Source organism: Dipodomys spectabilis, unplaced genomic scaffold (assembly GCF_019054845.1).
Source record: "Dipodomys spectabilis isolate Male_0828 unplaced genomic scaffold, ASM1905484v1 ptg000387l, whole genome shotgun sequence".
NCBI lineage: Eukaryota > Metazoa > Chordata > Mammalia > Rodentia > Heteromyidae > Dipodomys > Dipodomys spectabilis.
In genome coordinates, this window is record NW_024871064.1 from 2,959,027 (window position 1) to 3,103,205 (window position 144,179).

A 144,179-nucleotide genomic window follows, 5' to 3' on the forward strand; every position below is an offset into this window, starting at 1 on the left:
CGCCCAGGCCCAGAGTTCAAGCCCCATGACCAACCAAAAATAAAAAATAAAATAAAATAAAAATAAATAAATAAATAAAATTCAATGTATATCCTGCAAAATTAAGAGAACTGAGGGAAGAGTAAGATTGGAAAGGATGAGGGAGAATACTGAAAGGGTGACATGGATCAAAATGTAGTGCATTCATAAACTGCTTTGTTGGATGGTGACTTCTTTTTACAACCACTTAAAGATAATAAATATAGTTTTATAAAGGGAAATTGTAAAATATACTAAGCCATATTATGGTAATTACATAAAACACATTTGAAAGACCCTCTAGTGATGGAAACATTTTATTTATTCAAAATATCTATAGCTTTCCTGTGAATAACTAAGGATAGTGAATTGCACATTATACTTAGTGAATTGCACATTATACTTGGTTGGGTTTTTTTTGTTTTTCATTTTTTTCCAGACCTGAGGCTTGAACTCCTGGCCTGGGCACTGTCCCTGAGCCTCTTTGTGCTCAAGGCTATCACTTTACCATTGAGCCACAATGCCACTTCTTGATTTTTTCTGAATAGTTTATTGGAGATAAGAGTCTCACAGATTTTCCAGCCCAGGCTGGCCTCAAACCATAATCCTAAGACCTCATCCTCCTGAGTATCTAAGGTTACAGGCATGAGCCATTGGCACCTAGATTTCTTCTGATTATATATATATATAGAGAGAGAGAGAGAGAGAGAAAGATATCCTTCTTCTGTACTCCATAAAATCTTTGACTACATCCATTATTGTACACATTACACTTTCGACATTCTATTGTTTCTCCTACTATATTTTAATTCACTAGAGTTCTATTGTTTTAATCTTTTTAAAGTTAGCACAAGCCTTGGTTTCTAATATAGTAGATAACAATGGAGCCAGGCATGGTGGTCAATACCTGCAATCCCAGATTCACTGAAAGTGGAGATCTGGAGAATCACATACTGAGGTCAGCTCAGGCAAAAATTTAGTGAGATTTCATCTTACCCAATACATCAAGACTGGAGGCACAGACCTGCAATTCCAGCTACACAGGAGGCATAGACAGGAGGGCAATCCAAGGTCATCCCTCCTAAAACATGAGATCCAAACTCAAAAGGTGGTGGACTGGAGAATGTGGTTCAAGTGGTAAAGCACTTGCCTAGCAAGCACAAAGTGCTTAGTTGAAACTTCAGTACCATCAAAACCAAAACACATTTATTAAATGAATATGTATGAACATTTCCTAAGAATCATAAAGGAAAAATACAAAGCAAACTGCTAAAAATGAAGGAAGTCAGACACAGAAAAGAGGAGGGATAAGAAGGGCAAAACAGAGCAGGAGAGGAGCGAGAAGAAAGGGGAGAAGAATGTATCACAGCTTTCTTTAAAATATGGTTCATGGTAATAGTGGGACATGGAGACAGAAAGGCTAATTCTGATGGCACAGATGTGTACAGTATTTACCAATGGGTTAAACTCAAGATGGAACACATGGATTTATTATTATTATTTATTTACAGGTGACAAGATAGCAGTGCTTATAACTGGCAGCATGAGGAAAGGCTGCAGAGATAAAATTCACTAATACTGAAAGCCAATGAAGCACATGAAGATAGAACCTACAAGGTATTCTAGCTATGGAAAGTAAGATGCTTTAAAGCAAGTTTCAATCCTTACAAGTACAGTTTGACTGTAAACTACAAAGCATCCTTGAGGATACATTTGTTCAGGAACTCAGTAGCTCCCATTTGTCTTTGACAGAACTGTCATAGTTGCCTCACCAAATAAAGAGAATGTTAAGCACGATGAAATTAAAATGATGTCACGTGGTTTCAGCATTTTAATCATTTCACCGAGTTTACTTATCTCAGTGTATGAGCTATCTTTGCTCTTTTTAAAATGTTACCTACAAAGTCTCAATCTCAGTTTCCTGCCTCATTGGTCATTCATGCTCTGCAATGACACCAAAGTGGCTGCCTCTGACCCCCCCCCTCACACAATGTCCCAACAGTGACACAAAACAACATGACCTTAAAATGGCCCACAGCATCCAAGTAATAGTACTGGAAAAAGACCAACAACTAAACAATGAAACAACTATCATCTTATATCATATTTTAAGTGAAAATTATGATGAAAAGCCCCTCAAAAAGAACTGGGGGACTGGGAAGGTGGCTCAGTGGTACAGCGCTTGCCTTGCATGCATGAGGCCCTGGGTTCGATTCCTCAGCACCACATAAGCAAAAAGAAAAAAGCCGGAAGTGGTGCTGTGGCTCAAGTGGTAGAGTGCTAGCCTTGAGCTGAAGAGCTGAGGGACAGCACCCAGACCCAGAGTTCAAGCCCCACGACCGGATCCTCCCCCCAAAAAAAGAACTGGGCAGGTAGTGTGATAGACTTCCTGTCCCTCACCTACTATTCACCCTGGAAATAAAGGTCCCTTGCCCCAAGACACCAAAGAAGAGAGGAGACTGACAACAGTGTGTTCATGCTGTATGGGAGAGGACCCTGCACACGGCGTAGAGGACACACTCAAGTGTAGAGTGGGCCAGCAATGGCTAGCTGGTAGCAGGTTTTGTAGTTACAAGTGGATGGATGATTTCTGGCACAACTCATTGGAAGATGTTATTGGCTTATTGGAATCACTGTGCAGCTGACAAGGAGGAAAACCCCACTAGATGGAAGAGTGGGAAGGGAGCAGCTGGTACAGCTGAAAGCGAATGGCTCAGTGACAAGAACCTCTTGGTGGGGCTTACCTGGCAAGGGCAGGAAGACTCTGCCTTTTAGAACACTGTGAAGATGTCACTGGCAGTACTCTAAAAGGAATCACCTTTCTATTCTGTTGAGTGGAAATCTGTCTCATGCTGCAATACTCAGCTTTTGTGTAAAAACTAAATGAGTCATCTCACTTTTATTGTACAAGGGAGTGGTGGAAGACACTGTACAGTCAGTCCCAATGAGTCACACTGTAGGGGAAGACTGGGAGGTAGAAAGGCATTGTGTGTGTGTGTGTGTGTGTGTGTGTGTGTGTGTGTGTGTGTGTTACAGTGAGGGGAATTAACCTGTAGTAGAAACAGTGTTATATATTCAATAAACCTATTTTCTTTCCCTTTGGGGTTGTAGAACTGAGGTTCAACCAATAGAACATGGGAAAATGTTGTAAACAGTACTTACAGATCCATGAGAGGTCCTCTATTTGCTTTTTCCTTTCCATAGTGCCACTGGTGGCCACAAGTTGACCATGGTAGCCTCACAGCACAGGAGGCCACCTGGATCCCAGTGGTCCTTCCCTATAACATTCTCATTGGATTATGGTGTAAATGAACTACAATGTTTTCATTGCATCCAATTTCTAAGGTTTAAGAATAATTTTGTTAGCTGGGTGTGGTGGCTCATGCCTGTAATCCTAGCTACTCAGGAGGATGAAATCTGAGGATCACAGTTCAAAGCCAGCCCGAGCAGCAAAGTCTGTGAGACTCTTATCTCCAATTAAACACCAGAAAACCAGAAGTGACGCTGTGGCTCATGTGGTAAAGTGCTCACCTTGAAGTGAAGAGCTGAGGGTTAGTGCCCAGGCCCAGAGTTCAAGCCCCATGACCAACAAAAAATGAAGAAGAAGAAGAAGAAGAAGAAGGAGGAGGAGGGGAGGGGAGGAGGAGGAGGAAGAGGAGGGGAGGAGGAGGAGGAGGATGGGGCGGAGGAGGAGGAGGGGGGATGAGGAGGAAGCGGTTATAACTGAGAGCTTACACTAATACATAACCATATTGCAGATTTTAAAAACAAGATATAAGCCAGGCGCTGGTGGCTCATGCCTGTAATCCTAGCTACTCAGGAGGCTGAGATCTGAGGATCATTGTTCAAAGCCAGCCTGGGCAGGAAAGTCTGTGAGACTCTTATCTCCAATAAATCACTAGAAAACTGCAAGTTGTACTGTGGCTCAAGCGGTAGAGCACTAGCCTTGAGCTGAAGAGCTGATGGACAGCTCCCACGCCCAGAGATCAAGCCCCATGAAAACAAGAAAAAAAATCTTCAGATGTGGTAACAGACTCCAGATATTATTACAAACAGAAGACTCAATTTTTTTTTTTTTTTGTCGGATGCGGGGCTTGAACTCTGGGCCTGCGCGCTGGCCCTCAGCTCTTCAGCTCAAGGCTAGAGCTCTACCACTTGAGCCACAGCACCACTTCTGGTTTTCTGGTGGTATATTGGAGATAAGAGTATCATGGACTTTCCTGCCAGGGATGCCTTTGAACCATAATCCTCAAATCTCATCCTCCTTAGTAGATAGCCGCCTTAGTAGCCACCGGCGCTTGGCTGAGACACCTTTTGTTGAACCATTCTTATGATTTGTGCCACAGAAAATATCTTTTCTTTCTTTCTTCCTTTCTTCCTTTCTTTCTTTTTTTTTTTTTGTCTGCCTTGGGGCCTGAACTCTGGGCCTGGGCGCTGTCCCTCAGCGTTTCAGCTCAAGGCTAGCGCTCTACCACTTGAGCCACTGTACCACTTCTGGCTTTTTCTGCTTATGTGGTGCTGAGGTACCGAACCTAGAGCCTCATGCATGCAAGGCAAGCACTTGACCACTTATTCACCTTCCCAGCTCCAGAAAATATCTTTTAAACCATGCCACAAAAAGAAAAGCCAGCTCCTGTTAGGAAGAGTGGAAAAATAACAGGTAAATGTATTAGAGCAATAATAAAGGGAAAGAATAAAGAGAAAAGACTGGGAAGATATCTATAATGTTAATAAAAACAAGAAGTGAAACTTAAGATGATAAACAGAAGAAATGGAAGATTATAAAAATTTGATTGAAGATCAAAACAACATCTTTACAGAAAATTAATGTATTATTAGAAACAGAATGGACACAGAGACAATTTTAATTACTAAATGAAAGGTTTGAAGTAATAATCAATAAAAATAATGAAAACAATCACCAAATGAAAATATGGAAAAACATTAAAAGAATCAAATTTAAATAAATAAATATGCAGGAAAATTATCTACAATTCAACAGAAATCACTTCAAAACTAGTGAACTTAATTCATGCAACAAACCCCTCCCAAAAAATATTACCAAAAAAAGAACTGTCAAAGAATATAACAATGGTTATATAAACAGAATAATTAACACTAAGCTGTACTTCCATTAAAAATTATTTTAAACTAAAGAAAACAAACAGACGGTGGAAGGAAGGAAAGGAAAGGAAGAAGGAAGAGGGAAAGTAGGTGGGAGGGGAGAGAGGTGACAGACAGCTTTCTTCAGGCCCTAGGCAGAATAGCTTATAAAAGAGACAAAATTGAGCCTGTCTTTATTTTTCACAGCATGATGCAATCCAAAACACAGTAGAGAAACATAAAGGAAATGTCTAAAAGGGAAAAAAAGTATATGGCCTAAGAGAATTAGATTAAAACAAGATGTCAGGACATCAAGCAAATCTTCCCAAATCTAAAAGAGCTCCAGGAATAATGAATTCTTACTGGGTGGGGAAAATAAGCAGAAAGACAAAAACAAATTACACAACTCAGAACTAGAAATTCCCTGTAAGTAGGCTGGGGTATGCATAAAAAACACCTAAATAAGGAATGAATATTAAGGTATTTAGTGTGGTCCAAAAACAATGGTATGCAAAACAACATAAAGAATATACAATTTGGCAATAGAGAAAAGTTTAGCTAATCAGTGAGGATGGAGGCACTGATGTGAACGGAGGCTCCACTGTGTAGCCAAGAAGCCAGAGCAGCCCAGGACAGATTTCTGGCCTTATTTCTTCCTAAGTGGTGTCTCATGTTAACTTCCTGTAACTCAGTGTTTTTATCGAAACACTGAGAATTGTACCTCTCAGGGTTGATTTCATTCACATAGGGCATTTAGGACAGTCCTTGGCATATTGTATCACTCAAGGAGAAGTGTTAGCTTTTGTTAGTAATGTCCCTGGTTCCCATAGCAGAGACTTCAATCAATGCTGTTTAAAATGGAAGGAAGTAATTTTTAAGAATGACTCAACTGCTTAATGCTTTTCATTATCACTTTTCTTAAGCTTAGGGAAATCTTTTAGAACACAATGTCCCTCCAAGTTTATTTCTCTTCAATTCAAATATATTTAAATTTAATTTTCTTTATTTAGAATGTGATCTCATAAAAAATGACTTCTACCAATTTATAGATTTATGCTTCCATCTGTGTATATGTATGGGAAGGTTTCTGCAGGAAAATTATTTATATGGAATTGAATTTACCATAATTTTAAGACTTTTTTTTAGCCTTAGCATTGCTTAATTTCTTCATATTGATCCTGTGTTTTAAAAATAAAGACACTGCTGTTTTAAAGTATAGTATCTTTAGTTTAAAGTATTTATAATAACCTAGTCTTTATTTTAAAGACACTACTATTGGTCTATTACACTATATTAAATACATATACAATATATAGTTTATACGCTATACACCACTATTCATAGTTCACTGACTATATCTTTTGATTGAGCTTAGTATACTAGCAGAGCCTGTTAAAGCTTCTTTTTAAAAAATCATGTTTGTTTTTTAAAGAGTACTTTAAAAAATCTTCACTAGAAAAACAATGTAAAAAGAAAATTCCAAAGAAAAAGGTATCAAGAAAAAAGTAAATCATCTCACTAACAATCCCCTTTCCCATTTCTATTGCAACATTTTTGTGGGTTTTTAAGCATACTAATTACACAAAGGATTTTCATTCTGATATGTCCATGCATGCACTGCAATAATTTCTTATTATGGCATTTCAGGAATTTGCTAAGCACTTACAAGTGTCCACGTGTGTGTGCATGTGTGTACACATGTGTCTCTTCCGTACTTACTGTCTACATAGGAAATAAACTCATATACAGTTAAGTCAGCCTCCTTGGGAAATGGAGTATGGGATTTGCATGCAGGTATGTCTAAGGGAATGATAATGTAGGAGAATACAGGAAGACGTAGTTTAGGAAGAGGCAGAATTTGAACTGCAATGCTGTCAAAACCAAAATGGTCCCACACAATTTACCTAACCAAACTTAATCCACTCTTGCTACCGGAATTTACATGCAAATTAGATCACAATCAAGTTCCTTTGAATGAGTAATGGGTGAGCAAGTCACCCAGATTTTAGGTCCTTGGCCAGGCATAAAGAATCCATAGGAATAATGATCTATATCTTTACAATTGTTTCCTTACATCATTGAATGTGTATTTTTAATGCAATTCAAGGAATGCATACTGTCTACATATTAGTTTTTGCTGTAATAATGCTGAATATAAGTTAAACTAAGGAGCTCACAGAAACCAGTGCCTCTTAAGCTCTGCTCAGCTGGTGGCTCTGCTTTTTGTGTGAATTCAGATTATGGTTTAAGTTCAGGTTCACTCTGCACCTATTTGTTTTTACCTGGGGCACCTTGTCCTTATAGCATGCCACCTCAATGTCAGAACCAAGCCATTAAGAACCAAGTCCATTTAAGGCGCCTGGTCTGACTGTTGACATTCATTGGCCAAAGCAAGTCACAAGATCAAACTTCACACTGTAAGGTTAGTGAGGTATACCTCCTCTATAGAGTGAGGGGAAATGAGTGAACACTTGCTGGTCAGTTCTTCAAATTATCACAGACTAGCCCATTCAATTTTATAGACACTCCCTCATGGTTCTCAAATGCAACTGGCTGAAAACATCCTGTTCCCTCAAAAAAAAATCATGTGTGAATAGGTTGAAAAAGTGGAATATAAAAATAGTTAACCATACAACATGAACAACAGACCATTACTCCTAAATTTGGTATGCTTCTATACCCATTTTGGTATGCTTCTATACCCATTGAAAATTGATTATTTTTGATGCTTTAAGAGTTATTATTTTTAATCATACAAAGGAGGTACCACTTAACAAAGTGGTTTATGAATACAATACATCTTAATCAGTGTTACTCTGTTCAACATTCTCACACCCTTTTGACTCATCCCTTCCCTCACTTTTTAAATTTTTGTGTCATGTACAATGAATTTAGATATAGACAATGAATAAATATATATTCTTCCTTCTTCCCCCTTTCACTCATTGATCACTTTCATCTTGGTCTCATCTCTCATCTTGCAGATACCCGTTTCCTGGTGCTGATTTTGTTGGGCTTTGACCTAGTCTTTCTAAAACTAATCATGCTGTTTGAGCCTCTCCATAGAGTCTATTATACTTCACTTGCATATCACCCAACATGTTTACTTGTAAGTATGTAGGCACAGTCTATCTACATACGACAAATGAGAGAAACTATGCAACCTTTGTTTCTCTGGGTCTGGCTTATTTCACTTAATAGAATTTTTTCAAAGTCTTTCCATGTCCTTTGAATGCTACAATATCATTCTTTCTAATTGATGAGTAGAATTCCATTGTGTGTGTGTGTGTGTGTATCACATTTTCTTGACCCATTCGCCCACTGAGGGGCATCTGGTCTGCTTCCATATCTTGGCGAATAGTGCTGTAATGAACGTGAGAGAATTGATTTGTTGTTTCTTTTTGACAGTGTTGGGAATGGAACTCAGGATCTCACACATATGACACACATACTCAGATATCTGCAAGCCAACTACACTGGTAGACAAGAGCTCTACCACTGAGTTATACTCCTGCCCTAAATAAACTTATTCTAATCTGTGTTTATAGATTTTGTGTAACAACACATCCCAGTTGCCACTAACTTCTGAGTATTTTATTAAATCATTAAATACTCTTTATGAACATGAACAACACTATTTATTTAATGAAAATAAATCCTTGGGCATCTGTGGTTGTATTCCTAGTATTCATTGTCATCTTATTCCTTGCTCGCTCTGCTCTAGACATTTTTGCTCCTGACTGTTTCTTGAAACTTCCAGGCACAGTCCCACCTTAGGGACTTCATTCGTCTCCATGTGTCTCATGACTTATTTTCCCCCTTGGAGTTTTGCCCAAAAGGCCTCATCTTCCTTGGATAAGGTACCCCTGTTTAATATAGGTTCATTCCTTTGAGATTTTTTATCATGCATATTATTCTGCTTTGCCCATTCACCTTTGTTTCAAGAGGAACTCTGAAATACAACTACCCAATGTGCATTCATTTTAACTTAATTTTATAAAAATACACATACAATGGCTAAAGATGTAGCTCAGTGATAGAACACTGGGACTCTAGATTATTCTCTACCACTGCAAACAATAACAACAACAACAATAATAATATGAACACACATATACCTTAAGAGTATTATGAGTTGTTATTTTATTGAGATATTTTAAAATTAATCTTTATTACTTTAAGAGCTGATAACCTTTCATATCCAATGAGATAAATATCATTTTAGAAAATGAAAAAGCATTCACAAGGAAGGAGGGAAACTTGGTGTACTGTTGGTATGTATGAAAAGAAATGGTGTAGGTGCCATGAAACATATGTCATATGATAAATTAGACCTAGCACTCCTGGAAATCAATAAGTTCCACTTCTGAGTTTATACAATAAGGAAACGAAAGCGGAGACTTGAACAGATATTTATACATCCTTGTTCATAGCAGTATTATTCACAAGAGCCAAATGTAGAAACAACGTAAGTTCTCATGGGCAGATAAATGGATACTGTGATTTTTTTTTTTTTTTTTTTGTCTGTCGTGGGGCTTGAACTCTGGGCCTGGGCGCTGTCCCTCAGCTCTTCAGCTCAAGGCAAGCACTCTACCACTTGAGCTACAGCGCCACTTCCGGTTTTCTGGTGGTTTATTAGAGATAGGAGTCTCACAGTCTTTCCTGCCCGGGCTGGTTTTGAACCGCGATCCTCAGATCTCAGCCTCCTGAGTAGCTAGGATTACAGGCGTGAGCCACCGGCGCCCAGCACCTGTGATTTTTTTTTTTTTTAGGTCTTAAAAAATAAAAGATGCCAGGCATGATAGTATATACTACAATCCTAGCACCTGGGAGGCTAAAGCAGGAGGATCATGAGTTTGGAGCCAGCCTGATCTATATATTATATAAGAAGCAGGCAAGCAATCGGGAGGGCACGAGGGAGGGAAAGAAGGAAAGGAAGGAAGGAAGGAAGGAAGGAAGGAAGGAAGGAAGGAAGGAAGGAAGGAAGGAAGGAAGGAAGGAAGGAAGGAAGGAAGAGAGGAAGGGAGGGAGGGAGGGAGGGAGGGAGGGAGGGAGGGAGGGAGGGAGGGAAAAAGAAGTTCTGATATGAGCTGTTACATGGATGGATAAGCTTGAAGGTATTATACAAAGGGAAGCAAACCAAAAAACAACAAATAAATCTATGTCACTCAGTGTTGACAGGTATTCCACTTCAGTAGTGAAATTCATAGAAACTCAAAGTAAAAGCATGGTGCTAGGGGCTGAGAGGAGGGCAGAGGGAGAAACAGTATTTAATGGATTTGGTGTTGCAGTTGAGGGAAGACTAAAAAGTAATGGAGATGGAGGATGTTAAACTGTGTATAACAAGTGTGTGTACATAATGGCAAGAAATGTATAACTAAAACAGGAAGCTTTAAGTGTATATCTCACCATACTAAAAAAAAACAAAGAAGGCCCTATGTGATGTACATTCTTGTAATCCTAGCAGTTCGGAGGCTGATACAGGAGGATTGAGAGTTCAAGGCCAGCCTGGGTTACATAGAAAAAACTAACAACAGTTAAATAAATAGAGTAACTACTAATTTTTTCAACTAGGAAATGGGAAACATAAATCCTTCCCAATTTTAACTGAAGGTACTTAAGGAAAGGCCAATGAAAATGGATTATGAAAAAGTCTCAGAAAGTTTAGTTAAACTTGTCTTTACTATCCAGTTCCATTTCTGCAATTTGAGGTTTATTTCGTATCACAAACAATGTATAATCATATCACAAGCAATGTATAATCATAGCTAAGAATAAAAGACTGCTCGATATTAAAGCATCTTTGGTTTTTTAATTAATGATAGGTAAGTGCATATCTATATTATAATAATTGTATAAATTGTATAACTATCATCATCTTTATACATATGGAAAGAAAAACAAGATTGGGCATGGTAGCCCATGTCTGTAATCCTACTTTGGTGGGAAGCTGATGTAGGAAGATCAGCATTGAGGTCATCTCAAGATAAAAAGCATGAGATCCTGTCTGAAAAATTAATTAAGCAAAAAGTTCTGAGAGTATTACTTACATAATAGAGCACTTATCCACCAATTGCTATGCCCTCTATTTCAATCCCAGAACCAAGAAAGAGAGAAAGAGAGAGAGGGGGAAAGAACAAGAAAAATAAAAATGAAAAACAATAGTAAGACACTTTTATCATTTGTCCTTGAAGTTCTAACTTGAAAGACCATAGAATAAATGTTTTACATCACTCAGTTCAAACTGCCTTTAAATTGCCCTGCTACAAGAAGCATCTTATTTCCAACTCAGATCCCCCTGCCTCCCGGCCCCTGGCCAGGCCCACAGTGAACACCTGCAGCTTTCTGATAGATTCATTCCTACTGAAATCAGAAGCAGCAGTGATCAGGACAGGACAGGACAGAAAGATAACATGCCTGCTAATAACTTTTCTAAACCTGCCTTTAGGGAGATAGATGCTGACTTCCACTTTACCCCATCCAGCATAGGAACAGGAGGAAATTGACTCCAGTTGCAGACAGAAAGATTTACTGTCATTATGGAAGTTTGCTTCATTCTGCTCTCCCCTCAAATTACTGCCCAATCATACTGTCCTTTCATTACAAATGTCACAGAAATAGCTCTCTCCTTCCACCACGCCATCCATGCAGTGTGGCTTTCTTCTCCTTTCTCCTCAGAGTTCACCAGTGACCTCAAAACAGACCCCAAATGCCTTCTTCCCACTTCACCCTCTTCAGCTTTTCCATGCCTTGTGACCTGTTTGACTAGCTCTCTTTTTCTGGAAAAGAGCTTAGTTTTCTCTCATTTTTATCATAATTGAAATTGATTTTGTAGCGTCTTACCTGAATCCTCTTCTCTCATCTGTTTTCTTTTTTTTTGGGGGGGGGAGGGGGTCCGGTGGTGGGGCCTGAACCCTGGGCATGGGCGCTGTCCCTGAGCTCTTCAGCTCAAGGCTAGCGCTCTACTACTTGAACCACAGCGCCACTTCCAGCTTTTTTCTTTTTTCTTATGTGGTGCTGAGGAATCGAACCCAGGGCCTTATGCATGCAAGGCAAGCCCTCTACCACTGAGCCACCTTCCCAGTCCCTCTCATCTGTTTTCTAAAAGTGGGAATGCCTTGGCTTCTCAAAAGAGAAGTGTCAGCTTTTCTTTTTGTCTCTGTCATAACACACTCCCTTTGGTGGTCTACCTAGTTTTCATGGCATTTTAAATGCCCTCTAGCATAAGGCCGTGTTGGCATAATGCCAATTTCGGTCCACATTCTATTTTTTTCTGTCTTCATAGTTTTACCACTCCTGTTTATTCTGCCTAAAATGTTTGCTTCAGGATCTTTTTTTTTTTCTCAACTCAACTCAACTCAAATTGTCACCAGCACCATGAGGCCATCTTCTAAAGGGAATGAATATTCATTTCTGTGACTGTCCAGAGTTGTCCATTGGCATGTCATTGAGAGTGCTTCTTAGATATTGCTTCATTGTTGGACTCAGTCCAAGCCAAGGAACAGTCAAAGTACTGAGAAGCTGGAAGTCATCAGTACACGTAAGGATGAAACTGTTGTGTGGAAATCACTGCTGTAATTCTTTGCACTTCCTAACTTTTCTCACAACTCCCCCTGCCTCTCTCCCCACATTGTACATGGTTGTAATGTCTCCACAGCACATCCTTTTAAACAAACATGAGTTTAGGCTTATGCTGCCTAAATCTGGAGTAGAAACATGTTATGAAATATGTAAAGTACCTTAGAGGGGCGTCCTTTGCTGCTTGCAGTAATATACTTTACTTGCCAAGGGAAAAACACTGAGAAAGCAGGTGAGGTTCATGGCTGCTTGCTTCCTTTCAGAGTAGTTTCCATTCTTTCTTTCTACTGTATTTGTTTTGTGATCCTAGATAGAGAGTCTAGAAGCACCATGAGTGGAAGGCATCAGGACAATGGTAGCAGTACTCACAGCACAAAATTGACCAACTTTTGGAAAATGTAGTACCTAAGCCTTTACAAAAGTTTCTTATGAAGCAATGGTGGGAATGGATAATAGTAAACGATCCATCTTATTTAAAGCCAGATCCTAGTTTAGGTGCTTAGCTATAGTCCTTGAGCACTAATTACAGAATAGCTCTATGGTGCCAAGGTTTTTAAGACTATTGTTCAGTTGAAAAAATAGAGTCTCAGAGAAATAACTTGATTCGAAATTCATGCAATGGCAATTGAGAACACAACAATGAAGCCAGATGAATTATTTTTTTTCAGATGAATTGTTTTAAGAAGGAGGGATGGAGGATAAGAGAAAGCAATAGAAGGGATGAAGTTGAAAGTGTACATTTTATGCATGTATGCATGTATCGCAATGCCATAGTTAAATCTCTCATACAACTAATGTATGCTCAGGAAAAAAAATATTTAAAAATACCATGCTAAAACTGGGAGAGGACAAGGGAAGAGGTCACCATTGACCCAAAAGAAATGTACTTATTACCCAACTTATGAAACTGCAACCCCTCTGAACATCACCTTTATCATGTTAAAAAATAAACCAATAACGTCATGCTTAGAGTAAACAACAAAGACAGATAGACAGCATCTTGGTATATGTTTCATGACCATTCTCCTTCTGGAAACCTAAGTAGTGTCACAAAACAAACCAAAACCAAAAGCACCAGACCTGTGAACCTGCTGGTAAATCTAAAATGTTTCTGTAATGTTTCCATAATCTTTGGAAATATTAATATGTTCCTGAGAACCATAATCAGTGATGCAGATTGGATAGGAGGCATTGGTCAGGGGAGGAGAGCAGATATTTTGTTTGTGTTTTCATAAATACTTCATACTTGGGGACAAAAACTTCTACAAGTGATTATTTAAGATTAATTTTTCAGTAGTATTTCCTTTGAGCCTTTGTATCTATCTGGGTTAAGTTCTGAATTCCAACTTCCTGACTGATGGAAGAGGCTACTTGCCTGCACTCTTCACTCATCACCTGTACTCCTGGTGCTGATTCCTTTGTGACTTAGATCTTTTGAAACAATCAGGAAGGTCACAAAGAAATGAATGCAGTTTATCACTGACATTTTTCCTGAAGAGGTTACCTTTATTTCACACTTATTATACTGAAATAATGTTAGACTTATAAGACATGGAAGCCTGGATAAAGGTCCCACCTTCCTGTCATTCAGTTTCTGTCAATGGTTGTCCTCCTTAAGTAACGACCATGTAATATCAAACTAGGGATTTGACATTGGAACAATGTATGCAGAGTTCTGCATCACTTTATCACAAACATAGATTCCAGAATTTCCATGAAAACACACAAGTGTTCCATCACGTCTGCAGGAGTTCTTCCGCACTACTTCCTCTTCATCTCCAACAAGAATTAGCAAAAAGCAGGGTTGGAGGTATGGCTTAAACAGTAGAGTATCAGCTGAGCAAGTACTGAGGAGGGGAACATTCTTAGATATATAGAGAACAATAGTCATCAGCATTGTATTTACTAACATTTTAGTTAATTCTCCCTTCCTGACATTCCCATGGTATTTCTGCTATTATTGTATTAGTTACTTTTGTGTAGCTGTAAACCAAAAAACTTGCAACAACATCTTAAAGGCAGAGGAATTTATTCCATTCATGGTTTTAGAAGGTTCAGTCCAGGCTTACTTGGCTTCAGGTACTAGGGTACAACATCATGGTGGCAGGAGTATGCAATAGCATAAGTTCTTCACCTTCTTCTGTGCAGAGCCTGACAGAGCCAAAGAAACAGATAGGCACCAAGAAGATTCCAGGATAAGACATAACCCCCAAGGACTGGCTCCCAGTGAATGCCTTCCTTCCAAGAGGCTTCACCTCCTGAAATTTCCAGGATATTCCAAAATAGAACCATCAGCTGAGTACCAAGCATTTAAGCCATGAGCTAGAGGGGAATATTTTAAAATAAAAACCATAACCATCATTTATTTATTGTGTGTCAAGGATGTGTTTTAGCCATTCTTTTATAATAGGTCTGGCCATATAATCTCCTCATTTCCTTTTACTTAAAAATGTCTCTATTTCCCTTTGATTTCATTAGATGTGGAATTCTGGGTTATCATTTCTTTTCCTTGAGTAATTGACAAACAATGGCAAGATTTCTGATGAGAAATTCATTGTCAATAAATTACTTTCCCTATTGGTAATGTGTCATTTAGCTCTTGCTGTTTTCCAATTTTCTCTTTGTTTTTCATTTTCAGAAATTTGACTATGATGTATGTTGGTGTTTATCTTGTCTGGAGATCATTGGGTTTCTTTAATCTGCAGGCTGTTTTCTTGTTTTGTTCTAAGTTTTTGCTTGTAGTCACCATTTCTTTGACCATGATTTCAGCTCCATCCTCTTTCATGTCTCCTTGGATGCCCCAATGAAGCAACTGTTGGATATTTTATATATCACATGTCCTTGAAACTCTGGTAATTTATTTTTCAGTCTACTGTCACTCCATTGTTCATGCTATACAAATCTGTTGTTTTGCCTTCAAGTTCTTTCCTTTGTTCTCTTTGTTAAGTCCATTCGCTGCTTTTTCTGTTTTATTTTGAAGTTTTTGTTTTTATAATTCTAAAATTTCTACTTCATACTTTCCAACTTGTAACTTTTCTTTGTAACTTTTTTTTCTGCTGAGTCTGATTTCCTTTCTGAAATTTTCATAGTGCTGATTGAAGCATGTTTAAATTGGCGGCTTTAAAGTTCACCTAAGATAATTCTAACATCTGAAATGTAGATTCAGCATGCCTTGATTTTCTTGTTTCATTCAGTTTGACATCTTCTAAGTTCTTGGTATGAAAGAAACCATATCTCTGGTGAAACACAGACATATTTGGCATTATGCATAAGACTGTTTAAATTTTGCATGCTAGCAGCCCTCTTCTGATATGGGGGAAGAAGCTCCTCCTTGTCATTACCATGTGGAGGATAGAAGTCAAGATTCTTCATTGAACCTCCACTATCATCCAGGTAGAGGAGGTCCCTGATTACTACTGGGTGTGAATGAGAGTAAAGCCTTTTTAATGGGCCTTTCCTATATCTGCTGTTTAGAAGGGAGAGGTAACTTCCTATTGCCTCCAAAGTGACCTCCAGTGACGTAGGGGAGGAGACATGGCCTGATTGTTGCTGAGTAGTATCAGACTTCTAGTGCTACCTCAGAGGGTAGAGGAGAGGGGTCTTATTACCACAGGGGTGTAGTGAAAATAAAGTCTCCCCACTTGCCTATGCTGTCAGCAAGGGATGAGGGTAGCTCTTCATTACACGAAGATTTCAAGCATAGAATAGAGCCTACAGATCCTTATTACAATCTGACACTCATTTGGCTTTGCTGTCCAGGTGAGTTTGTTGTGGCTATTATCTATTATCTATTTATTTATTTTTACATTTTTGAGAGAGATTCTCACTATGTAGCCTAGGTTGGCCCAAAACTCCTAGACTCTTAGGATCCTCACACCTCAGCCTTCTGGAAACTAGGACTGCTGGTCTAGTGTCTTTGCCCAGATTATGAATATTAAATTACATACTGGCCTGAGTAATGTAATCATATACAGTCCTACATAGGATATGAGTCATACCTTGTCCAGTGATCACACTGTACATGTTTACTGTCCATTTATCATTTACCAGTAGACATCTTGATTATCAGATTGACTGGCCCAGCTTCCTAGAGCTCCTATTCAAGTCACACTTACTTTACTTATTAATGACCACAAAGTACAAGGGTAATGACACTAGTGATTCAGACATGCCACAGAGAAGCCATTAAGTGATTCCTTTAAGTGAAAAAGTAAAAGGATAATAAAATATTTGTGGGGGGAGAGAGATCACAATTACTTCTTTTATCATAATACATAGTTATATAATTGTTCTATTTTATTATTATTATATTGTTACTATCATGTTGTATCCAAGTTATACATTAAACTTTATTATACATATGTATAGGAACAAATATAGTACATACAAGGTTTGATACTATCCATGGTTCAGCTGTCCAATGAGTGTCTTTTTTGTTAAGGTAGGAAGCATGTATTTTGGCTCAGGATTCAGAATATTCAATTGACGCCCATGAATTTGGGAAGAATGTCATGAACAGAAGGAATATGTGACAGAGGAGCTTCTTCATCGTGGACAGGAAGCAGAGAGAGAGGGGCCTCAACTAATGAATCTTCACACCTAAGGGGAATATATTCTATAAGGCCTGATAAAAGTATCCCAAAGCTGGGCGCTGGTGGCTCATGCCTGTAATCCTAGCTACTCAGAAGGCTGAAATCTGAGGATTGTTCAAAGCCAGCCAGGCAGGAAAGTCCGTGAGACTCTTATCTCCAATAAACCACTCAGAAAATTGGAAGTAGTGCAGTGGCTCAAGTGGTAGAGCGCTAACCTTGAGCTGATGGACAGCATTCAGGTCCAGTGTTCAAGCTCCATGACTGACAATAAAAAAGGACATATCTTGATGTCTTGGGTCTAGAAGTTTTAGTTAGGCTTTTGTTTTTGTTTTGGCTTTCCAGTAGTGGAGATTGAACTCAGTGTATCATTTGTGCTAGCTAAGTGCTCCACCACTGAGTTATGCCCTCAGTCCATATTCTTTCTTCTGTGAACCTTTCAAAGCTTTTCTTCTTTTGTATATGATGTCGTGTGTGTGTGTGTGTGTGTGTGTGTGTGTGTGTGTGTGTGTGTGAAAGAATAAGAAAAAGTATATTTACTTCATGTATATGGAAGAAGTCCCCAGGTTAGAATTGTAATATGTCAAATAGTAAGCCATAGACATTCTCATTATCATGCTCTTAAGATTTCTTAAAGAGTTACTTACAGGGCTAAATTATGCTCCTCTTAAAATTTGTGCCCCTGATACCTCAGAATGTGACCATATTTGTAGACAGGATCTTTAAGGGGGTAACTAAGTTAAAATAACATCATTTGGATGGTCTTTAATCCAATACAACTAAGGTCTTTGTTATGTTTTTTATTGTAAAAATACTGTACAGAGTTGTTAGAGTTTCATGAGTAAGATAATGAGTACATTTCCCATAGAGCATTGTTACCTCCTCCTCTGTTTTTCCCCTACCATCCCTTCCCTCCTCACCTCCCCAACTCCTCCCCCCACTCAAGTCATAAAGTTCATCTTCAACATAGTGTCTTGTACATCTCATTGTTACAATGGGTCAACCTGTATGCTTATTTCAACATTTTATTATTTCTCTTTCCCTCCCCAAATTAGAAAAATGTATATACAAGATGAAGGATACCGGAATCAAATACAGTGAAAACAGGTCATCCTGTGGGGGAAGAACATACAAGAGAAACAAAAAAAAAATGACATGGTACATTTTAAATATGTTAAAAACAATAGCAAGAAAGAAAAAAAACCTAAAAGAATAGAAATGGTGCTGGCAAAACTGGTTAAACACCTGTAGAAAACTAAAGCTAGATCCTATATATCACCCTGCACCAGAATCAACTCCAAAATATGGATCAAAGACCTCGGAGTCAAAGTAGACACCCTGAAAACATTACAGGAGAGAATAGCAGAAACTCTACGGCTCCCTGATACAGGCCAAAAATTTCTTAATGAAGACCTAGAAACACAACAAATCAAAGAAAGTTTGGACAAATGGGATTGCATGAAACTGCAGAGTTTCTGCATGGCAAAGGACATAGCTAGCAAGATCAGTAGATAGCCTATGGATTGGGAGAAGATCTCCACTAGCAATACAATGGACAAGGATCTCATATCTAAGATACACTTAGAATTTAAAAAATTAAATCCCCCACCAACAAATCCTCAAAGAAACAACTGCCCAATAAATAAATGGGCTAAAGACTTAAAGAGAAACTTCTCTGAAGAGAAAATAACAATGGCCAATAGACACATGAAGAAATGCTCAACTTCTTTATAAATAAGAAGAGGAGATTCGAACCTAAACCTTCACCATGTGAAGGCCATTCTTTTTTTCCCTATGAAGACAGGAGAAAGATGTCTATATACATGCCAAGCAGTGAGGTCTCCAAGAAAACCAACCAGGCAGACACCTTAATCCCAAACTTCAAGTCTCTAGAATTGTAGAAAGTACATTTCTGTTCTTTAAGCTATAAATGGATATTTTCATTGGAAAACTCAATTTTGCTTCCCTTGGTTTATTTTAAACCAATCATGAACCATATATCACAAGGTTTTGATTACATGTTGACAAACTAGTCATCAAAGGGCTTAGCACTCGACTCCAGAGCCAAGGTGTCTATTGCATTTTCTTTTATCTTCAAAGAGCAGAATATGTATCAGTAGAATAATCTACCCAACAAGTACAGGTATTGCTGGAAATATTATCAGCCGCATTTGGAAATAATTGTAATCCTGTCCCTTAGTTACTTGAGAAAGTACATATCAAGAGATCTTATATCTAAGTTTTACACCATTCAACATCACCATGATACCCAGAGAGAGGGAAGAAAGATATAACCACAAAATTTTAAAACAATGAATTGACTGGACAAATATTCTATAGACTTTCATTTTTTAAAAGATAAACAATTTGTGGTGCAAATTTAGTTTGCTTTTGTCCAATAAAAACTATATTTCTCCTTTCTGTCATTGCTATCTATCTTTTTATCTTTTTCTAGAAGGATATGTCTCCTAGGAAGCCTTATTTACTATCTTTGGTAGTGTAATTTTCAAGTCTAATTTTGATCAAATATATCTGAAATCTGAAAATCAAAATTCTTAAAATATCTAGAATTAGCAAGGATATAGTCTCGCTCTACTCAACCTTTGTAAAGACTATTTGTAAACAGACTACATTCATTCTGGAGCATGGCATATTTAAGAATTGTATGAAGTAAAGAAAGTCAACCAAGTTAATAGGTCAGATCAAAACCAGGTTTTTTGTTTTGTTTTGTCAGTCGTGGGTCTTGAACTCTGGGCCTGGGTGCCGTTCTTCAGCTCTTCAGCTCAAGGCGAGCACTCTACCACTTGAACCACTGCACCACTTCCAGTTTCCTGGTGATTAATTGGAGATAAGGGTCTCACAGACTTTTCCTGCCCAAGCTGGCTTTGAACTGTGATCCTCAAATCTCAGCCTCCTTAGTAGCTAGGATTACAGGTGTGAGCCACCAGCCCAGGCTCAAACCAGGTATTTTAAAGAGACATCTAGAATGTTTAACCTAGAGCAATGTAAACTAATATGCATGGTGAAGGTTATAAAGTATTTAAATGAAAGATAATAGACTATATTAATTTATTGTGACATTTGTGAAAGCTATAAGTACAGTTCTGTTCTCTGCAGGTATTGTAAAACTATCATAGGGACTATACATGTAAGGCATGCTACAGACACAGAAGACTCCTTCTAATTCTGATATGCTTTTTTTTTTTTTTTTTTTAAATTTTTATTTTATTGTTAAGATGTTGTATGGAGGGGTTACAGTTACATGAGTAAGGCTATGAGTATATTACTTGTTGATCATTGTTAACCCTTCCCTTCCTTGTTGTTTATTATCCTTTCCCTCTCCCAGCTCTCACACTCTTATCTGCCTCCCCCCTTGCAGCCCAAAGTTGTAAAGTTCATTTCCAATATACTGTCCAGTAGGTATTTTCATTGCAATAGGTCATCCTGTGTCTTTATTTCAGTGTTTTGTTATTCCCCTTCCTCTTCCCAGATTAGACATATGTATATACAAGATGCAGGATATCAAAATCGAATACAGTGACAACAGGGGATATGCTGTAGGGGAAAGAACATACAAAGGAAACAACAACAATAACAAATAATAAAAATCACATGGTACATTTAAAACAGTAAAAGTAAAGACAGACATCTTGTGTCCATATCTTGGGGTTCATTTCACTTAGCATCAACTTATATGGTCATTTGTACGTGGTTTTTGAGCTTTTCAGCTCATCTCATAAGATTATCCTATATGGATGCTAATTATTGCAAATAAGGGAAACCATGGGACCTAAATTTCTTTGGGACTGGGTAACTTCACTTAATATGATTTTTTCCAAGTCTTTCCATTTCCTAACAAATTGGGTGGTGGTGTTCTTTCTGATGGAAGCATAGAATTATATTGCATATATGTACACATTTTCTTGATCAACTCATCTACTCAGGGGCATCTGAATTGCTTCCATACCTTAGCTATGGTAAATAATGCTGCAATAAACATAGTTGTGCTGGTAGCTTTAGTATAGCCTTGTTTGTGGTCCGTTAGGTAAATGCCCAGAAGTGGGTTATGCTTTGAGTCTCTACCATGTCTTACTGCTTATTAAAATAACTTTCACATCATCATCTGAATCAGTTCTGAGTTAATGGAAGTAACTACAGAATCTGGATAACAAAAAAGAAGTTTTGCTAAAGTTATTAATCTCAAAGTTTTAATTATGTAGTTTCTTTGTAGCTGTGCAAAAATTAATGTTTTTGTTTTGTTTTGTGGGGGCATGTAAGAATTTCAGGATATATACGCAAAATGAAGTAAATTAAGTTTTAATCTTAAGATGGAGCAAATGGAGTTGTCCTCTTACCTGGAAATCATGGTTCAAAATAGATTTATTTTCATTAAATTTTATTAAGCATGTGTTATGTAGTTAATAGAGAAGGAAAAAGGCAAACCAGAAAGAATAGATTCGTGGGAGAAGCATCATTTTTTACACATGAAAATCAAGGCTGCTACAGCTTTAATTGTGTGCAATGAAACAGACCAATAGCAATTGGGGCAAGCAGGCCCCTCCTTACTACACACTTTCAAGAAACAGTGCTGAGATTCAAGGTACTTGATATTCTTTATGACAAAGAAAAGCACATACTAAGATAGGCATATAAAATATGCCTATTACCACATGGAATACATCATATACTCAGAAATATATAGATATATTATTTCACTCTGGACAATAGAGATTCATAGAAATTTTATACCAGTGATTTATCATTATCTAGAATTTGGAGAAAACCATTCCCAGATATACGTCAAGAAGGATCTTTTACATAATAGATGATGTTTTGCAAAATAATTAGAGTAAAATTGAAAGCAGAGTCAAGTTAGTGATGATATAAATTCCCTCTACCCAAAGGAGAAAACTATAGATTAAAAATAGCTAAAGAAGCTTGATATTGGAATCAAAGCTAGTACATTATGAGTTTGAAAAACTGGCCAAAAGAATTCTCCTGAAAAGCTTCCAGGAAAAAACCAAACAAACAAATTTCTACTATCACTGCCTCCTGATTTAGCAGTGCAAAACTGTGCATCTTAGGGAGAAAAAGTAGGCAGACACTTGTGATATGTAATTAGAGAGAAGCACTACCCCACTACCCCAAAATATCTCCATAGCTACTTTCAAGTCCTGTACCCGACAATTAGATGTTCATTCTTTCTTCCTCTTGAAGGGCTTTGTGCTTGGTTGTTGTCTTCTGCAACTGGAAAGTACTGGACAGGGGGAGTAAATGGGAGAATTAGTTAATAAGGAAGAGAGACTTTCAGAACAACTGAAAAGACAAATTGCAAACACTTCTTAGTTGTATCTAAGACTTTGTAAGTTTATACGCATAGAACATTCAGTAATCAAAAATAATGCTAATTGTATGTATTCCATGAGTCAGTGTGCCAATCTTCTCCTTGGATCGCAGATTTGAAATTAATAGACAAGAGGTCCTCAGATACTACTCCACAAAGGATATCTTCCATCAATTTTCTAAACTTGAATATAAATTACTTCATGAGAATCCCTGTCCACTGACTGAAAAAAACTAAACATAAAAACAACCATGGATTTTCCCCTAGTAATTCCAGATACTTCTAATGAAAAAAAATTTAGAATTCAGAATTGGCTTTCACTGAAAACTCATCTTCTGCTCAGATCTCATCTTTTCTGTGGTAATGGTTTGAGATGAGGCTGAGGTCTAATGAGAGGGGTGTTTTCCACAGTCTCCTAGCACTGGCAAGGACACCCTATTCCTAAGCTCTCTATTGCTCAAAAGCCTTCTCTACTTTGGTCTTTAGACTTTCAGATTATTGTCTCTACTATAGACTTTTACTTTCTGTTTGGGAACTTAAAGTCAACAACTCTAATTTTAGGCTTAGTTCTCCAACCCTGCATTGATCCGAAGAACGGAAGTCCAGAGCAAGTAGGTAAATCCCAGTAAATACCAGGAATGAAAAGTGTTTCTATTAATACCGCAGGAGGGTTTATCCAAGGTTAAACGACCAGTGGGTGGAAAGTCTGGGAGTTTACTCAGATGAAACTGAATGTAGAGCCTGCATTCTTATCTCTAGTATCACTTGGAGGAACAACAAAAACACTGTCCACTATTAATATCTTGGTTTTTTTAAAATTCCACAATTGGTTAAATTCCATGATCTAAAGAGACTAGGACATCAAAAAAAAGCGGGGGCGGGGGGGGGGGGTACAAATCTCTGTCATGTGTTACTCTTAGGAAGATTCTACCAGGGAGGTACTAATATAGAGGACCATTCTTTTGAATTTTCTTTCATAAGAAGAGCACTCATGGTCTTTAGTTGTAGACTGTCTTTCCACAAATGCTTCTAGAGCAAACAGCCTTAGAAGATAACACCTTCAAGAAGCTAGAAGAAAATACTGGTTTATTTACCATCAAATATAATAAAAATAATGTCTCCATCCAGGTCAAAAGTCAGATGGGTTTACCTACAGTGCATTAAAAAATATGATTTAGCTTGGGCACTGGTGGCTCATGCTTGTAATCTTTGCTACTTCAGAGGATGAGATATTGAGAATGATGGTCCCAGAGACAGCTAAGTAGAAAAGCATGTGAGATTCTATATCTAATTAGCCAGCAAAAAATCTAGGTTAAAGACATGACTCAAGTGGTAGAGCACCAGTCATGGACAAGCAAGGTTTTGACTTCAAGGCCCAAAACTAGCAAAAAAATAATAATCCAAATTAAGAATAGAGTTTTAGCCTGGCACTGGTAGCTCACGCCTAGCTACTCAGGAGGCTGAGATCTAAGGATTGCAGTTCCAAGCCAGCCCAGGGAGGAAAGTCTATGAAACTCTTGCCACCACTAAATTACAAAAAAAAAAAAAAAAAAAGCCAGAAATGGAGCTGTGGCTCAACTGGTAGAGCACTAACCTTGAACACAAAAGTTCAGTGCTCAGATCCAGAGTTCAAACCTTAGGACTGGCAAAAAAAACCAACAAAGAATGGAGTTCTTCACTACAAATACAACATTTACCTAGACCACTCTACTTTCTTTGTGACTTAGAGGACATGAGAAACAGAAACATGAAGTTCATGCTGCTTTTCTGTCCTATAATAAATAAAGTCCCTACTCTGAAGATTTTATTAAGATAAAGACTCTATTATTAAGATGATAATTGGAATAATAACATTAGAAAGTAGTCTAAAATGTTCATAGTAACACACACACACACACACACACACACACTCACACACACACACAAAATGGGATTTGACCTAGTTTTTCTGTTCCCCAGTATTTTCCTAGAGATTTACAAAGTCTTCTTAAGAGAATACAGAACATGGAGTGATAAAGTGGTCTACATTCAAAAAAGATTTCTTGAACCCATGCTTTGCTTTGTCTTGGGAATGAATAGTTTTGAATCAAGCAAAGTTCTTCATCACATTTATGTTAAAGCCAATTGGAGACATACCAGAGGCACATAAACAAGAATGGTAAGGTATTACATAAGTACATTCCGTGAAGAAAAATAACACATTATTAACTAACATTACTAAACATTAATGAACCCAGAGCAATAGTATGAAGAAAGAATATAAACTGCAGATTTCTTGCCATGTATAGATTCTGAATTTTAGAATAATTTCCTGTTTCATTTTACTTTACAGTTTTCTCCCCTTTGGATAACTTTACTTTGTATTTTTAAATTTCATGCTCTCAACTTACCATTCTAAACATGATCTAAAGAATTTTAAAAACGTATAGACTAAAATAAATATACTCATGATTTGGATATGCATTTTGTGAAAAATCCATAAAAATTAAAAGGATTCTTACTCATGTTTTCAAAAGTGTTTATGTCTTCTAAAATATTTACAATCCTATGGAAAGTAAAGAAAAAATTAAGATATATTAATAAATATGAAAACTTTAAATTGCTATTAACTTCATTTGCATTTGATTTTTTAAAAATTTGAATTAAATGCTTTTAGATTATTTTTCAAGGGAACATTTTCCATTTTATGTCCAAGCCTAATTGCCAGTATAAATAATAGGTATTATGTGTCATACACTATGATTAGAACTACTTATACTCAAATTTGCAAGCAAAACTAAATTACTGAACATTGCAAAATGTTCCCCAGGGCCCAGGTGCAGCTATTATGAATCTCAGGTAATTGCAGTTTTTCCAGAAACATGACCTGGAAATAAAAGAAGAACAAGAAGGCAAGAGGCAAGAAAATTGATGCATGGCTATTGGGAAATGATACTTCATCTTGCAAGAAATTGTTGTTTTCATGTTGTGTGTATGTGGGGGGGAAGATCTGAGATGCTAATTGTCTTTTCTCCCATGTAAGTGCTTCCTACACTCAAATTGTCTTGTCCTTTGAAGTCCTATCAGTGTCTGATGTGGACTTGTATACTTGTGTGTATATATATATGCATATACATATATATATATTCAAAGCATTTGTATAGAGTTGCCTTTTTTTTTTTTTTTTGGTCAGTCGTGGGGCTTGAACTCAGGGCCTGGGTGCTGTCCCTTGGCTCTTCAGCTCAAGGCTAGCTCTCTACCACTTGAGCCACAGCGCCACTTCCGGGTTTGTTCTTTTTGCTTATGTGGTGGGGAGGAATCGAACCCAGGACCTCATGCATGCAAGGCAAGCGCTCTACCACTGAGCCACCTTCCCAGCCCCTAGAGTAGCCTTTTATTTTGAAGATAGAGGAGGAAATGTGGAAAGAGATTTCCCAGGCCTGCAGAATGTTATATAGTGTTGTTGAGAGTGGAGCTACAGGGTGCTAGTTCTAAGAAAATCTCTTCTGAATGTCAACGATAAGTGTGTGTCGTTGTATGAATTTATTTTTTGTGTGTTTGTACTATGCAGTAGTTTAAATGTGTGCCCCTACCTAAATATACATCCATTTTAAAACAAGTTGAAATTTAGTTGCCATTGTAACCAATTAAGAGATGGTAATCAGATCATGAGGAGGACATCCTCATGGAATTGATGCCATTATGAGAAGGCAAGTTCAATCTCCTCTTGCTCTCTCTTGTTATCCCATCTTCTGTCATGTGATACAATAGAAAGAAGGCTCTTGGTAGATAATGGCACCTTGATTTGTGAGTTCCCAGCTTCCAGAACTGTAACCCAATATGCTCCTTTTTTAAATAATAAATTTCCCAGTGTCGGGCAGTCTCTGTAATGACAGCACAAAATGAACCAAGGCATAACACATGGGAACCTCTAAAACACAGAACTATGTAGTACTTTGTAGGAGAGGGTGAGGATTTAAATTTAATTTTAGATGGAAAATGTTTGAAAGATCCTTCCTATCATCAATGTTAAAGTTATTTTCTTGAATGCAATGTACAGAACACATTGCGGGAGAACAAATTGGAGTGAGGGAGACTAGTTTGAAGCCTTTGGCTTTCCACTTGGAAAATGAAATTGGGTTGGAAACAGCAGTGGTTGTGGTCAGAAGTGAGCAAATTCTGGATATAGTTTAGGGTGAAGCCCAAAGGATCTGTTGAAAAAGATACAAGTGCATCTGTTGAATGGATACAAGTTCAATAAGCATGCTAAGTTTTAAGTCTCACCTTTACCCTTTAAAAGATTTTCTTCACTTTTAAATGAGACTATCTCAGCCTCGTATCCCTGGCTCATACCTGTAATCCTAGCTACTCAGGAGGCTGAGATCTGAGGATCATGGTTCATAGCCACTGTAGGAAAATCCATGAGACTCTTATCTATCTCCAATTAACCATGAGAAAACTGGAAGTGGTGCTGTGGCTCAAGTGTTACCACACTCGCCTTGAGCTGAAGAGCTGAGAGATAGTGCCCAGGCCCAGTGTTCAATACCCATCACCGGCAAAATAACAACAACAACAAAAAAAACTCAAATGAGGCTATCTTCAAAACTGGATTTGCACAGATTAAATATAATAAGCAAGTTGTTATAATTTCTGGCATCTAATAATCATGTAATAAACATTAGCACTTAAAAACCTTTTAGATATTGCCTAATAAAAACAACTTTACCCAAATACCTTTAAATTTTTGAACAGACCCATGGACCCACCTCTTTCTCTGTCAAAATCCTCCTAGCTACCAACACTTTATAGATTGAAAAAACAAAATCCTAGTCTCAAGGGACTAAAGCTCAAACACTGAAAATGGTGAGAGGACTGGGGATTCTCTTCACAAGGAGTTGCCAGTTACACTTATAAAAATCTAACTTGCTGTATATAAAACTGATGCACTGAGTACTGTGTACCATAAAATCCTATTTCATTAGCAGTTTATTAATTAATATACACAAATACATAAAAATTAAAATGTATCATCTTGCAAGAGCCTAGCTATGATCTTTGCCTCATTCATTCAGCAGCCATCTTTGATTTCTAATAAGAAAATATTTTGATACTGATCTAGAAAGACTTTGTACTGAATACAGTTTATATAAGATACACACCCATACTCTGGGAAATTAGACTAGAACACATAATCATTGTCCATTTTATAATTAGGTGAGTCCTAAATTATCGTTCATATTAAAGTTCTGCACATATCATGCAATATTTTAGAAGTGAGGATGCATTTCAAACAGGAAAAACTCCAAAGCCCACTAATCCCTACTAAGTAATCTTTTAGTTTTAGGCCTTATTTCTGAGTGACTGCGTAAGGGTTTGGATGAATAGTAATGAAGTGGGAGAATCTCTGGTTTGAAAGCCTCAGATTGAAAGAATTATGGCAAGCAAACTGGAAGGATGGAACATGATAGCTGAAGAGGCTTATGTTTGCAATTAAGGCCACATTTTTGTGCTGTCAAATATTCCCAGGATAGAAACATGTCCATTACCACAGAAGGCTGCATAACAACCAACCCCAAAACTTAGTGGCTTAAAATAACAAATCTTTATTGTTGCTATTGTCTGCTTCTGCATTCAGGGAATGTTTTTTACCTGGTCTGGGACTGATGGGCTCTGGGCTCATTCACACTGTTGTCAGTTTACAGGTTGACTTGGGGCTAACTGGGTCAAGATGACCTCAGCTGGGAAAAACTAGGGCTTTGTTACACACGGTCTTTCATTCTTAGCCAGTACTTGTTACTTTTGTTGTTGTTGTTGGTCATGGGGCCTGAACTCAGCCTGGGCGCTGTCCCTCAGCTCTTCAGCTCAAGGCTAGCGCTCTGCCACTTGAGCCACAGTGCCATGTCTGGCTTTTCTGCTTATGTGGTGCTGATGAATGGAACCCAGGGCCTCCTGCATGCAAGGCAAGCACTACCACTGAGCCATCTTCCCAGCCCATACTTGTTACTTTGTAGCGATGGATGTCCGAAAGAGAGTAGATCTACATAGTTTCTCCTAATGTCTAGCCTCACTATCCACATTTCATTCCTATAATATTCCAAGAAAATCATGAGCCAGTTCAGACTCAAAGGGTTGGAAAAAATAACTCTCTTGACTCAAATTGTTAAAAGGAAAGGATGGGGAAACTGGTGTCATTTTGTTATCAGTCTATAGCAATGAGATCCCAGATGTTGCACAGCCTTCTTCTTACTTACCAGTCTAGGTACACCAATAAGCAGGTTGCATCTAAATAGTTCATTTGACTTATAAAACCTTTTATAAATATTTGATTGATCTTCACTATTACAAGCATTTTACCTCACTTTAAAAAAAGGAACAAGTTTTATAGTATGGAGGAAATATGATTATATTTGTGCAATAAAGGTTTGTCCTGGAAATTAAGTGTCAGAAATGAGAAGAGGTAAGTAAAATGGAGAGCAACTGAGGTTGTTGAATAATTCTGAGAACAAATAACTAAGAGGCTAAACCTAGGGCTGTAGTCATAGAAAGAAGTTAACTTTAAGAAATATTTAGGAGAAAAGCCCCAAAGCAATATTTATTGATTCATTGGTATATGTAGGTATGGAAAGCAAGGAACTAATACTGAATTCTAAATTTCACTGGTGCATATGCTGGATACTCAAGATGAAGAATTGAAGATAATCAGCAGTTTTGAGGTACAGACACAGGCCAGTGAGTTCAGGGTTAGGTATGTAGGGCAAGAGTTTCTGAGAACACTTAAGTATATATCCAGTGACTCTGAGAAATAGGAATGTGGAATTCAGGAGAACTCTGTTCAATATGCAGTTTAATGTCAAAACCCTATCTTACTAAGGTGGTAAGGGAAGTAAACATATATAGAACAAATGTAACAAGAACTTATAGGAAGAAAAGAATTAAAGCTTAAAATAATTTATAGGAAGAAGAGACTTAATAATGGAATCCTGGGGCATCATCAGAACCAAAGGGCTAGACTGAAAAATAAGGAAGAACATCACAGAGGATTATGAAAAGGAGACAATAGAAAGTAACATACTAAAGACAAAAATAGAATGCTATTACAAAACTACAAAATCAAAGAAAGGAAAAGGAAGATGCTAAGAAAACTTATCAAGTAAGATAGGGCTGGGCATATGGCACATACCTGTGAACACCAGCTCCTCAGAATGTAGAGATTGGAAGAATTTTGACTCAAAGTTAGCCTGGGGAAAAAGTCATGAAGATTTCATCTAAACAAACAACATGGTAGAAGGATTATTGTTCGAGGCTAGCTTGGTGAAAAAGCATAGGACCCTGTCTGAAAAATAATGAAGGCAAAAGGTCAAGGGTGTAGATCAAATGGTAGAACATCTGCTTAGCAACCTAGAGGCCCTCAGTACACACACACACACACACACACACACACACACACACACACACACACACACACTGTAAAACATAGCTTATATGAAACAATGAAATGCCTACAGTTTCATTCATCTTTATGAAGATCAAAGTTAATCTGAACTAGAGTGGTTTCAGTAGCATTATGAACAGAAAGTTTGGTTGTAGGGCTGTGATTCTCTTAGAACTCAAGGACTGCATAGAACTGATAGTATTTGCCTTTTGAAGCTTGGTAGCGGTATGGCTTCTTCCTAAGTTGCTAAAACTCCTGTTATCAGTAATGAGCCACTATAGAAGATGTTTAAATATCTAATGCTGTCTTTCTATGAACAAAATTCAGGCTACATGAGAGGCCATGTAGAAGACCTCTTATTGACAACTTGAGTTAAGATCCCAGCCAAACACCAGCATCGATTGCCAGACATGGGAATGGATTGTTTCCAGTTGACTCTATCCCCAGCCATGAGGTCATCCTGCTTCCAAATCTTCTAATCTGAAGTTCCAGACATAAGCAGAGAGAGACAAGCCATTCCCAGAGCCCTGTTTCTATTTCAAACCCACAGAATCCATGATCGTAAGAAATACTGTTGGAAGCCACTGAATGTTTGTGCCATTTATTAAATAATGACTTAAAACTCATTGAAAAAAGTGAAATCCAAAGAGAAAAGACACACCTTTCATGATCATTTATAAAGAATCTTAGACTTGTAAAATATCCTTTCAACTCAAACTCTGATCTTTCCAAGTTTTTGTCATGAGTCATTCTCAAGCCAGTTGTTCCTATTCACCAGTTTCTTGGGATGTACAAGAAGCTCTGACTATAATTCCATTTTCTAATCTCCAAGACTATTTTAAGTCTTATCTCTCCTCTGAAAATGTAGTGATAGGTCAAGATAAATTTTATCTTTCATTCTAGTCCTTTGAACCCTCTGAATAGTTTTGTTTATTTTAAGGAACGTAAGGCCTATCAGAACTAACAAGTCTGGAACTCAATTATGTTCCCTGTGTTACACTGATTACCTCTCTCAGGGCACAGCATATAATAGATGCTCACTATCTGCTGAATGACTTAGCCATGAATACAAAGCTGATTCTTATACGCTACAAATTAATACAATTCATTCTATCTTGCTTTTGAAGAGATTTATGTATAGTCATAAGTGAACTATATGTTCTTAGTGTCTTCAAAACTTACCTTTGGGAAGTGGTGCTGTGGTTGAAGTGGTAGAGTGCTCGCCTTGAGCTGATAAGCTCAGGGACAGCACCCAATCCCAGAGTTCAAGCCCCATGACCAACAAAAAACAAAAACAAAACAAAAAAACAAAAACAAAAACTTACCTTTGTTGTAGGAAGCCATTTTCCCTTTAATCATGTCATCTGAAGAAATGTTTTTCAAGGATGGAAGTGTCCAGGTTAATAAGTATGATCACACTGCAAATAGAGAAGTGCTAGGCCGAGTTTCTACTCAATTGATACAACTTTCTAAGAAGGAAAAAGGAAATAGAGAAGAGGGTGACTGATTCAGTGAGAAGCAGTTTGCTAATTGGTAAGCAGGTGCTATATACATTTTGTGCCGTGTGGCTATTTTTCAGAAAAGCAAAGTACATGAGACATTTCAGCTGTTTCCAAAAAACACATTCACTTGTTCTTCACTGATAGAGCTGTGTTTTATTATCTGTGAGAACTAAAAAAAAATTGTTTACTGAGAAGAAAGAGACGAAAAGGGGGAGAGTGAGAGGGAATAGCAGAATCATCTTAGAAGCAGGCTGAGGTAAAAAGAAAAATTTTCCAGCTGAGTGCTTGCAAAACAGAAGTGAGCAGATAAGACATTCACATGAATCATTTTCCTTCTTGGAAAATGTGCAGTATCAGAATTGAGGACAGAATTTAAGGGTGAATAGGGTGGGAGGTCAGAGCTGGTAATGTTCCAGATATGTTTAAAAGTGAGCATCTTAAATCACTTTTTACTTGTGGTATAAGGGAAGCAAGCGGGCTTAAGTAAGGACTGTCAGAATCATCAGACTGACTGGGGCTGTTGTGTAGCTCTTTGCCCACGACTGTGTGTCACAGAATTCATGGACTTCTGTTTATTTATTGGGTATTTCCTGAGAATATATTAAGAATCTAGCAGTTGGGTTGGGGGAGAAATATATTCATATCTCTTCTTTAAAGAAACACATTTTACTGGTAGGGAGGCAGGCAATAAGAAAATAAGAACAATAACAATATATATATGATAAAAATAAAATAGGATTTTCAGATGATGATTAGGATCATGGAGAAATTAAGCCACAGTGACTTAGAAATTGACCTTAATGTGGGACTAGTTCCAGAAGCCCAAATCCATGCAGATGCTGGTACAGTCATACCTATGGGACAAGTCTGCTGACTGTTCCAGGATCTTGCTTTGTATTTGAGTTCTTTATGATCAGGAGTTTAGAGCTGTTCTGAAATATGGCCCTCTTTCAGCAGATACTCACTCCCTCACTGAAATATCTACTTCTCTTAGCATGTTCTCTGTCATGGATTATTTATATATTTTTCTTGATTCCTTAATACCTTTGACTTTAATCTTGAGCAGCACTTCTTTTCTGTACTACTAAATCTGGACTATCTTGCTTGCTTTCTGCGACAAAAACAAGTTTGTCTGATCCTGTACAGAGCCTAATACTGTCTAATTGTTGTGACTTGGATGGAACATGTTGCCAACATGCCCCACAATGATGACATCCTGGCCCTGGGATTTGCCTTCCCTATGTCAGCACCAGGATTTCTGCCAACATGCCTATTCTTACTAATACTCTAGTAATGTCTTCTTGTTTTGTTCTTCCAGTGTTCAGGATCAACCCATGTCCCATACCTGCTTGGCAAGTTCTACCCTAGCCCTGCAATGCTTTTAATTTATGCTATTTAGAATATTTTCCCAACTGAAGTTAAGAGGTTATGCTTTGAACTCTTGGTGGTAAAGAAGAATAAGCTAACTAAGCCATCTAAATGATAGGCCTGCTTGCTGGCTTAGGAAACCCCATAAATTAGTTTTTAAAAATGTAATGTCTGGGAAGAACATATATTGTTGACAAAGACAGAGGAAGCTCAGGAAGCTGTGAGAATACCTGAACACTTCTGCCAGGGGTGTGGTCCCACTGCTAGAGAACCTGAGGTACTGTATTAGTTTTGTTTTTCACTGTGACAAAAATTCTGAGGAAAATCAACTTACAGAAGGGAAGTTTTATTTCAGCTCACAGTGTCAAAGACTTTGAGACCATGATTGCTGGCTCCATTATTTTGAGGCCTGTGGTAAGGTAGAACTTTATGGCAGAAGGCCTTGGGAGAGCAAAGCTCCTCACCTCATGGAGTCCAGAGAACAGAGAGAAGACAAGAAGGGGACAGAGGCATATTTTCAGGGCAAACCCTCCTGTGATTGACTTCCTCCAATTAAACCCCATTTCTCAACAATGCCATTATATTCCAAATCCAACAAAGAAGTAATCCATTGAGTATGTGAGAGCCCTCATGGTCCAATCACCTCTCAATGGTACACTGTGGGTCCATCTGTTACGATTCAAGCCCTCAACACACAAGCTTTAGGGGAAACACTTGCCAGGCAAACTATACCAGATACCTGAAATTTCTATATGAATTCTTATTCTAAAATCATTTGCTTAAGGATTTGAGGAAGATGTTCCAATAGCCCAGGTGAATAGAGAATTCATTTGAAGTATAAGTGGGAATCTTACATAATGCAACTGCAAATAGAGCCATTAGGCCTCATAAATGTTGAAAAAGGATGGAGAGCAGGGTCTCTATCTTTCTATAAGTCAATCCCTTTACATAGCCAGGCCTCTTTCACAAGGCTCTTGGTGTTTGTTCCTGAGTAGCTGCTAGTAAACATGAGTTCTACGCTGCAAGGAAACCTTCTGACTCACACTTGACCAGATGGTGCAGCTCTAGCAACCACAAACAATTACTAAGTCAAATTTCTCACACCCTAATTGAAATTCTTGTGTAAGAGAATCTGATTGATCCAAGTAGGTTTTGAGTTGTTTTCCTCTGTGTTATATGTGGCAAGATCCTGGAGCTAGAGATCATATGATCCTGTGATACAAACGCAGTACTCATAGGGACCGTCAAAGGAAAGACTCTCTCAGACCGAAGGGAAAGGAGACAATGGACAGCATATGTAAAGCTGCAAGAAAGTTATGAAGTTTAGCTACTATCCACACTGTCAAAGAGGCCACTTTTTATTTTATTTTATTTTATTTTTTGTGAACATATTGTACAGAGGGGTTACAATTACATGGGCAGGATAATGCGCACATTTCTTATCAAGCATTGCAGCCTCCTCCTTTGTTTACCCTTCACATCCATTCCCAGCTTCCCCCCCCACCCAATCTCCCCCCCCCCCCCACCAAGGTTGTAAAGCTCATTTTCAACATGACAACTTGTACTTCTCATTGTTACAACAGGTCCACCTGTATCCTTAAACGACTTGTTTTTCCCCATCTCCTCCACAAGTTATACTGACATCAAATATAGTGAAAGCAGGGGTTATACTGTGGGGGAGGGACATACAAAGCAACAAAGAGATAATCATATAAATGCGTTAGAAACAAATGCATGAAATAAAAAAGCATTAAAATACATATCTAAGGGTTCATTTTCCTAACATCACATTATCTGACCTTTTCCGCTTGACTCATACATATACTAGATATTGCAAATAAGGGAAACCATGGGACCTATGTTTCTTTGGGCCTGGCTTACTTCAGTTTAATAGATGGTGGAGTAAAGATTCGCATTCTTTTAACTTGTGTAAATGTTTGAATTGACTTTTGTCAGAAGAGAATATTGTTCTACATTTTTACATTTTCGAAAGAGAAATCAAATTGTAGCCATGTTAAAAATGGATATTTGTAAATCTTGATCTAACAGTTTTAGTCTAGAAAAGAAGGAATTTGTAAAGGAATAATGAACAAGGATGTGAATAAAAATAGTTTATAAGTGTCTCAGGCTACAGTGTGGCTGAAGTGGTAAAGCACTTGCCTAGCAAACACAAGGCCCTGAGTTCAAGCCCCACTATCCCAATAAAAAAGGAGGGGGGATGCCAGGCACTGGTGGCTCACACCTGGAAATCCTAGCTACTCAAGAAGCTGAGATTTGAGGATCATAGTTCAAAGCCAGCCAGGCAGAAAAGTCCTTGAGACTCTTAAATAATCTACTCAAAAAAAGCTGGAAGCGGTGCTGTGGCTCCAGTGGTAGAGTACTAGCCTTGATCACAAAGAGGCTCAGGGACAGTGCCCAGGCCCTGAGTTCAGGACCAGCAAAAAAAAAAAAAACGGGGAGGAGGGACTAGAAATGGTCATAACTTTCCTTGTACTTACATATGCTGTACCATATTCCTCGCATACCTTTACCTTAACTCTCATGTTAACAAAGTTCTATATGTTCTTCAATACACAAATTAACCAGTTCTTCTGGCAGAGTTTTTCTTTTTCTTTTTCTTTTTTTTAGTGCTGAGAATTAAATTCAGAGCCTCATACTTGCTAGGCAAGTAGTATATTACATGAGCTATGCCCCAGCCTGCCTGCCTGCCTTTCTTTCTTTCTCTCTCTCTCTTTCTTTCTTTCCCTCCTTTCCTGTCTCTCTCTCTCTCTCTCTCTCTCTCTCTCTCTGTCTCTGTCTCTGTCTCTCTCTCTCTCTCTCTCTCTCTCTCTCTCTCTGTCCTTTTTTAGTGAGGTCATATTAACTTTGCCAGGTCTGGCCTAGAACTCTCACTTCCTCTATCTCCAACTCATGAGTAGACGGGATTATAGACAAGAGCTACCACACACTGCTTGACAGAATCCATTTTCAAAGGCAAAGATGATCGCTCTCTTCTTTGGTCACACTTTGTTTTATTCTTCTTTGCACTCCTCACATCTACAACAAAATGTGTATGGACCTTAAATGAATATCTATTGAACATAACCGAATCATTAATAGAATAAGACTCTGAATTCAAGCTCAGTACCACCCCCCACACACCTACCACCATAACCCTGAAATAACCAAGAACTAGGTTGTGGTTCAAGTTGTAGTGTATTTGGCTAGCACACATAGGCTCTGAGTACATTCCCTAGTACCCCAACAAACACAAATAAACCATCTAAAACAAACCCAAATAATTGGCGGGTTTGGCTAATAATCTTATTTATATAATTTAAGGCAAGAGTCTATGTATGGATCATGACTGTAATGAAATGTTGGACAGTTAATATTAGAAATCATAAATCATCTACTTTATGGTGATGATTATTTCACCAATCTATAGATGTATCCTTAAGAGATGAATCCTTATGTCCATCTTACCACAGTGAGCACACATGCTTTTAGACTGCAGTACCAGTAAAATATAAAAGGCAAATTCCATGAAGAAATACTTATCCTGACAGTCATTAAACAAGCACTTTTGATATTGACACCTTATTATGTGACACACATTCACTATATATATATTTATTTATATAGTATAATAAAAAGATTGTGAAGAATTAGATATCAAAATGGGATAAAGGTGTTAATAATGATTGCATTGCAGTCCATGCTAGAAGATATTGTGACAAACTCCCATAGATGTTTTACAGTATTGATGTGTATGTAATTGTTTGCTTGATACTTTCTTTGGTGGACTAGAAGCTATACTGCAGTTCAGATGCAGCCTTATTTGTTACTATTAAAGCCTGCCTTGTAGCACAATTCCAGCACCTAAGCAAGTATCCAGTAAGCTTATGCTAAATGAATCTGAATAGATAGATATATAAGAATAAAACAATTATATATGTTCAATATGCAAAATTAGAGATAAATGACAGCATATTAAGTTATCCTTTACTGAATCCAATTTGAGAAAGGCAAGTTATTCAAGACAATTATTTACAAGCATACAAATAAAAGATAAATTTTTACTGGATCTTGGCAAAGATTTACTGGTTCAATAATCTATTAAAAAAAAACTATTCATTGAATCCATACATAGTACCAGGTACATTATTGGGTGCTGAGGTTCAGAAGAAAATAACTAATCTTGATCTTTATGTGCATTGATCTATGTCCACAAAAACTTTACAAAACCAGAAGGTACTAGAAGGTTCAACGATTATTTTCCTAAAATATGAAATAAAACAAAAAATCTATAATAAAACTCTTGCATATTTGACAAGCAAATATCTAACATATCTTTGATTCTATTTGGGCAAACATAACTCCCAATTCTATATTATATTTTGCTGTTTCAGAGCCTACACTACTGTTCATGCTAGGTATTGTTCATACCAATTTTTGTATTTGGTTTCTTGACACAGAAACTCCTTATTCTGCCCAGGCAGGTGTCCAACTCAAAATTCTTCTATGATAGTCTCTGAGTGTGGAGATCATGGGCATGTAGCATAACATCTAGCTTAAATCTTTCTTTTGCTTCTATTCAATCTTTAAATTTCTAAGGCAGACATGGTCTTCCATATGATACTCCAAACTTTCCAATCACAGCAAGCTGTGTGTGCCCCTGCCATCACTGGGTTTATAGAGAATATTGATATCATTATTTTTCTGTTTATCTCTTTTGAACATATTTCTCTAGGGCAGACACTTTTTTGGGTCTCCTGATTTTGCACTTGTAATTCCTGGCACATAACAGGTGGTCAATAAATTCCTGAATGGAACTGAAGCCATCTTTGTTTGCTATTTCGAAACCTCTCTCTTCCTAAGAAATAAGGACAAAGACTTCACCTCACAGCCTATATTTCCAACATTTTCTCAGACAGGTATTTAATAGCCTGAATCATCAAGAAATATTACTGGGAAAGCATTCACAAGCCTGAGTGCCTCCTCTTTACTTCTCACCCATAGCTTAAATGTACATGAGAATTTAAAACAAAGAATATCATTATTTTTATTGTCTTTTTTTGTCGGTTGTGGGGCTTGAACTCTGGGCCTGGGTGCTGTCCCTCAGCTCTTCAGCTCGTCTTGATCACAGAAGTTCCTTAATATCTCAAATACATAGTGACTACGTAATAAAGTCAGAACTCTATCTATCTATCTATCTATCTATCTATCTATCTATCTATCTATCTATCTATCTATCTATCCTGGGGTTTGAACTGAAGTGCTATTTCACTTGAGCCACATACCCCAGACATTTCTGCATTTTGTCCCCACATTTTTAATTAGCATCAGTTAGTTGAACAAGGAAGGTTCATTTAACATGTCCATTCTCTCTCCTCACTTCACTTCCCTGGCCAATTTCAACACACTTCATTGTTCTAATATTCCCCATGCTTTAGTTATTTGTTCAGTGAGGGTCTCATGTTTTTATCTTAGACCAGCTTCACACCACAAGTTTCCTTCTTGTGTCTCTGTAAAGCTGGGATTACAGACATGTACCACCATGCCCCAAGGTAATTAGTTAATTGAAGGGTCTCACTATATAGCTCATGCTGGCCCTGAGGACAAAATCCTCTCCTGTAGCCTCCCAAAGTCCAGAATTACAAGTTCATATTACTGTGACCATGAGATATCTTTCTGGAAAATTCAGTATTTAAAATGCTACTGAGATGTTGGAGAAAATACTTCCTCTTGCCATTAATGCCCCTGAGGTAGTAAAACAAGTTTTTCAAAGAAAGAGTAAAGTGAAAAGAGATATAAATAGCCAGCACTCAGTAATACCCAGGAGACTACAGCAGAAGGATCTGGAACTTCACACTAGCCACAGTTATAGGCAGAAGCCCTGTAAAGAAAAGAAAGAAAGAAAGAAAGAAAGAAAGAAAGAAAGAAAGAAAGAAAGAAAGAAAGAAAGAAAGAAGAGAGAGAGGGAGGAAGGGAGGAAAGGAAGGAAGGAAGGAAGAAAGGAAGGAAGAAAGGGTGAAAGCAAGGAAGAGGAGAGACAGGAAGGAAGGAAAGGAGGAAGTAGAAAAAAAGAATGGGATAGATATATGAGAATATTTATTATGTACAAATGTTATCTGACACATCTCAAATACAAATACACAATGTCCTCATTAATGAATTCTCATTTGAGCTTCTTTGTGTTATATATTGCCTCAATAATGCTTCATAACAAACTTTCTTGAATACTTAAAACAGTAAGTATTTATTTAGTTCACTACAAGCTCATGATTTCAAATGGGTTAGCTGGGAGGATCCCAGCTGGATTTCCTTTTGGCTAGAAGAAACAATGTAGAAAATGATAACATTTTGATTGGGAAATACAAACAGATAGAAATGAATCCAAAGAACACTATAATGTTCAACAGAGCAGCTACTAGAAGTAATAGTAGAATTAAAGAAGTACTATTTCCTCCAGAGTAGGGTACATACTCTTCTGTTGTTGCTCTTGAACTCACATTTCAAGATTTTTGACCTTTGCAGTCTGGGCCCTACACCATTAGTCCTCTGGAGACAGTGAGGTCTTTGGCCTCCTACTGGAGACTTCCACTGGCTACTCTGTTCTGAGGCTTTGGGCTGCTGTGACTGAGTCATTGCTTTTGGCTTCTGTGGCTGTCTAGCTTAAAGATGGATAGTCATCAAGGAACTTTTCAATCTCTGATTGTGTTGCTGTGACAAATACTCAATAGCAGCTGAAGCAATTTCCCAATATTGTGTGCATGTGCGTATATAATGTAAAATATATACTCTCTCTCTGTGTGTGTATATATATATATGTATATATATATATGTATGTATATATATATATATATATATATATATGATGCTGCTATAGTTGCAGAACTCCACTTAATACAATCACCAAAAAATAGTTTGCTTCAGAGGATACAGTTGCCCTTAGTCATATATTATCCTTAGGCATACAGTATTGGATAAATATGCATATACCTGACAAAGGTAAGTAGGAGAAAGGACATCAAGGAAGAGAAGGAAGAGAAGGTGGGCCTCAAAGGAATGTTGAAAGCAGCAGCATTGTCCAGATGGGCATGGCACTCTATGGTATTGGATTCTGGCCAGCAGTGGGGCATGAGGAGAACACTAGAGAGAGTTACAAAATGAACAAAGAAACATTTGAGTACTGGATATTGTACAAATCCCAGCTTCTTCACAAAAACATGTGAAAGCAGAAATTTTTGAGTGTAAAGTGCATTTTTTCAGAGCTAATGTAAATTTTCCTGCACGTTGTCCAGTGTTAACATCATCCATGATGTTAACTACCTATTAAGAAGCAATGAAAACCACCTCTCCAAAACACCACCATAGAAAATATACATAGAAAATAGACCCTGCCAGATTCCTCTGGGATGCAAAATTGTCCCAGGTTGAGAATCACTGGGTTAGTGTATTTGATGGCAAGTTATTCTTAAAACATAGTAACATAAAGCAATAAACATTTATTAATTCATCATTTCTGTGGGCAGGAATGTGAGAGAGATTTAGCTGGCTCAAGGTCTCTGATGAGGTCTCTGAAGGCTTGAAGGATCCACTTCTATGATGAGTTTGTCACTTGTGACTGGCAGGAGGCCTCAGATACTTGCTGGTTGTGGCAAGATGCTTTCGTTCTTCATTCTGTGGTGGTTGTTCCATGTGACCTTGCCAATGGTAGCTGCTAATGATCTGAGAGTGTGGAAAGGACCACAATACCTTTTCATAAACTATTCTTGGAAGGGACACTTCTGCATTAGTATATATATTACAACCAAGTCGCTGACTGTAGCCCACACTCACTTGAATGAGAACAGCTTTGATTTGTGAAGGAAGGACTATCAACAAACTTATAGACATATTTTACTATCATTTATAGTTATGAGAAAGATTCTTTAATAAATAGGCTAGGGAAAACCAATGAGCTCCTTGGAGAAAAGAAAAGACCATCATTCCAAAACAAATCCTAAAGGATTAAATTATTTCACAACATCAAAGAATGTGAATTGTCAAGCAGAAACAAAAGGCAGATAAATATTTGATCTTGGGATGTGAAGTAAAACCAGAAAGCAAAAAATGAATAATACTAGAAGTTTACATATAATCAATATCTCCATGAAATATTAAATACTCTTGTGAGCAGTCCAGAAAGAAAAGGGACAATGAGGGACAAATAATAAGATATAATAATCACTCATATGAAATGAAAATACACCATGATCACTTGCAGGCATAGTAGAGAATCACATTTCTTCTCATATTGTGCTATGGGAAAATTAGTAATAACAATAAATTATTGCTTATGTACCATGTGTTAGATAGCTACAAGCATTTTATTTGTAGCAAGTTATTTTCTTACTACTAAACACCATGTGATATGGCTATACTAGTGTTTTAGCTGAGGTACCTTCTAATTTAGTAAACTAGCCAAATCTTGTAGCTTGTAGGTGACAACAGAGTCAGCTTAATATCAATCCATTTGTCATAATACAAATGTAATCAGAATATAGAATTTGCAACATTAATTTGTGGAGGAAAAGGACCACAAACACAAAAATGCCTGAGACCATGCAAGTCAGAGCTGAATTTTGATCCTGGGCTCTTCCCTGGAAGACAACTTGCCAAAGTGTTTCAAAAGGCTAAATCCATTTACACCCTTTGGTTACTTTGGAATTGAACTCAAGACAGTAAATAAGGACATATATGAAAAGATTTGAAAAAAAAGTCAACAGTAAAAATAAATATGCAATGTTGGCTATCAATTTAGGAGACTAGGAGAATACTAGAAGTTCTGTACAGCCCAAAGGGAAACAAAGTAGGGAATAGAACAAGAGCCAAAAGGCACCTTGCACACTTCTGAAGGAATAGAGACTCTGAACAGATGTTTATTAGCAGCTATTGCATTTTCTTAAATGGACCTGAGGGTAAAAGGTGGAGAAAATGTAAAGGAAATAGCATGTGTTTAAGCTGAAAGAGTGAGCACTTTAAGGATCTCTGAAGAGATTTTGAAACAGGAGTAGTAGAGTGTGTGAGCACTAAAACCTTATCATTGATTTATCATGAGATTTCTGAAGAATCTATGGATGATTTTAAACTCTGAAGTGACAATTTCAGATGGATGTTTTGGAATGATCTTTGTGGATCAAGTGGATAATGCACCTAATTTAGGTGATGTTAAAGGCAGGAATCACTAAAGTGGGGTCAAATTTACTGAATCCTATGCTATTCGTGGTGCACAATTTTACCAAAAAGTTTGGGTGTGACAGGACAAGAGGGAAGCTAGAAAGGCCATCTAAAGTTAGAGGAAAATTTAGAATAGACAAATCTTAAAATGCGAGTATAGTGATAAATAGTAGTCCCATAGAATGAAGTAGGAGGCTGGCTCAGAAGAGCTGCAGAGACATCTAGTCTGGGACAGCAGCAGTAGCAAACTTGGGGAGTGGATGTAGGGACTTTATGGGGGTTGGATGAGGTGATGGTAAAAAAAAATTTTTTTTAGACATATAAGCTTGAAGATCTTAGCTCTCTGAAGTAGATTAGATTATCTGGTGAGTAATGTGGTCATCGTTGACTTGAATTAACAGGAAGGCCTTTCTTACAAAAGCTACACAAGTCATCATCAGCACTAGGGAACCGGGTTGACTCATTTTATAATGGAGACAATGGAAGCTACTCTTCAGGGTTTGTGTGGATTAATTGCCGCTGACAGATGTACTTTCTCACTAGTATTCGCCCTGTCATTGGGGTGATGTGCTGGCAAGGGGAGTGGACGACTTGATCACTAATAAAAACGAGCTGCAAGTCTTTTGGTAGGACTACCTACTAAGTGCAATTATTTACTTTTTGCAGTGGGTTCTAGGTCAAAGACTGAGCTAGGTCAGTCTACTTCTGCGTTTGGAGGAGAGGATCTCACTTGAGGTCACGCGCAGGATTCCGCGGTGGACCAGAAAGTCCTAGTCAGCAGAGAGCACCCGGCTCCAGCTAAGAGAAGCCAGGGCTCCAATCTTGCGGGTTGGCTCCGCCTCTTCCACAGGCTCAGGCCCCACCCCCTTCTCCTATTGGCTGGCATTGGACCACTCGGAAGACCCGGAGGAGCGGAGTTTTCCCAAAGGCAGGCTCAGTGCGCCTTCGCTGCGCATGCTCGCAAGAAGCTGGCTTCTGGGTCGGGAGTTGGAGGCTCTGGGGCGTCCGTGGCTCAGCGGCGCGCGCGCGCCCGCGGGCGGGAAGGCGCGCGCTGAGTGCGCGGCGCCGGCGTCACAGGCACGCGGCCGGCGCGCTCCCGAGGAAGGGAGGCGTGGGGTCGGCGGGGAGGGGAGGGAGGGGGGGAGGAGGGTGGCGCGCGGCCGGGGTGGGGTGGGGGGAGGGTCGGGTGTCGGCGAGCTCGGCGTGCAGCTTCCGAGCGGGTGCGAGGCGGCCTGGGCTGCCGGGGCCGACGCCTGGGTGGCTGCCGCCGCCGCCGCCGCCGCGCCGCCGCCGCGCCGACTGCGAGATGGCGATCTTGGGCGCGGAAGGGTGAGGGCGCCCGCCGCAGGAGGAGGCGCCGCCGCCGCCGCGGTGGCTGCCCGGCCCGGCCGCCCGGAGCCGACTGCTTCGCCCCGGGGTAAGGACGCGGCCGGGGGCGCGGTGCCGGCGGCCCCCCCACCCGCGGGGGCTCTGCAGGGGGGCGCTCGGGGGACGACGGGCGCCGCCGCGGCCGCCGCTCTGCAGCCCCCTCCTCCACCCCGCCGGGACCCGGAGTTCGCTGGGGTGTTGGGGTGGGGTCACGGGGCTTGCCCCGAGTTGGCCTTGTCACCGGGCCTGTGCTGGGGACGTCCGAGCGGAGCCAAGTGTTTCCGTGACTCTGCAAGCCGCGGCTCCCCGGCTTCCTCAGCCTCCTCCTCGCCCGCCTTCCACCTTTGCCTCACACCTCCGGCAAAACTGCCCGTGCCCGGGACTTTCACCCCAGTCCCTCCACCCCGAACCCGGGACCGCAGAGCACGTCTTCTCTAGACCTGTTATCTTAAAACAAACAAACAACGACAACAACAAGCACTCCTAGGGCTTCCCCGGCCCCCAGCCCCCCGCTCCCACCATCCCCACCTCCACCTTTTGTGACCCGGTAGGTTCCTGTGACCTTGCAGATTTTACCAGTGCTTCTGGGCTCGGGTGGCCCGGCGCTCCCCTCCCGTCACCTCTGAGCATTTACATTTCATTGTGTGTCCCGGGCCTCTCCAGCCTCTACCTGATCTTCATTTTTACTTAGTTATTTATTTTGTGCACTGGGGATTGTTGCAGTGTGCATCGATCCCGAGTTGCTTCCTGTGCTCCAGTAATCATCAGAGGAAGCTTTCGTTACCGAAGAGCAGGGGTAGTTAGCATTTTGGTACTTTTTACTCTTCCTGGATAAAATGCATATTTTTTTTTCTCCCAGGAGCTTTCAGTTGGTGAAGTTTTTCTCTTTTTTGAGGGCAGTGGATGTGCCAACAGATCTGAGTTTCTGCCTTCAAAAGCTACTGTTAAAAGTAGTGGAAAAAGAACCTCCAGAATTACCTCAACAACCTCCCCCCCCCCCCTCCCCTCCCACTTCCCGCCCCTGCGGTATTAATTGACCTGAAATACCTGGTTTACAGTTCTCTGCAGGTTTCTACAAGAGTTCATGCTTAGGTATAAATCCACTTTGCCAGGCTTACCAAGTCTATGCATTGTGCAAGCAAAGTGAAAATGTACTCTTTGTAAAAGAAAGGTATTCTCTTATCTCTTATGTCCTGCTTTTAGCTATAAAGCAGTTTTAGTTGTGACTGAAAATGATCATTTTTTTCATAAATGGTTAGTAAATCTTGAAAGTGTCATGGTCACATGTTGGGGGTTATGGAAACTGAGCCATGTAAAGTATGTGGTATCATTGTTTAGGATTTAACATTAGTATTTTCAAATCCTTCTTCCCATTAAATGCTGAATTGCTTATACTTAAGACACCTTGATCTTTGAAAAGCTGGAATTTAGAGTTAGGTTTTTTGGATAGAGGTGTCAGAAGATGTTGTAGATTAGGTCCCTGCCTTTAAAGAGATAGTGATCTTTTACTACTTACCCTGTCATGGTTGAAATTTCATTGACTTCTTTGCACAGTTATTAAGCAGCTATTGAATGGCTGTGTTAGGTGATTATGATGAGGATGATTATCTGTTTTAGCATCCTCCTAAATTCTGAGATGACAGGCATGAACCATCACACCAGGCTTATCTTTTAATTTGTAGACAAACTTCATAAACAATACATTCTCAGGATTCAAACTTAATAGGTAAAACTCATTGTTTGGTGAGGCTCCGTTTTGAGGGCCTCTGGTTGTGGGATCTTGGCCTTGAAGGATGACTCTGAGATTTGATGGTCAGGTAAAGGTGATGGAAGCAGAGAAGGATCTAAGAGAATACGGAGTTCATCTACTAGGGAGAGGCAAGTAATTATGTTTAGGTGGAACATTATTTGTACTTAATGTGAGTACTTTCACATGAGAAAGCTTGAAGTAAAAAAGTTGGACTAGCCAGGCTGATAACCTTGCACTATAGAAGGCAGTGAGGGTTCCACAGATGGATTTTGCATTGGAAGTTCAAAACTTTTGTCTTAGGAGGATCAATCTGGTAGCACTGTGTAGCTTGACTGGAGGTAGGGAGAGCCTGCTTGTACATAAACCTGATTGCTGTGGTCATAGGCAGCCATGGGGTTCTTGAGTCTTAGATTTCCATTGGTTTATGCGTACCCATCTTGTTTTCTATGTGCTTGAGAGCTGGTAAGTCTGAGTGATGATTTGGGTGCTCTGGAGAGCAGATAGCAGTATCTTAGCTACTCAAGAGTCTTGAGGTCTGAGATCACAATTTAAAGGTAGCCCCTGCAGGAAAAACTCCATGAGATTCTTCTGTCCAATAAGCTACCAAAAAAGCCAAAAGTGGTACTGTGGCTCAAATGGTAAAACACTAGCCTTGAGCAAAAAACAGCCCAGGGCAGTATCCAAACTCTGAGAGTTCCAAGACCAGGTGCGGATATGTGCGCGCACGTACACACACACACACACACACACACACACACACACACACACACACACACACACACACACACACACACACACACACACACGATATGTGCGTGCACGTGTATATACACACACACCCAGAAAAAGAAAAAAAAGGGAGATTGGTCCAGGAGGGAGGGAGGGAGAAAGAAAGAAAATGGTGTTCATATTCTCCTATTCAGTGAAAAGGATTAAAGTAGCTAACTTGCAACTAGTTTATTTCTAAGATAGTTTGATTAGTAAATAACTAATTTCTGCACCTGATAAGATTGGCTCCCTAGTAGTAAGCAAACAGGGCTTGTTATTACTTGGTTTTTCTTTTAGAGAAATACAGAGAGAATAATCTCTTCTTTGTTTGCTTCTTTAATTATTAGAAAGACTAGAATCTTTTAAACTTTTCATATAAGATACGACATAATTCTAACAAACAGTGGAAAACTCAATTTGCCCTTATTAGTGATGTCCAATGAGCTGGTTACTACTAATAGAAGAAAAAAATGAATTTTCTTTGCTGGCATTAAGATGAATATCTAATATTCATCTTATAGATATCTTGTAGATATTTTTCTACATTTAAGTTACATTTCATATATATTTTATCATCTGGTTCTCATGACAGTTGAGAAGTAGTGGACTAAAAGGTAATCATTGCCTTCTTCTGGGTGAATATACTGTAGCTCAGACCTGTAATCCTGGTTTCTCAAGAGTCTGAGGTCAGAGGATCATGGTTTGAATATAAACCCAGGCAAAAAATCAGTGAGACTCCATTTCCAAAATGACCATCAAAGAGATAGTCTGGAAATGTGACTCAAGTGGTAGAGTGCCAGCATATGGTTCATTTGTAGCTAAGCTTTAGACTAAGACTAAAACTTTTATTTTTGTACTAATTTTTAAACATTTAATTCTTTTTGTGTGTGTGTGTCCATCCTGGGGCATGAACCTATGTTCAAGGCTAGCGTTGCCACTTGAGCCATAGCTCTGCTTCTAGTTTTTTTTGGAAGTTAATTGGAGATAAGAATCTCCTGTCTGTGCTGGCTGAATTTTGTTTAGTATTCTCACTAAACTTTTTTTTAACCTGAAACTACTTGTAATAATATATGAAGACTTTGAATTTTCCTGATTAACTTCTGTACTGTGTTGATATAAAAAGTTCTATTGTTAAGTACATTGGTATTAGTTCCTTTTGAAAATTTGTTGCTTTTAATTCTAAGGTGAAGTTTTGTTATCTTTGATGATTATGTGTATGTAATGATACTTCATAGTTTTCGTCATTACATATCTAACTGAACGATTAAAAAAGATAAGCCCCTATAAAAGTCCTTACAAATTAGCTTTTATTTATTTATTTGTTGCTGTTGAGGCTTGAACTCAGAGCCTTGGGTTTGCTTGCTCATGGCTGGTATTCTACCATTTGAGCCATGACTCCAGCCTGTGTTTGTGTGTGGGTATGTGTATGTGCACACAGGCACACATGCTTGTCCTGGGACGTGAACTCAGGGCCTAAGCTCTGTCCCTGAATTTTTTTTTTCTTTCCTATGACTAGTACTCTACACAAGCCATAACTCAGGTGATTGAGAGTCTTACTGACTTTCTTGCCTTGGCTGGCAAGGATTACAGACATGAGCTACCAAAGTAGCCCTGCTTTTCTCTGGCCAATTGGATATTAGAGTCTTATACACCTTTCTGGTGGCTTTCAACTCCTGTACTCTAGATCCCAGACTCTTGAGTAGCTAAGATTACAGACATAAGCTGCCAGTGCCCACAAATTAGTGTTTTAACTTCTTTTATGTATGAATTTTTTTATACAGAACCGTTTGTCAGATAGTTTCTAATTTATAGTAAAACTAGCATTTGTTGATTTAGTCTTGACATTTCTTAAACTTGCTATTTATTCACAACACCCACTGGTAGAGTAACCACATGCCATACATTCTACTGGGTGCTTGGTACGATTTTGAGATGACAAACAGAAAGCTTGTTCTCTTAGAACTTGGAAGGTAGTAGTTTAATTGACATCAATTAGTAAGAAAATTCACTTGTCTTCTGAGGTTGTAGGAATTTGGAGATGCATAATTAGCTATGTATCCCCCTTTTTTCTGGTATTTTGAACAAATTCTGCAGAAACACAAGAAACCTGCATTATTTCAAGCCTCTTTTGCTCTGTTAAAACTGTTTTATTTGTTTATAGTTTTGTTCGCCTGGGTTGGACTCAGTTGGTCAGCAGGATTTGCTGGTATCACTGTAATGACTACTTTCAGCCGGCAGTTAGCTGAGGGATGAACACACACACCCTACATTCTTCATGCAGTCTTGTGGTCTAGCCCTGCCTCTCCAGGTGGCCTTTGTAGGAGCCTTTGCCAGCCTTATCGGCAGCTTATGGCATTCAAGAGTGCAAAATTAGAAGCAAACAGGTCTTCTGAAGCTATATCAACTTAGGCCTGGGACTGGCAGAGTTTCAATCACTTCTGCCTCCTTCTGTTGGTTAAAGCAAATCACAGGTTTAGCTCAGATTTCAGGAGAGGGAACTGAAGAACTTGAATCCATTTGGGGCCACCATCCAAATAGATTACCAGGAATTTTACTTTAAAAATACAGTGTCATTGATGTTACACAAAAACGAATATTGTAGGAAACTGTTTTAAAAAACCAAAGCTTAGACTCCTTTCCTCAGTCTAAATTTTGAGCCTGGTCCTGCCAGAGGGAAAGTTGAGTCTAAAGTGCAAATGACAACACATTTGGCATGTTACGCAGATAGAAATAGCTGCGTCTATCCTTGGGAAGAAATCAAGGGGAGCTGGTATGTAGCTCAGAGTTAAGCAACTACAGATCATGTTTGAGTCCTTGGGTTCTAACCCTAGCAACACACATACACATACACAGCCTCTACAGCTTGAGGCCTGACCAAGCATGCATCCACCATAATATGGCAAGATTGATTCTATTTGAGGGCGGCAGGATATAGCAAAGGCCCATCCCCCTTACCCCTTGTGATTAGATATGAGACCTAGGGGTGCTGCTTGGCCAGTCACTCTGACCTTGACCCATCTGTGCACTACAGATGTATCTTTCATTTGCATTGTGTTAAGGAAGGTTGAGATGAGCCATTTTTATTAGAGAAGCCTAATCAAGGAGAGACTACTTTGAGAGTTATGTGGAAGTACTAGGAATAAGGTCATGCTTCGCCCTTCCTGAAACAAGTAGATGCATTAGTTGCTATGTTTACTTTTTTTTGTACTGTTCACTGTCATTTTGTCTTAGTTTCAGTACTATTTTTTATTTCATGTTAACTACTAAAGGATGACATGTTAAAGGAAATGAATTTTTCTTCTTTTAATATTATAGCTTTCTCAATGGAATTGTGAATTAGTACATTTCATTGAGACCTGCTGCAAACCACTCTGCAAATTTCTGGAAATAGTACATTGACTATTGTGAGGAGGAGTTAGGTGACTGAATGTACTAAGACAATGATTTATAGAAGTAGGAAAGATGAAGATGCAAAGAAAAGGGATGGATAGAACTGTCTTAAGGTTCATCCTCCCTTCTTCCCTCTTTTTCTACTTCTTAATACTTCCACTGTTGGAGTTTGAACTCACAGCCTGGTGCTCATTTGCCTTACTTGCTAGGTTGGCACTCTACCACATGAGCCATTCCTCTTGCCTGACTTTTTGCTGATTATTTCTGGCCAGCCTTGACCCGAGAGTTTCTTAATTTTAGTTTCCCAAGTAATTAGCATTATAGATGTGAGCCTCTGGTACCTGGCTTCTTTTTATTCTTTTCTTTTTGAAGATTAGCAAAAGTTTGTTTAGTAAAGCAGGGAGAAATAGAGAAAGAAACACCTCTTGACATACAGAGGGAGAATATAGAGCCTCTTATGGTGTCTTCCTATTTCTCTCTCTCTTTTTCTTTCTTTTCATTCTTTCCTTGGTATCAGTTAGTTGTACAGGTGGATTTCATTTTGACATGTCCATATATGCACACAGTGTACCTTGATCAGACTCAACCATTATTCTCCCTCCTCCTCCTACCGTTTCCCAAGCCAATCTTAGCAATCTTTATTCATACATTTAATACTGTATTTTGACCACATTCACCTTCCTTTCCTCCCCAATTCCACTAGTATCGTGATGCTGAAATTCATGTTTTTAGTATATGGTACTTGTTCAAAGGGGTTTCACACATGCATATACAGTATTTTGTTCAGCTTAACCCCCTTATTTACTTGAACTTTACCTATTATCACTATCCTGTATTCAAGAGATTTTGATGAGTTTCATTTTACTAACTTATAGATCTTCATTCACAGGTACAGTGCATTTCAGTATTGTTCACCCTCTAACTTTCTCTTTTCCTCTCCTGTTGCTAAGCTGCTCAAATAGTTCCACAGTTCCAAATATATTATGTGATCCTCTTTGGGTTTACATATATGCGTATCTTTTAGGTCTAGCATCTACACATGAGAGCAAATATGCAACCTGTGGCTTTCTGAATCCGGCTTAATTTCCTTAATGTTCATTCTTCCGTTTCATTTGTTTCCTGCAGATGACACATATTACTGTTCTTTACAGCTGAATAATACTTCATTGTCTACATGTACCATATTTTCTTAATTTGTTCATTGGTTATAGGGCATTGGGCTGTTTCAGTAAGTAGTTTGGCTATTGTGAATAGTGCTGCAATAAACATGGGCAGGCAAGTGCCTCTATTTGTATACTGACTTAAATTCCTTTAGATATATGCCCAAGAATGGTTTGTTGGATCATATAGAAATCAGTATGGAAGTTTCCCTTAAAAACTAAAAATAGAATTGTAGTGTTTCTTTTATTTTTTTTTTTTGGGTCTGGTCGTGGGGCCTGGGCGCTGTCCCTCAGCTCTTCAGCTCAAGGCTAGCGCTCTACCACTTGAGCCACAGCGCCACTTCCGGCTTTTTTTCTTTTTGCTTATATGGTGCTGAGGAATCGAATCCAGGGCCTCAGGCATGCAAGGCAAGCGCTCTACCACTGAGCCACCTTCCCAGCCCTGAATTATAGTGTTTCTTAAGGGTACTTCTCCCTGCTCTAAATTACTTGAGTAGTTAAAAAAAAAAAGTCCTTGTAGTAACATAAATGTAGGTATAGTAGCCTTATTTAACTAGGGAGAACAAATTCTTTTGCTAGCTATTTAATATATTTGTAATTATGGTTAAATAGGGAGAATAGAAACATATTGTTGACTTGAAACTCAGAGTTGAATACTGCTATCATAATATTAGTCCCAATGAATTACATAAGTGAAGTTGCTCTTTATAAGATATTCTGTACCTTAGAAGCAGAAAGTCTTGGTCAGACATACTCAGGTGGCTTGACACAGGAGGATTTTGAGTTCAAGGACAATCTGAACTACATAAGCTATGTCTCAATAACTCCATGAATTAAAATTAAAAAAATACACAAAAAGCAAAAACAACAGAAAAAGGTAGACAGGTCACTCTTGGCAAATGAGTTAAGAGCTATAGTTAAAATTCGATCAGATTTAGCTTCTATCAGAACCCTTTCGTGTTGCCTCAGCTTCTTCTTTGGAAAAGGGTAACAAATATCTTCATTACTTTTTTTGTAAGAGTTGACAAATCTTTATAAAATGTAATATTTTTTAATTTTTTTAGCTAATTTATTATAATTAAGTTGAAAATTCAAAAGGTGGACACTCCACTGTGTGGCTGAGTTTGTGTATGGACAGAGCTGCATTTTAAATCTCCTTCCTATTTCTCTTCTTCCCTGCCTTTCCCCCTTTTGCAACATGGGATTGAACCCAGTGCTTTGTCACTTCAGCCATGCTTCCAGATAGGGCTTACTTGCTTTGTTCTAATGGCCCCAAACACCTGCCTCTGCCACCTGAGCATTTCAAATCTTACCATTTAATTTGGGGGAGAGAGGGATGGAGTAAGTTGCTAAAAGGTTAAAGTTGATCTGGGAAAAACTGATTCAGCAGGGCCCGCTGTATCATTTGGTGAAGGGTTGGCTGTGTCACCTAGAAACAAGAAATGGTTAACATCATCCTTAGGTAGAATATGTAGCCCAGTTTGTCAAGATGCAGTTCTTGTTTAACAGTCACCTGAGAGACTACTAAAACATGCAGGCTATGAAGGTCTTTCAACATCTTCATTTCTGTTTTTCAGCAAGCATTCAGATGATATTATACATGCTGATTTAATACCTGCTGGCAGAAACCGTCTGTATTTTGGGGTCCCTGTGAACTCCGTTAGAGATGGTTTTCGTAACTAAAGTGTTTCCTAATGCCCATTTGTAGTGTAAATATAAAGAAAGCTCAATGTGTGAATATGCCAGATGTTTGAAAGGGCTGAACATAGATGCAAGGACTTGAATCTGACCAAGTACAGAAACATAATATGGAGAGGTAGCCATGAAGAGCAGGCCAGGGAAATGACACTATTCTACAGAAGAAAACATTTCATTTAAAGAAACCACTAATAGAGCTAAGTTGGATAATACAATTTGTTTGATAAGTCTGATTGCTTTTCACTTAGCTAAAATTATCTACTCAAAAATAGAGATTTTGATTGAAGTGTATCAAATTTAGAATTGGGCTTTTGGATAGAAAGTAGGTTGGCTGTGGGAATGATACGTCTTTTGGGAAAAGCCATTGCTTAGTATAAGGGCATTGACTAGGGAAGAAAATCATGAGAGAAGGTTTAAACTTTTTTGTTGTTGTTGGTCGTGGGGCCTGAACTCTGGGCCTGGGCACTGTCCATCAGCTTTCCAGCTCAAGGCTAGTGCTCTACCACTTGAGCCTCAGCGCCACTTCCAGCTTTTTTTCTGCTTATATGGTGCTGAGGAATTGAACCCATGGCCTTATGCATGCAAGGCAAGCACTCTACCACTCAGCCACCTTCTCAGCCCCAAGAAGGTTCAAGTTTTAAGTGAAAAAATAAAAAGCCAGTTGCTCTAATTTTTGCTGGTGATGGCTGCCTGTGTGTAATGCAGTGTAAAGCTACCTTTAATTCTGGGACCCACAGGACTCCAGAATTTGATCAGATCTGTCATTGGAAGAACAGCATAAATTGGAGCCAGTTCAAACCCAAAAGCATTGCTGAAATAAACAGAGTTATGGCTTATGTTTTGTGGTAGAAAAGAAACCATACCAAGCCCATGATACTTTCTAAATTTGAGTGGAAACTATCAGTTGACATTGCTGTTTGAGGAGCCCATTGTTTTTTGAGGTTTTTTTCACTGTTTCGTGGCCCCTTCTATGAGGGGGAAAAGAACAATAGACATTTCTTTCTGTCTTGTGACTTGTGAAATATAGTGTTTGTTTTCAGATGCCCAGAATGAAAAGTATACATTATATTAGGGAGTTTCATTTTTCTAGGTTAAAGATTTTGGTAATTATCATTTGTTTTAAAACTTTTTATGTAGTTTAACTTTTTCTTGAAAGCATTTGCTTAGACTATAAATGAAGTTTAAAGAAATCTAGACTTGAATTCTGGCACTCACTAATTGAGTCAGTGATATTGGTCAGATTAACCTAACTTAAACCTGAGTTTTAGAATATGTACAGTGAGAATAACAATACCTAATTCATAGATTTTTTTCATCTTAAACCTACATAAATCTTAGTAATCTGGCACTTAGTATTCAGTAAATAGTATCTTTAGGATAGATTAATAATATCATTTATTTATTCAAATCTGTTTTGGTATTATTATTATTATTATTTGGTGCTGGTCCTGGGGCTTGAATGCAAGTCTGGGCACTGTCACAGAACTCCTTTTTTTGGGGGGGGGTCTGGTTGTGGGGCCTGAAATCTGGGCCTGGGCGCTGTCCCTCATCTCTTCAGCTCAAGGCTAGCGCTCTACCACTTGAGCCACAGCGCCACTCCCGGATTTTTTCTTTTTGCTTATGTGGTGCTGAGGAATCGAACCCAGGGCCTCAGACATGCAAGGCAAGCGCTTTACCACTGAGCCACCTTCCCAGCCCCTCACTGAACTCTTTTGTTGAAGGCTAGGACACTACCACTTGAGCCAGAGCTCCTTTTCTTGCTTTTTGGTGGTTATTGGAGATAACTTGTCTCACAGACTTTCCTTCTTTGGCCTGACTTCCAGTCCTCATCCTCTAATCTCAGCCTCCTGAGTAGCAAAGATTAAGGGGTGAGCCACATGGCCCAGCAGAATTTTCTTTGAAATGAGAAGAACTCTGTGTACTATGTTGCATAAAACCCACAGTGAAGTCTGCAGCGGTCAATGCCTGTGCTTTGTTTGAAAAATGTTTATGAATCAGTTAAGGGCAGTAAGTAGTCTCACATGAGGCCAGATTTTACTGCTGAATGAGTTCAGATCAGTTTAGTTTTTGCCAGCAATGAGTAATGAAGGAGCTCTCAGTTTTACAGCTTTTTGTGTATTGAATTTGAGTATAAAATACTCTGTTTTTACTGAATTTTAACTTGGTAAGGATTACTTTATTCTAGGGGTAGAGTTTCAGCTACTGACTAAACTGGTTAACTCCTTTTGGGAAATTCTATGTATTTTGGATTCTAGTAGTTTCCTCTAAGAATGAAGAATGCTTAATGAAAGCTTGTACTTTACTGCATGTTTTTAAATTCTTGGGAAGAATAGTTATAAATATTGACTTTACAGTGTATGTATTACTTTAATAATTCTGATATATTTTCCTTTCTTTCACTTTCTCTTTTTCTTTCATCCTTTGAAATAGGGTCTCTCTCTGTATAGCTCTGGCTAAGCTGTGAGCTCAACAATCCTCCTGCCTGTACCTCCAAGTGCTAGGATTTACAGGTGGGTGCCATCACACTGGGCTAATTTTATATTTATAACAAAAACTGTGGCAATGCTTATTCCTCTTTGGTTCCTCACTGCAAGTATGGGGTTTAGTGTGTGTTGTTTTGCAGCATGTCTATGAAACTACGATGCCTTCTTAAACTGTCCTCTGTTATCGTTGAAGCATAGGAGAAATGTTTATATGCTTCAGATTAATTAAGAATGTGGTTCTATTGGTTGTGGGAAGCAGGGGGAGAAACAGGTTAGGAAATTAATACTTTATTCTTGCTTCTGGAAAGAGTTCTAGTTTCCTAGAGTAATGGTTATTTTTTTTTGTTCCCTCACAAACCTATATTATTTTTGTCTTAGTATCCTCATTTTTCAGATAAGAAAACAGACTCAGATGAAATGTACAAAAAGGGTAGAGTTGAAGAGTTTGTGCTTAGTTTTTTCTGACTTAAGAACTATTCTCTATATAACTTTATTCCAACATGTTCTTCTCAAAGCAGAAATTGTCTATGGAATGGCAGAATTAGGAAATTCAATGCATAAGTTATAGTAAATCAGGGTTCTTAATGTATTTAAAAACAACCAGGAAATGTTGTTGAGGTGAATGTAACTTTGGGTCATGACATGCTAGTGTCCAGTGCAGTATGGAAGTGCTAACTAGCCTTGTCAGTGGACCTAGATTTGGCTGACATAAGAAGCTTTGTGTTCCTGAGGCTTTTAATCACCCCTCTGCTTTGGCTTCAAGAATGCATATGACTGTCTGCTTTCTGCTTCTTCATAAGGTGTAGCAAGTACATCAGTCTTCCCTATCTGTGAGCTCCCCATTCATGGATTCAAGCAACCTTGGGTTAAAAATATTTGCAGAAATCCCTTATGGGGACTGAACACCCATAGACATTTTCCTTGCCATTATTTCCAGAAAAGTACAGTGTAACAACTGTTTTTACATTGTGTTGGTTATCATAAATAATCTACAGTTTACTTATGATAGGGAGCATTGAGAGGATAAGTATAGGTTTTTTGCAAAGAAATACATTGTCATTTTACATAAGGAATATGGTATTGATGTATTTAGGAATTCCTCATAGATACTGAGGGATGGCTGTATTTATGCCAGTCTTGGTATATGTTAACTTGGGTTTATTCTAAAAGCTTGGAACTCAAGTTTCATAGTTTAGTGCTATTTGAGAAACATTTTAAGTAATATTTTTCAGGACATGAATGGGACACCTGTTCTACAGAGTTTTACTGAAACAGGCAAAAAAAAGTTTACCAAATGACTAGATTTATTTTTTTTTTAGAAGTTGTGATATCTTCCCATTATAAACATAATGGAATAGGAAGTTGAGAAATAATAGACTAGAAGGAAAAGAAAAACTTACTTCATTTTAAAGTACTGAAACCATTTAGGTGTAGTCCTTTATTGATGTGACTGGTTTAATATCAGTTCGTTGAAATAAAGGAGTAAATACAATTTGACAATGTATAAGAAAAATATATTTCAATTTCTTATGATAAAAGAGATTGAAGCAGGTAGAAAAGGAAAGTTCAGTATGATGGTAAACAGCAATGTTATCAAAGTCTTACGTTTTTGTTTAATTTTTAAGAAATCATAGCTGTTTATGTTAAATATTAGAATAGGTGCAGATAAATATAATGAATACTTTTCCTTTTCGCTAGTCTTTCCAAAATATAGACAATTTACAAATTCCTTTTTATAAAGGAGTTATTCAGGGGAAATCGATATGATTTATTTTTAAAAAATTCTTTCTGTGGAGCAATATCACCATCTTGTGGCCCTGTAAGAACATTGTCAAAAGTGAAGTTTTTATAGTTACAAGCAAAAATTGTCCTCTAGATATTAGCCAAGGAGTGCATCACGTTTCTAACTGGCTTTGTTTACTGCCAACAGAAAATAAAGTGATTTGTGGACTAGCACTGCAGCTTTGTTAAAAATTTTTTATTAGAATAAAATAATGGAATAAAAATGAAAACAATTACAGGTGATTTGCTAAGATTTCATTGTAATAGAAAATATGTAATATTTTTAATGAAGTAATTCTAAGCTTAAAATTTTTTTAGGTTTTCTGATCTATTCGTTAATTTAATTTAAAAAAACCCGAAGGCTCAGAGATATTTAATGGGACTTAAAATTTTTTTTGTTGTTGTGGTATTTTAAAATCAGCTTCTAGGGCTGGGAAGGTGGTTCAGGGGTAGAGTGCTTACCTTGCATGTATGAGGTGCTGGGTTCGATTCCTCAGCACCACATCAGCAGGAAAAAAAAGCCAGAGGTGGCGCTGTGGCTCAAGTAGTAGAGTACTATCCTTGAGCTGAGCTGAGGAACAGTGCCCAGGCCCAGAGTTCAGCCCCCATGACCGACAAAAAGAAAACAAAAATCAGTTTCTAAATACATTTAGTTTTGTTTTTGAATCTGAGTGTAGGAAAATAATTCCAAACTGGACTGACTTAAAGTGATTAACATAAACATCAACGAAGGTGCTTGGCTTGCCTTAAGGTCTCAGTCTCTCCGTTGGATAGGAATGCTTTGTTTAGTAATGCATTCTTCCCACTTCTAGGTCATATTGCTCTGTGCATTTCCTCTTGTCTCTGCTCAGTTTCCTCTCTTTGACATGCCATTTCATTGGCTTGAGTCTTTTTTTAAATTTTTATTTACTTATTGGTAGGGGCTTGAATTCATGGCCTGGGCACTGTCCCTGAGCCTCTTTGTGCTCAAGGCTATTGCTTTACCACTTGAGCCACAGATTTTTGAGTGGTTAATTGGAGTCTCATGGAGACTTTCTGCCTGGGCTGGCTTTGAACCTTGATCCTTAGATCTCAGCCTCCTGAGATTACAGGTGTGAGCCAGTGGTGCCAGGCTTGTTTATTATTAAGTAGTTGCACAAAGGGATTACAATTCCATGAATTGCTTCTTGGACAGTGTCACTCCTTCCTTTGCTTCCTCCCGTTTTCCTGTCCCTGCCCACAAGTTGAGTAATTTGTTTTTGTAATTTTCAATATTAAGCAGTATTTTTTGAACTAGTTACTCTCTGAAGAATATTTTCTACATTAAGTTTTATATTTTTTTTCATTTGGATGATAATCTTTTTTTCCCTCTTGATGTACGTCTTGCTATGTTGCCCAGGTTGGTCTTAAGCTCCTGGGTTTAACTGACTCTCTACCTCAGTGGAGACTATGGACACATTGACTCACTATGCTGCTATTTTGATGATAATTTTTATTATTGTTGTTGTTATTGTTTTTGGTCCGTTGCAGGGCCTGAACTCTGGGCCTGGGCACTGTCCCTGAGCTCTTCACCCAAGGCTAGCGCTCTACCACTTGAGCCACAACGCCACTTCTGGCTTTTTCTGCTTATGTGGTGCTGAGGAATCGAACCCAGGACCTCATTCATGCAAAGCAAGCTCTCTTACCACTGAGCCACCTTCCCAGCATTGATGACAGTTTTTAAAGGGAGGGGAGAGGAGAAGTAAAATGTAAGAAAGCACTTAAAAGGATATAGCTCAGTGGTAGAGTACTAAACTGATGTATATAAGACCCTAAGTTTATCCTAGCACTGCAATATTAGAAAATAAATAACACCTAAAAGAATAAGTGCATTTAAGTTTAGTGCCTCTGTTTGGTTGACTGGGATATAAGTTAAATACCTTCTGTTATGCCAGGCTTTGAGACAGGTAAGTAGGTAGATACAAAGGTGAGGATTTGTCTGGACACTCTTGGAACTTCTAGTATTCGATAAAAATTAAAAAAATAAAAATTTGAAATCAGTAATTCTGGATTAAATACATCTTTGTTTATTGAGTATTTCCTTTGGGTCATATACCATGCAAGTGCTGTGGGTACTTTTTCTATTCTCAGTAGTTTACTTTGGGACTTTGATTTTACAGGGACAATGCATGTGAACACAAACAGGTTTTTGTGGAAGCTTTGAAATATCTCTGGAACAATTGGTTTCCTTATAAAGTATAAGAACTTTGGCTTGTTCAGGTTCAATAGCTTTTAGTGATATTGTTTCTGTGGGAAAATTTGTACTTCATTCTTAGTAGTCATCTTTTCCTCAATTTTTTAAGTGTCTAGTTGATATATAATTGGGGATTAGGATACTACTTCTGGAGTGTTTTGAATATGTAATTTGCAGCTGGAGAATATTCAAGTGTAAAGACCTTTGATTTAAATACTTTTGCTTGCTTTATGATTTGACAAGTAAAGTAAGAATTGTAGGTTCTTTGCATTTGAAGAAATAAGCATGAACCTGGTGCTCAGAATTATCAGGGCCAAGGTGGGAGTGGATGTATGTGGTTTTATAGTTCACCTTCATGGGACTAAAACATATTTTAATTAGAAGTTTCAGTTCTGTGCTGTATAGATTTTTTTTTTTTTGGTTTTGGGGCTTGAACTCAGTGCCTGGATGCTGTCCCTGAACTCTTTTTGCTCAAGGCTAGCATTCTACCACTTTGAGCTACAGCACTACTTCTGGTTTTCTGATGGTTAATTGGAGAGAAGAGTCTCATGGACTTTCCTGCCCGGGTTGGAACGGTGATTCTTAGATCTCAGCCTCCTGAGTAGCTAGAATTACAGGCATGAGCCACAGTCGCCCAGTAGTATCTAGGTTTTTTAACTTAATCATCCTCACCCTTCTATGTGGTTTATATTTTAATTGTGAACCTTCATTTTAACACATGTTTATGAGTTTGTCGTTCCAAAGTCTTAGTGTGCCTCCTGTTACACTGAAGAATTGGAATCATTAGGCAAAGACTCCTTATTTCCTGACATTTTCTGTGATGTCCTCTCTTCACATTTCTCCTTTGCTACCCCTTCCCCACCTCCCCCCAGTCCTGGGACTTGAAATCAGGGTCTGGTTACAGTCTCTGAGCTTCCTTTGCTCAAGGCTAGTACTCTTACCACTTGATCCACAGTGCCACTTGCAGCTTTTTCTGCAGGAATCAAACCCGGGGCTTCATGCATGCTAGGCAAGCACTCTACCACTAAGCCACATCCCCAGCCTTTCCTTTGGTTTTTGATCCCAAAGATCTCTGTCTATGCTTTTATCAGTATTGACTGACCTCATTTTCTTAGCACTGTAAGATAGTACAGATTGAGTATCTAGGAACCATTGCCAGAGTAAATGGTACTCCTGTGTCCTTGTCTTTAGTTGCCCTTTGTCTGGTAGGTATTTTGAGTATCCTTTAAATCACCAGAAGGGCATAGCTTGGAAGATGCTCTTCAGTGGATGAATGGATCAAGAAAATGAGTTATATTACAATTGAATTTTACTCATCCATTAGGAAAAATGATAGTATGCCATTTTCAGGGAAATGGATAAACCTGGAGAAGATGTTAAGTGGAAGTTAGATCTCAGAGAGACAGAGGACACGTGTTTTCTCTTGTATGTGGAAGTTAGATCTGAATTATAAATACAGGTTCATCCATTTCCCTGAAAATGACAAGCTAAATACATAAGTGAACATATATAGGGTTATATGCCTACATATGCAAGTATATTAACTAATGCATTGTATATTCAGGGGGAGACTTTCCAATGGTATACTTCCCTTCTAACAACTTACAGTTTAACAAAATGAATACCAAGAAGCTGAAACTTGTGACAGTTGGGGACGTAATCAAGGGGAGAAGCGTAGACAAATGCAGAGGGGAAGAGTGGGAAAACACAGTCATGATAGTTCAGTGTACATATGTGAAAATGGAACTTGGGAAATTGAAGGAATGGGTGAGCTTGGGAGAGATGGGGGAGAATGCTGAAAGGAGTGACACTGATTAAGATGCCTTATACTTCGTAACTGATATGTTGAGCTGAATCCTCTGTGCAACTACCTGAAGATTTAAAAATCAAAATGATGACTTCTCTGTCTTTTGTGTTTAATGGAATTAATCTGATATTCATAGAGAGAAAGTCAGTGTTGGACCTTATTAAAAAACAAAATCATATTTAGTAAGATAATTCAACTCATGGGAAAGGTTCAGAGAAGCATTACTCTTTTTCCCCTAGTAGCCACTTGTAAATTATTAGACATTTTTGTGATTGGCACTGAAAGGGATTAATCAGTGATATTTACTGAGAGATCACTGAACAGAGAAATCAGCTATGAGCCTGGTGCTGGTGGCTCATGCCTTTAATTCTGGCTACTCAGGAGGCTAAGATCTGAAGATGGTGTTTCAGAGCCAGCCCGGGCAGGAATGTCTGTGAGACTCTGATCTCCAGTAGACTACTCAGAAAACTGGTGCTGTGGCTCAAGTGGTAGAAAGCTAGTCTTAAGCTGAAGAGCTGAGGGACAGCGCCCAGGCCCAGCGTACAAGCCCCACGACTGACAAAAAAAAAAAAAAAAAAAAAAGAAAACTGCCATGTTCTATCCCAGACAGTTGAAAGTATATAATGAGAAGTTGAAAGTATATAGTGAGAATTTAGTACTGGTTTTATTTGAGATAAAAATTCACAGTGGTTAAGGGCAATGCTAGAAAAGAAAAACGCTTCGAGAGAAAGAATAGAGATGAAAAGAAAGTGTTGGTGTTGCCTTGGTGAACTTAGAAACAGTTACACACACTATTTCCTAGATAAAGTAGATGTTAATGTTGGACACTAAAGTGCTGTGCATACTAAAGGAGTGCAGGCTTCCCTGAAGTGAGTAGGCAGATTCTAAAGTTGCACCTATTGGGAGATTGTGGGCCATAGAGGGCTGTCAACTTCCGGATGGAGTGCTACTGGATGGAATGCAGGTCTGCAAGCTACAAGGGTTGTAAATTGGAGGCTGTGTAATGAGTATGACAGCATGGGCTAGGGAGGGACAGCAGGGCTGAGTGTCAAGGAAGTCTATGCAGAAATTGGAAATTGTTTGGTTCATTAGGAGTCAACCTGGTGAGGATTTGGAGAATTTTAAGTTAATGATATTGAGAGCTAACACTGTGTATGGAGAAAGCCCCTTGGTCCACCTGTTTCCTGACTTTGTACTTTCTGGAATTCTGTCCTGAAGAATTTTACTTCAAGATGCAATTCACTTATAAGTTATCTTCTCTGTGAATCTGTTCCTGAACCATGTAGTTTGGTTAGCTGCCATCTCCCTGTGCCCAGATGTGTACATTTACATTTGCATCCAATTTAGTAATTATTACACTGAAAGCAGTTTGTTTGTTTGCAGGGTTATCTCTTCAGCAGACTATGAGCTCCTTGAAAGAAAGAATCGTGTCTTACTCATCTTTGTGTCCCCAGTGTCTAGTACAGTTCCTGATACATAGTAAGTGATTAATGTGTTTTAACTAACACTGTTTGACAGTCAAACTCAGTGCACATTGTTAATTACACCCATGTAGACCTATTAAGATGTTGTTTTAGCAGTATGTCTACAGAGGCGATTTCCTCACCTTTAAGTTATAGATCATACCATACATGGTACCTCTCTAATCATATATACATATATTGTATGTATATGTAAGTGTGTGTGTGTGTGTGTGTGTGTTGTACACACATACCCCCCACATATATGTTCTTAGTGTCACACAACTTTGGGTTATAAATGAATTGCAAGGTTAGGTGTAATGTAAGTTTGAACATGCCAGAATATATGAAACATGGAAATCAGTAATAAATACAAATATCTGTGAGCCAACATTTCAAACTACAATTTAGATCTGTACTGACATGGTTAATGAGCTACCAGTGAATACATCTCTTACCCGGCATTCCTCTTTTCCCAACTCCAACATAAATACTATCTTGTTTTCTTTCTTTTTTTGTGCTGGTCCTATGGCTTGAACCCAGGGCATTGGTGCTATCCCTGAGCTTTTTTTGCTCAAGATTACTACTCTACTGTTTGAGCCATTGTTCCACTTTTGGATTTTTGGTGGCTAATTGGAGATAAGAGTCTCATGGGCTTCCCTGCCTAACCTGGCTTTGAATTGTGATCCTCAGATCACAATTGAATTGAGATCCTCCCTAGTAGCTAGGATTATAGGTGTAAGCTACCAGTGCTTGGCTCCTAAATTTTTTATTTCTTTATTTTCGGTGGTTTTGGGGCTTCAAATCAGGGATTTGTGCATGTCAGAGAGATGCTCTACTACTTGAGCCATACCTCAGCCTTTTTTTTAAAACAAAAGAAAGAATTTCTTGAATAGGATCTCACACGCCTGGCCTAGCTTGAATTTCAATTCTGCTATTTATGCTTTTCATGTAATTGGGATGATAAGCTTCTGTTACTACACCCAATTTTTTATCCATTGAAATGAAGTCTCTTGAATTTTTTTGCCTTAGAATGTAAATGTGCAGCTTTATATGATAATGTCAGATTGATTGCCAATAGAATTTTACCAGTTAAAACATTTACCCTTAGATCTTCCCCATCTGCCTTCTGAGTAGGTAGTATTACAGGTATGGGTCACCACTCCTGGCTGGCCTTTTCTTTTTTTTTCTTTCTTTTCTTTTTTTTTTTGGTCAGTCATGGGGCTTGAACTCTGCTCCTGGGCACTGTCCCTCAGCTCTTCAGCTCAAGGCAAGTGCTCTTCTACCCCAGGCAGGACAGTCCATGAGACTCTTATCTCCAATAAACCACCAGAAAACCAGAAGTAGCGCTGTGGCTCAAGTGGTAGAGCGCTAACCTTGACCTGAAGAGCTGAGGGAGAGTGCCCAGGCCCAGAGTTCAAGCCCCACATCCAACAAAAACAACAAAAAAAATTTCAGACTACATAAAATTTCAAAAATTTTATATGGGACATTGTTGAAATTAGAATATGGACTATATATTAGAGAATAGTTGGATACTATTTAAATTCCCAAACTTTAGCATTATGCTATAATTATTATATATTTATTTTTAGGAAATACATAGAAAAACTGATATGTAAAAGGTCAGTGTACTCAAGTGGTTCAAATAATATATTCATATATTAATTTATTCATTATGTGCTTATTTTATTTAACATATGACCCTGGATTCTTTTTTTTTTTTTTTTTTTTTGGTCGGTTGTGGGGCTTGAACTCTGGGACTGGGTGCTGTCCCTGAGCTCTTCAGCTCAAGGCTAGTGCTGTACAACTTTGAGTCTTAGCACCTCTTCAGGTTGATGTTAATTGAGGGTAAGAGTCTCACAGACTTTCCTGCCCTGGCTGGCTTTGATTTGTCCTCAGCTTCCTGAGTAGCTAGGATGACAGGAGTGAGCCACTGGTACCTAGCTCCTGGATTCTTAATATAATCGTTAATTTTGTTGCTCATATTGACTCAGTTATGATTTATTTGTCATAATGTTCTGTAATTTATGTTTCTAATGCTCAGTTATAATTTCAGATGAAAGATGCCTAAGAATATAAACGTGATGGCTGAAAATAAGAGTGGATTATAATTGTATAATTGATTTGAACAGCCATGTTTAAACATTTTGCAAATTTCAGTATTGTGTCTCATATATAAATAAATGGTCTTTTTTTATAGACATAAACTGAATTTTGGGACATGGCCACTGCTTCACCAAGGTCTGATAGTAGTGATAACCACAGTGGAAGGTTACAGTTACAGGTAACTGGTAAGTGGTTTTCAAATAATTTAATATGGTGATTCTCTGAAATTCAATTTTGAATATCCCAATTCAGCAGACTTACCACATAAATAAAGTTCTTGGGAAATACTCAAGTATTTCCTCCATTAAATGGCACCAAGTTTTAGTGCTTTGCTTTTGTTTCTGTTCCTTTTTCCTTTGCTTTGCTTTTCTCATCTTGTTAATTTAATTTTAAAATAAAAATCACTTGATAAAGTCTACAGTCCTAATGAGTTCACAATACCCCGTGTAGTATCTATCACTATTCCTTAAACCAATAGGCAAAGGGACTAAGTGCCTTCTGTTGGATATAGGAGACTGATTAAGATCCTAGGATTCTAGGCTTTGTACTTTTTATATTAGTTAACAATGATCTCTGTACTGATTTTTCTTTGTGGTACTAAGGGTTGAACTCAGGGCCTCATGCATGCTAGTCAAGTGCTTTACCAGTGAGTTACATTTCCATTTTATTTTTAAATAATCATATGCTATCAGTAAAGGCTTGGCCCTTTGCTACCATTAAACCTAGTTGTACTCTTCACTAAGCTAAATTATTTTTAACATCCTGATTTATTTATTTTTATTGTTAGCATATAGTTTTTTTGAGACAGAATCTCACTATATAGCCTAGGCTGGCCATGAGCCTGTGATGCTCCTACCATAGCTTTCTTGGTGCTAAAATTATATGTGGTGTATACTACTATAATATATTTATTCTTTTTCTTTATATTCTTAACCTACATCTAATTGAAAACAATAATAGTGGGCAGCAGGGTCTGTGTGTGTGTGTATCAAGGAGAGAGAGAGAAAGAAAGACTTGGCATGCTGGAGGCCTTGGGATTGATTCTCAGTATTGCAAAATAAGGCTAATAGTAATGATGATAATTGTAACAGAATAACAAGAGTGATCATGTGAGCAGAAAAATTACGACAGAAAAGAATCAAACAGAAAACTGTCCAATGCAATATGGTAATATATTGTAGTTTACCATGTACATAAGCATACTAGCATACAGAAGTATATTATCTTGAATATCTTTTTAGATTTCAGATTTTGAAGGGAAAGGTCAGAAGCACAAAGTTTGCAAAATATACAAAAGGAGAATCCTTAAGTTTGAAAAATAGACTTGTTATAGTCACTCTTAGAATATTTTAAGCTTTTATATTGCCTACTACCTTAAGAATTTCACGTTTTAAAACTGAGAATTTAAGTTGTATGTGTCTTATTTGAGTATTAGTGGCATGAATTAATAGACTGCATTCTTAGTGTTACAATATTTATGGAATAATCTTGTCTTCTGTTGATTTGAAGTCTTATCATTATATACAGACCCCTCAGAATTCTTGTCACCTTTCTCTCATCGCTGTCAGACTGTCATACTTTCATCTTACTGTACTTAAAACAGATTTGGAGAAATCTCTCATTTTGCATATCATGTATATTTATACCTTCTCTTTTAATTTTTTTTTACTTTATTTAGTTTGACTGTCCCTCATTTCCTCTGCCTCTACCAAAGAAACTCAAAAATGAAGATTTGAGGTTTATTTTAAAATACCATATTAAATAAGAGATAATTCAGATCTTTCCATATTAAAATTTTCAAATCCAAGAACATTCAGATCATTTTTTTCATCTTTTATGCCCATCATTAAAGTTTTAACATTAACTTCATGTTGATCTTATACATTTAATATTATTACTACTCTTTTTAGGGGGGCTGTTAATGAGTTTCTAATAATTTTTCAGTATTTACATAGCTTTGTAGCAAATAATATAATACCAAAGAAAACTAATTAAATGAGCATATACACTCTATTCTACATATTTCCACTAGTTAGAACTATTATTTGAAATAATCATATTGACTTTTGATTATTTAAAATCATAGAATTATGGTTGTTTTATATGCACATTCTTGTCAGCTAATATAAATTCTTAGGGAGATTAAAAATTGCCTTTTAAAAATTTATCTTAATTGGGTGCTGGTGCCTCTAGCTACTCAGTGTCTGAGATCTGAGGATTGCAGTTCAAAGCCAGCCTGAACAGGAACGTCTATAAGACTCTTACCTCCAGTAACCTTCTCATTAAAAGTTGAAGTAGAAAATACACATTCACCGCCTGCCTAAAAATAAGCTATTGATTTAGTAGAAAGGAGAAATCTACAGAGCTTACTACATAGTCAAAAAAAAAAAAAAAAGCTATAAGTAATGCTGTGGCTCTTAGTGGTAAAGCCTTGGCCTTGAGCACAAATAGGCCAAGGGACAGTGCCTGGGCCCTGAGTTTTAAGTCTCAGAACCAGCAAAATAATAATAATAATAGTAATAGTAACTTCTTGTCATTCTAGCTTCCAGTAGTATTGAACATGTTGCCAATTAAAGGTAGACAGATGGGCTTTGAATGAGTTTGTAGTTACTCAGGAGTGTTCATATTATGCTGTTATTAATAATAGAGTAACATTCACCATTTTGGGTGCCAGGAATTCATTGATGGTGGTAGTGCTTTGCATCCTATCACTTAACAGTTGTAAGAATTAGGTAGTCTGTTTTTCAGATGAAAAAACAATGGTACAACATGGTTAATTGACTTCCTTACTGTAAAGTTCTAGTAGTTGGTAGAATTAAAATATGAGCCCAGATATGTTGTTTCCTGTGCTTTCAAAATGATACCCTTTCCTTCCTGTTTTCTTCTCATATGTGAATACATATGACGTGTATTAGCAAGGAAATGACACTTTCACTTGGGATGACAATTCTGAGCCTTTTTATTTTTTTATCAGTCACTCCAGTGGTATTGAACATAGAGCAACTTGAGCAGTGAAGGATGGAAATGAATTTTGTTAAGACTCTGAGAGTGTCAGAGTAGAAGTAGTAGCATAGTAGAAATAAGATTGAACAGTCTTTGTTCCGTGCAGCTCTTCAATGTAGTATTTGCTGTAAAGATCTCATTAATCTACTGTTATTCAAGTTCTGTGCCCCTCTGAGGTATTTATCATGTTGAGTTTTCTGGTGTATTTGTATGACTATGTTCATAAGATAGTAGAAACCTGTATATCTGGTTTGTTTCTGTATCTGTAACACATTGTGTATATGACATAGGGAGGGTTTCCTCTTTCTCATCACAGATCCCAGGATAGGCATAGTTGATTATCAAGGTAAGATAAATGGTTTGTACTTCCCTGACAGAATATTTATTTCTCTGTTTGGATTAGTATTTGGAAACATTAAAGACATTTGTATAGCCTAATAAATTCCTTCATATGTTAGGTAAATTAAAGTTTATTTTCTATAGACTTAAAATGACATTTTGTTTTTAAACTTTTTATTTTAAGACACAGTTACTTTTCATGTTTTTTGAAACCTATCTTCAGTTAAAGCTTTAACACATTTAGAATATAAGTTCCTCAGTTAAGTGAAGAATACCATCTGTCAGGTGTGTTAATAGGAATATTGAATAGACATACTGCTCAATAGCATGAGTTTCTTTTTGGGGTAAATTTGTCTTTTTGTCTTTTACACTGCCTCTCACTATATAGCATGAGTTTATGTTTTCCTGGAACTCACAATCTTTCTGCCTCAGCTTTTCTAGTTCTGGGTTATAGGTGTGTACCACCCCACAGCCAACTCAGCAAAAATGTTATAAAATTTATTGCAGTAATATCTGCACAATGGTGTGATTCTTTTAAAGCCAGTAAACTCAGTCAGTTCATCCATAAGTGGGTAAATTATGTGACGTGTAAATTATGTCAATTTAACAGGAAAATTCAAATAGCTTTCAGGCATTATTATTACCTTCTCCTTTTGTCAATGGAAGAAATTTAGTTTCACAAGAAGAACTTCCATTTTTATTGATTTATTAGTAGGCAATACTAGTTATTAGCCACACACACTAATGATGATTATTTTTCTGTTAGTTTCTAGTGCCAAACTAAAAAGAAAAAAGAACTGGTTTGGAACAGCAATATATACAGAAGTAACTGTTGATGGAGAAATTAAAAAAACAGCAAAATCCAGTAGTTCTTCTAATCCAAAGTGGGATGAACAGCTGACTGTGTAAGTATTTTCTTAAGTTTGGGCTCTTCATGTTTTTTATTTTGTAAAATAGCTTCACAGTAAAGAGTCTTTTTATCCCCATTGTTAATAGGTGATTTAAAATATGAAGGTATTTGGATTCATTTTCTTAAAGAAAAAGAATAATAATTCTTGCTTTACAATTTAATTATTTCTATAGAGTCCTCTTTATTCTGGATGATTTGCATAGAAATTTAAAAAAATTCAGTAATCATTTAATTTTGGTATTTGTGAAATAGTATGGTGTGGATTCATTTATAGTAAAAGTATTACAACTAATGCCCTCAGTTTTCTTGAATGTTTTTGAAATCTGAAATTTTTTTCAGATAAAAACAGTATTATTGTAAATTCTCAGTATGACTCAGAACATTGCCGATGTTTTGGATTAGTAACTATTAGTACTATTACAATCTTTATGGTTTTCTTTCATGTGATATTAAATAAACTGAATTTTCTGTTCTTAAAATATATTGAAATAAATAATCACATAAAGTGATGATGTTTGTGTTTTGCTTTAATTTTACTCCTACAGAAATGTGACCCCACAGACAACCTTAGAATTTCGAGTTTGTAGTCATCACACTTTGAAAGCAGATGCTTTATTAGGAAGAGCAATGGTGGATTTGAAACAAGTCCTTTTAACGCACAATAGAAAATGTAAGTTTCTTTCTAACCTTTGTTTCTTTGTAAGTTTATTTCATACACTTTTAACATATCCTAAATTACAAAAGCAAACTATAATTTGGCACTATTGAAGGAGAATTTTATTTTTGCCTATGATTGCTTTTAAATTTATAGGTATCATATTAAATATTATAATTATTTCTCCATTCTGTAAAGTGATTTCAGTTATCTGCAAGTATTCTATTTCAATGATAAGCAGTCATTTGTTATTTTACTCATCTATATATTTTAAAACTTAAGCAGCATGTGGGTGGTGTTGCACATCTGCATTCCTACCATTCAGGAGAATGAGGGCAGGAGAATTGTGAGTTCCAGGTCAGGCCCAGGTATATATAGGAAGATCCTGTCTTGAATCATATCCCCCAAGTCATACAAGTCCTTGAGAGTTAAAAAAAAAAAAAAAAAGGCCAGTGTCTGAGCCTCTTCTTTGTTTCTTGACTAAACAATTATTTGGATAAAATAAATTCTAAGTTTAACTTTTGGTGTTTTCATCATACAACTAGTTCATTGTAGGAAATGTATAATATAGAAAATTTCAGAGGAATATAAAAATTACCTATGATTTTTCTATCCTAGGATACCATAATTTCTGTGATTTTGTGATTTTCTTGTTTGTAGACATAAACATGTCTATTTATTATTTTATCTTCTGTGTTTAAAAATTTATCAGTATACTGTAATTATGTTTCCATGATTTAAAATTTTTCTGGCTTCAGGATTTTTAAGGTAGGTAAGACTGCAGATATTTTGTAAACCTCTTACAAGTATTTGTGGAAGTTTAGGTATACATACTTCAGCTTGTAATTCTGCAGAATTATAAATCATAGGTTTTATCAAATTCTCAAAATATGTAATTCATAGAAGATTATAAACAGTTCTAGTTTGAATTTTAAATACAATGTTTTTTCATAACATTAAATCTTATTGTCTGACATCACATGGTTTCTAGTTAACTCAAACTAATGTTTAAATGTGTAAATCTTTGTGCTTACCTTTTTTTATTTTCTTATTTCCTTGCAAAAGGTAAATTTATAATGCTTCAAAGATAGAGGAAATCAGTATGCCTTAGTCTCAATTACTCATTATAAATCACTCATTATAAAAATAAAAAAGTTACTTGCTGAAGTAACAAGTAATTGTAAAGTTGTAAGTAGAAGACATATTTTGTTTCTTAACTGTTGAATTTTTATTTAGCTAGCCTTGAAACAATTTTAAAAACATTTCCTTTACAAAGATGATTAAATTCTTGTTTTCCTTTGATTCAATTACTTTAAACAGTACTTTGATTTTGGATTTTAGTTCAGCATCAATTAAAAGAGCTCTAGTGAGACTTCTTGAGTTTTATTTACTTGGTTTTTGCTAAGAATACATAGTAACCCATGAAAAACATGACAGTCTATGATAATAGAAATACCTGATATTACAAACATTCTGACTTTTCATTAGATCATAAAATGACTTTTCATTTAAGTAAAATCTAAATACCCCAGTTATGAAAGAGGAGAAATATTTGGTTTTATATAAAAAAGAAATCATAAATTGTTGTCATGATCCTTAGTAGCCAGACATGGGCTTTGCATTAAGTTCTTATGACTGGTCTTAGTTTGAAGTTCTTTTTAAAAAAAATTCTGACTATCTCCATTTTGTGGTAAGGAAATGAGAAAAGTGAGGATTCAAGAAGTTTAAATAATTTAATCCATATTGTGTCTAATTAGTAGCAAAGCTAGAATTTGCCAATGCTTTGCCTCAACCAAAGGGTTGGGCTGAAGACCAAGTTTGTTCAGTTATTAGACAGTCTTAGCTTTATTTATGTAATAGCAAGTTCAGAGTGTATACAGAAGTAGTTAAAGATGATCTATCGAAAGTACAGGGAGGGGGAGAGAGGAATTACTCAACTAGGTGCAAAAAGCCAATATAGATTAAAAAATACAAAGAATTCTTTCTAAACATAGCTGTCAAGTACTGAGTTACTCCTTCTTGAAATGTAGTTTTGATTTCCAAAACAGTTTGTATATAGCCAAAGTGATAAAATTGGATATTCTTTTTTCTAGTGGAAAAAGTGAAGGAACAATTAAAACTCTCTTTGGAAAACAAGAACGGCATAGTACAAACTGGTGAGCTAACAGTTGTACTTGATGGACTGGTGATCGAGCCAGAAAATCTAGCAAATTGTAGCTCATCTCCAACAAGTAAGCTGTATGTATGCTTTTAAAATTTAAAGTAAGTCTGCAAGAAGTATATGAAAACCTGGTTCTTTCTTTGTTTCTTGTTCAGTAGAAATACAACAAAATGGGGATGCCTTACATGAAGATGGAGACCCTTCGGCAAGGACAACTACCAGGTAGAACGTTTCATTTCAATGTTTATGGTAACAGTTCTTAGTATAAAGTGGTTTGGACTGCATTCTGGTAGCTCACACCTGTAATCCTAGCTACTAAGGAGCTGACATCTGAGGATTCTGATGTAGCTGGGGCAGGAAAGTCCATGAGACTTTGATCTCCAGTTACCTACCAAAAAGCCAGAAGTAGAACTGTGGCTCAAGTAGTAGAGCATGAGCCTTGAGCAAAAAAGCTAAGGATTGTTGCCTAGCTCCTGAGATCAAGCCACTGTACAGGCACAAATACAATGGTTTTGTTCTTTTCTTTTTAACTTTATTATTGTTTAATTTTTTCAAACTGGGGTTGTGTAGCTCAGGCTGACTTCAAACTCAAGATCTTCCTGCGTTAGCCCCTCAGGCCCCGGGGTTACAATTGTACATAGCCACACTCAGCCACACTAAGTATGAGGTTTAAAATTTTAACTTTAATGTAGAATTTGTCACAAAATTTAAAAGCTGGCATGAAAACATACTTGTTGAATGCTTATGAGTGTAGCTTTTAAAAATAATAGTTTATTAAGATATAACATAGACCATAGTCATTCTTTTAAAAAATAAATTTCAAGGCTGGGAAAGTGGCTCAGTGGTAGAGCGCTTGCCTTGCATGCATGAGGCCCTGGGTTCGATTCCCCAGCACCACATGAGGAAAAAGAAAAAAGCTGGAAGTGGTGCTGTGGCTCAAGTGGTAGAGTGCTAGCCTTGAGCTGAGGAGCTGAGGGACAGCGCCCAGGTCCAGAGTTCAGGCCCCATGACCGGACCCAAAAAAAATAAATAAATAAATTTCAGTAGATTTTGTCTATTTCTAGACTGTGCAACTACCCATCTAGTAATTTACATTTTAGCTCTAGATTTGTCATTTCATTTTCATAATTTCATATGAAATTCATAAATTGTGAATGTTTGTGACTGGCTTCTCAGATTTAGCATAACAGTTCAAGATTTATTTATGTTGCAGCAGTTTATGAAATTCAGTATGTGTCTGAGCTTCATATTAATTATATTTTTCTAAATCTGTACTTTGGCTTTTTGGTAAATGGATTCAGATATTGTAGATAAATCTTACTGCTATCTGAATTGGCATTCTATAGATCACAGGAAGATAAATGCTCTACTGATTTGCTTTTCTACCAAAATCATCCTGTCATTTCAAAAACAACATTCATATTTTGTGACAAGAGATGCTTTCTGACATAATAAATTGAAACAAAGATGTATAATATCAAATATGGTAGAAGTGTAGCCTTAAAATATAAAAATATATTTCTGTAAAATTACTTGGTACATTTAAAAAAACATGCTGGTGAAGGACAAAGTGTCTGTACTCTTAATTAAGTTAGTATTAGCAATCTTAATCACATTAAATGATCCTGATAAAATTACTTGAACAAGCCAAGTGTGGTATTGTACTCCTAGGTACTCTGGAGGCTGAGGCGGAAGGATCACAAGTTTAAGGCCAGGTTGGCCATCTTAGTCCCTATCTAAAAATAAAATGTTAAATGGAGATGCTGGTGGTTCATGCTTGTAATTCTGGCTATTTAGGAAGCTAAGATCTGAGCATAGAGGTTTGAGGGGTAGAAAAGTGCTTAAGTCTCTTGTCTTTGATTAACCTGCAAAAAGCTGGAAGAAAGATGTGGATCAAGTGGTATGGCACCAATCCTGAGTGAAAAGCCAAGAAGGAACATGAGACATAAGTCTCAGTACTATATAATTAGTACTAAAAGTATTTTAAACTTTAATGTAATAAAACAGGCTATATCGTTGTCCCTTACTTTTTCTACCTATCATTTTACATGGATATTAAGAATTCTAAATTTTTCGGAGGGAAATCCTAATGAAAAGTTATGTAATTATACTTAACCCATTGAACTAAGGTTTATTTTTGTTTGTTTTTAAAGGTTGGCTCTTGAAGGTACTAATGGAATAGATAATCATGTACCTACAAATACTGTCATCTCAAACTCGTGCTGTTCGTATGTAGTTAATGGAGACAACACACCTTCATCCCCGTCTCAGGTTGCTGCCAGACCCAAAAATACACCAGCTCCAAAACCACTCACCTCCGAGCCTGCCAATGACACTGGTAACCCTGGCTGTTTATGATATGTTTAAAGAAAGCAAAATTAAGTCTATGTATTTATGCCTATACTTCCTTCCTTGTATAATCTTTTTTCCTCTTAAATTTTTTTTTATTGTAATGGTGATATACAGAGGGTTTACAGCTACATACGTCAGGTTACATTTCTTTTTGAACAGTGTCACCTCTCCACTTGTTTTCTCCCGGCTTTTTCTCTCCTGACTCCCCATCCCCAGAAGTTGTGCGGTTCATTTTCAACATAGTGCCTAGTGAGTATCACTCTATTCTTTGACAGAAAATTTGTAATAACAATCCTGGAAATTTTTTTCTGAAATTTTAATTCCTTTGGATCACTTAAGATGGAATTCCAAAACTAATTCAGAGAGGACAACACATTTTTACTTCACTTTTATGATAGGTAATGTCTCAGGCTTTATTCCTCAAAGTACATTTAATTTTTCATGTTATAGAATGTTTCTGAAAGAACTTCAGTGAATTCATTGGTTTGTAACTAAAACTTAGTAGCAAATGGTTCATTTTACTGTCCTGTCTAGTTTGGTATAAAAATGGCCTGACGATACAACTAGCAGAAAGTTTTATAGCCCCAATGTAGGAACTACTCTTATTAGAAAGGCAATAATTAAGGAAGATTTTTCTGTGTAAGTTTTTGTATCTATCTGAAAATACAGCCTAATATGAATATAACATAAGTGAGTCTCATCAGTCTTGCTTTCTGTTACCTAGTCTTCAGTGTAGATCATGACATATAATACAAATCTGTTACAACTAATGTTACAGGTAGCCAAAACCACATGTTCTAAATACTTAGCTTGGCTATTAAAAAAAAAGTTAAAACTTGGGGCTGGGAAGGCGGCTCTGTGGTAGAGTGCTTGCCTTGCATACATGAGGCCCTGTGGTTCAATTCCTCAGTACCACATAAGCAGAAAAAGCTGCAAGTAGTGCTGTAGCTCAAGTGGTAGAGCGCTAGTTTTGAGCTGAAGAGCTGAGGGACAGCACCCAGGCTGAGTTCAGGCCCCACAACTGACAAAATAAATAAATAAATAGATAATTAATTAAAAAATTGTAGTTTTAAAAATACAGTCTGAGGAACTGCTTATAGGAAGAAAGACCAATAATTTTTTTTAAAAAATATAAACACAGAAAAGATTATCTAAGTACCAGAGTTCTGCATGATAAGGCAAGAAAAAAATGCTTTTTAACCAAGAAGACTAAAGCTCCCAAATAGTTACCCATACTAGAAAATGAAGAAAAATCCTGCTTATTCACCCATTTAAAATTTTTACATTTCATTTTTGTATAATTTCCTTATGAACTTACCAAAGAAGTTCTAAGAATAACTATTAAAAATATTTAATTTTCATATGACCATATAAATGAGTTCTTTTATGTGATTATCTTATGTGATTATCTTTGAATTAAGAAAGGTTGAGCTAGTTCTATTCTTTCTTACAACAGTTAGATAGCAGAGCCTATCATTTCAATCAGTACTCTTTTTTTGTTTTTCCTCACTCTTGGTTAGTACTGGATTTGGAACTCAGAGCCTGGCTGGCACTCTACCTCTTGACCACACCTCCAGCCTGGCTTTTTGCTGATAGTTTTTGGAGGTAGAGTCTCTCACACTTTCTGCCTGGGTTGACTTTGTACTTAGATCTTTAGGATCTTAGCCTCCTGAGTAGCTAGGATTACAGGTGTAAACCACCAAGCCTGACTCTAAGACTACTCTTGATTTCATGAAAAGAATATAAGGTGAAGATGTTGAATGCTTATTTTAGAAAGGTTTTCTTTTTGCCATCTCTCTAAAGTATATGGAATTTTCTTATTGGTAAAGTGATTACCTATCTGAATAGATTAGTGAAAATAATCTACTAACTCTTACTTTCATGTTTTAGTGTTGGGATGTATTCAGATGTGGACATAATTAAGGAAGAAGGAATTAATTTAGGCTTTTCTGATTATAGAATTACAGACTTCAAATAGTATTCTCCCACCCTTTTTACTGATTATTATTGAAGATGTCTTACAAAACAATCCTATTGTCATCATTCCATTGCCTAGTTTAGTATGGCTTCCGGAACCTAGCCTGTTGATAGCAACCACTTAATGGATGTCTTTTTGTATGTTCAGTCATGCCTTACTAGGAGGATGAATTCAGGAATGGGCAGTTCCTATTCCTTTAAGATGTTGGTACAAAGCCGTATTTCTTTATTTAAGGTAAGGTCCTTAGAAATAAGTTTTTGTTGTTGGAGTTGTAGATGGGGATAAGGGTGGAGGAGAACATATTCTGTGTATCACTGTATTCTGTCTTTAGTTTTCTGAGTGTGAGCCTGACCCCTGAATTGTTGTTTAGCTTCTGGTGCTTTGGTTTTCTATTTGGAAATACAATCTCTTGATCTCTTCCCATACATATCCTAAGGGCTTCAGCAGAGCTGCTCTTCGCTGAGAACCTGAGATTTTGAGCCAAATGAACTTCTTTTCCTTGAAAAGTTATTTATTCAGCCTTGTTATTTACATTAGTAATTCAAAGTAGACTTACATACCTATAGTTCCACAGTTTGGAAATCACTAGTTTTTTTTTTTTTTCTGGGTCCAGTTGTGGGGCCTGAACTCTGGGCCTGGGCACTGTCCCTCAGCTCCTCAGCTCAGGGCTAGCGCTCTACCACTTGAGCCACAGCGCCACTTCTGGATTTTCTCTTTTTGCTTATGTGGTGCTGAGGAATCGAACCCAGGGCCTCAGGCATGCAAGGCAAGCACTCTACCACTGAGCCACCTTCCCAGCCCAAATCACTTTTTTTTGGAATTATTTTTGTTTTTCTTTTCCTGTTTTTCTTTCTTCTTATAAAGTCATTCAGTAGAAAAATTATTAGAAACTATAGTTTTAGTGGGGTACCAGTGGCTCATACCTGTAATCCTAGATACTCAGAAGGCTGAGATCTGTGGATAGAAGTCAGCCAGGGCAGGAAAGTCCATGAGACTCTACCTCCAATAAACTTCCAAAGAGGTAGAAGTGCAGCTGTAGCTCAAGTGGTAGAGTGCTAGCCTTGAACAAAAACGCTCAGGGACAGCACTCAAGCCCTGAATTCAAACTGCCATGTTCCTCCAAAAAATAAACCCTATAGGTTTTATCATATTCATGATGCATATTCCTATATTTTTATGCAAAAATATTAACATATTTAATCATAATGTGTAGTTCTCTACTCTGGTGTTCATGTTGTATCTAATAAATATATGTGCTATATTACCTTTCATAACGGTTCAGGGCCAAAAAGTTACGGCCTCAAAGGTTTCAGATAAGGAATATAGAATTGTACTAGGGAGTTGATCGATGCTAACTTCCTGCCATACCATTACACATGAAGGCTTTTCCTCCCTTCCTGTTCTTTATAGTCTTAAAATCCATTTAAGAGATTTAGTTATTTCATCAGTACTTATTTTAGCCTCCAAGAGAGACAGTGATAATGTAGTGAAGAGTTGACTTATGCTCCATGTAGTCCTAAACTCAGTCATTTACTCAGTTAACAGTGATCTTGTACAAATGTAACATTCTCAGAATTAGCTCCTCTATTAAAAAGATTAAAAAAAAGTAGAGGATTATTTTGAAAGTTTAAATGAGGTTATAAAACTACTATAGTTCTTAGACAGTAGGTATATTCTTTTCCACTTAGTTCCCTAATTCCTAACTTCTATTGTTAAATGGGTCTTTTTGTAATATATGATCGTTATTAATAAAATTGATCAGAGCTCAGTTTCTTCAGCCAGAGCTAGCTGATCTCAAACATTTATGACACTTTTTTTCTTAGCTTTTTATATTAAAGAACTGAGTAGGAATGTATGGGAAGGTACCATATCTTTCTCAAGTGTTAACACCTTGTGTTACTATAGTAAAATATCTGTATCAGGAGACTCACAGTGGTACAAACCACTGAGTGTTTTCATATAGTTTGCTTGTTTTCCATGTGAGTTGAGTTCTGTGTAATTTTGTCAAAGGTATGTTTCATATAATTACCATGATTGCACAATTACCACGTGTCTTACTCAAGCTTTTCCTCTGTACAGCTATATCCACATTAAGTGAAAGTTGACTTTTTTGTTTGTTTTAAGACAGGACTTGCTTATAGCTTACACTAACATTGAACTTAGGATTCTCCTGCTTTAGAAATACAAAGTGGTCTGTTTATATTTCTGTAACAAAATACCTGTGGATAAAGAAAAGAGATTTATTTTGTAATACGTTTTTTATTGTAAAAATACCGTATAGATGGGTTACAGTTACATGAGCAAGGCAATGAGTACATTTCCCATCAAGCATTGTTGCCTCCTCCTTTGTTTTTCCCCTACCATCCCTTCCTTCCCCACCTCTCGGTCTACTCTGCCATGCTCCCCCAGCCCCGCTTCCCCTACCGAAGTAGTAAAGTTCGTTTTCAACATAGTGTCTTGTATATCTCATTGTTACAATGGGTCAACCTGTATCCCTATTTAAGCATTTTGTAATATCCCTTCCCCTCCCCAAATTAGAAAAATGTGTATATAAGATTCAGGACACCAGAATCAAATACAGTGAAAACAGGGGTTATACCATGGGGGAAGAACATACCAAAGAAACAAAAAAATCACATAGTACATTATAAATACATTAAAAACAATAGCAAGAAAGAAAAACCATTTGTGTCCCTATCTTGGGGTTCATTTTTCTTAACATCACTTTATATGGTCATGTACATAGCTTTTGACCTTTTCTGCTTGTCTTAAACTTATACTAGTTATTGCAACTAAGGGAAACCATGGGACCTATGATTCCTTGGGCCTGGCTTACTTCACTTAACATAATTTTTTCCAAGCCTTTCCATTTCCTAACAAATGGGGTGATGTCATTCTTTCTGATGGAGACATAGAATTCTATTGTGTATATATACCACATTTTCTTGATCCATTCATCTACTGAGGGGCATGTGGATTGGTTCCATATCTTAGCTATGGTAAATAATGCTGCGATAAACATAAGTTGTGCTGGTATCTTTAGTGTACCCTTGTTTGTGATTATTTGGGTAAATTCCCAAAAGTGGGGTTACTGGTTCATAGGGGAGCACTATGTAGAGTCTTTTGAGGAACCTCCATACTGCTTTCCAAAGTGGTTGAACAAATTTACTCTCCCACCAACAATGAAGTAAGGTTCCCTTCTGTCCACATCCCCTCCAGCATCTGTTGTTATTAGAGTTCTTGATTTTTGCCATTGTAACTGGGGTGAGGTGGTATCTTAATGTTGTTTTGATTTACATTTCTTTTATGGCTAGGGAGGTTGAGCATTTCTTCATGTGTCTATTGGTCATCCTTCTTTCTTCTTCAGAGAAGTTTCTCTTTAAGTCTTTAGCCCACTTATTTATTGGGCAGTTGTTTCTTTGAGGATTTGTTGGTGGAGGATTTAATTTTTTGAGTTCTAAGTACATTTTAGGTATGAGACCCTTGTCCATTGTATGGTTAGTGAAGATCTTCTCCCAATCCGTGGGCTTTCTATTGATCTTGCTAGCTAAGTCCTTTACCATGCAGAAGCTCTGCAGTTTCATGCAATCCCATTTGTTCTATCTTTTATTTGTTGTGTTTCTGGGTCTTTATTAAGAAAATTTCGGCCTGTGCTAAGGAGACTTATGGTTTCTCCTATTCCTTCCTGTAATGTTTTCAGGGTGTCTGCTTTGACCCCGAGGTCTTTGATCCATTTGGAATTGTTTCTGGTACAGGGTGATATATAAGGATCTAGCTTTAGTTTTCTACAGGTGTTTTACCAATTTTGCCAGCACCCTTTACTGAAGAGGCTGCCTTTCTTCCATTCTATTTTTTTAACTCCCTTATTGAAGATTAGGTGGCTGTGAGTTCATTTCTGGGTTTTCATTGGTTCTCAGGTCTGTTCTTGTGCCATTACCAAGCTATTTTAATTACTATGGCTTTGTAGTAGAGTTTGAAATTTGGTATTGATAAGAAAAGAGATTTATTTAGCACACAGTTTTGGAAGCTGAAAGTGAGATCATATGGCCCCATTTATTTAACCTTTGAAGAGAATGGCCAAGTCTGGAGCACATACTGAAGGAGGGATCACATGACAGGAAGCTGAAGTGAACCTAAAGGGTCATGCTTGCTTTTTTTTTTTTTTTTTAAATAACAGCTTACTCTTGAAAGTACTCATCAGATTCCCTATTTGAAATTACTTCATGGGTTTTCACCTGTCACAGGGGTCTTTGGAACATAGCTCCCACGATGGGTAAGGGATCACTATTTACATATTTTTAAAAGAACCCATGATATAGTGAAGCCGCAATAAGTGAACTACTGATATAGTGAGGGACGACTGAAAAGCATTCCATTGTGGTATTTACATAAATCCCCCCCTTCCCATCATCTCTTAACATTTTTTTCCCCCTTATCAGGGCTTGAACTCAAGGCCTCACACTCTCATTCAACTTTTTTTGTGTGTCGGTCCTGTGGCTTGAACTGAGGGCCTGGGCACTGTCCCTGAGCTTCTTTTGCTCAAGGCTAGTACCCTACCTCCCCTACCACTTGAGACACAGTGCTGCTTCCAGCTTTTTCTGTTTTATGTGGTACTGAGGAATCAAACCCAGGGCTTCATGCATGCTAGCAAGCACTCTACCTCTAAGCCACATTCCCAGCCCCTCTCATTCAACTGGTTTGCTTATAGCTAGGCTGGTTTTCTACCACTGGGGCCATTTGCTCAGGCTGGCTTTATGTAGGTTATTTTATTTTATTTTATTGTCAGTCATGGGGCATGAACTCTGGGCCTGGGTGCTGTCCCTTAGCTGTTCAGCTCAAGGCTAGTGCTTACCACTTTAGCTACAGTGCCACTTCTGGTTTTCTGAGTGGCTTATTGGAGATAAGAGTCTCACAGACTTTTCCTGCCTGGGCTGGCTTTGAACTGTGATCCTCCAGATCTCAGCCTCCTAAGTAGCTAGGATTACAGACATGAGCCAGTGGCACCTGGCTTATATAGGCTATTTTTTGAAATGGAATCCCATGGTCTTTTCTGCTTAGGTTGACTTGGAACCTTGATCTTCCAGTTCTCAGCCTTCCTAACTAGTTTGGATTACAGGAGTAGCCACTGACACCTGGCTTAAACAGTTTTATCATGTTATTTTCATTCATGCATATATACACACATACATACACAAAATGTATTTTAGATATAAATCTAGTATGGTTTGCATATTTGGGAGTGATGAGTGTATTTTCCTATAATATACTGTGTTAGAACCAGTGAGTCTTAGTGGACTCACTCTAGTAGTTTGAGTAGTTGTGCTGTAGTCATTGGAGTATATTAATGCATACCATCTTGAATCCTTTTCCTTGCAGTTTATTTGACAAAGTTTTTTGTTTGGTTGGTCATGGGGCTTGAACTCTGGGCTTGGGCTCTGCCCCTGAGCTCTTCAGCTCAAGGCTAGCATTCTACCACTTGAGCCACAGTACCACTCTCAGTTTTCTGGTGGTTAATTGGAGATGAGTTTCAAGGACATGCTTGCCTGGTCTGGTGTGAACTGCAGTCCTCAGATCTCAGCCTCCTGAGTAGCTAGGATTATAGACATGAGCCACCAGCACCCGGCTTAATGTGACAAACTTTTATAGTGTACACATACTGGGAATGGAACAGTTACACTTAAAAATGAAACCTAAGAATGTTGGGGTCTCAGGACTGGAGTATAATCTTCAGGTAATATTGAGTCATGCATTACCTTTTTGTAGATTAGAAAGGAAGTTGAAAGAAATGTTTTTTAATGTTCTTTTATCATCTGTGCAGATTGTCCCTCAGAATAATTTGGAAGAGAAACATTTATATGCTAATGTTGGTTTGTTTCCTTAAGCCAAGGGTATTAGCATGTCTACTTAAATTTTTATTATTTACACACTTATCTTTAAATGTGAACTATGAAAAATGTAATCTCTTAGGTTCATTAGTACTTGGCCCATTGTTCAGTCTGAATTACAACCTGAAGAATATATTAGGTAACTAGATACTTGTTATTACTTCATAGATCCTCTTTTTAATTTTTCCCTCTCAGTTAATGGAGAATCATCTTCATCTGCACTAACTGCTAATGCTTCTGCCATGGGTACTCCAGTACCATCGGAAGAACCCACATTGACTTCAGATTGCATTAGCATTACCATCGAAGATTCTTCTGTTCAGGAGCTACTGGCATCCTCAGAACACAATGAATGTATTCCTTCTGTCAGTACAGAATTGGGATCTGAAACTCAGAACGTATTAGACCTTAACTCCTCTAATTCTGGAAGTAGTTCTGCTTTTGACAAATTAAGGCAATCAGATGGATGTGTGGAGCCTCTTCGGCAGCAGTCTGGGAATGCAAACACAGAGTCTTTGCCATCAGGGTATGTGAAAATACTTTTTTTTAACATTTGACTTTCATTAGTAACTATATTATATGGCTATTGGATGTGTATATATGATGCTTTTATTAGCGTAAATTAATTATACAATGGGGTTTCATGTATGTATGTAATGTACTTTGGTTATATTATCCCATTTAGATCCTATATCTTTCTGATAAAATATTTCTAGTATTTGAAAATTTGAAATCAAAGTTGGAATGTTTTATACTCTTTTTTTTTTCTCCAGTGAAAGTGTTTTTTTGGAGCTGAGAACAATTGTTCATCTAGTTGAAGTATGTGCAGTATGAAAAGAAAAAAAGAATCTGATATGAATTGGAAAGATCTTCTCAATTTGATATGTTTCCTTTTGATGAGAGTGACTGTGACACTCTACATAATAATGCTAGTCTTCTAGCTTTCTGTGTAGTCTGCTTTCCAAGCCTCACACTTGAAATACTGAATGCTGGGGATGGTCTCCCAACCCTTCTAGTAGGACCTATTTATATATATATATGCTGCCTAGTTTTTATTAGTCTGCTTTAAGTGTCCCTCTCTATTCAGTCCCTAAGATTTTCATAAAGAATATCTATCTTTATTCTCGCTATAGTCATCCCTTCCATATTTACTTAATTGTTTTGAATCTTGGCACTGATGATGCTAATTAATAGATCTTCATTTGTTGTCTTTACTTCCAAGACCTTTATATATGGGTTCAGATTTGAATACATGTGCATGCAGTGTATCTTAAAAGTACCATAATAACAGTGTAGGCACAGCTTACAAAATCAGTGTCACTGTATAGCTGTTGAAACTACCCTTCTAGGGTGTTTAGTTACCTAGTGCCTTCCTTTACTCATCACAGTACCTATACTCATACTTCTTTCCTACTTTGGGGACTATTTTCCCCCACTTGGTGCACTTTCTTGTTTCATCTAGTTCCCTTCACTGTTTTAGTTTGAACCTTTCGTATGTGCTTCCCCTGCAAATCTATAGGCTTGTGTCATTTCACTTATTAGAACTCTTTGTCTAGGGTAGCTCTTTCTCTAACCTTATTTATTTATTTATCTATTTATCTATTTATTTTGTCAGTCATGGGGCCTGAACTCTGGGCCTGGGTGCTGTCCCTCAGCTCTTCAGCTCAAGGCTAGCACTCTACCACTTTAGTCACAGTGCCACTTCCAGCGTTTTCTGCTTATATGGTGCTTAGGAATCGAACCCAGGGCCTCATTCATGCAAAGCAAGCATTCTACCACTGAGCCACCTTCCCAGCCCTCTAACCTTATTTTTTAGCTTCCTTTTGGGACAATTCCTTCTGTTTATTGCAGCCACTTCATCCTTAAAAATCTCTTGTGCTCGTTCTGTTTCTGGTAAATTTAGTCACTTACCCAACCACTTATCTGCCATTCACTGTATGCAGACATACAAGAAGATATTCTTTTTTTTTTTTTTGTCTGTCGTGGGGCTTGAACTCTGGGCCTGGGCGCTGTCCCTCAGCTCTTCAGCTCAAGGTTAGTGCTCTACCACTAAAGCCACAGTGCTACTTCCAGCTTTTTCTGCTTATGTGGTACTGAGGAATTGAACCCAGGTCCTCATGCATGCAAGGCAAGCATTTTACCATTGAACTACCTTTCCAGCCCAAGAAACTATTCTTGCTATGAAGAACTTCATGGTATAATAAAGGGTAAAGACAGGTGAACTATTATTCTATATGGACTATACAGTACAAGAAGGCTCTACCAGAAGTATACAGGATGCTATGGAAAGGGAATGTAGGCAGAGTTGAGTAGAGAGTCAGAGGCATATCCTGTGTTGTTGAGATCAAAGAAGACAGTCTGGGAGAGATGATGTCTAGATCATGAAAGAATCCTTTCTGAAAGAGGAATAGGAGTTAACAGATCAAGTAAGGGAGCTCAAGGGTGAAATATTTCATTCTCCATAGTACCAGCTCTAGCATCCAGGAAAATGAGTGTTATTGAACTCTCAGGAGTCAGTATTTTGTTTTAAATCCAGCATTTTAAGAAGCAAAGACTATAACACCACAGATTAAACGGTTGTGTGAAGAATGTTGTTTGTCTGCTAAGGAGTGAGGAACTTTGAAAAACATTAGAAATTTTAATAGTGAAGTGGCATGATCACATTTTCATCTTGTTAGGATCTTTTAGTGACTATGAACTGATTTTGGAGTTAAGGAGTTAGCCATTCCAGTTTAAAACAGCAAATGTATTAACTTAATTCTGTGGAGCCAAGGAAAAGATACCAGCAATCCAAAGCCACCATTTGTGATCTGTGTATTAGAGGATTTGTAGTAATTTCAATAAGTGTTTTTTTGGAGGGAGGGGGTCCAGTCCTGGGGCCTGAACTCTGGGCCTGGGTGCTGTCCCTCAGCTCTTCATCTCAAGGCTAGTGCTCTATCACTTGAGCCACAGCACCACTTCCGGCTTTTTTCTTTTTGCTTATGTGGTGCTGAGGAATCGAACCTAGGGCCTCATGCATGCAAGGCAAGCGCTCTACCACTGAGCCACCTTCCCAGCCCCTCAATAAGTGTTTTTTAAATTGTGATTGTGACCAGTATTTAACACATAAGGAAGTAAATCAATGTAGGCTAGGATGAGAAATATTATAGTGTGTTACATGTTAGTGAGAATAAGTAGCTGGGACATGGCTCAAGTGATATAAGGCCCTAAGTTCAAACTTAAGTACTGGCCCACTATCTAGAAAGGTTAGCATTATTTCCTGAAAGATGTTTTTTCTGATACGTGTGTATGTGTACATAATAGCTGTAGATAAATAGTGCAGTAGACACAGATTTTTACATTAAGTATATTTCTTACTGTAAGTTATCCTCAAAAAGTTTAGATGCTAATCTATTAGGGGAATATGGATCTTAATATCCCCTAAAAGATTAGCATCTGAAGCTTTTTGTGAGTCATGGTGGGGAGGTAGGAGAGGAGAAAATGGAATCAGGTGTGTTTTTCTGGCATAAGTAAAACTTGGCTGTATAATTGAGAAAGCAGTTTTTAACCCCACACATAATCTTTCTTTCTTGCTTAAAAATCTTACCTTATGTTCCTTCCTTTGGTGACTTTACAGATTATTTGGGTAACTATACCATAGTCTCAAACATTTTAGTCAGTGATTCTAATATATAGCTATTTTTATTTATTTGTCAATTTGGGGGCTTGAACTCTGGGCCTGGGCGCTGCCTCTTAGCTCTTCAGCTCAAGGCGAGCGCTCTAACACTTGAGCCACAGCGCCTCTTCCAGGTTTCTCTATCGGAGATAAGAGTCTACAGACTTTCTTGCCCGGGCTGGCTTTGAACTATGATCCTCAGATCTCAGTCTCCTTACTAGCTAGGATTACAGGCATGAGCCACCAGTGCCAGCTTTATATAGCTGTCTTAAGAACTGCTGCTTTTAAGTGCTTTTGTTAAATAACTCATTCATTATTCCCTACATCCATAATTTTGATTCCCTTTATTCTTAGGTGAAATGCGAAATTGTGTATATCAAGGTTAATTTAAAGCACAGGTCTAGGAAACCTAGCATATTTCAGAGATTAAATATCAAGAGATGTAAAAATATTTTCTGGGTCTTTCCTTAGGCATCTGTTGAAAGTATGTGTATTTGACTGAAATAATGATTATAGAATGATGGTATAAAGGAGTAAGGGAGTGGAGAGGTGATGTTCGGTGTTTGTAGGGCTTCCAGTTACTTAATGTCACCACATGACATTCACCAGAGTGGTATTCTGAAGACTGTTATAACCCAGTGATGACATTAGAGTATTTTGGCTAAATAAAGGCCTCTAAATTTGCTGTAACTTTTGTTATTCTTTATATGTTAACTTGATGCATACTTAGCCACTGATAAAATATACCTCATTCCAGAGGCTTTCTGGATTCCTATGCAACTTAAACTCCTCTTTCTCTTAACTGCTTTACATGCTCTAATTTTCCCCTAGTATAGCATTCATGGTTCTCCCCCCCCCCACCCCCCACCCGCCCTGCATGCGCGCGCACGTGTGTGTGTGTGTGTGTGTGTGTGTGTGTGTAACTCCCTTTCTCATTCCTTCTCTCCTTTCCCTCTTCTCTTTCCTGCTTGAATCACCCTAGCCTTTTGCTCTGCATTTTTGTTTTTGTTTTAGACAGCCCTGGGGATTGAACTCAGAGCAAGTGTTGAGTTTGAAATTGTTGGGAAGAGGTTGTTAGTTTTAAGTGTTCAGAACTTAAGGTGAATTTTATAGTAGAAATCAATACATTGTGTTTGAAAGTAAATAAGTAATAGAAAGTTAAGCATGTTAATAAGAAAAAGATACATGCCAGAAGAATTGAAAAGATTTGAATATGTTGTCATTAGAAGTGGGAAATGAAATGGAGACAGTAAACACTATTGCTTTCATAGTGAACTTCACAGACTTCTTAGCTGTTTAATTGATGTGAAGGTGCATATAATTTCAGATCTATGAAGGATTGCATTAAGCTATATTATAATTATATATAATTTTGATAAAAATTAAAGCTTAATATAAAATTACAGTTTGTAAAGAAAGGTTTAAAACCAGGAATTATTGCTACAAAATAGCAATAAAAATTTAAGGCCCAATGGTGAGAATATCTAAAAATCAGATACTATTATTAGGAATCTCTGGAAACTAAATCAATATTCTACTACTCATTTGTTTTTGGTAATTAAGCATTCATACAGCTAGCTCATGGTATGTGTTACAGGAAATACTGAAAAACCTTTAAATTGAAATTATGTTTTTAAATCCCCTTTCTTATTATTTTTTATGCATAGAAACAACTGAAGTAAATCTGAACTTTTCGTGTATTTTTAGTGAAATTTCTTATAAATAAGAAATATCTACATTTTTACATAGTTTTGCATAGGTTTTTAATAGAGAAGTTTAATAGTCTCTGCTTCTGTACAATTATGAACTTGGAAATCTTTATTGTTCATTGTTACTAAAGTATTGTATAAGTTAGATTTGTTAGGTGATGCTTAAACAGATTATTAAATTACTTTTACATGTCATTTTAAGGATTGGTACAATCTAGTAGTAGGGACTAGATCTCAATATGTAGAGCCTCAATGTATGAAGATAATTTGTGGAAAATAACTTAAGGCCTTTCTAAAAGTCAATTACTATTTAAGTGGATGCCTTTGTTTCACATAAAGGAAAAGTATTTTCAACTTGTTATATATTGAAAATAAGGAGGCTAAACCCAGATGTCAGGTTTTAACTTCAAACTTTGCTTTTCTGTATATTAACAATGGAAAAGAAGAAATATGGCTCCTAAAGGAAGCAACAAAGGGGAAATGAGAGGTTGAAAATCTCTGGGATTGGGGCTGGGAAGGTGGCTCAGTGGTAGAGCGCTTGCCTTGCGTGCATGAGGCCCTGGGTTCGATTCCTCAGCACCACATAAGCAAAAAGAAAAAAGCCAGAAGTGGCGCTGTGGCTCAAGTGGTAGAGTCCTAGTCTTGAGCTGAAGAGCTGAGGGACAGCGCCCAGGCCCAGAGTTCAGGCCCCATGACCGGACCCAAAAAAAAAAGAAAATCTCTTGGATTGAAAAAAGTAGATAAGATTGTCTATAAATTGTCTATCGAAACCAAATGTGGGATATAGGTGCTCAATGTACTATATGTACAAAGATTAATGAATTATCAAGGAGCAGCAATACTATATACTCTTTTTTTTTATTGTGAAAATACTGAACAGAGGGGTTACAATTACATGGGGAAGATTATGAGTACATTTCTTACCAAGCATTGTAGCCTCTTCCTTTGTTTCCCCTTCCCATCCCTTCCTAGCCTCCCCCCATCCCCACCCAACCCTCCCCCCCCCCACCAAAGTTGTAAAGTTCGTTTTCGACATAACGACTTATACATCTCATTGTTGCAATGGGTCCACCTGTATCCCTATTTAAACGATTTGTTTTTCCCCTTCCCCTCCACAAATTATACTGACATCAAATACAGTGAAAGCAGGGGTTATTCTGTGGGGGAGGGTCATACATAGCAACAAAGAAATAATCTTATAAATGTGTTAGAAACAATCGCATGAAAGAAAAAAAACATTTGAATACATATCTTTAAGGCTATTTCTGATAAAATCTTGAACTCATAGGCAAAAATGATATTAATAGCATTTTATGCCTTGGGTTTGATGGTAGTAAGATGAGATTCCTCTATTTTTGATTATATTTTTATCTGATAATATGGAACTTTATAAATTAGTATAACTTTCACATTTTTCCTCTGCTAACTACAATTATTGTTTGACTTTCTAATATTATTATGAACAATGATTATTAAAATAGAAGTAAGGGAGAGGAGTCTAGGGAAATGGGTCGATGAATGAAGAGAGGGAGAAGAATACAGTCTAAAATACAATTCATATCCTACAAAGTTAAGAAAGTTGAGGGGAGGAATAGGGTCAAGAGGGATGGGGAAGAATGATGAAAGGGATGACATGCATCAAGATGCATTATATTCATAATGTTGAATATATTCATAATGTTGAATGGTAACTCCTTTGTGCATCTACTAAAAGATAATAAAAATGTATTGAAAGTGTAAAAAACAAGCAGTTAACCTTTAAATTTTTTCTGTGTGAACATCTATATATACCCATTTAAAGTAAAACTTGTAATTTTGCAGGTCATAAGTTTTTCTTTATCTTTTGTCTTCTATTTTTTTGTGTTTTTATTAAAGATGGGAACAGAGAAAGGACCCTCATGGTAGAACCTATTATGTGGATCATAATACTCGAACTACCACATGGGAGAGACCACAACCTTTACCCCCAGGGTAATGTTGCATCTTTATTTATCTTCATTTTTAACATGTGTGATTTTTAATTTGTACAGCATTAATTGCATAATAGGCTTTAAAGATGAACTCAGAGATTAAAGAGGCCCTTGCAAATTCAGTAGTCTCAGTGAAATAAACCCCATGTTATGGCTGTGTTTTGATGGGTTAAATGAATGATTGTCAGGTAGTCATTCTTTCAACAAAGTAACAAAAGATTCTTTTGTTATGCCTTAGACTTGATTTTTAATTTGAGTGAAGTTTTAACTAGTTTTCAGCCTCTTATAGAAGATTATTGTGTATTTGTGACAGTTGGGAAAGAAGAGTTGATGACCGTGGGAGAGTGTACTATGTGGATCATAACACCAGAACAACAACATGGCAGCGTCCCACCATGGAGTCTGTTCGAAACTTTGAACAGTGGCAATCTCAGCGGAACCAATTGCAGGGAGCTATGCAACAGTTCAACCAACGATACCTCTATTCGGTAATTAGCAGATTATAACATGGGACTACAGACTTGTGTTCACCATTTGTTCTCTTCTACTTTGGTCATATTCTAAAGTTGAACAGACTACATTTCTTTCTTTCTTTTCTTTTTTTTTTTTTGCTGGTCCTGGAGCTTTTGAACTCAAGACCTAGGCTCTGTCCTTGAGCCTCTTCTGTGTTCAAGGCTAGCCCTTTACCACTTGAACCACAAGTGCCACTTCCAGCTCTTTCCTTCTTTCTTCCTCCTTCCTTCTTTCCTTTCTTCCTTCCTTCCACCCCCCCCTCCACCCCTTTCTCTTTCTTTCTGGTTGTAGGGCTCGAACTCTGGGCGTGGGCGCTGTCCTTCAGCTCTTCAGCTCAAGGCTAGAGCTCTACCACTTGAGCCACAGCGCCACTCCTGGTTTTTCTGGTGGTTTGTTGGAGATAAGAGTTTCATGGACCTTCCTGCCCAGGCTGATTTTGAACCGAAATCCTCAGATTACAGCCATGAACCACCAGTACCAGGCTACTTCTGACTTTTTCTCTGTATGTGGTACTGAGGAATTGACCCCAGGGCTTCAAGCCACATTCCAAGCCAACATTTCAATTTTTTTTTAAATTAAGCTTTAAAAAATAACTATTGTTCCTATTATATATATAAAATGTATATATGTATGTATATATGTATATATATAAATATTTCTTGCTTTGAAGCATTTCAGATTTTGAATTGGAGATGCTCAATCTTTATGTAATAAATAAGAAATTATGGACTGTGAATGTTGGTTTGGTTTCTATATGGGTCTTCGCTGTGAACCTGAAAACCTTAGGGCAGCAGGACAAAATTAGGTAGTAGGTATATGTACAGTAGAAATATTTTCTACTGTAACAGAATCTCCTTAAGTGGACTGAGGTTAGTTATTTCAGTAGAACAATAAATTTTGGATATCAGTCTAGGACAAATACTACATTGGCTCACAATGCCATCAAGTAACCAAGTTCTGCTTTTTAGCTCATCTGTCCTCATCATGCATCATACTTGTGTGCGACTTCCCTCCAGTTCTGATTTCCAGAGTCTATGCAAGAAGAAAGGGAAAGGAGAATTGAAAGGAAAGAGCTTTGTTCTACCCTCATATCTAGCAAGCTCTTGCCATTTGCTTAGCAAGAAATAGGTACACCATGGCCTTCTGCCTATAACTCATTGGCAAATCTGGTCTCTCTACCGATCCGGCCACAGGGCAGGCAGAGAATATGTATCCTTGTGGATAAATGGTAGTTTCATTATCAAGAAAGCACGGGTTAAAAATATATACTGTATCTATATCTATCTGTCTATCTATCTATCTATCTGTCTATCTATACTGAAATATCTGTAATACCAATCAAGAGCGTATACTTTATCAATCAGAAATTAGGAAAGAATGACCGGAGTATAAAACACGAGGACTGTGAAAGAGGATGGCAACCAGGGGAGGGAGAAGGGTAAAGAGAGAGGGTATATCAGGGTGAATATCATCAAAGTACTTTGTTTGTATCCATGTCTGAAAAGAGATAATGAAACTCATTAAAATTGTTTTAAAAAGGGAGGAGGATAAATAATACAGGGCATGAATTTGATCAAAGTACATAGTACACATATATGGAAACACCACAATGAGGCCCTTTTGTACAACTAAGTGCACTAATACATATATTTGTGTTTACATCTATATTTTTAAATAATTTTATATTATTTTAAAATTCATAATAGAATATATTTTCTTCTGTATATATTGATACATTATGTAAACATGAAAATATGTAAATTATACAAATATCCTAAGTATAATATAAAAATGGTTCTAGAGTTTAATATTGTTTGTATTAATGAACATTTGTTTTTAAAAGCCCTGTTATATTTTAATTACTGCCTTATTTAAACATTATAATATTTTACATGCTCTTTGCTCATCTTCTGTCTCCCGATAGATCATTATGGAAGGACTAGAACATTAAAATATTGATATCAATATATTATTTCTAAGTCCTTTTTACAAAACTAATAATTATATCAGTTGGTTAGCTGCTATTATATTTACAACTTTGTTTTTTAAATTGAAGGGTATGACTCTGCCACGTTGTTTAGTATTTTTACTATTATACTGAAATTCTACTGTTTTATTTCTGCACTCAACTTTTTCTCCAATTAGGCTTCAATGTTGGCTGCAGAAAATGACCCGTATGGACCTTTACCACCAGGTTGGGGTAAGTTGATAGGGTTTTGATAAAAAAAAAAACAACAAAAAACTGTCCAGTATATAAATCAGATAGTTATATAAATATTACATCACTTTGTTTTTAGAAAAAAGAGTGGATTCAACCGACAGGGTTTACTTTGTGAATCACAATACAAAAACAACCCAGTGGGAAGATCCTAGGACTCAAGGGTATGTATATACTGAAGCCTTACTTAAGTCCTATCTTGTATATAACTGTAAATTGAAACAATGAGCCTTAAGTACCTAGAAAATATTCATTTGGAAATCTCAACTTCTGTCTTTTAGCTTACAGAATGAAGAACCTCTGCCAGAAGGCTGGGAAATTAGGTATACTCGGGAAGGTGTTAGGTATTTTGTTGATCATAACACAAGGACAACAACATTCAAAGATCCTCGCAATGGGAAGTCATCTGTGTAAGTGAAAGTGTGAAAAATACCTTAAATGGTACTTAATGAAGACATGAGTTTAGTCTCTAAAGCAGCTTCAAGTTGAGCAGGAAATTCTACTTTCTCGTTCAAGAAAGCCTGCATGAGTTAATACCTTAGTATCTCTTATTTTTGCTTTGTCTTATTCCAGAATGGATTTGTGGCATATAAATGTATACCATACAGTATTTTATATATCATACAACATATAATAGTAGTAAATATACATAGTGATTAATAACTGCCAAGAGTTGTTCTAAGTTCTTTGTATCTATTAGTTCATTTTTATCTTCCAATAACCCCTTAATGTATTTTTCTGGTTATCAGGTGAGTAAATGGCTAGAACAAGCATAGCTAACTGCAAAGTTGTAAGGCATGAAATACAGCTGGGTAAGTGGTGCTATGGCTCAAGTGGTAGAGTGCTTGCCTTGAGCTGAAGAGCTGGGGGACAGTATCCAGGCCCAGGGTTCAAACCCCATGATTGACCAAAAACAAAAAAACAAAAGCTGTGAGAAATAGAGCCAGTTTCAGAACAGTGCAATCTGTCCCCATCTGTGCTCTTAGATACCACATCATACTGCACCAACAGCTTCTGTGAATAAGATGTTGAGCAAAACTGAGTTTTCCAGATAGATTCCTTAATTGAGCAGTTGCCTTTATTCTTACTAATGTGTGCCATGTGTGATCTCTTTCTCTTCTTTGTGTTCACACCTTGTATAATGTTATGCTATTCTCTATAGAAAAACCAGACTGATTTTTAAAATTCAAATAAGAAGTTAATTCTCAGTACAAAAGTGTGCTCAGTAGAATCTTTATAATGACCTATTAGGCCTTGTAGAATCTGATTTATCATCTCTTTAACTTCTGTTTTCCTGTTTATTCACTATGCACCACGTTCACAGGCCACCCGGTTGTACCTCAAACTCCTTAGGCTTCCACCTCTGTATGGTCCTTATTCATTCTGCTTGGTATAATCTTTCTCTAAATACCTACATGGTTTATGTCCTCTCCCTCTTAATATTTTTGCTCAAATATCCCCTGGTCAATCTACTCTTATTTTTCTTCCCATACTACTCCTAATCTTTGTCTTACTTCCTTCTCTTACCTCTGGTACTGAGGATTGAACTCAGGGCCTCATCCTTGCTAAGTAAGTGCTTTACTACTTGAGTTATGACCAAGTTCTATCCTTTCTGCTTTTAAGAAACACACCTCACCCCTAAAATAGTAAGCCCTTTATCAAATCCCCTTTTAACATTTACTATAGTAGTTTACTTATTTGTGTGTTTTTCTCTCTCTCCTTCACTAGCACTTACTTGCTAATTCCACGAAATACCTGTTTCACAAAAATGCATTTTACCTATTAATAAGAAATGCACTCACTATCTAGAAAACACATTCAGTTAATTTTTGTTGAATTAACTTGAATCTAACAATGTAAGAGAACACTCTCTTTTCTACTCTTAAATATTCCCTCAGATTTTGCAAGTTCCTTTGTACCTATCTGTTAGGCTATCTCTAAACAGACAGCAGATCCAGACCTTCTCTCTTGTGAGACAAATTATGATAAAAAATAAACCCTTACATTCCTAGATGCCACCACTATGCATCTTCTCTCACTGACTGATTTATGTGCCCTGGTTGTAACTTCTTCCTAGGAATTTGTTCTTGCTTTGTTTGTTTTCTCCAGCAGAATCTTTTTGTTCAGGTTAGGTTTGTGGTAGGGTATGATTTTTTTTTCTTTTTTCTTTTTTTGCCAGTCTGAACTCTGGGCCTGGGCGCTATCCCTCAGCTCTTCAGCTCAAGGCTAGCGCTCTACCACTGAGCCACCTTCCCAGCCCTTTTTTGTCTTTTTTTATCTGCAGTGACTATCCTCATTTAGACTTAGGGATTGGGCAAAGACTTTCTTTGAAGTAATCTGTAGTAGACTTAAATGTTTTAGTTAACTAATTACTTAAGAAAACACTCATTCCTCCATGAAGTGGAGCTGTGATTGCCTTATGCTCGATTCTCTGTTGTCTTATTGAATGTAGCTTTATTTCTCTCTCTGTAAATGACTGTCTTTAGTCATATCTAGGGTTCTAGTACACTCTGATTTAATTTTGAATATTATATACTCAACTTATTATGAATTAATATATAGTTCATTTTGTTTTTCTTTAGAACAAAAGGTGGTCCACAGATTGCTTATGAACGCAGCTTTAGGTGGAAACTTGCTCACTTCCGTTATTTGTGCCAGGTACTACAGTGGTAAATAAATCTTATCTTTATAATCATTCAGTCTGGTCTTTATAGTATATGTATATATGGCTTACACGATGTTATGATATTTTTTTTGTTTTTAGTCTAATGCACTTCCCAGTCATGTAAAGATCAATGTGTCCCGGCAGACGTTATTTGAAGATTCCTTCCAACAGGTAAGGTAAAGAGAGTTGAAAATTTGAATACCACTTCCAAAGTGATCACTTTAATAATAATAGTTGTATTAAACCTCACCATGCATTGCGTGATTGACATTTGCTTTGACATTGGCATCTTATCTTCGTTATTTCATTCATTCTTATAGTATGAAAATTTTGTATGTAAAGATGTTGAGACTGAAAGACAATTACTCTATCATGAATTTAGATGTGTTTGTACTAAACAAACAGTAAACAACTTTTAGAACAAGTTGATCTGTTTCAACACTTAGCTAAGAATTTATTACCTCTAAAAAGGTTTTGATAATACTAACAAATTTAAATTAAATTCGTGGATACTGTATTTCATTTGAATTTTCAACTAGTAGCCACTATTAATAAAATAATAATAAGTTAAACTTAACAGAGACAATAACTTTGATAATTCATTCTCACCTTTAGGTTTCCTTTTAAATATCACGATCTCAGAGCAACTTATCTGAGCATGCTATTTAAGATGCCCATCCTGCTCATCTCCTTCATAGTCACTTTTTAGCATTTATCCTACTTTGTTCTTTTTTGTAACACCTGATACCTCATGTATTAGGTTTTCATGGTCTCCCTTACTAGAATGCAAGCTCCATGAGAACATGGCTATTTAACTTACTGTTCTTTTGCCCAGTACTTAGACTAGTGACATGATAGTTAATGTAGCTATAGCAACCTTTTTTTTTTTTGGTGTGAGTTAATAAATCCTTAGCAAAACAAGTGTTTCCCATTTCCAGATACCTTGCTCCAAGGTGGTGAGCTGATTTTAGTGATTACATCTAAATTCTTTTTAGACTTTATTTTCCTTTGTGCTGTCTTGGGAGGAGAAGTGTGGTCTTTTATTGCTAGATGACATGGAGCCTCTGACTGCCCCTCAAGGGCTGCTGGTAAACTGTGCTCTGTCTTAGACCTGCCAGTCTTCACTGTGTGGTTCTGACATATATGTGGTGGAAGTAGTTCATTTTTATCCACAGGTAAAGCCTACTTAATTTTAATGTTTATGTAAACTTATCCAGTATGAAAACTTGGTTAAGTATTAAGATAGTTTATAGTTTATAAAAACGTATCATTACTTTCCTACTAAGCATTGACATGAGAGATGTAAGCAGAATATAAAACAAGTTCTTTTGCTGCTTAATTATTGCTGCTTGGAAAAAATTACAGGTCATTTTATTGAAAGATTTTGGTATAGGTTTGAGGCATGAGGAAGAAGACAATGTTTTCTGATTACTTAAAAGTCTCCTTGCTGGGCCCTGGTGGCTCATGGGTAATGCTAGCTATTCAGGAGACTGAGCTCTGAGGATCAAAGTTTGAAGCTAAGTATAAATTGTTTTAAAAGTCACTTATGCTCTCTCTGTGTTTAAATATTCTTGTTTTTGTTTTTATTAGATTATGGCATTAAAACCATATGACTTGAGGAGGCGATTATACGTAATATTTAGAGGAGAAGAAGGACTTGATTATGGAGGTCTAGCAAGGTAAAATTAAACACATATCTGCTTTGAAATAAGCATTCTCATTGTATGCAGTGAGAATATATTTAAAAAGATAAACTATAAAATTAAAAATGTAACATTGATTTGGTAGTGAGATATAGTTTAGTGGTATAGCCTAGCATGCATGAGAACTTGAATTTCATTGTCAGCACTCCCACTTAAGTAAGGAGTGGAGAGGGAAGGGAAATGTGAAAAACAAGAAAGGTAATGTTTTGGCTATTTTATACACTGTAGACATTTTTCTGTATCACTTTCATAAAAATACCTATATATACATCCATATATATATATATATATATATATATATATATATATATATATAAAGCTAGTATTCTTTTTTATCAAATGGCTACAAATTTATATCCCATTTATGGACATAACATAACTATATTTTAGTTTTTGTTACTTTAGCATTGTATATTGTTTTTATGTTTGTAATTTTAATCTAATCAGTCATTCTTTTGAGAAAGACATTTTCCACATGTTAATGGTAAATGTATATCTTAGTAATGAGTGGGAAATCCTTAAAATTTGTTTTCTCTTAATTGCTTTGCACAAACTTAATAACAATTCATTTTTTTAGCAAATGTTTCATGAAGTCTTTTCTAAGAATTCAACTTAATATTCATAGAAACAACTGTTTGAGTTTGTATTTCACAAGTATACATAATTACAAAATCATAATTTTAGTATAACTAACAAAAAGAAATGCAGGACACTTGTAGCAGCAGATAACTGATACATGTGGGATTACCAGTTTTATTACAGCTAGTATGTATCTTCATGCAATATGTCTTCTACAGTAAATATTACCTACCATGATAAGTGTTCATACCTATTATGAGTTTTTCTCAATTTCAGAAATGTTTAGAAGTTAAAATGAAAGGTATGTCTTAGAAAATAGGATATTGTTTTCCATTGTCTGAATTCTTATTGGCTTCAAATGTTTGTGTCTGGATTTATATCTTGCCATTTTTAATGTATTTAGCCAACTCTTTTTTCCAGATATTTGGGTGTTTAATTGGAGACTAAGAGTCTCACAAACTTTAATGCCTGAGCAGGCTTCAAACCTGATCCTCAGATCTCTGCCTCCTGAGTAGGATTACAAGTGTGAGTCATGAGTACTCAGCTAAGACAAGCTTTTTATACTATTTTTATACTATTGTTTCCTTATTTCTTAATTCTTTATTTGATTCATGTGCTGGTGTTTTATTCAAGAGTTCATAGGCTAATTGGGCATTGGTGGCTCACATTTGCAATCGTAGCTACTCAGGAGGCTGAGATCTGAGGATCATGGTTCAAAGCCAGCCCAGGCAGAAAAGCCCCCATGAGACTCTTATCTCCAATTAACACCCCAAAACTGGAAGTGGAGCTGTGGCTCAAGTGGTAGAACGCTAGCCTTGAGCACAAAGAGGCTCGGCAACAGTGCCCTAGGACCAGCAACAAAAAACCAAAACCAAAAAAAAGAATTCAAGGGTTGTATATTCCTAAACCTTTGCATGTCTGAAAAAATGGTTTTCTGTTGTTTTTATATATATTCAGCAAACTCACCTAATGTAAGTATCTCACATAACACTTGCTTCTCCAGTACTCTTTAGGCATTACTTCACCATTTTCTAGCATTGAATATAAGTACTATGAAGTACAAAGCTAGCCCCTGTAGGAAACTTATCTCTGAGTCCATACACACAGTTCTTTACCTTAAGGTTCATTAATTTCATTGTTGTTTATATCTTTTTTTAAGAAACATATTAAGATCTTCCTTAATTTCAAGGAAATTTTCTTCTATTATATCTTTGAATATTTTTTTCTGTTCCATTTGTTCCATTTTTCTTCAGGAACATCAATCATGGGTATGTGGAATCTCCTTTGTCAGTCTTACATGTCTGTCATCTTTTCTCTAATGATTTTTATCTTTGTGCTTTTCTATTTTGTTTTGATTTTTTTCTTGAGCCTATCCTTACGTCACTACAGTAGTGCCCTACCTTTTACTGCTTCTAATGTGATTTTTCTTCATTAGTGGTTATAGCTTATTTTCTTTTGTAGGTACTGCTAGCTCATCCGTTGTGTCATAATTTTTCAACCTCTGTGTCCCCTCAGTTCATTTGAGTGTAGAAAAGGATATATTGATAGTTAACTCTTCTGTCTCTTGCTGGTTAGGAATTTTTCTCCTTTGTGCTAGTACAGGGCAAAGGTTAATTGCCATATTATAATCATTCATTTGAATGGCTTTGGTTTCCTCTGGGGTCTTGGTTGCTCCTAATGATCAGAAGCTATGGGGAATGTTATTCCTGCTTTTTTGTGTCTAGACACATTCTCACTTGACTTGGTCAGTTCTCTCATTAGAGTATACGTTATTTCAGCCTCATCACTGAGGAAAGTCACTTGGTTCAATTATTATTTGGGGACTGGATTTAATTTTATGAATTGGTATTAGTCATTTTTCAGTTGGCTTTGTTTAAAAACTCCCTTGTGCCCTTTAGGCAATGTCAGGTATTATGTTTTAAAAGCTTTTTTTAAAAAAAATTGTAAATAGGTTGCCAGACCATATGAACCTGCATAGAAGTGGCCTATAGTGGTTTAAAATTTTTAAGGTTGCTTAGTAATATTAAAAAATTACCAGATGATGCTTAAGAATCAAAATTTCTGGCTTTTCTTTAGAAAAACTAGACCCACACCCCCATCTTTGACTAGAATATGTTGACCCAAGTAGCTATTTCTCCTTTAGGTTAATATACACTGTTTAACTATAGTGCCTAGAGTTAGCCAATCACTTGAGGGCTAGATTCATATGCCAAGATTCTCCTTCCTTAGAGCCAGTAATATCAGCTGGGCTAAATGAGTAATGGGGAATTGTGACTGAGCAGATAATGTAAGTATTCTCACTGATCACTCACGTTTAAGTTGGGAATCTTCTTCAGAGGAAATTGCTGTTGAAATGACCTTTTGTAAAGTGAACTTATTTTATGCTATGAATTATTAAAGAGACAACATAATTAATAAAAAAGTTAGAAATTATTATCACATTTAATGTTTTAATTTTGATTCCCTTCTTAATATATTGACAACAAAGGTGTAAACTATTCTTTTATAGTAGTATATGTATTGAAGTAGTACTAGCAAACATTATAGAAAACACTTGTGGGGGTTGGAGAGTATAGCTCAGTGACACACCCTTTGCCTAGGGTGCCTGGGGACCCAGCTGTGATCCCTACCACCACCAGAAATAAAACCAAACCACAAACAAAAAGCCTGTTGTATATAGATCCTAAAATGCCTTTAGGGATTAAGGATATAAAATAAATGACATGGGCTGGGAAGGTAGCTCAGTGGTAGAGCACTTGCCTTGCATGCATGAGGCCCTGGGTTTGATTCCTCAGCACCACATAAGCAAAAGAAAAAAGCCGGAAGTGGCACTGTGGCTCAAGTGGTAGAGCGCTAGCCTTGAGCTGAGGAGCTGAGGGACAGTGCCCAGGCCCAGAGTTCAGGCCCCATGACCGGACCCAAAATAAAAAATAAAATAAAATAAATGACATAAAGACATAGATATAAATAAATAACATAAAGACATAGTTTTTACTGTCATGAAACTTAGCAGTCTAGTGAAAGTGTGTTTCATTATATAAAGAATTCAGTGACTAATGTAGGTACTATGTAGAGATTGTTTAAAGATTCCTGAAGTTGGATTTTAGCATACATTGAGCAAAAGGTAGAGTCTGCATTGCTTGAATGGATGTTGAGGAGACATACACAAATAAAAGTGTGGTATACAAAAGAATCTGTATCTTGAAGAAACCGTAAGTTTGTAGTTTGTCAATGGAGAACCAGCAGCTAACTATGAATGGAAAGCAGGATAATAGAAGAGCTTAGCTGGAGGAGGGCTGGGCATTGGCAATGGAACTGTTAAAGGCACTTGAGAAAACAGGTATGTATATGTATAGTCTATTTAAGATTTCTTTTTAATTCACAAATGAAAGCTAAAACAAAACATTCACTTATTTTCTTATAGAGAATGGTTTTTCTTGCTTTCACATGAAGTTTTGAACCCAATGTATTGCTTATTTGAATATGCGGGCAAAAACAACTATTGTCTACAGATAAATCCAGCATCAACCATAAATCCAGACCATCTTTCATATTTCTGTTTCATTGGTCGCTTTATTGCAATGGTGAGTTACCAACTTTTAGTTATTTATTTAAATGTTGCTTATCTCAAAAGCATCTTAAGAGGACATTAATAAGAGAAACTAAGCACTATATTAGTTATTCACTTGTTTCTTGAGATATTGTCTTACTGTGTATTTCAGGCTAGCCTTGAACTTACGATCCTCCTGCCTCCCAAGTGCTGAGATTATAGTTGTGCTACTACACTTGTCATTCATATATTTTATACCAAGAATATTTACTTTGTAAGAGAATATCATAATGCAGTTTATTAATATGGGGAGCTAATTAATAGTCATTTTTAAAGTAAGGCTTAATTATATATGATTTTTTTAATAAAAGGAAGGAAAATCTGAGTTATCTGTTAAGTGACTTGATGTTTTTGGCAGACGTCCTGTGGAATTACTGTCTTTTGAGAATATATGCATTTTTTGAATGGATTATCCATTAATTTATTAACAGGTTATTTATTTCGAGCCTGCTATAATACCATGCTTTGTTCTAGGCACTGGAAATCAGGAAAATATACAGTTCCTACTCCTACGGATCTACATTTTATGAGAGGGAGCAAAATAATAAATATGTGCTCAGGAAAAGGGAGTATTGCTTTTTTATATACTATAGTTACAGGAAAGCTCTAAAAATTGACAAATGAACAGAAATAGGAAGAACACAAGGGATTAATTTATGAAGATATCTTGGAGAAGAACATTTGAGGCAGAAGCAATAGCAAGACAAAGTCCCTAAGACAGAGGTGATTTTTGGTAGAGAAAGAGACCCATGACTGGAACAGAGCATATGGAGGAAAGTGTGGTAGGAAATGAGACCTAAATTCTGTGTAGGACTTACAGAAATTCACATAAAGGTTTTGAACAGAACAGTTAGCATGATTTAAGTAGCATGATTTAAATTAAATTCTATTGTTTGCTGTTGTATAGAAAAGACTGCAATAATTGGTAGGTAGCAAAGGAAAGCAAGGAAGATTATTTGTAACAATCTTGGCAGTGAGAGACTGAGAAGTGGCTTGGATTCTGGATATATAACTCCTGCTAAGATGGTAATACAAAGCTTTTTCATAATAAATTCATAAATGTAGGTGCTTTAGTGAGGCGTCAGCTGTGTTGACCACACTACTACCAGGCCTGAATTTTGGATATATTATGAAGTTAGAACTTAAAGGAATTTTCTGACCTATTAGATGCAAACAAAGTATGGTACCAACATTTATGGCTTGTACATAATGTTGCAGTTGCCATTTCCCACAGTGGTCAGGGTTGCAGCAAGACTTGGCTTGCTAAGGTTGGGATATGTGTAGATAACCATGTGAGAAATATAAAATAGGTCGTTAGATATTTAAATTGAGAAGAATGAGAACTTTTCTAGGTTAGAGAAAGACATTTGGCATTCTGGGCTTTTAATTCTCCATGAGCAGAGTGCTAAAAGCCTTTAGGATTATTTTAAGAAGTAAATTTGGGCAGAATGTCTGGAGACATCTGTAAATTAATGAAATGAGAAGGAATCAGCAAAAAGAACTGAGGTAAGAAAATAGAATAAGAGTTGTTCCTAGAAGACAAAGGAAAGGAAATTTCTCAAAATCAAATGTTATTTAAAGGCTGAGGAAATGAAGTCAGAGTTGACTGGTTTGTCAAGGTGATAGGTATTCATGAGTAGTAGGTAGAAAGATTGATTAAGGAGAAATGAGAGAATGGAAGTAGTGATAGCAAACATAAGCAAGTCTTAATGAATTTACTGTAAAGGAGCATAGAACAGTAACTAGATAGAAATGGATATAGAATTAAGGGGGAGAAGAATAAAACACATTACAGTTGCCAGTGGCTCATGTGTGTAATCCTAGCTACTCAGTTATCTCAGCCTTGAGATCTGAGGATCATGTTTTGAAGCCAGCCCGGGCAGGAAAGCCCCTAAGACTCTTACCTCTGACTAACTTCCAGAAAAGCTTGAAGTTATTTTCTGTATTTTGTTTTTTTCCTCTTCCTGTGTCTACTAAATTGATCTTTAGTGATTTTTGTCTGATGTGTTCCTTTGATTTTGATTGTTTTCTTCCAATTGTGCTCCCCCCTTTAGAATTCTTCGTAATGCTGGTTTAGTGATCATGAATTCCTTTAATGTTTTTCAGGGAAGGTTTTGGTTTCACCATCTAATGTGAGTGATAGTTTTGCTGGGTAGATGTTTGGGTTGGCAGTTTATCTTCAGTGCTTGGATTATACTATTTGAGGCTCTACTTGTGTTGAAATATCTTACATAGACACATCTCTCTATAATAATCCTAAACATTAATGGACTCAGTTCTGTAATCAAAAGAAGAATATCAGATTGGATTAAAAAAATAAGATCTATCCATTGTTTGCAATCTGTTATGCAATTTGCAATTTGGGTTATGTTTTAATTGATTAAAGTACTAATTCCGATATATGTCACATTTATTGGATAAATAAAAGGTATTAATTTCTGATCTTAGATAAAATTCAGATAGAGACATCTGCACCAAATAACATACCTTTAGATATAAAGAACAATCAAGAACATCAGGGCTGGAATGTGGCTTACTGGTAGAGTCTTTGCCTAGCATGCATGAAGCCCTGGGTTCGATTGTTCAATACCACATAAACGGGCAAAGCCAGAAGTAGCGCTATGGCTCAAGTGGCAGGATTGGCAAAAAAAAAAAAAAAACTCCAAAATAAAACCATAAAGGCCATCAAGCTAACTTATAATAGAAAATAGCCCTATTGTAAAAGAAAAAGGTAGAGGAGGAGGAGGAGGAAGAGAAGGAGGATGAAGAGGAAGAAGAAGAGAAGCAGCTGCAGCAGCACACTCCCAAGCATAGGGGACCACTACTCCACAAAAAAAAGTTGGAGGTAAAGCTGTGGTTCAAGTGGTTAGAGCACTAGCCTTGAGCACAGAAGCTCAGAGACAGCACCTAGACTCTTAAGTTCAAGCCCCAAGACCAGTGCACGCACACATGCATGCACACACACGCATGTACACACACTCAATTTGTATTTGCTGATAGTGATGAACAAGTAAGAAAATAAATGAGGCCAGTAAAACAAGGAATATGGGAGTAATGATCTATGTGAAAGAGTAAATGATTCATTTGTTGTACATAGAAGATAATTCAAAGTTTTTTATAATAAAATTCATAAATGTAGGTGATTTAGTGAGAGTTGTTGGAAACATTACAAAAGTTCTCTCCCAGTTGTTGTTTCCTCAGTGAAATATGAAGTGAGATCAACTCAGGAATGAAAAACTGGAGAGAATTATTAAGCAAAAAGTGATAGGAAGGAAATAGTCATAAGAGTGGGGAAATATTACCTGGCAAAACTAAGCTTTAGCGTTTAGGTTATTGGTGATAAACAAATTAGCTTGCTATAGGGAAGGGTTTAAACAGGTCCCTAAGGGAGTGATTTTAATGATTGATGATGGAATCTAAACTGAGGTAGGGAAGACTCATTTCATGAGGGCATAGAGAGACAGTAATGAAGTACTAGTGTCTGTAGGTTTTTTAAATCCCCCAGGGTCAAAAATTTCTGAGAGACTGGGGTGGTTTCTTTTCTTGACCATGATTACTATTAATAGAGGCTCAGTGTTCCTGAAAATAACAAAGGAATAAGAGAGGGTTCTTTCTATTTGAACAGAGCTCTTTTTCATTTCTGAATCCAATTAGGTTAATTCGTAAAACATTAGAATATTTTACTACCTACTCCTCCTACTTTTTCTAAAAAGTCTTTTATCATCCTAATACTTAATATATTTTTTATAATTTCTACCATTTACTTTCTGTTCTTCTGTCTGAGACAGCTTCATGATTTGTTATTACTATACTATAAGAAATTATTACTTTGTAATTTTTCTTATTTAAAAACAACTCTATGTAACTTTTTTTGCTTTTCTTTGCAGGCACTTTTTCATGGGAAGTTTATTGATACTGGTTTCTCCTTACCATTCTACAAGCGTATGCTAAGTAAAAAACTTACTATTAAGGATCTGGAGTCTATTGATACTGAATTTTATAACTCTCTTATCTGGATAAGGTTTGAAGATTTATTTTTTTCAGTAATCCATTTTCTTAAAATCCATTTATTCATTTTGTCAATTAGATTGTATATCGTATATCTCTTTATGTATGGATATATGTATTATTTATTTTATCTAGGGATAACAACATAGAAGAATGTGGCTTAGAAATGTACTTTTCTGTTGACATGGAGATTTTAGGAAAAGTCACTTCACATGACCTCAAGTTGGGAGGTTCCAATATTCTGGTGACTGAGGAAAACAAAGATGAATATATTGGGTAAGCTAACAGACTAGCTTTTTTATACATTAAAACTTAATCCTCAAGCTGTACTCCTAATTTTATTATTGCAAATAAACTTGGGAAAATACCAGTGTTCTTGAAATAAGAAAGTACATAACAGCTTTCACTTTCTCACTGCCATTTGCTGCAAACATTCTGCTGTGACCAGGTAAAGAATCATTGAGTATTGATATTGTAAAGGGGCTGTGCAGACCTTCATGTTTAGATGAAAGGAGAGCCTTACTCTGGTAGTTTGGAGCAACGCATTAGTTTTTGTTTTTTAAGATGGGGGTCCAGATGGGCCTCTGTGCTATAGTTTGCTCACTTGAAAGTTCTGATTTTTTCTATCTGTAGTCTCTTCTGACCCTTTTCTATTCATGTTACTACCATTCTCACTCTCATCTTCACTGGACTCTGGCTTTCATTTTTGTTTCTTCCTGTCAGGTTCTTGTACTTTTTGTTTTTATTTTTAAAATAGGATCATATCATTAATGTTACTCTAGCTAGCCTTTTCTATATTTCAGGTCAGTAAATAGATACCCCTCATTTTCTAATACCTACATAAATTACAGTATATTGACTTCATACTGTTCAGTCATTTCTGATACTAGGAGTCATTCAGATAGTGCCCAATTTGGATCAGTACGAGCAAGACAGCAGAAAACCTCTGTAAGCATGAATGCATATGTATCTGGAATAGATCCCCAGAAATGAGGTTATTGGGTTAAAAATACTTACGAGACATTTATGGTGTCACTTTCTTGGAAGGTTATAGTAATCCTTTCTTTTTGAGGCCTCTTGTTCCCTGCTTTTTTGCTAAAAAGAAATTACCAATCACTGATTTTTTCTTTGTACATCTTTGTATATTCTGAGGTATTTTTGGTTTGCTTTGTTATGCATGAATGAGTACTGGAAATTACAATATATTTATATTTTGAAGAACATACGTTCATGAAGAGAGTATATAGTGTATACCTAAGCCTTTTACAAAGTCTCAGTAGTAACCAATAAATAAGAACGACATGCCTTTAAGAAAAATAAGAAAAGGTTTATCACATCAGATTTATCACATTTATGTAGCTGTACTTTGAACTTTTTCTGTTTTGCATTAATTATACCTTAAAATTTTATCTGTAGAGTACCTACTATAAAGAGTTGATAATCTCATCCTGAATACAGTTTTTGGAGGATTCTGTCTCAATCCCAAGTAAAGCAGGCATAAATTTTATTTTTTTTAACTTTTAAAAATTGTGATATTACTCTTCTCTTAGCTGATACCTTTAATGAACAAAATAGTTCCTCAAAAAATAGGAGTAATGAATGGTAGAAATATGAAGTATTGTCAGCATACAGTATGAGAAAGGAACTATCAGTTCTGCTGAGTGAAGGCAGGAAATCTCTTCATAGGATTTAAAACATCTGTGAGAAAGTGAAGCTGTAGTAGCTCACCACTATAATCTTTTTTTGGGGGGGGGAGTGCGGTCGTGGGACCTGAACTCTGGGCCTGGGCGCTGTACCTCAGCTCTCCAGCTCAAGGCTAGCACTCTACCACTTGAGCCAGAGCGCCACTTCTGGCTTTTTTCTTTTTGCTTATGTAGTGCTGAGGAATCGAACCCAGGGCCTCAGGCATGCAAGGCAAGCACTCTACCACTGAGCCACCTTCCCAGCCTTCAACTGCTATAATCTTAGCCTCTCAGGAGGCTACGATCTGAGAATTGCCCTTTAAAGCCATCTGGGACAGGTGAGTTTGAAACTTGTCTTTAGTTAACTACCCAGAAGTAGAGCTGTGGCTTAAGTGGTAGAGCACTAACCTGGAGCACAGGTTAGGGACAGTGTCCAGGGCCTGAGTTCAAGCATCCACGACCAGCACACACACAAAAAACCATCTGTGAGAATGATGAAGATTTTCTGGGGAGATGGAAAATAACAAGAACATAGGAAATAAAGGGGATTAGTTTAATTTGTGAATCTACAACTTCAGTGTTTAGGAATGTAAGAGAGTGAGAGCTGGGCTCACGTCTGTAATAATAGCTACTTAGGAGGTTGAGATCTGAGGATGATGGTTCAAAGCCAGCCTGGGCAGGAAAGTTCCTGTGAGACTCATATCTCCAATTAACCATTCAGAAACAGGAAGTGGTTGTGACTCAAGTGGTAGAGTGCTTAGCTTTGAGCATAGAGAGGCAAAAAGGCCCAGGGACAACACCTAGGCCCTGAGTTCAAGCCCCACAATTGACAAAAAAGAGGGTGAGAAATAGTGCCTAGACGGGAGCTTAGAATTATACCAGATTTTAATTTACTGTAAGGAAATTGTCATTCTAAAACATCTCAATTTTTATTCTGAATAATAATAATTATAAACTGAGATAGCACCACCAGAATTATTTGGAGAATGACAGGGCATGTTGAGGATAAACTGGGAGACAGTTAACAAAGGTAGTAATTAGAGATCAGAATACTAGAGGTCGTTTCAGTAATACAGTAATGAGACTTGAAATACAACCAGCTATAGAACTTAAAAAAATGACAGAATGGCTAGGCGCTGGTGGCTCATGCCTATAATCCTAGCTACTCAGGAGGCTGAGATCGGAGAATTGCGGTTCAAAGCCAGCTGGGGCAAGAAAGTCCATGAGATCTGATCTCCAATTAACCACCAGAAAACCGGAAGTGGCTGTGTGGCTCAAGTGGTAGAGCCGGTAGACTTGAGCTGAAGAGCTGAGGGACAGCTCCCAGGCCCAGAGTTCAAGTCCCATGACCAACCAAAAAACAACAAAATGATAATGGTTTTTTTTGTTGTTTTTTTTGGGGGTCCGGTCGTGAGGCCTGAACTCTGGGCCTGGGCGCTGTCCCTCAGCTCTTCAGCTCAAGGCTAGCGGTCTACCACTTGAGCCACAGCGCCACTTCCGGCTTTTTTCTTTTTGCTTATGTGGTACTGAGGAATTGAACCCAGGGCCTCAGGCATGCAAGGCAAGCGCTCTACCACTGAGCCACCTTCCCAGCCCCATGATAATGGTTTTCTGAGGATGTAATTGAAATAGAGTAATCGAAATAGAGTGGCACAGTGTCCACATTGATTAATTTGAAGTTATCAAAGTTCAGAATTAGAATGAACACTCCAGGAAGGTACTGCATACAAAACTTGGGAACATTAATGTTTGTTGTAGGAGATCTAGGTAGAATGATTGCTCAGAATATTTGATAATTAGGTCTTTTGTAACATTTGGGTTAACAGCATTTTGGGATCTTAGAAAAGATATTGGAATCCAAACTACCATGGTTTATTTATTAAATTTGGGGTGGGTAGGAAGTGAGAAAGTTGATACAAAGAATCTGTTCCCTCTTAGAAGTACAGTAATAAAGAGAGGAAAGAGAATAGTTTAAAAGACTGCCTTGGTTGAAGGAACAAACACATTTGGATTTTGTTTTTGCTTTTTGGTCAGTTGCGGAGCTTGAACTCATGGCCTGGGCACTGTCCCTGAGCTGCTTCTCCCCACTCACACACTCCTCCCCGCCAGACTAGCACTTTACCACTTTAAGCCACAGCTCCACTTCCAGTTTTCTGGTGGTTAACTGGAATAAGAGTCTCACAGACTTAGGCTGGCTTTGAACTGTGATCCTCAGATCTCAGCTTCCTGAGTAGTTAGGATTACATGTGTGAGTCACTGGCACACAGCTGAGGCAAAGGATTATTAACTGATGAAAATCAACTTCCGTTGGGACCCAAAATGAAAAGATAGAATTGGAGTAGCATGAATAGATTGTTTTCTGATATTTGCTCATTTTAATTCTCCTTTTTAGGCAGTTTGTGCTGTTTATCCAGAAGTTCATATAGCCAGACCTATCTTTTCAAAGGTCCTTATACTGATAGATCACTGACAGATTTTTCTTCCTTCTTTTTTGTCCTACTTCCCTACACTATGGCTAGTTTAAATATTTTCAGAATATTCAATTTTTATCATAGTTGATATTTTCTTTTTGTTATGAAATCTGTTTTTCAACCAAAAAGCATGTAAAGAACCTGTTTTCTAGTTTTAATCCTTCCAAACTATGAAACTATAAAAAATAATGGACCAACGGCAGATTATCATTGCAGGTTATCAAGATAATCCCTGAGCCATTTTTCAAGTTCTTGGCAAAGGCACAAATGACTAGCCATTCTCCTCCTATGCCAGCACACAATGTTTGGAGATGTGTTCATAGTCCTGAAATTTTGCTAGTGTACTGATAAGAAACTATTGTAAACTAACAGCAAGCCCTTTTAACAGCGGTTGATACTTAGAACCGATTTCACATAAAATCATACTATTTCTATATATACATATATGCATGCATGCATAATACATATGTGTGTTGTACCTATTTACATATGTATATACATGAATGCATGTATACAGGTATGCTGTGTATGTATGTGTGCTGTCTATGTGTGGTATATTGAGAACAAGAGAAGGAATTTAAGAAATTCTTGATGCTTTTAATCCTTTAACTTCACATGTCTTTGTTTTCAGCTTAATGACAGAATGGCGTTTTTCTCGAGGAGTACAAGAACAGACCAAAGCTTTCCTTGATGGTTTTAATGAAGTTGTTCCCCTTCAGTGGCTACAATACTTTGATGAAAAAGAATTGGAGGTTAGACTCTTTTATTATGCTCTTGTAGAAAACATGTTAATGGTGCAAGGAGCTGTTTTGGTGCCTCTTCTCTCCTCCCCTCCCCTCCCCTCCCTTCTCCTCTTTCCCCTCCCCTCCCCTTCCCTGCCCTCCCTTCCCCTTTGTCCTCCCTTCCTCCATCCCTCCCCTTCCTTTCCTTTCCCAACACAGGTTTCTCTGTGTAAACCAAGCTAACCCCCAGCTCATAGTCTTCCTACCACTACCTTTGTATGCTGGGAACATAGGCCTGGGCCACCATGGCTGGCTTGTTTTGGAGCTTTTATAGAACAATGTCCACATATTTTAAAAGCGTATAACACAATCTTCAAATATTGTCTAAATCTTTAGGTGGCATTAATTCTAGCATTTGTTAAGTGTCTTGATTACATTCTCTGAAATACAATGTATCATGAGTACAAAATCATCAATCAATGTCACCTACTAGCAGTTATAAGGAATGATTTCAATATTATTAATAACTTGAGGACATTTCTGAAATTTTAGTTCAGTACTATTCAAAGATTAAAATTTTAAGTAATGAATTCTTAGTGCTCTTAACTATATGTTGGTTTTTTAGAAGTAGATCAGAAATTCTTTTTGTTTGTATATATGTGATAGAATAGAGATAAAATTTATCATCTTAGTAATGATAAGTATAATTTTTAGTAATACTAAGTATAATCATATCATTATGTATCCAGTCTCCAGGATTCCTTCATATTGTAAAACTAAAACCCTTATACGTATATACCCCCTCAGGCCTGGCCACTATTCTAAAGATCTATACTTTAAATGAAATCATGCAGTATTTGTCTTTCTATGATTATTGATGTCACTTAGCATGAAATGTTGTCCATTCTCTACCATGTGTCAGAATAATACTCCCATTATATATTTTAAATGAGAAAAAAATTTAACCAAATATACACAAGACCTCTATACTAAAAATATTGTTCAGAAAAGAAGGCCTTATAAATGGAATGATATATCTGTCTTATTTTCAAATTCCCAACAGAATTCTTTTTGTAAAAAATTATAGGTTGATTTTAACATTATAGACTGATTTTTAAAATGACAATAAAGTATAGAGGCTATAGAATAGCCAAAATAGTTTTGAAAAAGGATACTCTTGTAGAATTTATAGACTGATTTTTTAAGACTTATCTATAAAACCAAAGTACTAAGATTGTGTGGAAGCCAGGTGCTGGTGGCTCAAATTGGTAGAGCACTAGCCTTGAGCAAAAGAGCTCAGAGATAGCACCCAGATCCTGAGTGCAAGCTCATGACCACTAGCACCACCGACAACCAAAAAAAGTAGGTAGTGGTATTTGTGAAAGGATGAACCGCCCGCTCAATGTCATCTAAAAAGTACAGAAATACACCCACACATTTATTGTCGATTGATTTTCAACAAAAGTGCAAGTATTTCAATGAGAAAAAGCATAAACCTTTTCAACAAATAATGTTGGATCAACTGGATATCAATATGGGAGAAAATTAATGTTGATACTTCCCTCAGTCTATAAACAAAGATTCATTTTAAATTATAAGTACAAAACATGGAGAAACTTTTGTAAAAGAAAATTACAGATGAATTTTGACCTTACCAAATCTAAAAACTTACCTTCAAAAGACACCATGAAAATGAAAGGCATCCTATAAATTGTGAGACAAAGGAATCATATTTAGAATATATTATTTAAACTCATAACTCCATGTAATGGGTGAAAATTCACTTCACAAGACAAGATATAAATTTTAGACAGTGCTACATACCGTAAGTCCTGCCTGTGAAGGAAACTGAGACCAAGGAGGAGGATATGAGCCTCGGGTGTTTGAGCTGGCATAGGGAACCTAGGGAGACCCCATCTCAAAACAAGTGTAAACATTAGTATACACACACACAGATGGCAAGTGAACACACTGAAAGATGCTCAGGAGTTACTGGGAAATGGAATGAAAAGTAAATGAAATACCACATTGGCCTAACGCTGGTAGTTTTATCTATTATAGATAGATAGGACTCAATCCATTTCCAACTCTAAAATACTTGGAATATCACTACCTAATGCTGATAGTTTCCTATATTGTTAAATGTATGTTGACCTATGTTCTCACAGATCATTATTAGGTATTTAATAAAGTGAAGTGAAATATATATTTGCACAAATACTTGTATTTCAGTGTTTATTGCATTGTGACTTATTACATCCTAAAGATGAAAGTGACTCAACTGTCCATCAACAAATGAATGTTTATATAGTCATATAATGGAATACTAATCAGTGATATGTACCCACAACATGGGTGGACTTTAGAAATATGTGTGAGTGGTTATGGGCACTGAAGGGGACTAGAATGTGTGTGTGGTGTGGTACATGACAGAAACATGTGTATATGCATATGATACGCTAAAAAAGGCATGGTGAACTTCTTGATCACATAGTGCTATAGATGGTTTGCTAGCAAAAAGGAGACACAATGGAAATATTCTTGAAGTTGTTGCACATTTTTATTCCATATATAATAAACTGAGGCTGTTTGAAAATTCCACATATGTGGAATATTTCCAGTTAAGCTAGATAAATGAATAATGAGCTTATTTTTTTAAGTTCTTAAATATATCAGAGAGCATAGATTGGGAATAGAGAAGATATTTATGTTGGATAATAATTTGGATCCCTAGTTTGGGATGTCTGTAGATATGCTTTCCCTTACAGCTATTTTCAGTTCAGTCAACATGGGTTAAAGATCATCACAAACAATTCTTTATGCTGTGCTGTCAGAATTTGGATTTGCTTATTGTCATTCTTCCCACGCTCTTTATGATGGTGCCATGTGCATGTATCCGAAAGTTTCACTGTAAGCCCTTCACTAAATCTTCGTTGTCACCTATACTGTGCTTGTCTTTCAGGTTATGTTGTGTGGCATGCAGGAGGTTGACTTGACAGATTGGCAGAGAAATACAGTTTATCGACATTATACAAGAAACAGCAAGCAAATTATTTGGTTTTGGCAGGTATTTGCTTTATCTTTTAAAACCAAGAATTCAAAGAAAATATTTTCTAATGAAATAATGGTTTAAAAGCATCTTTAAGTTATAATTTAATGACAAAAGTTTTAAACACAGCATTTCTTGGTACCAACTGAATTCTATACATTCGAACTATTTCTAGAAATAAATTAGAAAATATGAATGTATTATTATAGGGAGAGGAAGACAGGTTTAGATAGAGTCTCATTGGAAAGCAAGCCCAGGTTAACCAACTACATCATTTTTCTGCCCAACCTTCCCAAATGCTGGGATAATGGATGATCTCTACTATGCCCAGTGAGGACTGTGTTTTTTATGAGAAAATCAACACATATTTATTCATTCTTCTGGGGTGATAATATTGTAAGGAAATAGGATAACATCCAAAAGAAGATAATGTCCAAAAATAACCTTATTTTTGTTTGTGTTTTATCTATAAGGTGGGTCTCTGGACATCCAAGTGTACCAGACTATTTTTGAAACACATTTTAGTAGATTTCTTATGTTTTTGAGAGTTTAAAATATCTAGTCCCAGCATATTCTCTACATAAGTACTAACTACTTGAAACTCATTAGAGCAACTTAATTAATTTCAGGCTTCTGTTTATCTGTTGTAACATTTAGGTTTTGTCTTAACATTGTATCTTTTTATAAGTGTAGGTGTTATGAGTATATTTTTTAATATGTTTCAAAATTCTATTGCTTAATATTTTTAAAAATATTTCTAAAAATATTTTAAAATATACTTCAAAATGTGCAGAATGACATATACCAAAATATTTAGTACAATATCACTGTGTGCTAACAGGCTTGGAACAACCTAAATGTCAATCAGGAAAAGACTTAACTAAATAAACTAATGAAATTTATATTCTAGATAATAAAAGTAGATGCCAGTATATGAATATATCAAAAAAAAGAAATCCCTGTTAACTGTAATAAAAGGAAGTTTAGTAATTAGAGGCCAATTTAAGAAAGCTGCTTTTCACACTGCATACCCTTGTACTACCTTTAAATTCTCTCTTCTCTATTATTTATAGATAGATAGATAGGAATCAATCTATTTCCAAGTCTAAAATACTTGGATTGTATTATCTATAATCTGCACAGATGTTTGTAATGTTCCTTTTTAGCCTGTTTTATTAGCTTCATTGAATTTCATGTTTTCTTCTTCATGTTTCTTTGTCTAGACATTGGTACCTACATAGTAAAGGATCTTAGATTGCATAAATCTAAATAGAGCATTTATATTTTCTGAATTGGCTTTGTGTTAGGGAAAATGATGAGGTTTAGATTAGACCTGGTAACAAAGCTGCTTCTCTTATTCTGTTAGTATATATGCTTTATCATAATTCTATGAAACGTTTTTGGTCAAGATTAGGATAATACTTTTTTTCTTATGCTCAGCAACTATATTTTCTGTTTTAAATATACAGTTCTAAAAGCCCAGTGCTGGTGGCTCATGCCTGTAATCCTAGGTACTCAGTAGGCTGAGATCTGAGGATCACTGTTCAAAGCCAGCCCAGGCAGAAAAGTCTGTAAGACTCTTACCTCCAATAAACCACCAGAAACTGGAACTGAAGCTATTGTTCAAGTGGTAGAGCGCTAGCCTTGAGCTGAAGAGTGGAGGGACAACACCCAGGCCCAGAGTTCAAGCCCCACGACCAACCAAACAAAAAAGATACATTTCTACTCTCAAACTGTTCCCTAAGTTCTTTGCTTTGATTTACCTGAAACAAATCAAATCAGTATTTCAATGTATTTTCCATTTATGTCCTTTCTTAAAAACAAACAAAAAACTCCAGGTAGTAAACCAGGTAATTTCAGAGAAATTTGTCCTTATTGGAAAATGTTTACTGGAATAAGTATGAGAAACTGTTGAAAGTAGCAAAAGGAAGGTGTTCATTTGCTTTTGTAGCTTAAAAGGGAGATAGGTAACTCAAATAACAGTGGTTAAATTAGACCTGAGTTCAAATGCTAGTTCTGTCACTTAGTTCTGTCACTTCTTAGCGTTTGAAAAGGACCAAACTCTACAGGCCTGCATTTCTCTTCCATGGAGAAGATAATTCTATGACCATTAGCTAATAATTATATCTGTCACATAGAAGTATTGCAAGTTTTAAACAAATGAGAAGCATATGGCAGTGTGTGGCTAAGGCCCTCAACAGGGGACAAATAGCCCAATATCTGCTCTGATTGCCACTTTTAGTGAAATGAACAAGTGATGTAACCGTTAAAGCCTTTCTTTAGTGTTCTCGTTTATTTCCAGCAGCATCCAGGCATCAGGGTTAAATGGAATAATTGAGTAAGATTCATACTTACTTTGCATAGTGTCTAACCTGAATAAATGATAAATTTTCTATCACATATCTTTTGAACAAATTTCAGTGCTAAATATTGTTTAATTTCTTTAACTGTCTACTATTTTCATTCTTGAAGAGGATTTAGCATTCATTTAAAAAATTCAAGTACATTTTTTGTGTTACACAGTTTGTGAAAGAGACAGACAATGAAGTAAGAATGCGACTATTGCAGTTTGTCACTGGAACCTGCCGCTTACCTCTAGGAGGATTTGCTGAGCTCATGGGTAATTGGATTTCCATTGCAGTTTGTTGATGATTTTGTTGTATTGATAGCCTTGAGATATACCTGATAGACTTGAACTTAAGGATTATTATTGGAGATATATCTGATAGACTTGCACTTAAGGATTATTATTGGAGCTCTATGTAAGGTTCCAGCCATAAGAAATAAACATGGTGGTTAATATCCAAGGACTTTTATATAAGATAAAAATCACTGTTTCCTCATATAGACTAAATGGCCATGGTTTTGCTTCCTAGGGAAGGCAGTATGATTCTGAAGAAATAGCTGTCTTTCTATAGATGTAATTCTTACTGGATATCTGTAGCACTAAGCTTCTCCAAGTGGAAGCAACTCACATTGGGAACCTCTTCTTTGATTTATTCTGCATCATCATATGACTATAACATGTTCTGCTATGTAATGAGTTGTCAAAACCAAGAATTTAAAAGACCAGATAAATATTATTTTATTTTCCTGGTTTAGGAAGTAATGGGCCTCAAAAGTTTTGTATTGAAAAAGTTGGCAAAGACACCTGGTTACCAAGAAGCCATACATGGTAAGTTCAAGAATCCTAAATAGGAAGATGAAAAGCAGTCTTTTGTAAGCTCTTCAGGAATGGTGGCATGGCTCAAGTGTTAAGGTTTTCAGCTGAGTTTAAAAAAAAAAAAAAAGCCAAGTGATAGCACAGATTTTGAGTTCAAGCCCCCAGTAGTACTGGTTTGAACACAAACAAAACATGTAAAATCCAGTATAACTTACCCCTTTTGAAAAGAAATTAACATAGCAGACAATAAACACCTTAAAATTACTTTTTATTAATTAGAATGCTTGAGAAGGTGTTAAATTGACTCAGTAAGTATTTATAGTACCAGGTACATATAAAGCAATCCTTGTCTTGTTTGAATTTAGCATTCCCTATTAGGGCACAAATAACAAGTGGAAATAAAGTGCTATGATAGAGAACAACTAGAAGATGTTAGGTGGTCAGGGGAATTTCTTAGAAGGGGTAATATTTGAGTGTAATAATGGCATGCTGTGGGGGAAGAAATAGAGGATAAAGCATTCTTTGAGCAAAAATATTAAGTAAACAAAAACCCTGAAGTAAGAATAATTATTCAAGGAAATAAAAGATGATCAATGTTATTAGAATTTGGTGAAACAGAGCATAGGAAAAGAATTTGGAAACATAGGTAGGGGCTACATTATATACACCCTTGTTGCCTGTTTCAAGGAATTGGTGTTCTATTATAAGGAAAATTTGATGTTTTAAATAACAAATAATGAGATCCAAGAAATGTCATCTGTCAACAATGTAAAGAAGCAATTGATATAAAAGTGAATTCAGGAAGATTAGTCACAGAAATATTCTATTACCCAAGCAGGTAGTGATGGCTCAGAAATAAGTGGTTCTTTGTGGAAGTCAGAACTATCTTTATACTGTCATTATCTGGCTATTATTTTGAAATTTATGCTTAAGGTGCAAAAGCAATACGGGCTGAAACTTAAGGGAGACTTTCATAGAAATCAGGGCATGACAACAGTACACATTTGTAAGGACAAAGACAGAAGATGTATTTGTTGAAGACTGTCTTTATAAGGCAGGCAATTAAAAATCATAGTTTATTAAATTTCAAAGCTTGAAGGTATGTCTTAATATTCTATGCGAAGAAATAAGAAGTTTGCCTATGACATTTCTATGCACTGAAGAATGATTTCTTGAAGGAAAATTCTTGGGCAGTTACTTCAGTTAAAAGGTTAAATTGACTTGCTTTTTCATGGTACACTTTTACTTGAAAGAATGAAAAACTGCTTGTTCACTTGGGCATTTCACTTTCTTTTTTGATAAGTAATGAAGTAAACTTGTCACTTCAAGAAAAATAAGTGAGGGGCTGGGAAGTTGGCTCAGTGGTAGAGCGCTTGTCTTGCATGCCTGAGGCCCTGGGTTCGATTCCTCAGCACCACATAAGCAAAAAGAAAAAAGCCGGAAGTGGCGCTGTGGCTCAAGTGGTAGAGTGCTACCACTTGAGCTGAAGAGCTGAGGGACAGCACTCAGGCCCAGAGTTCAGGCCTCACGACTGGACCCCCCCCCAAAAAAAAAAAAAAGAAAGAAAAAGAAGTGACATTTGTTCTGTTTATTTTTTGAGCTCTGTTTATTTTTGAGCCAGCTCAAGCTGGCCTGAGTGGATGGATAGACCCACTCACAGTACCAAAGATATCAATGAATTAACAACAAAATCCAAGCTCTCTTTGGTATTAACAACAAAATTAGTATCATACCAAAGAGCTTGGATTTTGTTGTTAATTCAGAATCCTTACTGTGCATAACCTTGCCCAATTTAATGTAGTTAAATCAAAGAATATCAAGTTATCTGAAAAGTTAATGAGTTCATTTCCATTTTCTAGTCCATCGCCTTAACCACTCAGCCACGACTACTGGCTTCATTTCCATTTTCTAACTCCTTATCTGTCTGTGGTTTTGTAATCCTCAGGAGGCTAAGATGTGAGGATTTCTGTTTTTCATATGTTTAATCTAGATTTTCATGTAATTGTAACTCAAGAAATATAGAACACATTAAATGAATAAAATGTCTTCTATTAATCCACATATTAAAAAGATTTGCAAAAGAACAAAACAAATGCATTTCACTAGTTTTAGAAAATAGCTATATTTTCATGCTTATGTCAACATTAGTTTGTGTTTGTTTTGCCAGTCTTGGGCCTTGAACTCTGGGCCTGGGTGCTTGCCCTTTGCTTTTTTTCTTGAGCAAATAGAAAGACAATCTACTTGATTGCAAAACTTTTACCCCAGAAATTGTTAATGTGTAAATTTTAAGAAGCCAGAATTTATTTGGAATTTAAATTTTGATTAGTTTCAAAGACAAGATTTAAAACTATTTGCAGAGTTATTATAATGATAAACTGTGATCTCAAAAGTAATGATGATGGTCAATAGATAAAGAAAAGATGAGGACTGCATAGGATGGTGAAAGAGTAATGAGTTAATAGGCTGGCATTTTCAGTGAAGCAAACAGTAGTCATAAATTAGGAATGTCCTTATGATAGCAAGAAGTTTAAAGTTATAATCTTGGGATATATAACTGAAGATAGTAGAGGAACTGGATCAGTGAAAAGAGAAGACAAAAAATTGAGGACTATGAGCCAACAAAACTTACAGTGGATAAAGCAAGACCACAGTCAGCAGATTATAGGAAACTGCACACTGAAAACAGTAAAATAAATAAATAAATTAAAAAATCAGGAATTAGCAAGATCTGAGTTGGAGCACAGGGTTTGGGATTTTTGTGTGTATGCCCATGCTGGGGCTTGAATTCAGAGCATAAGTGCTTTCCTTGAGCTTCTTTTGCTCAAGACTGTTGCTCTTGCCACTTAAGCCAAAGCTCCATGTCCAGCTTTTTGCTGGTTAATTGGAGAAAAGTGTCTCAGGTGCTTTTCTGCCCAGGCTGGCTTGAAACCATACTCCTCAGATTTTAGCCTCATGAGTGGCTAGGATTACAGGTATGAGCCAACAGCACCTAGCTGGGATTTAATTTTTAACAGTAACTAAGCTAAGCAATTAGCATTGTTGTTGCTATCATCTTTAATGCAGTGCTTTACTTAGTACGGCGGCAGCTTTATGTTTTTCTGAAGCTATGTACATTTGGTGAGCTGAAAGCATATTGTTCCTTATACTACTTGGGAAATATATAGGCCAGTCTTGTCTCTGTTTTTAAATAAGAAAGCTGAAGTAGAAAATTTGATTTTGTGCCTTTGAAACACATCCACTTGAAAGCTAGGGTGAAAACTTAAAACCTTGATGTTAACATAGTAAGAATCCTTTTATAAAACAGTACAATATACAATGGTTAATATTTTGGGTATTTTCAAAAAATCAACTTTTTTGTTCTCTGTCTCAATACCTGACAGTGTTAACAAGTGTACAAATGTCGATTTTAATATCTAGTGGGAAAACCAATCAGTCATAATACAAAGTGAATGTCAAAGAAGAAATAAAAGCTAGGTTGGGATGGGGGGTGTGGTTCAAGTGCATATGACCAGCAAACATAAGGGCCTCAAGTTCAAAACTACACCACCAAAAAAAAGAAGTATAGATAGGTGACTTATTAATTCTCTTTATGATCCTTTTAAAAGATATTGTAGCATTTGCTCTGAAGAATAAGACTTCCACAGGCAGAAAAGGATATTTCAGACCAGACAGAGCTGAGAGCATGGTAACAGAAAATTATGCTAGAACAAGATTAGGAGATAAGAGGCAGGACTAAAGAGCATTAGCCGAAATCTTCTACATCCACAGTTAGAAGCAGCAATGGAGAGGGCACAACTATTATGTCTTTTAGCAAGCTTCTTTGGGCAATGTTAGGTATAAAAGCATAAAAGTTGTCTTGGTATAATACTGTATTGAAAGTGAAATTGTTTTCCGAATCTCCATCACTGTGAGACCCTTCCTGAGGCATCTCTTTTTGAAGCATATAAAGTGAAAGGTAGTAAATGTTCTAATTGCTACCATTATTATATTTAACTTCTATAAAATACAAACAGTATGGTTCAACCATACCAGTTTTAATCTGCTATTTCTAGAGATTTCATTTTCAACTTTCCCAATTCATAAATGGGAGCTGGCAAGGAAGTTTCCACCTGAGGAAATGAAGTCATAGGAACATTCTGCCTATGCTTACTTATTTTATGAAGCCACAAATAGGGTGGGGGAAACATGCCTTGGATACTGGAATTCTAATACAGCCAGTTGGTACTGTATTTTAGGAAGTTTTAGGTAATTACTTTTTTTTTTTGTAAATTGAAAAGTAGTGTATTTTTAGTTGTTTGATTTTGTTGTTGTTATCAGTTGTGGGACTTGAACTTAGACCTGGGTGCTGTCCTTGAGCTCTTTTTGATCAAGCCAGCACTACCACTTTGAGCCACAGCTCCACTTTCATTTTTGTTGTTTTTTTTTAAGTGGATAATTAGAATAATTGGAGATAATAGTCTCAAGTGAACTTTTCTGCCTGGGCTGGCTTAGAACTGTGATCCTCAGATCTCAGTCTCCTGAGGACCTAGGATTACAGGTGTGAGCTAGTGGTGTCTGGCTCATTTTTTTTTTTAAATCATTTAATCCCAGAAAGGAATTAATGTTGACAGGACTGAAAAATTCAGTTTACAAGAATTTATAATCTTACATGGTTAGATTATTGAATTGACAATAAAAAGAATATTTCTTCATTTACTGTCTGCATTCTAGAAATTCTGTAAATTTTCATCTTCTAATCTCCTTAAACACCAGCTAGAAGAACCATATCTTGCACATAAATGTTTTCAGTTACTCTTTCTAATGACTGAAAGAAAAATGGACTTTTAGCCCAAAAGAAGTTAGGGCGACTCATGACACAGACATAATAAAACTAGTGCTTAAAAGAAAAAAAGATTCCAGTCTACCCATATTACTATATTCTGTCAAACATTATTTTTATGTATTCTTATGTTTGAATAAGTTCATCTTAGAAATGTGGCTGTTATATAATAATAAAATTATAATTGTAAATTTTACATATATAGCCTACTCCATTCAGCTTTTCAATGTGCTTTAAAGAATGCTGTATTTAAATACTGTATTATAAATCTCTTCAGTTTTATTGAAAACACCTCATTTTGTTTTTGTTTTTGTTCAGTTTTAATCGCTTGGATCTACCACCATATAAGAGTTATGAACAACTAAAGGAAAAACTTCTTTTTGCAATAGAAGAGACAGAGGGATTTGGACAAGAATGAATGTGGCTTCTTGTCTTGGAGGAGCTCTTGCATTTAAATACCCAGCCAAGAAAAATTGCACAGATAGTGTATATAAGCTGTTCATTCTGTACAGTGAATTTTCTGAACCTCTCAAAGTATAAATGTTTTCCATTCTTCCACAGAAATATGTAAAACAGTTCATCGTTTTCTACTTTATTTATTTTTCCCTTGAAATGACTGACCAGGAAAAAAAATCATCCTTAAATTTTGAAGCAAGCAAGACTTTATTAAAAATAAGTATATATCTATATAAACATATATGATTGTGGCTCTAGTTTTATAGAGCTCCAAGTATTAAACATGCCAGCTGTTCCTTCATAAAGGTATGATTTGCTTTACCTTTTCTGTTGTCCGGGGAGAAGTGCAAATTGTCCCATGGTCATCTCTCTTAGGTAATCATTCCTAAGGGTATTTAGTTGCATGGCTGTTCAGGAAGGTATTAAGGGCTTATGCCAAATCTTACCTGACTATATTAAAAATGCTGCTGGCTTTTATGAAGACAGGTGCTTGAACCTGTCCATTTGTTTTAAATGAATATTTGAAAAACTCCCTCTTTGCTCTATCAGTAATAACAGTTAAAGTAATAAATGAAACCTTAACTTACATGGAGCTCATGTACTCAATCCAATAACTGTTAAGAGATTGGGAAGAACTCATTGAGCAATGTAGAGATTTGTTTACATGTTTCTTTGGGATGTTAGGTATTTATGGAATTTTAAAGAATCAGGCATTTCTGTACTTGTTTTTTTTTTCAATGTGATGTTTCTTCAGATCTACTAGTAATAAATTGATAGTTTGATATTTAGGAACATAAAAATGGTAATGTGGACTCTGCCACTTTTGTTTGTGTTCAAGCTTTGGCATTGTAAAAACAGATAGATTGAATAAAAACAGATGAGTTGAAAAGTTGCATAAACATTTAAACAGACTAAGGACTTTCTATTACTGTTTGAATAGCCTAGTTGTTATCAGACTTATGAAAATTCTGTTTAGTTAAATGAGCATATAAAAAATCTATTTCTTCTATTCCCAATTTTCTAATTAAGTTAATTTTGTCCAAATAATACATTTTTCATTATAAGAGTATTTGGTAAACTGTAAGATACAAATAAAATCTGAGGTGACTGATAATGCTGGTTTTAGCACAGTAGGTTTCCCAATTATATATAAAATTACAGTTTCATTTATATCATGCTTCCAGTATATACTATAAATTTCATTGACTTAATTTTTTTAATAAGAACTGATTTCTTAGAATGTTACCTGTAAATACTGCACTGTGTGCATACAGAACATACCAGTATACAACTTAATTTCTAAACACTAGTTTTTGTTTTGCCAAAATTTTATTTTTCTACACATTTTAGATTGCCCTGCATTTTTATTCACAATTCATAGTAAAGATGAAATAAAGACAGTGATCCACTTAGTTGAGTAGAATCCTTTCTCAGATCCTAATTACAAACTTTCTGCTTATTTTCAAGCTTAAAGAAATTGTTTTCTAACATTTAACAGGTTATTCAATAGTCTTCAAAGGACTGCTTAAGTTTGTTCATAAGACAGAAAGCGCCTTGCTATATGAATTTACCTATCACAGAAGTCATTGTATGTCATCTGGTGGATATATGTTAGACTAACACCTTTGCAAAAAAAGAAAAAAAGTGCCTCTCAGGTAGGCATTCAGGGTATAGGCCCCTCTTGTATGAAGTTGCAGTATATCAGATAAGGCTATCAGGTAAGGCTACACAGAGCCCACATCAGCTTTCTGGTTTCTAAAGACTACACACTTCACTATACCTTTCCACTTTTCATACCTAATTACATAAAAAGCAACCTTACAGAAAGACTGTCATTTACATAGTGACAGTCAAAAAGCCCAAGAAAAATGTAGTTCACTCCTCTCTTCCAATCCTTCCTCTGAGCTAGATAAGCAACAGATATTAGCACAAAATTCATTGTGCTTAAATACAGCTCGTGAGGAAATGCAGGACAGGGAGGCTCTCATGCGGGTTCACATTACATTTTGCTTACATACCCACTAAAAATATTGTAAGCCTAGGGAATGTACACAGTTTCATCCATCAGATCAGTCTGTTCTCCAGGAAAAGCTACCATTGCTTTGATTTGTACTTTTGCTGAATAGTTGAAGGTAAAAATATTCACAAAACATTTTTCATAATGACTTTAAATGCCTAGAACTTCTTCACCTGAAATCTAGATTAAGATGGTGTGTTCACCTCATTGCCAGGCAACCTTGCTTCTATGTGAGGTTAAAAATGACCCTGATAAACTGCATCTGAAATTTTAAAAAGTCCCCAGATCTGTAATAATTAGCTCTATAATGAGGATTTTCCTTGAGTAAGAAAACTCTTACAACTGCCTGGCCCTTATGAAGACCCTGAGCTTGGTGAGATGATGTTTGTTTAGAGCACAATATGGATATTGTTTACACTGCTGGTAAGAGGCCTTCTGATAGAAAGCCCAAGGTCAACCTGCTGGCCAGTTATGGTTCCTGCCCTACTACTTTCTAAGTAAATTTGTCAAATATAGGTTGAATCCTAATGAATATTGCAGAAGCAAAACATAATCTCTTGTTGAATTATGTGAATGAGAAAATAAAATTTTTCTTGTAACAACACTACTTTTCTTAATCTGTTGTACTTAATAGCAAAGTTTGGTCCATGTCCAAATTTGATGTCTCATGAATTGTGATGCCTCATGAATTTCTGGACCCAAATTTAGCAAACGAGTCAGGTGTTAACAGTATTTTTAAGTGTACATAACAATGCTCATGGAAGTGGCGCTGTGGCTCAAGTGGTAGAGTGCTCGCCTTGAGCTGAAGAGCTGAGGGACAGTGCCCAGGCCCAGAGTTCAAGCCCCACGACCAACAACAACAACAACTTAACAATGCTCATTATAAATCTTTTACATAAAAATGTATTCTCTCAGTTCTCGCAACTCAATTACATGAGATTGGTGGGTTTTGTTTTAACCATGTTTAGTTTGGGAATGAGAAAAGGGATCTGCAAAGTCATGTTTACAGCATCCATACCTAGTTCACTACAAGCAATGACTAAAAACTTAGTGGGGGAAATTATGCCATCCAGAACAACAAGAGTCCTGGAGTAGTAGCTCAGTGGTAGAACACATGGCTAGCATGTATGAGGACATGGGTTAAGTCCCCAGCCCTAATTGGAGAAAAAGACAGACGTGAGAACAAGTACAATCTGTAGCATGCAAAAATAACAGCTTTTTTTTTTTTTGCCTAGGATGCACAAGGTTCTGGGGTCAACCTTCAACACTGGGGGTGGGAGGAGGGGGGAAGGAGCGTATATACAAACTATTTTCTTACATCCTTAAAGGAAGCAAGGAGACAATCACAGTGGTACATACTTGTTGGTTGCAGCATTTGAGTGTGAGGCAGGATTGAGAGTTCGAGATTAGCTTGGACCATATATAATGTGACCCTATCTTGGGGAGGGGGTGGAGAAAAGGCAAAAACATAAGAGAGAGAAACCATTGCCTATGTCTGTGATACATACAAAAGATACTACAGAGCCGGGCATCCATGGCTCACACCTGTAATCCTAGCTACTCAGGAGACAAATCTAAGGATTGCAGTTCAAAGCTAGGCCTGGCAGGAAACTCTGTGAGACTCTTTTTATCTCCCTCCAATAAACGACGCAGAAAAAGCTGGAGGTGGTGCTGTGACTCAAGTGGTAGAGAGCCCACCTTGAGCTTAAGAGCCTGATGACCAAAAAAAAAAAAAAGATACTACAAGTTTGCAGTAAGTATGTGGAAAGGTATTAAGGCTGTTCAACCATTAGGTCAGGATTGCACACAAGGACAGTCAGGTAGATGGAAATTATACCGGAATGAAACAGAACCAAAATGTTCTTTCTCAGGAGTGAGTCTCAACTATAAGGGAAACACCAAGAACCAATGTAAATCAGGTCACTGAGAAGTCAAAACAAAGGGGCACTTAGGAAGTACCAGATCAGAATCTTGGGAAGACATACCAAGCAATTTCAAAACAATTTTAATGGAGAAAAACTATATTTGAATGGATGGTTAAATAAGTATATCCAAACAGTGAAATACTAGTCAAAAATTAGTAATAAGCTTAGATGAGTTTTCAGTAGCTGCATAGAAAGACAACCTCAAAAAGTCACATAACAATGATTCTGTAACATTCTTGAAATGACAAAATTATAGAGAACAGATCAGTGGATGTCAGTCAAGGATGAGTAGGGTGTTAAGGAGACAGTGGTTTGCTATGACAACCCACTTAGCACTATGGATTTTTGTGGTAAACTTTGGTGGCAGGTATAAAAGTTTACAAGTGATAAAATACGAACTGTGCACAAGTGAGACACATAGAAGTTAAAATATGAATTAGATCTATGGATTGTACCAGTATGTTTTCTGGTTTGGTATGTGTTCTAGCATAGTTAAGATGTTACTCTGGAGGGCAAACTGAAATAAGGGTACATACAACCTCAGTGAGAAGCTTTTGAAATTTCTTCGTGAACCTAATTATCTCAAAATACGTTTTAAGTTCTACAAAATATCAGAAGATCCTTCCATACATGTAATTTTGTATATGTGTGCAGGAAACTGAACCCAGGATCTTATGTATGTTACATATTCTCTTTACAGCTGTGATATACCCATAGCCCCAGAGATTGTTTATCTACTAAACCCCTAGTTGCCACCTTCCATTGATTATCTAATCTTGATGGTAACAAAAGAATTAGACCTCTAAAAAATTACATTTAAGTCACTCTTAAAAATGAGAAAAGTGGTGGCTGTACCTCTAATAGAGCACTTGTTCACATGTGCTGATGCCAGGGTTTAATCCACAGCACTTGAGAGGTAAGAATTTTAGCACAGTATGCTGGTTTGAGTTAATAAATTGCAGGTTTGAGAAAAATCCAAATTAGAAATTCAAAAACAGAACTAGACAAAGGTTTGAAATGACTGCTGTCTGAAACTGAGAAAAAAAACTTAAGAAAAAGAAACATCTCAAGAATAAAGACAATTGTAATTATTACAAAGGCAGAAGACATTTGAACATTAAGAGGTACAGGAAGAAAAAACTTACAAAAGGTTACAATAAAAAGTTAAATATCTGAGAGATGAATATGAAAAGGCAAAAAGATCTAATATATGTATCATTAACTGCAGTCCCTGAAGTAGGGTGGAACTGTTCTCAATGGTTCATCAGGCCAATATGAAATGGACAGTTGGCAAGAAACTGGACTAGCTTTTCCAAAGTATAGTTTTGCAAGAAGAAAAAAAAAACTTCTAGATTAAAAGCAACTAAACTGCTAAACTGTCAATTAAATGCAACATATGGTCTTTGGCCCTAGTTTTAAAAAGTATAAGACTTTATTAAAAGTATAGATTTTAATAAGGCTTTTGATATTAGGTGACATTAGAGAATTGTCAACTTTCCATTTGTGATAATGGACTTGTATTAATATGTTTTGGAAGCCTTTACTCTGAAGAGTTAAATATTTTAGGGTGAAATATTCTGTCTACAGTTTCAAAGATTTTAGAAAGATCTATGAATAGACAAGTATAAGTAGACTATAGCAGAAGAAACAGTTGTTAGGTATATAGAATTCACTTTGCCTTAATGTTTAAAGATTCACATGATAAACAAGGCATTTCTAAACCATTTGCCTTATTTCACTATTATAATTCTCAAATCCTTTGTTACACTTTCAAGGATTATCTAAGAGGCATTCAAAATTTCCACTTTGCAAAAACTTGAGATTTTCAATGGTGGCAAACTCAAGTTAAATCACGGTTCTACCTAATTAAACCAAGTTAATTTCTATTTAATCCTAAATTCTGAGTTCCTTTCATCTGGTAAGGATATAGAATTCTGGATTTCTCTAGTGTCACATTTGTGAGACTATACCTTTTAAAGAAAAACTACTCAGCTTCAGAGGTTGAATTCTACCCTTATGCTGGTTGACTCCAAAATGACTTGCTTAAGTAATTGAAACCAAGAACCGCACCAATGTCCTAACACTTCCCCTGTACCTTCTCTAAGATCTCAACTATGAATCAAATTCAACTTGAAAACCCACTCTGCTGCACAAAGCTTTTCTTTCATGATGTCCTATATCTTCATATGGAATCTATAACTATTTTATATCATTGGTTGTCTCACAGGCAAAATAATCTGTCTAAGCCATGAAATTTACTGCAACCATTTTAGTACAATATGGCAATCATTTATTGTGTTATTTACAAAGCCTAGAATTTTGTATATGTAACCTGTTAAATTGTAACATTAAAAGGATGGAGCCACAGAACAGTTGTAGTTAATGTTTATATCTTTATAAATGAAAAGGCAAAATTTGTTAGATGCTTGGTGTTTCTTCTCTAGAACTTTCTCAATTCTTGTCACAAACCTGTAAGCAACTGAGCAGCTTCTGTTTGTACCTAAAATAGAAAAGCATATTTTATAAACAGTACAGTTTAAAGGATAACTTCTGAATTTTAAGTTTGTCAAGTGGACTGTGGTTTCTACGAGTTTCCAAAATAACAAGACAGGACATTATAAGAAAAAAATTTGTTCAGTGATAACTAAGACTTTTATAAAACCATTCCACCACTGCAGTGCTGTGGAACCAATCTCTAGGGTCTTGTGCCTGTAGAACAAGTGTTTCTACCACTTAGCTAAATCCCTACCACATCCTTTGATTTTATGCTTTAGGACTTACTTGATCTAATTTAGATAGATAGATAGATAGATAGATGTGTATAGACAGATGTGTATATATATATATATATAAAACATAATTCTATATTGCAGCAATAAAGTAGTAACATTTGGTGACAATTATACAGTATTATGTGTTGGGACAATTAGGCTTTAAAGACGTTTTTAGTTCACCCTTTAGTGCCTCGATGAAAATCTATCTGCCTTACTTTAGTTATTAGAGATGTTTTACCTGTTTATCTTCTTCCGTGTGTGCTGGATAATCCTTGGCTTTCATTAGCCAGAGCGCAGCAAGCTTTTTGTTGTTTAGTTTCAAGTATGTCTTTCCTAAAAGGAGCAAGTTTTTGCTGTAGAAGTTTGGATCCACTGTACAAAGAAAATAAAATTAAATTTAGCTCAAAAGAAATAGGGTTGCTCTATTTTTAAAGGTCTGATTTGAGAGTCAGTAAGTGATTAGACTACATTTTTCTTTTGCTCAACTATTATTTCAAACTGTAAACTAATTGCAATTTGTTCAATGTCTGTTACTAAGTATAGATTACATTTCTCATTTAACTACTGCATAAAGTAGATACTTCTATTTAATAGTTAAGAAGTTGAGGCTCTTGATTAAGAATGTAAGACAGTACAGTTATTTTTTTAAACCTGTTTTCCTACCTGTAAACCAAGTGCCTAAAAAATTGTCTACAATACACACACACACACACACACACACACACACACACACACAATTTACTGACTGAAGGAAATTATGGTGATAATGTAATTGGTAAGCTGGGCAGCGGTGGTTCACGCCCGTAATCCTAGCTACTCAGGAGGCTGAGATCTGAGGATCGAGGTTCAAAGCCAGCCCTGGCAGGAAAGTCTGTGAGACTCTTATCTCCAATAAACCACTAGAAAACCAGAAGAGGTGCTGTGGCTCAAGCGGTAGAGCACTCGCCTTGAGCTGAAGAGCGCAAGGACAGCACCCAAGCCCAGAGTTCAAGCCCTATGACTGACAAAAAAAAAAAAAATGTAAGTTGGTTCAACTTTTGGTGAATGTCCAGAATTTTAGACACAAAGAAAGAATAACAGTCTACTTTTTTGGAGTTCATAATAAAAAGGAGAGAGAAATGTGAACACAATGTACAGTAAGAATGAAGAAATGCCTTCTTTATCAGATATACAAACTTCAAAGTAACAAGAAGCCAAAAGAAAAATCAACTCAGTGATAATACCTGTACTGACTTGGAGGATGAGTAGGAGTGTATTCTTGGTTGAAGGAAAAAAGTATGAACAAAAGAGCTATGAAAATGAGAGAAAGATGGTCACCAGAAACTAAAAACAGGGTGGAGACAGGATAAAGGTAGGCTGGTTGAGGAGGGTAACAAAATACAGTTAGGAGGAGTAAGATACACAGCACAATAAGGATGACTGCAGCTTTTACTTACTGATTTTATACAGAATTTAAAGCTGCCCAACATAAAGAATGATCAGTGTTACTTGGTGATACTAAAATTAGTCTGATCATTATGTACTGTTACAGGCTGATATCATATGATTCTTCATCAACAAGAATTATGTGTCCATTAAGAATAATGTTGTATTGAAGATGGATATGATTGAAGTAGTTTGTTTGCATGTATAAAAACAGAACAATGAAACCTGTTGAAATTGTTTTAGGAAGGGGAAAGAGGTTAAAAGCAATGGGGTAAGATTGACTGGAGTACAATGTATACATGTATGGAAATGTCACAATGAAACGCACCTTGTACAACTAATGTATGCTAATAAAAATAATTTTTACAAAGTTTACGAATGAAAGTATGAAGGGTGGGCATGGTGGCATACAGGAGGCAGAGACGGGAAAACAATGCATACCTGGCCCAGCCAACCTACATACTCAGCAGGATCTTCTCATTCATTTCATTGATTTTTCTTTTTGCCTGAGTCAAAGTCTCACTGCAGTCCAGGCTAGTCTTGAGATCCTCTTGCTTCATCCTCCCAAGACTACAGATGTGCCACTGCCATGTTGAACATATTAACTTCTGTTTCCTCCTAACAATCTAGGACCCTCTATTCAAAACATACTTTCTGGGACTGTGTATATAGCTTAGTGGTAGAACACATGGTATAATACGCACTAATTCAATCCCTAGCACCAAAAAGCAAAGAATATAAGTATACTTGTTTAACTGCTTTTCTGGCTTACTCTCTGTGCTAAGGCAAGCTGGTATACTTACGGATCCCTAGCTTTAACGTGTATTGGTGCAGTAACAAATCTATTTTCTTATGCATTCAGCAAATTTGCTAAGCGTCATATGTTAGGCAGTGAAGATAAAATTCTATACTAGAAAGATAGACTCCCCAACTTCCTGCACTTTAAGCCTTGTACACATAAATATTAAGTGAAAACAGGTTATAATAGGATTTGTACAATACACAACACAGGAAGAGCTTCTGAATTTGGGTAACCTTTTGCCTATGGAAAGTGAGCACTCGGGTGATACATGAAGGATGATTGGTATTACAAGGATTATTTTAATTCACTGAAGACAGATCCATGTTTTTCTCAGCACTTCCAATTCTTAAATCTAAAAGTCTGCTCTTTTACTTTGTAATTAGTTTTAATCCTTTGAGAAAATTATATTCTAAGATTCATATTCATGTGATACATAAAATGGTATGATTAGAAGGTATGGATGAAAGGCAATGAAGTAAACCAGAATTCATGAATTAGACATTATAGGTGTGCAACACCATAACCAGATCATTGACTGTAGCTGGGATTATAGGTATGTCCCCCTGCACCTAGCTTCAAACGAATTTAGAAGGCAGGTTTTTAAAAACTAACTTACCTGTTAGCATTAAAGCTTTTGAACAAGTCTATGAGTATAGAGCCTCAAATATAACAAATAGTATGTCTTATTTTTCTTCTGATTAAATTGTATAGAAGTATATCTGTAGTAATGTGTGTGCATGTGCATGGTCCTGGGGCTTCACCTCAAAAGCCTCATGCTCTCCACTTTTTCATTCACAAATGGTATGCTACTTGAGTCATGCCTCCACTTTTGGAATTTTGCTGGTTAATTAGAAATAAAAGTGTCCAGGATTTGTCTACCCAGACTGGCTACAAACTTATACTCACATATCTCAGGCTGCTAAGAAGGTTGGATTATAGGCATGAACCACTAGTACCTGGCCTCTGCAGTGGTTCTTATGGTATATTTTGTACTTTTTTTTTTTTGGTGCTGGGGTTGAAAAGCAGAGGGCTGATGCCCCTCAGTAGATGAATGGATCAAGAAAATGTGGTATATATACAATGGAATTCTATGCCTCCATCAGAAAGAATGACATTGCCCCATTTGTTAGGAAATGGAAAGGCTTGAAAAACATTATATTAAGTAAAGTAAGCCAGACCCAAAGAAACATAGGTCCCATGGTTTCCCTTATTTGCAATAACTAGTATATGTCTGAGTCAAGCAGAAAAGGTCAGATAAGGTGATGTTAGGGAAATGAACCCTAAGATATGTATTCAAATTTTTTTTTCTTTCATGCGATTCTAACACATTATTTCTACAATATTCTAACATATTATTTCTTTGTTGCTTTGTATGTCCCTCCCCCACAGTATAACCCCTGTTTTCACTGTATTTGATGTCAGTATAATTTGTGGAGGGGAAGGGGAAAAACAAATCGTTTAAATAGGGATACAGGTGGACCCATTGCAACAATGAGATGTACAAGTCGTTAGGTTGAAAACGAACTTTACAACTTTGGTGGGGGGGGGGGCAAGGAGGATTGGGTGGGGACGGGGGGGGGGGGGGGAGGATAGTAAGGGATGGGAAGGGGAAACAAAGGAGGAGGCTACAATGCTTGATAAGAAATGTACTCATTATCTTGCCCATGTAATTGTAACCCCTCTGTACAGTTTTTTCACAATAAAAGAGACAAAAAAAAAAAAAAAGAAAAACAGAGGGCTGAATTACATAAATGGATCATTCCAGAACTAGAGCTCTAAATTCCAGTAGTTGTTTATTTCTTATTTAGGTGAACTTTGTTAAAAAAAAGACAATGGCATTTATTTTACAATATCAAATACAAAAAAAAATCTAACAACTTGTACCTGTGTTTTAAAAATTCCTATTCAGGACAGGCACGATAAATTCCTATTATATAATTCAATATTCATATAATTTAAACTATCAATATATGAAATCAAAATGCATTACCTTGCTCTGCCCTGTGAAAATAGCCCAAAGCCTGTTAAAAACACAAGGTACAAACAAAATGAAAAAGATTAGAATATACTCAATCATTTTTTAAAAAGTATATTCTCAAAGACCTATTCCTACATTACATGTAAGTCAGTAAGTAAACCATCCTAAAAATAATGATCAATTTAACAGCTGATAGTAACATGGCTAAATTGAACACACACTATTAAATCATCAAATAAGATTATAATGTATGGACCACTTCTGGTAATAATTTCATTGTGATTTATAATGTAGCAAACTGTTGTGTGCAAGCCTGTAATACTAGCTACTCAGGAAGCCAAGACCCAGAGGATTGCAGTTTAAGGCCAGCCTGGGCAGAAAAGTCTAATATTAGACTGGCTCCAGCAAAAATGCTGAAGTAATTGCTCAAGTGTTAAGAGCACCAGCTGAGGAAGCAAGTTGAGCAAGTGCAAAGTCAACTCCAGTGTCAAGAACAAGAAAAAACAGCCTAACATGTGCAGAAGGAACAGAAGTAATATGTGTAACTCAGTTGTCTTTGGTCTTAAACCTTAACAGTGACTCCTACTTAAAAGCTAAATTTACTCAACAAAATACAGATTGTGCTTTGTGATTTTTTTATTTTTATTTTTTCGTGGAGTGCTTCAGGTAGAACCAAAACCTTGTACATACTAGGTGGGTGCTCTGAGTTACATTTCTAGCTCCCATACCAATTTTTTCAAGTCCATTATTGAAATTCTTACCTACAATGTATTATGAACCTGAAATTCTCTGCTAATTTCTGTATTACTTAAACTACTACCTCTCTAGTAATTACTTAACGTTTGACTTCTCAGAAACATGACTAATTTGCTATATAAAAGCTGCCTATCTTTTTTCCTTCAGAAAACAATATTCTAATTAAATATCTAATAATTCTTTTTTTTTTTTTTTGGTCATGGGGCTTGAACTCTGGGCCTGAGTACTTTTCCTACACTCTTCAGCTTAAGGTGAGCACTCTACCACTTGAGCTACAGTGCCACTTCTGGTTTTCTGGTAGTTAATTGGAGATAAGAGATTCATGGACTTTCCTGCCTGGGCTGGCTTTGAACCACAATCCTCAGATCTCAGACTCCTGAGTAGCTAGTATTACAGGCATGAGCCACTGGCACCTGACTAAAAATTCTTTATATCCATTTCTATACTACTTCAGAGGTAAAAAAGAAAACCATTAAATTCTCTGTCGTGAAAGAAGAATTGGGACAATTTTCTTTCAGTTGTCCATTTCCTTATACTCTGAAAATATTTTGAATGCACAAGGCCTAGTTTTATTCTAAGTACCAAAAATGAACAAAAACAACAGGTTAGGCAGAAGTCCTTCTCAAATTTTATTCTTAATATGTAAAGCAAAAGGAATTGAAAATATAGGAGGTAAGTTTTTCATGTTAATTTTTATAGAAAATTATAATTTTTCAATTCAAATATGTTCTTTTATCCTTAACTTATTTTGTAGGATACATAAAACACACTGGGTAACAGATACTGTTATTTCTTGTTCTGTGTGGCTTTTATATGGCATAAACTTCAAGTAGAAAATGAAGGTAGATTTTAGCCATGAACTATTTAAATTGACAATATACTAGAATTATCAGCCACTTACCTAAAGTGGGGGAAAAAAAGCACTCACCAGTCCTGGATAGTAAGTATTAAATCTTTGTGATAGCATAGTTGAACTGGATCATTAGAAACTTGCTCAAGTCCCTCACTGAATCAGAGCTCCATATGCCGTATGTATGAGTACTGTTGAATGTGCTGCATTCCCTGCAGTAAGAAATCGGTACTAATTTAACAAAGGACGTCACACTACCTCCTCATAGGTAGAACTAGGAGGAGTTGCAAACAGCATTTCAGCAATTCTTCTTTGATACCAGGGCATTTCAGCAAATGTGTAGCACCTATAAAGGGAAATAAAGCAACATTATACATTCAAAAACTACCTCTTTTTTCATATGAAAAGAACTAAATTTTTTAAGATATAAAAGAAATCTATTCTTTTAAACAACTGATACTTTACATACCCAATAGGTTAATATTCATAATTTGCTAGCAGGGGTAGGAATCATTCAGTCCTTGGACTTGTAGGGTCAAGTATGCGTCTCACCAAGGGCACTAGCCCTCGGCTATCTGCCTGTATTGATAATTTTGTTCTTCCCATAATGATGTTATAAACAGTCAAATAGCCTTTGGCAGAAAAAGGGTTATTCACTCATGATAGACACTGACAGTTTAGTAGTTTGTATATATTTTATGATTAAATGGAAGCAGTAAGCAAGTGTACCAATGATGTTAATACAACATATCATCTACCACTGAGTGTTTGCCAGGTGCTGGGCTGCAACAACTGAGAGAGGATCATGAGTTATATGTTTGGTTTATAAGTTCTTTTGTTTTGTGGCAGTATGATATTTGAACTCAGGATTTCCAGGCAGGTCGCTCTACAATGTGAGCCACATTTGCAGACCTTGTTTAATTCTTTAGACAGGATCTCAAGTTTTTGTCCAGGGCTAGTCTTGGACCAATAGCTGCCTGAGTAGGCTTTTTTGGAAGACATGGTTTCACTTCTAGCACAGGCTTTGAAGTTTTGAACTCACTGTTTACCTTTGTCTCCCAAGTGCTTGGATTACAGACATGTACCACTAAACCTGGATCATTATTCCTTTTTTTTTTTTCACTTAATGTTAAAAAACAATGAAATTGAGAAAAAATGATATGAATGAATAACAAGAACAAGAATTTTAGCTTATTTTTAAAGAAGTGATGCAAATTAACATCCAAAAATGTAACTCTGAAATAAGTAGGAGAATGTTTTTGATCTTTGTCTATAGCTTGAACTTCTTGAGGCTGTATCTCATATTTGTTTACTAAGTGACTGCTTCTCTATTATTAATCATCAGTAATTTAATGTCCTTTAGCCTTTAAAGAGTTTGATGGAGTGTTAAGTTACCCCACTTAGAAAACAATGAATATTTAGTTCTGCAGACTATCCAAAGGAAATATTGGTAATTTGTTACTCAAAAGATTCTTTGGAACTAGGCACAGTGGCTTATGCCTGTAATTCTAGCTACTCAGGAGGCTGAGATATGAGGATTGTGGTTTGAAGTCAGCCTTGGCAGAAAAATTAGACTCTTATCTCTGATTTTCCACTAGAAACCTGGAAGAGACACTGGCAAAAAATGGCAGAGCATTATCATTGAGTGAAAAAGCTCAGGGACAATGCCTAAGTCCCACAACCAAAAACAAACAAACAAAAAGAAACATTCTTTGAAACCAGCAAATATTTAATACGTTTATATACTTTTAATTTCAGCAAAATAATGATACATATTAGGCAGCAGATAATTGTGGAAATGGAAGATAATATTGTTCCTCAGATTGATGAAGTCTATATCTGACATACTTTGAAGGTGTGAGAACTCTCTTGATGCATCCTTCTATATTACTGTACATAGATTAATCCAGTTTCGCTTAACATGCCAAAGAATATACTGTCCCAACATATGATTCACTGAACTCTGCTGAGCATTATTTTCCATTGTTATATTTTGCTTTATATAATACTACAAAATAAGTAAGTCCAGATTAGACAGCACTTGAAATATAAAGAAAATTTTCTTACCAAATACCCATAAGGTGAATTGAGGTTGCATCTTTAGGGTTCAACTTAATTGCTTTCTATCAAGAAATTTAAAAAAGAAAAAGCAATCATTTCCAAACAGCAATAAGTGCATAAGTATATTTTCTAAAAAGCCATGATTAAAAAAATTCAACCCAGAATTTTAGTAAGCAGCATTTTTTTTTCTTTTGGTGGTACTAGGTTTTGAACTTAAGGCTTTGAGCTGGCTAGGCAGATGTTTTACCATCTAAGGCATTTTTTCTATACCTAGATAATTTGGAGATTGTATATAGCATTTATACCTAGGCTGGCCTGGACTTCAGTCCTCCTTATGTGAGGATGTTAAGCTTATTTTATTCTAAGCTTATTTTAAGCTTTGTATTTTACCATATCCAACTACTGGTTGAGATGGCTTATCACTAACTTTTCACCCAGGTTGGCTTTAAACTACTGTTCTCACAATCTCTGCCTACAGGCACGAGTTACTAGCCCAGCTGAATATCAACATTTTCTTCCTTCTGCTTCTTTGATTAATTTGTTTCAATACATTGTCCTATGGATATTATGGGTTCAGAAACTGAGCTAAGATCTATTAAAATGAGAGAAATCACAAAATATACACATTAAATCTAAAAAGTTTTAATATTTAACTGTTAAAGCTTAAAAGTATAAAATAATGCTTAAATAAAAATAACAGCATTATTTTTAAAGATCTAGAAGTACACAATTTTGGAATCTTTCCCTATAATCATATTTTGCTGAACTTCCCCACTGTACTCCAAAAACCAATACTTATTCATAGACCATAGTTAATAATGATGTACCAAAATAACAAAGTGTCGGAGCTGGGAAGGTGGCTCAGTGGTAGAGTGCTTGCCTTGCATGCCTGAGGCCCTGGGTTCAATTCCTCAGCACCACATAAGCAAAATAACAAAGTGTTTTTTGAAAATTTCCCTAATTTCTTTTTTAAAAAAATTTTTATTGTGAAAATACCGTACAGAGGGGTTATAATTACATGGGCAAGGTAATGAGTGTATTTCTTATCAAGAATTGTTGCCTCCTCCTCTGTTTCCCCTTCTCATCCCTTCTCATCTCCCACCCCCCCCTACTTTTTACCCCCACCTGCTCATCCCCCCTCCCTAATTTCTTATTGAGTCCATTAGTATAAATTGTGAACAACAGAGTAAGTGTTAAAGGAAATTTCTTTTTTTTTTTTTGGTCAGTTGTGGGGTTTGAACTCTGGGCTTGTATGCTGTCCCTCAGCTCAAGGCTAGCCCTCTACTACTTGAACTACAGTGTAACTTCTGGTTTTCTGGTGGTTTATTGGAGATAAAAGTCTCACAGACTTTCCTGCCTGGGCTGGTTTTGAACCACGATCTTCAGTTCAGCCTCCTGAGTAGCTAGTATTATAGATGTGAGCCACTGGCTCCCGGCAGTAATTACTTCTTTTAGCCAATATTTTATGGAAAGTTAACTGAACAATGTTGATTGTAATAGAAACAAATGTTCTATAAACCATGTTTTTACTTTTAGTGAAATACTCATATAATGATTAAGAGCAGCCTGCCCAAATCAATTAGCTACTCAGGAGACTGAGATCTGAGGATCGCAGTTTGAAGCCATCCCAGGAGAAAAGTCTGTAAGACTCTTATCTTATTTGAAAACAAATCTGGAATTGGAGTTTTGGCTCAAGTGGCATAGTTTAGCTGTGAGCAAAAGAAGCTCAGGGACAGTGCCTAGGCCCTGAGCTCAAGCCCCAGGACTGGCACACACACATAAACAAGCCCCTTCTGTATTGGATATTTTCAAGGTAGAGTCTCCCTTTTATGCTTAGGCTGACCCTCCCATTTGTGCTTGCATGTGTCACTGGGGAATGATGGGTACACAGCTGTACTTGTAACTAGGAGTAATAGGCCACCATGCCCAGCCATTAGTGAGGTACAGTATGTCCAACTTTTATGATTGGGTTAGCTTCAAACTACAATCCACTCCATCTCCTCCTCCCACATAGGTAGATTATAGGCTTAAATCATTACTCTTGGTATAACACTCAGTCCTGAAAGCTTGTTACTATCCTGTAAATAAGTTTGGGCTATACCAATAAATGATGAAGAGACAAGTGGGGAGGAACTATTGATAGGAGGTCATCTTGAACAAAAAAAAAAAAACCCTGAGCACCCAGGTGATTTTAGCTTTATCAATCAAGGCAGAAGTGCTATTGCACTCAGCTCAGAAAATTGTAGGAAAATCACTGAAAGCCACTAAAGCATTTTTTTTTAAGATAGGGTTGCAGACAGGCTCCAGTGGGTCACACCTGTAATCCTAGCTACTTAGGAGGCTGAGATCTGAAAATCGTGGTTCAAAGCCAGCCCAGGGAAGAAGTCTGTGAGACTCGTATCTCCAATAAACTACTCAGAAAAAGCTGGAAATAGCACTGTGGCTCAATGGTAGAGTGCTACCCTTAAGCACAAAGATACTATTGGGGGGGCTGGGAAGATGGCTCAGTGGTAAAGCGCTTGCCTTCCATGCATGAGGCCCTGGGTTCGATTCCCCAGCACCACATAAGAAAAAAAAAAAGCCAGAAGTGGCGCTATAGCTCAAGTGGTAGAGCACTAGCCTTGAGCTGAAGAGCTTAGGGACAGTGCCCAGGCCCAGAGTTCAGGCCCCACGACCAGACCCAAAAAAAAAAAAAAGATACTATTAGGGATAGCCAGTCCTGAGTTCAAGCCCCAAAACTGGCACAAAAAAAGGGGGAAGGGGCTACTTTGTTTCCCAGGCTGATCCTGAATCTTAGATTCAAACTATCCTCATGCCTCAATTTTTTCAAGTATTCAGGACTACGGATGAAGGTCAACATTTCCAGCTGGTCACTAAATTCAAGGTTTTGTACTATGCAATAATTGATTACTGAAATCTAAGCAGGAAAGCATCGATTTTTTTACATGCATGAACTTCAATAATTCATCAGTACCTCAAAATGCTCCTTGATAATGTAGGCATTTGCAATTTTAGCCTTGATGCCTTCATAATCTCCAACATCACTTATGCAGATTGCGTACCACTGAAGAAGGAAAAATGGGAGAGTAATACTCTTAATATTCCATTCAGAACAAAAATAATTTATATTGGCATAAAACCTTATAAAATGTAGGCACAAAGTAGACATGGCCCTCTAGAAACTAAGGCATAGAATAGGATATGTTTGTAGAAAACATGGCATTATAGAGTAGAAACTACTGAATTATCTAAGAAAATTGTCAATATGCTTATGGCTTGGGTATACTTTTAGAAACATTTATAAATGAGAGACATTATCTATTCACTTTCTTTTCTGGGAACTAGTTCTCCTTTGACATATGTTATTATTATAGGGCTGCCACAGTTGTGAATTGTAGCATTCATAGTGCTACATGCCTGGGAGGCCAGCTACTCAGGAGGTAGAATAGGAGGATCTCAGCTCAAGCCCAGCCCAGGCAAAGTTAACAAGAAAACTTTGAAAAGCAAACTAAAAGAAACAGGCATGGCCTCCGAGAAAAAGCATGCTTGATTTCAATTTTATTGAGGGAAGAAAGCAGATGGGAAAGGTAGCACTGCAGCTGAGAAATGGAAATGTTCCCCAAGCCTGAGGCATTGAATGGACTGAAGGGTAGCTGGGAAGTCGGTGTTCTTAGCCTTACCTCCAGGCCTTGCTCTGGGACTTCTTAAAATGGGAAGGTTCCACTTTGCTTTTTTTAGACAGGGTCTTACTGTGTAGCTCAGGCTAGCCTCCACCTCCCAAGTGCTGGTACTACAGGCACGCTCCACCAGCCCTGGCTCTACTTTGCTTGCTTCTGGTGTTCTAGAGTCTACCATTACAGAAAGGCAAGATAATGTGGCTACTTTTATAAATTGATCAAGCATGTACTTTTTCCCCCAAGAAAAAAAATTAATTAAAAGGAACCCCAATTGAAACCTGACAGATCGGCTGCTACCAATACTTTCTGAGTTGCAGGATGCACACAGGTGGTCATCTATGCCAACTCTGCTGATGTAAGACCTGCAGCATCCTCCAACTAAATCACAGGGGGGACTGGTTTGGAAAACAGCAATCAAAAGTTCATTTGTTCTTGTCCATTGGCTAACTATGCAGAGTTTTAACCCTTCCATTACTTGAATAATTCTGTAGGTCTTCTGAGTTTATGGCCACATTCTTCCCAAGTTATTTTCCTCCCCCTTGCTGTTTGCCCATCCTGCCCATTTTTTTAATTTCATGGGTTATATTTGAATTGTTACATTACATATTATAACCTCCATTGAATGCAAACTTTTCTATATTCTCACTGTTAACACTTGATGTAAGTTTTTTTGATATTTTTTTTCCTTTTCCTGGAAGGTTTGTCATTTCTCTAAAGTTTATACACACACAGTATTTATGTATATAATGTCACTTTCTTAATGTTTTGTTGTTGATATTGTGGGCCCTTTTTTTTTTTTTTGTAAGAAGGACTGGCACCTGGAAAACATACAGAAACACTAGAAATAAAACTGATAGTTGTTGGTAGGAATCTGAGGAAAAAAAAAAGAAACAGGCATGGTTCAAGTGGTAGACTTGCCAACCAAGTCTAAGATCCTGAGATCAATCCACAGAACTACAAGAAAACAAAACAAAACAAAACAAAACACAAATAGGCGAAAAGTGAAAAGACAGAACAATACATCAAAATAAATCAATAATGCTTATAATAGCCAATAAGCGAGATTGTAAAACCAAGAGTATAAGGAGGGTAATTTTGTAATGATAATTTTTTTTTTTTCCTGTCAGTCATGGGGCTTGAACTCTGGGCTTCCGCACTGTCCCTGAACTCTTCAGCTCAAGGCCAGTGCTCTACCGCTTGAGCCACAGCGACACTTCTGGTTTTCAAGTGGTTTATTGGAGATAAGAGTCTCACGGACTTTCCTGCCTGGGCTGGCTCTGAACCGTGATCCTCAGATCTCAGCCTCCTGAGTAGCTAGGATTACAGGTGTGAGCCACCAGCGCCCTGCTGTAATGATAATTTTTAAATTATGTAATTTTATAACCTTACAAAGAAGTCAATTCACCAAGAAACTATAACAATCCTAAATATTTATAATAGCATTGTAAAAACTAATAGAATTGCAAGTAAACAAATCTACAAGTAAACTTGAAGATTTCAAAACATTCTTCTCAAATTATAGAAAACCAGAAAGGATTTAGAAGACTTAAGCAGAAAAATAACCAAGATGACCTACAGGAAACTTAAAAAGATATTCCTAAATATACACACACACACACTGTGTGTGTGTGTGTGTAGTGTGTGTGTGTGTGTCCTTTCACATCTAGAGAGGTTATTCCAAGGAAGTGCCTGTAGATAAACCTGTCTAGGATGTTGGAAGTGGACCTATGATTCAATGGTAGAGTGCTAGCCTTGAGCAAAAATTTCAGGGACAGTGTCCTAAGTTCAAACTCTCCCAGTCCTCCAACTGACAATACTAATTTACCTAACATACTAAAAGAAATTTGAACTCAAAACTACTTTTTGGAAGTGGCGCTGTGGCTCAGTGGTAGAGCGCTCATCTTAAGCTGAAGAGCTGAGGGACAGAGCCCAGGCCCAGAGTTCAAGCCCCATGACCGACAAAGAAAAACCACAAAAAACTTTTTGATAAAACACTGTAAAAATAAATCTATTCCCTAATTTAATATAGAGCTGTTTTGTCCCTTATATAAATTAGGAGTAAGTACAGACCAACAGACCACTCAGAAAATAACAGTTTACTTTGGCCAACTCACCTTATGAGCACCAAAACTTGACTCATTTTTTTCTAGTGCTCTTTTTGCATACTCTAGGGCTTCATAGATCAAAAGCTTTTTCTCCTCTTCTGAAGTCCTATTAAGCTGAGCTATATCACGTGAGGCTCGTGCCAAACGCCACAATAACTCTGCATCTTCACTAATTTGAAACAAAACACAAAATGAACATTTTAATTCACATTTAAAATTGTTAAAAGTTACATCATTAATGAATGGTCTTTTAGCTAATTAGGATACAGGAAATGATCTATCAGACACTATTATTAAAAATGCTAAATTTATTCTTTCATAAAAATTTTTATTTGGTAACACTGCCCATTGAAATTTCTCGGGAGGGTGCGAGCTGAGGACTGCAGTTCAAAGCCAGCCTGGGCAAGAAAGCTTGTGAGACTCTTATTTTCAATGAACCACCAGAAAACCAGAAGTGGAGCTGTGGCTCCAAGTAGTAGAGCTCTGCCTTGAGCAAAAGAGCTAGGGACAGTGCCCAGGCCTTGAATCCAAGCCGCATGACTGACCAAATCCAAAAACAAAAACTGCCACTGAAATATAATATTTTAAAAATGATTATTAAATTCGTGATCATAATTTTAAAATATTCTAAAAAATTCTTTTTCATTTTTAGGCAACAAACAGTATTTGCATAAAAGTTTTAAACGGAAAATGAACTACTTAACAGCTAGTAAGTAGCTGGGCACCGGTGGCTCACGCCTGTAATCCTAGCTACTAGGAGGCTGAGATTTGAGGATTGAGGTTCAAAGCCAGCCGCCCGGGCAGGAAAGTCCGTGAGACTCTTATCTCCAATAAACCACTAGAAAACCGAAAGTGTCGCTGTGGCTCAAGGGGTAGAGCGCTCGCCTTGAGCTGAAGAGCGCAGGGACCGCACCCAAGCCCAGAGTTCAAGCCCCCCAAAAAACCAGCTAATAAGCTTTCACTATAATGACTACAAAATACCCAATGTAAGGTCAGGGGCAGACCCCTCTCTCCTCTTGACTGTTTCCACCCAGTACCTGCCCAGATAACTGGCACACCTTGAAGCAGTCACCTCCTCCTCCTCCTCCAAGCTTACATCCTGGGCTGCCCCAGGTCATGCCTCCCATGTGGGAGGGTCCCAGGCTCCTAGGGCACATCCAAATCCAGTGTGGCTACACCTTCCCTCACTTGGCTGCACCTTCTCCCCGCCCCTTCCCTACTTAAAGACAGACAGGATGCTGCCTTGCCCCTTTTCAGCCATGTTCAGAATAATAAAACTATTCTCTCCTGCCTAAATACTGTTTTCTTCATTGGCTACCTAATTAAACTTACCTATGTAGGATTAGTTAAACATGGTGCCAAGACCCAGGAGGGACTTTTGAGTCAGGAAGGGCAAAATTTCCTGACCACCCGTTCCCCCTGCCCCCCAACTGAACTGCCTCAAGACACCACAAGACTTTTCACCAATACCATTGCTGGCCTCCACATAGCTTACACCTAAATTATCATCTGAAAGATGGAATGAAGAAGAAAAGGTTGTTCCTGTATATAGCTAGGGAGTAAAATTTATGGGTCTTGGGGAGAAAACTGACTTTTGGAATCTAGCAAAGGTAGTTGACAAATAACTCACAATTCCTAGAGTAGGAACTGAGGTAAATGAGATAATCTGGAAATCCCACCTACTTTATATGACTTACTTTATGGGGCTCAGTGTTCCTCTATCTCTACCTTCCAAAAAGGTAATGCACACTGACCTTCTAGACCAAACATGTAATCTAGTACTAAAAACAGAAAAAGGTTATATTTGTTTGGTTTCTCTGAAAAACTAAACATAGCTGCCATTCAATGGTGGCATATAATCATCTCAAACCTCCATAAATTCATTCATAAATTCATTTAAACTAAAGTTTAAAAGAGTTTAAAAGAGAAGTAAAAAGTAACTATATGGATAGGTGAAGTACATATAGATAGGTGAGGTACTCTTAGTGATAACTTGTATGGGTCAAAAAAAAAATGGAAGCTGGGTGTGGGTGGCTCACATCTGTAATCCTAGGATTGTGGTTCAAAGCCAGACCAGGTAGGAAAGTCTTTAAGACTCTTTTCTCTAATAAACTACCAGAAAACTGGAAGTGGTGCTGTGGCTCAAGTGGTAGAGTGCTAGATTTCAGCTGAAGAGCTGAGACACTGCCCAGGCCCAGAGTTCAAGCCCTATGCCCCAAAAAAAAAAAAAAAAACCAACTGGAAAAAAAACAGTTCAACATTCTAGTACTCTTAAGTAGTAGCACTTTTACCAAATCAATGAGATTCATGTAGCACTTCTGATTTGTTTAATGTAAGAACGTTTATAACATAAATTCAAGAGATATTACATTAAAGAAAAAAGCTACAATTAAAAAGATTTGAAGTCGGGCACCTAGTGGCTCATGCCTGTAATCCTAGCTTCTGAAATCCGAGGATTGTGTTCTAAAGCGAGCTAGGGTAGGAAAGTCCGTGAGACTCTTATCTTCAACTAACCATCAGAAAACCAGAAATGGTGCTGTGGCTCAAAGCAATAGAGCCCTAGCCTTGAGCAAGAGCTCAGGGACAGTGCCCAGGCCTGGAGTTCAAGTTCCATCACACACAAAAAAATTTCAAACTGGTTGCTGGCTATCCAGATGGCTGAGATCTGAGGATCTTTGTTTTAAGCTAGCCAGAGCAGGCAAATCCAAGAGACTCTTATCTCCAATTAACCAGTAAAAAAAAGCAGAAATGATGAAGTTTTAACCTTGAGTGAAAAAGCTAAGCAAAGGTATGATACAACAGCACCAGAAATAAAAAGATTTTGAAACCACTTTCTTATTAACGCAAAGATTTTAAAGAAGTCTTAGATCTATCATATATTGCTTACCTTTCTTTGTACTGGGTTAGTAAATGATAAAGTTTTTCTGTTTCTCCACTTTCATATAGATAGTCTGCTTGTTCAAGGACTTCCTCAACTTCAAAGATTATAAAAGAAAAAAAAAGACATAATAGGTATTCCCAAATTAGATGGCAGTAACTCTTTTTAAAAATCACACATTTTAGGCTGGGAAGGTGGCTCAGTGGTAGAGTGCTTGCCTTGCATGCCTGAGGCCCTGGGTTCGATTCCTCAGCACCACATAAGCAAAAAGAAAAAAGCCGGAAGTGACGCTGTGGCTCAAGTGGTAGAGCACTAGCCTTGAGCTGAAGAGCTGAGGGACAGCGCCCAGGCCCAGAGTTCAGGCCCCATGACCGGACCCCCCCCCAAAAAAATCACACATTTTACAGAGGAAACCAGACAGACAGATAATGTTCAATTTCCTAGCAAAAATGCCTGTAGTGGAAATGTGGCTCAAGTATGACTCAAGAGCTAGATTTGAGTGAAAAGGCTAAGGGAGACTGTCCTGATCCTGAATTCAAGCCCTAGTACAGT

At 36.9% G+C, this 144,179-nt stretch overlaps 2 protein-coding genes across 6 annotated transcripts in view; one reads left to right on the forward strand and one right to left on the reverse strand.

Moving 5' to 3' along the window:
- Positions 1-43,385: 43,385 nt before the first annotated feature.
- On the forward strand, positions 43,386-121,238 carry Wwp1 (WW domain containing E3 ubiquitin protein ligase 1). Of its 5 annotated transcripts, none has more exons than XM_042667293.1 (25): positions 43,386-43,534; positions 61,919-62,014; positions 64,199-64,289; positions 68,213-68,351; positions 68,902-69,026; positions 71,105-71,242; positions 71,328-71,394; positions 73,326-73,510; positions 81,583-81,913; positions 88,627-88,722; positions 89,035-89,209; positions 91,380-91,434; positions 91,532-91,616; positions 91,734-91,862; positions 94,035-94,110; positions 94,217-94,288; positions 95,708-95,796; positions 99,824-99,983; positions 103,897-104,030; positions 104,153-104,293; positions 108,802-108,922; positions 111,855-111,959; positions 114,465-114,561; positions 115,044-115,116; positions 119,857-119,949. In XM_042667293.1, the coding sequence occupies exons 3-25, from the start codon at positions 64,220-64,222 to the stop codon at positions 119,858-119,860; spliced, it is 2,667 nt and encodes an 888-aa protein (XP_042523227.1). In that variant the 5' UTR covers positions 43,386-43,534; positions 61,919-62,014; positions 64,199-64,219; the 3' UTR covers positions 119,861-119,949. The 5 variants fall into 5 exon arrangements, with proteins under 5 accessions (XP_042523227.1, XP_042523226.1, XP_042523224.1 ...); XM_042667292.1 differs by lacking the exon at positions 119,857-119,949 and adding an exon at positions 120,242-121,238 and having other exon boundaries at positions 43,390-43,534; positions 71,331-71,394; XM_042667290.1 differs by lacking the exon at positions 119,857-119,949 and adding an exon at positions 120,242-121,238 and having other exon boundaries at positions 43,391-43,534.
- Positions 121,239-126,690: 5,452 nt separating this feature from the next.
- Positions 126,691-144,179, reverse strand: part of Rmdn1 (regulator of microtubule dynamics 1) — a 22,980-nt gene continuing 5,491 nt past the window's right edge. Inside the window, exons 3-10 of the mRNA XM_042667295.1 lie at positions 143,637-143,724; positions 140,759-140,918; positions 137,942-138,031; positions 134,974-135,029; positions 133,165-133,252; positions 131,313-131,343; positions 127,334-127,467; positions 126,691-126,821 (exon numbers count right to left, since the gene is read on the reverse strand). Of these exons, the coding sequence (XP_042523229.1) occupies positions 126,783-126,821; positions 127,334-127,467; positions 131,313-131,343; positions 133,165-133,252; positions 134,974-135,029; positions 137,942-138,031; positions 140,759-140,918; positions 143,637-143,724 (686 nt within the window). The 3' untranslated portion in view covers positions 126,691-126,782. The remainder of the gene's footprint in view (positions 126,822-127,333; positions 127,468-131,312; positions 131,344-133,164; positions 133,253-134,973; positions 135,030-137,941; positions 138,032-140,758; positions 140,919-143,636; positions 143,725-144,179) is intronic.

Excerpts from the sequence above, each read along its gene's own strand:
- Wwp1 (XM_042667290.1), top strand. The coding sequence starts at position 64,220 with ATGGCCACTGCTTCACCAAGGTCTGATAGTAGTGATAACCACAGTGGA. Across the intron at positions 64,290-68,212 it reads GTTACAGTTACAGGTAACTG|TTTCTAGTGCCAAACTAAAA; the intron begins GTAAGTGGTTTT and ends TTTTTCTGTTAG. Across the intron at positions 95,797-99,823 it reads GATTATGGAGGTCTAGCAAG|AGAATGGTTTTTCTTGCTTT; the intron begins GTAAAATTAAAC and ends ATTTTCTTATAG.